At 33.3% G+C, this 122,831-nt stretch overlaps 8 protein-coding genes across 13 annotated transcripts; 5 read left to right on the top strand and 3 right to left on the bottom strand.

Moving 5' to 3' along the window:
* The first annotated feature begins 8,564 nt into the window (after nt 1-8,564).
* On the top strand, nt 8,565-24,021 carry LOC129945401 (E3 ubiquitin-protein ligase Mdm2-like). Of its 4 annotated transcripts, none has more exons than XM_056055138.1 (5): nt 8,565-8,741; nt 8,882-9,259; nt 15,076-15,224; nt 15,299-15,499; nt 22,255-24,021. In XM_056055138.1, the coding sequence occupies exons 1-5, from the start codon at nt 8,714-8,716 to the stop codon at nt 23,491-23,493; spliced, it is 1,995 nt and encodes a 664-aa protein (XP_055911113.1). In that variant the 5' UTR covers nt 8,565-8,713; the 3' UTR covers nt 23,494-24,021. The 4 variants fall into 4 exon arrangements, with proteins under 4 accessions (XP_055911113.1, XP_055911112.1, XP_055911111.1 ...); XM_056055137.1 differs by having other exon boundaries at nt 8,879-9,259; XM_056055136.1 differs by having other exon boundaries at nt 8,834-9,259.
* Nucleotides 24,022-28,637: 4,616 nt separating this feature from the next.
* On the top strand, nt 28,638-45,215 carry LOC129946972 (thymosin beta). 2 transcript variants are annotated; one of them, XM_056057357.1, is made up of 5 exons: nt 28,638-28,836; nt 42,429-42,568; nt 42,752-42,865; nt 43,679-43,792; nt 44,270-45,215. In XM_056057357.1, the coding sequence occupies exons 2-5, from the start codon at nt 42,439-42,441 to the stop codon at nt 44,407-44,409; spliced, it is 498 nt and encodes a 165-aa protein (XP_055913332.1). In that variant the 5' UTR covers nt 28,638-28,836; nt 42,429-42,438; the 3' UTR covers nt 44,410-45,215. The 2 variants fall into 2 exon arrangements, with proteins under 2 accessions (XP_055913332.1, XP_055913333.1); XM_056057358.1 differs by lacking the exon at nt 42,752-42,865 and having other exon boundaries at nt 28,646-28,836.
* Nucleotides 45,216-51,108: 5,893 nt separating this feature from the next.
* LOC129946635 (uncharacterized) lies at nt 51,109-60,962 on the bottom strand. 2 transcript variants are annotated; one of them, XM_056056887.1, is made up of 5 exons: nt 60,786-60,962; nt 55,008-55,139; nt 54,753-54,937; nt 54,555-54,665; nt 51,109-51,430 (listed from the first exon to the last, which is right to left on the bottom strand). In XM_056056887.1, the coding sequence occupies exons 1-5, from the start codon at nt 60,906-60,908 to the stop codon at nt 51,235-51,237; spliced, it is 747 nt and encodes a 248-aa protein (XP_055912862.1). In that variant the 5' UTR covers nt 60,909-60,962; the 3' UTR covers nt 51,109-51,234. The 2 variants fall into 2 exon arrangements, 1 of the variants encoding a protein (XP_055912862.1); XR_008781628.1 differs by having other exon boundaries at nt 51,290-51,430; nt 54,749-54,937.
* A 186-nt stretch (nt 60,963-61,148) lies between these two features.
* LOC129945107 (uncharacterized) lies at nt 61,149-72,083 on the top strand. Its single transcript, XM_056054766.1, has 8 exons — nt 61,149-61,330; nt 61,395-61,711; nt 61,957-62,067; nt 69,979-70,157; nt 70,803-70,996; nt 71,062-71,402; nt 71,746-71,856; nt 71,924-72,083. Exons 1-8 carry the CDS (start codon nt 61,190-61,192, stop codon nt 72,081-72,083), a joined length of 1,554 nt encoding a protein of 517 aa, XP_055910741.1. The 5' UTR covers nt 61,149-61,189.
* Nucleotides 72,084-75,777: 3,694 nt separating this feature from the next.
* Nucleotides 75,778-76,410, top strand: LOC129948015 (bis(5'-nucleosyl)-tetraphosphatase [asymmetrical]). Its single transcript, XM_056058820.1, has one exon. The coding sequence runs from the start codon at nt 75,887-75,889 to the stop codon at nt 76,307-76,309; it is 423 nt and encodes a 140-aa protein (XP_055914795.1). The 5' UTR covers nt 75,778-75,886; the 3' UTR covers nt 76,310-76,410.
* Nucleotides 76,411-76,492: 82 nt separating this feature from the next.
* On the top strand, nt 76,493-79,453 carry LOC129948014 (gastrula zinc finger protein XlCGF17.1-like). Its single transcript, XM_056058819.1, has 5 exons — nt 76,493-77,627; nt 77,687-77,944; nt 78,063-78,297; nt 78,351-78,909; nt 78,960-79,453. Exons 1-4 carry the CDS (start codon nt 77,511-77,513, stop codon nt 78,860-78,862), a joined length of 1,122 nt encoding a protein of 373 aa, XP_055914794.1. The 5' UTR covers nt 76,493-77,510; the 3' UTR covers nt 78,863-78,909; nt 78,960-79,453.
* A 2,844-nt stretch (nt 79,454-82,297) lies between these two features.
* LOC129945431 (cytochrome c oxidase assembly factor 7 homolog) lies at nt 82,298-83,636 on the bottom strand. The gene is made up of 3 exons (XM_056055188.1): nt 83,421-83,636; nt 82,977-83,266; nt 82,298-82,910 (listed from the first exon to the last, which is right to left on the bottom strand). The coding sequence occupies exons 1-3, from the start codon at nt 83,518-83,520 to the stop codon at nt 82,533-82,535; spliced, it is 768 nt and encodes a 255-aa protein (XP_055911163.1). The 5' UTR covers nt 83,521-83,636; the 3' UTR covers nt 82,298-82,532.
* A 7,948-nt stretch (nt 83,637-91,584) lies between these two features.
* On the bottom strand, nt 91,585-105,361 carry LOC129944542 (probable citrate synthase, mitochondrial). Its single transcript, XM_056054047.1, has 6 exons — nt 105,163-105,361; nt 93,842-94,000; nt 93,312-93,671; nt 93,016-93,242; nt 92,717-92,948; nt 91,585-92,654 (listed from the first exon to the last, which is right to left on the bottom strand). The coding sequence occupies exons 1-6, from the start codon at nt 105,205-105,207 to the stop codon at nt 92,283-92,285; spliced, it is 1,395 nt and encodes a 464-aa protein (XP_055910022.1). The 5' UTR covers nt 105,208-105,361; the 3' UTR covers nt 91,585-92,282.
* Between the last annotated feature and the right edge of the window lie 17,470 nt (nt 105,362-122,831).

The raw sequence follows: 122,831 nt of genomic DNA, 5'->3' as shown, positions 1-122,831 counted from the left end.
ATCCGACATGACTACTCGCAGAAGACAAAATGTTGTTCTGATTATCATTAAGTTATCAGCAGCATTCAAGTTTTTGGTAACAGGAGGTTACCAAAACCATATCGGTGGTGACAAGAAAGCTTGACGCATGTTAAAAATACTTGCCGAAGTTTTGACGCCAATCGAGAGAGTCATGTGCCCGATGGTGATGAACTTTGAAATGAATGAGGAAGAGAAATGAAAGTCCAAACGCAACTGGCAAAAAACACGAATTCCCGGTGTAGTTGAGGTGGTAGATGAAACTCATATTTATCATTTTACTTACACTTTAACAAAAAAAACTTCGCTTGCAAACACATTTGATGTAGAATGATTATTTTCGATTTTGCCTTGTTTTAAATTTTACTTTCGAGTTACGTATTTCCTCGTTTATTCGAAAGTGCATAAGAAAATAGGGCCCCAGAATACAATGTACTTATATACTTATAGTCAATAGCAATGTCTGATCCTGAGATATTTGCGACCACCAAAAATGTTAATTTTGTACGTACATACTTATGAACGATTACAGTCGTAAGAACACATGCATTTCACCTAAAATGACAGATTTAGTTTCTAGGTATATGTCAAAATTTGTGAAAAACTATTTGAAAAATCAGAAGTGACATTCTGTATCGCACACACGAACAAAAGCTTTCGTTCGCACACACGACAGCATTTTCTCTGACGTTTTTCTTCTTAAATGGATTAACTTGTACCATTTTCACTAAGAATAAAGGTTTTTTTTTATAAAAAGAGATGCATTTTTGAGTGATACAGAAGAGTAAAATGAGGAGTCTTTGAACTTTCGAGGGGTAAGAAGAATCCTTACAGATTTTTCGGATTTATTTACATTGCATATATGTACAAGAACTCGCATGTGTCTCAAGAGTTGAAAGAAGAAGTAATTCATCTGAAACACTTTATGAAGCCAATGCTTTTTATTCCCAGAACTTGGAGACGATTTTCCCCAAAATTTGTGTTTCTCTCCGTCTGTTTTCCAATATACCTGTGACCGTAGCTAGTTGCGAACGTTCATTTTGCGAACAAAGAATTTTTATCGTTGGTGCTAATCACAAGATCGTGTTTCCGGACTTGCTACACTATACAACGAAGCACCTTTGGCAAGGAAATTGGATTTCGATGCAATTACTATAAGTTGTTTTGCTGCTCAGAAAGCTGAGAAGTTCGTTTGTAAAAAGAAAGCATTTCATTGAATGCAAACTAACTCTAATTAAAACATTGTGACGTCATTTTAATATAAAGAAAAACAATAAAGAGTATTTAATGCAAACCTTTTGAAATACGTAGTTTTTTTTAAAGATAAATTTTAAATACTTTTGTCATCGAGCAATAAACTCTACTGGTTTACCTCTGCCAGTTTACCTCTGGGTAGTTTACCGCCGCCAGTTTACCTCCGGATGGCTTACCTCCAGAGTAGGTAAGGTAGTTTATTATTTTCAAAACTACGTTCTAATTGAAAACTTTTGACATTTAGTTTTTTTTTTCGTTCCTGCTGTTCTTTATTTTCATTCTTTATGAAATAAATTATGACACTTCCACAATGCAATTTTATAAAGCAAAATATTCAAACTGATATGTAAGTAAGTTTTTGTATTTTTTTGTGTTGTATGAATATTTACTAGAATTCAATCATTTTAAGGAAGAAATGTTCACAGAAAATGCAAAATACTCACGGCCGAGTGGCACTGTAATATAAAACGCCAAAAACAGAAAGATCGGATTTTCCATTACTAAAGAAGGATAATATAAGCAAAATAAGCCACATTTAAACTACCTTACCTGCTCTGGAGGTAAACTTACCAGAGGTAAACCGGCAGAGGTAAACAGTCACGTACCGGCAAATTAGGAACTTTTGCAATTAGACCGGCTCCAAATGGATCTGAGTCAATTAGCTCCGTCACGTATGTCCAGCTTTAAAGTTGAAATGAGATCATAAATTAAATCACTCATAAATTTAAAAAAATTATAGGAATATTTTTGATTTAATCCAAAGTAATCGACTGTCTTTTTTTACAGTAATATTTTAAAAATATCGACTCTTAAAATGTCGATAATGGCCTTTTTTTGTTTTTCTCAAAAAACCATTGTACTAGGCTTTTTTCAACTATATTCACGAATTATTTTTAAAAAAACAAAAAAGAGAAGCTTGAGTCATTTTGTTTAAAAGAAGTTACTTTTCTTAAGTACTTTTTTAACTATGCTTGAAATAAGGAACAAAATGTCTTTTTTTATTCTCAAAAATTTAACAAAATCTGTTTATTTTCTTTTAAAGTAAATAGATTTAATAAAAGGCGAGCTGGTAGTCATGGTAGCTTAAGCTCGCTAACTGTTAGCATTGTTTTTTATTTACGTGTTAATAAAAAATTTAATAAAAATAAAAATGCCGAAAAATAACATAAAACGATAAAAAAATCTATTCAAAAATATTAATTTATCAATGAAAACCAAGATCAAATATTTCTAGATCAAATATTTGTAGATAATTATATTCATAAGCATATTTAAACATATACACTGCGGGTCATAAAATCGATATTTCTCCCGTTACATAATGGATTTAAAAAAAAATAACTATGGTTAATGAAAGACTATTTTGTTAACTACACAACATACATTTTAGGTATAGAAGAGATTAAGCTAACTGAACTTCTAAGACAAATTGTTAATTAAGTCAAGAATATGCGAAAATAAATCGGGTCATTAGATTAGAAGCACATAAAATAAATGAAAATAAAATGCAGTTATTCATATTTTGTTTACGTTTTTTTGGGTTTTATTAAATATTTAATAATGTGTGCTGCCACCAGCCTTTAAAATAACTTCAAAAATTCTATCTTTTAGGGATTTATAAAGAGATTCCAAGTAGTCCAGTGAAATCTCACTCCAGGCCAATTCGATACTATGAATAAGCGCTTCCTTGTCATCGTATTGCTTCCCTCCCTCATACACCTTACGTGTAAGCCAGCCCCACACATTTTCCATTATATTAAGGTCCGGGGAATATGGTGGCCAAGGCAGCAAGTAGATGTTTTGGTTTGCAATGAAGGATTTTACCTCTCGGGCTGTGTGTATCGGAGCGTTGTTCTACTGAAAAATCCATGAAATTGGTCCAAAAAGCTCGGTAATTTTGGGGAATACTGATTCCAGCAAGGCTTTGTAGGGTTTTCCAGTCATTTTACTATCTTGGACTACCAAGTCTATAGTGCTCAGACCATAACGCCTCCTTCTCTGCTATGGTGACGGTTTGAAAACCGCTCCTCTTTCCTCATGTCATGGAAATAATAATTATAACCATCTGGCCCACCTAGGTTAATTTTTTTTTCGTCGGAAAAAATAACCTTCCGCCAATCATTTGTAGTCATTGAATTTTGCACGTCCCAGCTCTTGTGACCTTTCGAAAAACACAAGCGTTGCTTTTTCCTTGCGTCATAAAGTGGTGGTTTTTTTAAGCTTCAGGCGCTTTATGTGTTTAGCATTGCGGATCGTGCGTTTGACATTAGCTTTATCCCTAATTTTAGCTGCCGATAAAGATGAATTTGACGCTATTCTAAGTATATTTCACGTTTCGCGAAGTGTTAAGGCAGAGGAGTGTTTCCTTTATAGTTTTTAAGATACGATGATGGATTTTTTAAATAGTTGCTGACACAATGATCACTTCGATTTATTTTTCGAGCTATAACACGGCATGAAAGACCTTCAGAGTAATAAATATCTATTCTTGCCATTTCCTCCACTGTCAAACATTTTGTCTTGCCCATTTTTATTGAAATTCAATAAACAACAATTAATTTATGAAATGCACCGTTTATACCGAAAATAAAATGAATTCACTTCACAAGACAACGTTTATATGTTCACTGCTTCTAATCTTAGACCTGATTTATTTTCGCATATTTTCGACTCAATTGACAATTTGTCATAAAAGATCCGTTAGCTAATTCTCTAATATTCCCAAACTTTACATTTTGTTGTTAACAAAGTTGTCTTTCATTTACTATAGTTATTTTTTTCTAATCCACCATGTAACGGGAGAAATATCGATTTTACTTCTCAAAAATGCCTGCTTCTAACCTTATGACCCGCAGTGTACATATAGATGATACAATATACAATAATTTTTTCAATATACAATTTTTTGTTTTTTAACATATATCATACATATAGATGAAGCTTAAAAAATTTTACTTCATTTGCATGGTGTTGGGCACAGATGTTATTTGTAATCCTTTAAAAAAACACTACTTAGCACTTAGAATTAATAAGATTTTAAAAAAACTCTATGAGATATTATAAAGGTTTAAACTATGTTCATACATTAGGAAGATAAAGAATTGAACTTTGAAAAATCATTAAACAAATTGTTGTTAAGATCTTTATATTAATTTAAAAGTGATTCCACCTTTTAAGCTACACTTTCCCTCTTGTAGGTTTGTTGGCAAAAATATAAAATATAATAATAATTAGTTTTAAAACCCCATCTCTTGTTTTTGAGAACCAGCAACCCTTTTTTCAAAGAAACTAAGGCAGTTTGGAAAAATAAACAAAACACAAAAGTTAAGTACAAAAAGTTTCTCCATATTTCAGCTAAGCCTACAGAAGGACTGGTAGCTTTGAGGAATAGATACATTAACGCGCAGTTGGCGACTAGCAATTCATATTATAATGCTAATTTTAAACGTAAGAACCAGTGATAATAATAAACTTATCCCAACATTTGTTACTCAAAGTACGTATTTTATCTTTTTTCTACTATCAAGCGTACTTTATTGAAAGTTTGAAACAGTTTATTTCGTCCTGTTTCTATGTAAAATACATGACTAAAACAAACATTTTTGAATTCTGAAAAACAACAGATCATACTCCTCAGTAGATAAAAACATTTTACCTAATTTTCAAAAACTTTGAAGAAATAAGTATAAGTGCAAATATTACAGCAATCATTGTCAAAAATAGAAAATTATTCATGAAAACACATGTTTGCCGCAAACAATTATTTTAATTTTGTAATTCTTATTTTATAAACATTGGTTTAAAGATTAAATTCCATAGGCGTAGCATGGAGTTGTCAAGTCTTTGGCATTTCCTTCCATGAACTTTCAACCGCGACTTATTACTCATTGATATTTTCGGTTTTGTCTTCAAAACCTCCCCTTCGATATCTAATCACAGATTTTCTACTAGATTAATTCGAAAGCCTGAGCCGGCCGCCCCATAAGGTCATTGTTCTAATCTCGAAACTATAACTTGGGTTTGGATTTGTGTGTTTTAAGTCCATTTTTATTGAAATACCCCTATTTGAGTGGCATCTCACCGTCTACAATGAGATATAGTTTTGTAGTTTTTTTTTATATTTGGGTGCTGACCCATGATATCTAAGAGTTAAAGGTACAGGACAAACTACATAGTAAAAAGAACAGCTCCAAAGAATGTGTCCACCATATTTAAAGGTCTTAGTTGTGTAACGAGTGTTAAGCTTTGTCTTTAAGGCTAGGCGCGCACATGGAACCTTTGGTTTCGAAAATGTTTGGTTTCTAAACTGAGCACTCTAGACTTATATGAGAGTCCACGCACATGCGGAAACCATTTTGTAGCCCACAAACGAAGACGAATTAATTTTCCCACAGATGGGAATGTCAAGAGTAAAACAACGCTGTCGCCGTCGCTGTGGATTGCTATTACCCACTTGAGCTACATCAATCATTTGATGTGTGCCCCAAAAGTAGCTAAAGAAAATATTTGAGAGGTAAGATGACGATTTCAATCGATTTGAAATCCCCGAACTAACTGACTGAGTCTGAAATTCGATTTGTTTTCAGGGCTATGTTACGCTTTACGATGTAGTTTTTTTTTATATTTGGGTGCTGACCCATGATATCTAAGAGTTAAAGGTACAGGACAAACTACATAGTAAAAAGAACAGCTCCAAAGAATGTGTCCACCATATTTAAAGGTCTTAGTTGTGTAACGAGTGTTAAGCTTTGTCTTTAAGGCTAGGCGCGCACATGGAACCTTTGGTTTCGAAAATGTTTGGTTTCTAAACTGAGCACTCTAGACTTATATGAGAGTCCACGCACATGCGGAAACCATTTTGTAGCCCACAAACGAAGACGAATTAATTTTCCCACAGATGGGAATGTCAAGAGTAAAACAACGCTGTCGCCGTCGCTGTGGATTGCTATTACCCACTTGAGCTACATCAATCATTTGATGTGTGCCCCAAAAGTAGCTAAAGAAAATATTTGAGAGGTAAGATGACGATTTCAATCGATTTGAAATCCCCGAACTAACTGACTGAGTCTGAAATTCGATTTGTTTTCAGGGCTATGTTACGCTTTACGATGCCTTCGAGAGCTTTTATTCACGCAATCGAGCAACTAGCTCGGAATACATGATATTTTCGACGACAGTTGGTCCAAATGAGTGTCATTACCTATGGTCATGAAGATTCTCCTGTTGTACCGATGCTCGTCTATCTTTTCTTCAAAATTAGAGCTGTTGTTGGAGTTGGTTTTCCTGCCACTCAAATTATTGCAGGACGTATACGTTTTTGATTATCAGCGGCTTGAACTAAAGAGCAGCTTAATTATGCCTTACAAGTGATTGGTGAAATAAGTGATTCAGTTGGCCTAAAGTATTCACGTAAGCCATGAGATCCTCATCCGATTACTTATTAAGTTTAAAGGAATGAATAAATTATTAAATAAACGAATAAGGTCATTTTATGATCCGTTTAATAAGAATATCATTTATTTGAGGTATGAGAAGGTATAAGTATAAAGTCAGTTACTGAAGAACTATTATATTTGAATCACTAAAAATAAATAATCGATCCCTGCCTGTGCCATTTAAAGTTTTTTTTTTCACGGGTACTGCCTCTTGCGAGGAATTGACAAATACTCCAAGAGTAATTCTTGTCATGAAAAAGTGCTTTTTCAAATAAGCCGTTTGGATTCGGCCTAAAACTGTTGTTCCCCTCCATTCCTGACAACAGTACTCGCACACAGGAATGGTTGAGAGTTGTAAGTCACTAGGCCCTGGTTCCCAACGGACTGTTGCGCCACCCAATTTATTTATTTAAAAATAAATAAGTAAAGTAAAATTGAAAAGTTAACATCCATCAAAAATGTCAGTGTTAAAAGCGTTTTGGCAACCGAAAGGAAACCAAAAAAAGGAAAAATCGCAGTCTTCAAGTAGCCACAATTATTTGAGGGCATTTTCTTTTGACATTCGCTTAATAACAGGTTTATTCCGTCTTTTGAATTCAAGGGCACATATCAGTACCAATTCGTAAAAATCCATATCCAGACATTTTTGTTGACTTATGAAATCTCTTTTATGAAATCTCTTTTAAATGTTTCCTGTGTATTGGTTTATTTCGTTGATTACTTTTGGAGTTTCTTATGTGCGCGATGTTTGGCCAACTAACGATCAAACTATTTGGTTTCGAAAAAATTTGCATGTGCGAGTTACATATTTGTATGGTGACCTTCGTCACCATTGTAGTCCAACAATCCCAAACGGATATGCAATGAGCTCAATATAAAATGTAATATGAGTAAATTAAAATGTCAAATTGACAATTATTAAAATATCAAATTGTAAACTAATATATTAAGTAAATTGTTCGATCAGCATATTAAAAATAAATGTGAAATATATCTGATCGAACAACCTACAAAATGTACATCTAGAAATTCAGTCGTGAATATAGCACAGCAATAAACAGAACTAAAGCAGAAAACTAAAAAAAACTCTTTTTCTTTAACTTGCGCGCCTAGCCTAAGGGTTATACAAATTATTAACGAGATCCCTTTTCTCTAAATAAAAGAAAGAAAACTGGTATTAAATATAAAATTAAAATAAATGTAACACAACGCAATAATTTCCAAATTAAATATACTTGAAAAATCAATACTATTCCATTGTTCGCAGTTGCATCTGGCTTAATATTAAGATTGTACTTCATCATGTGGCCCCAGCATAATATTTAAATCAATTGATGTACCTTGAGATTATGTTCGTTAAGTTATTGTGTTTACCCCCTTAAATTTACTCCGATTAATTTGTACTTTAAAATATTCTCTCTCTCATGAGGCAATGCTGGCTCATTCCAATATTTATTTCCAGTTAGTGTAGACACCCATTTTCCGAACCACACTAATACCGTAACCATTATTTTCTTTTTGTGTAGACTTTTCCACGTTTACAGTTTGAGAAATTGTGATATGACCATTTTCAATCCCGTTATTTTCTAAATACTCCCTTAAATTTGAACAATAAAATACGAAATAAAGCCAAGGCATGTCTTCACCTATCAATTAAATCACTTTCCTCACAATCAAAACTATTTAGGGGAAATTGAAGTTACGATCAAAATGCATCCCCTTTCTATGTTTTAGTTCATCTCACAACCATACCCCTTAAGCACGTACACTTTAGATGATCTCTACACAGACGCCTGCCAGCCATTAGCCGCCGCCGTTCCATTAACAACAATCTCGCCACATAACATTTTATTCCATTCAAAATTCGGAATTGGTCGCGTAAAAGTCTCTGTTTCGCTAAAAATACACACAGGCTTCAGGCCCGCATAGTATAGTCTTATTTTATATATTTTCATACCACAACACAAGTGTGTTATTTAGTTTTAATAAACAAATTGCAATAAAAAATGAGTGTTTCACATAATTTAATAACAGGTATAGTGAATTTTCATTTTGATATTGCTTAATAAATATACCTCATAAATTGTGGGACGAATGTTAAAAAGAAAATAATTATTCAACGAAAGATAACTATTGCTCCCATTTCCTCCAACAAATACCCCAATCGTCAGCAGCAGTAGAAGAGATTAAAAAATGGCGGTGTACAAAAATGAACAACGGGGAATACGAAGAACGTGGTTCGGATTCGATTTCGATGTCGCCTGTTTTAGTTTCCCCACAACGGACTACAACAACAACACCAACCAGAACTGAAGAAGGATGGTGTCGTCGTTTGAGTGAAAATAACGAAGAACAAAAATCTCCTCCAAAAAACTTTTCTACCAAATTAAACGCAACCTCCCAGTCCCAGCAGCATCAGCAACAACAACAACTCCATCCTCGAATTTTTCGTACATTTTTCGTGCGCTTAGCTGAGGAATCTCCAAAAAGGAATAATTGCGATGAACTCTCCGACTCATCGAGCTATGACAGCTTGAATTGTCGTGAAACTGGTGAGTCCATTTTTAGAACGAAAGTAAATAATGCTTATATAAAGTATGGTTGATTTGATGATAACATGACCAAAAGTGAATACTTATTGCAGACGCAGTGGAATATTTTCATTTCAATTAGTTTGTCAGAAATGTAATAAAAGCAAATGATTGTATCATCCGTTTGCACGTCCAAACTCGTTCAAGTCCCAATACGAACTGCTGCTTGTCGCTTTAGTCAAGTTCACTTCGAGTGCCTGTACTTTCTTGCTTGTCCAGTGATAGTGAAGCTGAAGCAGTTGAAAAATTTAAGATAGAAAGAATGAATAACAGAGAAGGGTGTGGGTTGTGGTGTGAAGTGAGGCATGTGCATGTCGTCATCATTGCTGTGATCTGTGACGTCGTCGCTTGTTGCTCAAACAGTCAATGTAGGGCGTTTTTTTTTGTCTAAATTTCTAAGCATAGGCTTGTCGACCGACAATTTTTGTCTTTAGGGAAGCTATTAATTAAATGAAGCTTTTCAGTTCTTTTTTTTCTATAAAACTGGTTTCTGGAGTCAAGGTCAGTCACATGAATATAAGCATTTGTGACTATTTAAAAAAGGAGAAAAAGTTTTAGAAATATTTTAAAATGCTTTTCCGGGCTTCCTTGACTTATGTAGTTTAAAAACAATCATGTCGAGTGTTACTGTGGGTACTACACCTGTTAAGAATTATTTTCTAATGAAAAAGTAGGGAGAAGAAAGAAAAAACAAATGCGTCCATATTATTGAACTTAACCAACACTAGATTTATAGCAAAACTATTGATTATGAATTTTGAGTTTTAAGTTTTTCATAATTTCAATTAAGATGTGTTCACATGGGAGGCGACTCATATTGAATTCTTATCATACCTATATGTTTGTTTTTTTTTTTTTAAGTATTGATAGCGAGGTAAAATGTTAAGACTGACAACTGACCCACCCATAAGGGTGAACATCGTTCTAGAAATAACTATGAAGTAGAACTGTTAAACAATACTTCAGCTTAATAGAGACTATTGTTATGTCAACAAATGTCGTACCAATAGACTTCAAAGAGTGGACAATAGTCAAATACTTTCTACCTAATTGACCAATTTATGTTGTTAAGATTTCTGAGAATTGTCTCAATAGTTTTCATTGAGCTGTTCCTATTTCAATTGTGCGATAGATACAAATGGAGGAATCTAATCCTAAAAAATGTAAACTTGAAAAACAGGAATTTGTTTTTTTTTTTTTTAAACGGAAATCTTTAAAATCGTAGAAATGGAGATTCGCCAATTTAATTGTCATCGAAATCCATGTCATTGTCACATCAGTCAGTGGTCTGAAAATTGTATGTTCACACAATTATTGCGTATGTCACCAAAAATGAGGGGCTCTAAAAATCCTTACACGGGTTGATCGTTCGTACCGCAATGAAAAAGTCTTTGTTTCTTTTTCAATAAATAAATCACAGTTTATAATCAGTTTTCATTTAAATAAAAAAACTTGATAAGCTGAAATGTTGATATAAGTAGACTTGACTTGTAGCAAAAGAGATTTTCATTTTATAACTTTCAAGTGAATTTTCCAATAAAGATAAGTGGGATACCCTAGATTAAAACATATGATAAGAGTCCCATGACAGAGCCCGCGAGCTGTAGCCCGAAATGTCTTGTGAGAAGAGGTTAACGCATCAGTTACTTGGGTATGTTCAACTACTTTACCCTACCACTTTCTCCTTCACACTCGTAAGGGCAATGGCACCGTTCAGCAACTGGTGTATGAGTTTGGTAAGCCAGTGCTTGGTGTATGCACCAGTTAAGTTATGTCAAGTTTACTTATTAGTGCTCTGATCATCTAAAAAGCAGGAGAAATGGTGTATGGACGAGGTTCCCATACTCCTTTGGCTGTTAATACCGTAGATATACACAAGCAGAATCAGTCATTTTGTTCGTACTTCCAACAATTTTATAATTTTATTGGAAAGCTGACTGGAAATTTACCTAAGAAAAATCTCCCTAACTATCAAGTCAAATTTACTTGTTTGCATTCAACTAAAAGCTGAACTTTTTTTCACTCTATGATATCCTTTTGTAAATAAAAGGTTTCTTATCAAATTGGAGAAGTAAGTAATTTTTGTTTACAATACAATATACAGATCATGATGGACTTGTAGCTTGTCTGAAGAGTTATGCAGACAATAATGTTTTTGGTAAAAGTTTTGAGTTTGAAATGTATGACACTTAAATAAGAACCAACTTATATACTGATAGGACTGGAGAGGTGTTTCCATTAAGGCCTATCTCCCAAGATGGAATCAACGGTGGCGTCTACAGTTCCAGTTAGGTTGAACTACTTAGTGAACACCTTATAGGGCTACTACGACATACACAGAGTCCAAAAGGTCTCCGTACAGCAGCTTTCGTTTTGTATATCCGAGATAAAATATTTACTTTAACAATATATTAAAAACAGGTTTTCGAAAACCACTATCACAATTTGTTTAAATTTGGTAAAAAGGCGAAGATCGAAACTAACTTCCTAGTACTTTTTTTCAACAAAAAAAACTAAAATTGGGCTGCTGTACGGAAACTTTTAGGACTCTAAGCCCAGGGCTGTAAGACGCGGTTTATTTTGGCTCTCGCCCTTGGAGTTAAAACAAGGACCTGGTCGTTCAGGTTGCAGGTCTCGCGTCAGGGTGACTCCCTGACCACATAAAGAAAATCCAGTTTCGAAGCAGAACAAGCCTCGGATACGGACGGATTTACTGTTGACAACCCACGCAAACGAATTAAGGACAATGAACTTCGGATATACACGTTTAATGTTAGGTCTCTTAACAGACCACTTATGATGACCGCTACCCAGAAAACAAACAGCGCTTATTTGGTGGAATAATCAGGAAAAACAGCCTGCACAACAACAGATTCATGCTCATTGATTTTGTTGCGAAGCGAAACGTCATGGTAGCCACTACGCGTTTTCCACAAAGAAACTTGGAATTCTCCAGATCAATCTACCATCAACCAAATTGACCATATTGCGATCGACGCTAGACACGCTTGCAGCATCATGGATCTCCGAACTTTCCGAGAAGCTAACATCGACTCGGACCACTACCTCCTTGTCGCCAAGGTAGAACTTCGTGTTTCCAGGCCCCAAAACAGGGAGATGCTGGGAGAAGATACAACGTCGAACGGCTTCAATCGCAAGAGATCGCCAAATCCTTCTCATGAGCTCTATGTGCAGAAGAGGATAGGAACACTGACTTCTCAGAAGGAAAAAGAGAAAGCATGAGAAGCGTGCGGTCGAAGATGTTGAGAGGTTTAAAAGCAGGAATGAAGTTCTGCAAATTCCCCATGCTGCTATACGGTGAAGAAGCATGGAATATGAAAAAAGCACCTTTGGTCGTTTTGAGTGAAAAATGGAAAATGACCTCAATCAACTTGGAGCCCGAAACTGGAGACATCTAGCTAGAGACCGAGCTAGATGGAGAAGTTTGGTGGGTGAGGCCCAAGTTCACACAGAGCTGTAGCGCCACCTTAATTAAGTAAGTTATTTACTTACAGACCAGGAAATATTGTAGGATCTGGCAATCGTTTGTACTTAGCTTTTATGTCAGTTTCGATTCATATACTGGATCGGAATGCCTTACAATCAAATGAATGCCTATCTCTATATTAAACAAAAACAAACAGGTAGGATATTTAACTCTGTAAAAAGACTGATATTACTCAGTATATGCAATATTTCATTATATACTGACATTGAATATTTTGTACGATCATGCCTCCAATGAGTGGCCATTTTTAAACCGAATTTCACTTTATGCGAGTAATTTTTGCCTTTTTTGACAAAGATAGATTCTTGATGAAGATTTGTGAAATATAACATTAAAATAAATGATCTTTAGGAAAGAGGGAAGCGGAATCTTTAAGTAAAGGAAAAGCATTAAGCATTAGGGATGTATGAAATGAAACCAAAGAAATCAGATAACTTAAAAAGCATTGGTCATGATCCTGCCTATGCTATCTAAAGTTTTTATTCACGGGTACTGCCTCTTGTGACAAATTGAACTCTCCAAAAGTAATTCTTGTCATGAAAAGTACTCGAATTTAGAGTTGTCAGTCACTAGACCCTAGTTCTCACCGGACTGTTGCGTCACTATCAATTCAAATCAAAAAATCAATCAAAAAACTAGTAAAACAGAATTTTTCGACAGCAAAATGAAAATCATTTTCAATTTTTATTTCAGTGTCTGTGCACTTAAAATTGTATTCAAGTTTAATGTATTTTATAGAAAATTTAACTAAAACTCCATCATAAAAAGAGGCTGTGATGCTGCTACCCACACTGATAACTTCCCATCCCGTCTGTCGATTTGTCTTGCTTAAAAGTTTATAGGTTTCCTTGTTTTGTAAAAAAAAGTTGTCAGTTAAATTATTCTTAAAAAATTGCCAACATTATTTTGCATATTTAAAAATCTATTTATGCTTACGGGATTTTTAGCCGAAAACCAATTTTTTTACTCGTATATAAACAAAAAGAAATTAGATAAATGAAATTAATTGGGAATCAATATCTTTTATTGTACACGAGATATCGAGAACCGAACATCAATTTTTACCAAATTCGTGTACTATTTTTTGTAGATTTTATATTTTTTTTATTAAAAAACGGACTGTTGAAATTTTAAAAAGAATTTACTGAATGTAAAAAACAATATTTTCTGTGAAATAAAATTAGTTTGAAATATATTTTAGTCGAAATAATTGGATTTTTTCCGAAAATATATTAGTTTGGTATCACTTTACAATATACATATAACATAGAATTTAATTCAAGTCTCTAGCGTTATTGGTTCGTGAAATATTTTTAGTTAACCAAAATATTTACCTTTACTACCCACTCAATTTTCTTGAGAGTCCTTTCAGCATCTTTTTCCATTATTATCTGTATTAATTTATTTGAAGTCGATATCTCTACTGGTTCTTGAACTATGGACGATGAAAAAAACTTTGCGAACGTACGGACTTTCTTCACCCCTAATTCTGTCCCAATCGTTTCTTATTAGAATTGTAAAGATTTATGACGTCATCAAATTGTTTCTAAACTCAATTTAGAATTGTCAAACAGTTGCGATTTGTATCAATCCACAATTCAGCGCGGGAGCTGTATTGAACTGTCAAGGTGAATGTTTTTTTTGGCTTGGGAGAAAATAAGGAATTAAAAAGCCATTGGGCAGGTTCACCGTAACTTTTGACCAAGACAGCTAGTTAGTTTCAAGTGTCATACATTTCAAACTTGGAACTATTTTTATTAATTATCAAAAACATTTTTGTCTACAAAATACTCCTCAAGCAAGCTTAAGTCTATCGCGATTTGTATTTAAAAAAATATTACTTATTTATTTTCCAATTTGACAAGGAACCCTTTTTACACAAAAAAATTAAATGGAAAATAAATAATTTATAGAGTAATAAAGTTCTGCTTTCAGTTGTATGAAAAAGATGATCAAATGTCAATTTGACAAACAAAATTTTTGGACTTAGTTTTGCTTACGTCCCAAAATGATAGTTTGCAATTAATACATTTGTCACTATTGTTGTTTTCAATGTTCAAAATAGTGCACTTCAATTCTGTATGATCGCAGAAACCAGGTCACGAATTGTGTCTCATTATAAAAGCTAAATCTCCCAAAGTTGTTTAAGTAGTTTACATTTGATTGCTTATATTATTTAATGCAAATATTAAGTTTGATCTAAATGGTTTTATATTTATTTTTTGTCAACTTACTAATAATAATTATATTTGTTTTCTTTCTGATTAAGACTTATGTCGGGATTCTAGTGATACCGATTCAAATTCGTCCTACTCAACTGGCGAAATAGGAGCCACCATCAAAGTTGTTGAATACGAAGTAGCAAGCGCAAGCAACAGTGAAGATTTGTTTACAAATGATTCGTCAAGTGGAACAGACGTAAGAAAATATAATTAAACAAAAAAAAGAAAACAGTTTCCAAAGGTTATTGTCTCTTATTTTGTGTATACTAGGATTTTATTTTAGCTGCGGTTGCTAGAGCCATATGCAACACATCGAAATGTTCAAGTGATTTTGCTGATACGGAGGAAGATTCAATGGATTCCTATTCAACATATGACTCGGAGTTTAGTTTAGCAGATTACTGGAAATGTGTGAAATGCAAGAACAAGCAGAACAACCCAATGTTCCGATATTGTGAAAAATGTTATCAGGTAATTATCAACTAGTTACATATGTATATAAATTTTCAATCCGCTTTTTTATTCTTTTAATCTTGCATTTGAGCTATGAATAACTGAAATGTTTGTCTCCCTTGCAAGTGGAACCGCCAACCGTACTAACCGCACACAAAAATGTTTATTTAAGTAGGTATATGTACCTACATCCATAATGTACATATTGCAATTTTTAAAGCGAAGCTAAAAAAATCTGAAATACCTAACATGAATGAACAAGAAAGATAACTGAACTGTTTGAATTCTCAACAGACTTGTTGCGCACTCACAATCCATGTGTTGTGTGTAAGTAAGTTTTTGCGTCATGATTTCTTGATTCTTGGTCAACGTCATAGCTTCGTTGCATTCGCTTTGGTTCTTTTGGTTTTTGTGTATATTTTTCGTTCTATAAAATGACTCCAACAAAATATTACAATATTGTAATATTGTAAATACAATTCAGATATTATAATTATTACTTTTGTGTATACTTTGTAATGCATTTGTCCATCTCTTGCTTTTTTTGTTTTAAAGAACAAAAAAGAATTTGAGGTGTTAAACGAAAATTCTCTAAGAGGAAACAAACTTGTGTCTATATTTATATATTTATATATTACGGGTATACATATAATAACAGATTTACTAGTATCTGAGGAGAATGGGTGTTTGCAAAAAAAAACAGAAGCGTGCAAGATGCACATTGTTCATTTGTTGTTCCATTAACTGCATTCATGAAGTTCTTCCGGTTTTAATGTTCTATTTTATATCCCCTTTATTTCTATTTTATATCCCCTTTATTTTGTCAAAATGAAATACAGGTACATTCAACTGGCTTTAGGGAAAATTTTACCTAGACTTTGTGTAATTCTACAATTAGGTCTTTATATGCTTAGTAATTGGGCCAGTAAGTGTGGACTTAACGTCAGCCAACTAAAGGTAGAACGTGTTCTTTTCAGGAGACACATAACTGGTACGGCAAAATATCTTGAACTGGTTTAACTTAAACGGGAGAAAAAACATCACAGAAAAATAGAAAAAAGCCTCAGTTGCTTTTATTCTTACAGCAGAATTCGGAAAAACATGGAGTACAAGCCCTAAAATCATTCTGTGGAGGCCAATAATACCTAACATACGCAAGTTTTGTGTGGTGACCAGCCCTTGAAAGGGTTACCTATCTTAAAAATATGACAAAAATTCAAAGAATTGCATGTATAGGTACTACAAGTGCCAACAGCAGCCCTGGAGACATTGCTAACCCTAACACCTGTCGATATGTTTGTGAAGGAACTAGCGGCCAAAAGTCTAATACTGTGTAATAACTGGAAAATTGCTTAATATTTAAAGACGTACATAGATTTTAACCCAGTAGCACAAATAGAAATTCCCACAAGGAAGGGCTGGAGAGAAAACAGAGAGAGGAGGGCTTAGGTCTGTCGTCTTTTCATGTAATCCTACCCTAGAAAGATCAAGAAAGCTTCCAAATTAATGCAGTGTCTTTCAAGCAGAAGTACTTGTGGTTTCTGAAGCCGTTAAGAATCTTTCTTGCCACAATTTGGAAGACAAATGCATAAACATATTTATCGAAAGTCAAGCAGCAATCAAGGTCATAATTGCAACTGTCACAAAGTCAAGACTCGTACAACAATATTGTTGCTTTATTTACTCAGCGAGATGAACACGGTTACCCTCTGTTGGGTTTAAGGACAATGTGACATTGACAATAATGAAAAGGCAGACAAATTGGCCAAAAACGGATCAATGCTCAGTCCAAGCCATATACTGGTAACTCTGACATACAGGCGAATAAAGCAGGTAAATGAACAAACCCACCAAAGTTTCTTTGAAATCGCAAACAGCTAGTGGACTTGCTGATTTTCTAGGAATCTATGGACAAAGATTTCCAAAGGTAAAAACAAAACTGTCCTTGCTAATAGGTATCCTAACAGGTCATAAGCCGGTACAGCTCGTCTTTCCATCTTCTCCTCCACTCCCCTTCGATGCATACGGGACCGTAGATCACACGAGAACTTTTCTCTCGAAACGACCCAAGATTCTTTTATCCGCTTTTGTCATAGTCCATGCTTCTGCACCGTATAGCAGAACGGGGATGATGGGGGTCTTATATAACGAAACTTTGGTCTCTCAAGAGAGGGCTTTGCTGTTCAATTGCTTTCTTAGCCCAAAGAAACAGCGGTTAGCAACAGTTACTCTTCGTTTGATCTCAGCGCTGGTGTTGTTTTCTGTGTACAGCGGAGCCTAGGTAGACGAAGTCCTTGACTAATACTGTGTAATAACTGGAAAAGGGCTTCCAATTAAAGGAAGTACATAGATTTTAACCCAATAGCACAAATAAAAATTCCCACAAGGAAGGACTGAAGAGAAAACAGAGAGAGGAGGGGTTACGTCTGTCGTCTTTTCATGTAATCCTACCCTAGAAAGATCAATAAAGCTTACAAATGAATGCAGTGTCTTTCAAGCAGAAGTACTTGTGGTTTCTGAAGCCGCTAAGGACCTTTCTTCCCACAATTTGGAAGACAAATGCATAAACATATTTTTCGACAGTCAAACAGCTATCAAGGCCATAAAATGACACTGTCACAAAGTCAAAACTCATACAACAATATCATACGTTGCTTTATTTACTCAGCGAGATCAACACGGTTACCCTCTGTTGGGTTCAAGTACAATGTGACATTGACAATAATGAAAAGGCAGACAAATTGGCCAAAAACGGATCAATGCTCAGTCCAAGCCATATACTGGTAACTTTGACATACAGGCGAAAAAAGCAGGTAAATGAACAAACCCACCAAAGTTTCTTTCAAATCGCAAACAGCTAGTGGACAGCTCTAGAAACTTGCTGATTTTCTAGGAATCTATGGACAAAGATTTTCAAAGGTAAAACTGTCCTTGCTAATAGGTATCCTAACGAGTCATAAGTCATTGGGCAATCACATGAAAAGAATTGGTATGGGCTCATCTGCTTTATGTACAGGATGTGATGACGAGGAGACGAAAGAAGATACATTCCACTTTCTATGCGAATGCCCAGGCATAGCCAAAAGAAAATTACAATTTTGAGGACTTATGCGACCGTTTTTTAGGGATATATTTAAATGCATATCAAACTGAACAAACATTAGTAAGAGTCTGTTTAAAACTTATCTGGTCAGTGGTACTTTGAGATGTATTTGCCATACGTACTGCTACCACAACCACCAAAAAGAAAGTTAAATTTGTGACTTTTTATTAGTGCATTTTTGTCGTTGATCAATTTATTGGACAAACAGGAGATAATATTTTGTCCGCAGTATCATTATTCTTCGAGATTTCGTGCCTGTCGATATTCTTGTAAATATGTACTTCTGCAACATGGCAGAAAGTAAAATAAATGCATACATAAACATACAGTGTTGGAATTCTGTCTCAAGTATGCACAGAATACAGTTAAGGAGAAGTTTTTTAGCTTCTAGTACAAACATGTGCTACGGACTGAATTTAAACCCTAAAGATTGAAATGGTGCCTTTTGCCGAAGATGGCAGGCCAATTAAATGGGTTCACACAAGATAATGAACCGAAACACTCACAATGGAGGGCCTATTAAAGTTATTTGATCATTTAAACCATGAAATAAATTGAAAGTTCAAAATTTGTAGACTACGATGGTGAGGGGAAGGACTTTCAATTTGATTGTTATCAGGTCTCTTCTATCAACGTGAGTTAGAGCTTATCATTCTTATGCTGTATGGCTTTTGTTGGGTCTTTGCATCATTCGCCTCAATTTAGCTCGATACAGTTCGAACTGATGGTTTCTACTTACTTACTTAAGGTAGCGCTACAGTACTGTTGGGCCTCATTCAACAAACTTCTCCATCTAGCTCGGTCCCTAGGTAAATGTCTCCAGTTTTGCGCTCCAAGTTGGGTGAGGTCACTTTCCACTTATGCGCGCAACCTGATTCGCGGTCTTCCTCTTCTGCGCGGTCCTGTGGGTGTGGTTTTGAAGACTCCGGGCCGGAGCATTGGTTTCCATGCGCTCTACGTGACCCATCTTAGTCGTTGGACTTTTACCCTTCTGGGTACAGTCTGTACAGCCGGTACAGTTCGTCGTTCCATCTTCTCCTCCACTCCCCTTCGATGCATACGAGACCGTAGATCACACGAGAACTTTTCTCTCGAAACGACCCAAGGTTCTTCTATCCGCTTTTGTCATAGTCCATGCTTCTGCACCGTATAGCAGAACGGGGATGATGGGGGTCTTATATAACGACACTTTGGTCCCTCAAGAGAGGGCTTTGCTGTTCGATTGCTTTCTTAGCCCAAAGAAACCGCGGTTAGCAACAGTTACTCTTTGTTTTGATCTCAGCGCTGGTGTTGTTTTCTGCGTTTACAGCGGAGCCTAGGTAGACGAAGTCCTTGACTACCTCAAAGTTACGTCTGTCGATGGTGACGTTTTGACCAAGACGTCGGTGTTGTAGGTCTTTTCTTGACGACATGTACTGTTTTGCCCTCAGTTACCGTTAAGCCGCCTCTTCCTCAATACTCACAAAAACCCCATTGACATCACGCTGAGTTCTTCTGATTATGTCAATGTCATCAGCATATGCTAGTAATTGGACAGACTTTTAAAAGATAGTGCCTATAGTGTTGACGTGTGAGCTCTGCACTATTCTTTCAAGTACGATGTTAAAAAAATCGCATGACAGCGCATCACCTTGTCTTAAACCTTTTTTGACATCGAAAGGTTCTGTTAAGTTGTTTCCAACTTTTATGGAGCAGCGTGAATTCTCCATGGTTATCCTGCACTTACGGACGACCTTGGCAGGGATGCCAAAACTAGCATGGCTCTATACAGCTCGTCTCTGTATATGCTGTCATGTGCGGCCTTGAAATCGATAAAAAAAATGTTGGGTGTCGATTTGGTGTTTTTGGGTTTGTACAGAATCTTCCGTAATGTGAATATTTGATCGACTGTGGACTTTCCTGGTCTAAAACCACACTGATAAGGACCTATCAGGTTGTTGACGATGGGTTTTAGACGTTCACATATTACGGCAGAGAAGATTTTATAGGCGATGTTAAGTAGACTGATTCCTCTATAGTTGGTGCAGTTTAGAGGGTCTCCTTTTTTCAGAATCGGGCAAACAATACTGAGGTTCCACTCATCGGGCATGCTTTCTTCCGACCATATCTTACAGATAAGTTGGTGCATGCTTCTAACCAACTTATCTCCAACTGCTTTAAAGAGTTCGGCATTCAAGCCATCCGCACCAGGCTTTATTACACTTCAGCTTAGATATGTAAATCTTTACTTCGTCTAAGTCGGGAGGATGGGATTGTTGGCTTCCGTCGTCTATGTTGAATGGATCATTCTGCCTGACAGCGGAATTCGGTTCGTCGTCGCCTTTATAAAGTCTGCAGAAGTGGTCCTTCCATATCCTCATCATTGACTGCGGTTCCACTTTCTGATGGTTTCACTTGATATTAATATCTCATAACAAATAACTTCCCTACCACCTTAATTTAAAAAATAATAATTTTCGCGGGTACTGCCTCTTGCGAGGAATTGACAATTCCTTCAAGAGTAATTCTTGTCATGAAAAAGGGCTTTCTCAAATTAGCCGTTCGGATTCGGCCTAAAATTGTAGGTGCCTTCCATTCCTGACAACATTACTCGCACACAGGAATGGTTGCGAGTTGTAAGTCACAAGGCCCTGGTTCACAACGGACTGTTGCGCCACCCAATTTATTTATTTAACAAATAACTTCAACCTGTTCTCAACAAATACATAGCATACCCCTTGTTATTATAATTTTATTGTCACTGAAGCAGTTTTTACCTTACCTTCAATTTGTAAGGAACGCAAGTTCTGGTTTTGAAATGGTTTCCCAGGTAACTCCTTATGATGAGGAACGCTTTTCTTACCTTTAGGACAGATGTTGGCCTTGTTTTCAACATTCAATCATAAATAAAAATAAAATACTTACATACATTTAAAACCGATTATTTGGAAGTAAGTAAAATAAACCTCTCATGATTTAACTATAGTGTGGAAGGTTGATAGGTCATGACAAACATTTCATTTTCTTTTAAATGGTATATTCTAAACTAGCATTATGGAACCTTTACTACGCTACTAATATTTATTTAGAATGTTTCTGTTCATTTTATTCTTTGCTATTAAATTTTAAATGTAGCCCAAACCATGTTTATTATCATTCAGGATCATTTATGCAGATACACATGATTTCGTTATTTTTGAACCTGTCCGGAACTAATATCAACCAATCATCAAAGTGGATTTTGTTTTACTTTTAACAAATAAGACATACACTTAAGTTTGTGATTAAATTGTGTCTCATCTCATGCACTGTCTTTATTACCATTCATTTGATCATTTGGTTAAACAATTTAATTTTATTATTTACAGACAGTTCCCGAGACATGGGACGTAATAAATATAATAATCATTTTATAACGTTTTATCAAAAAAAATTAAAATAACCAAAATATACTAAAATAAAAAAGAAAAACAAAAATAACAAAAAACACAAAAAAAGAAAACACAAAAAACAAAATTTAAAAAAAATGATTAATAATTAAAAATAAAAAACAAAAATATCATAAAAAAGCTAAAACAAAAAAAAATAAAACAATAATACAATTTAAAAAAAAAATACCAAAATCTTATAAAATATAACAATACATGCATAACAATTGTACTAATCGTATGGTTTTTGTATTCATTTACAGATTCGTAAGACTCATTTTCCACCTCGTCCTCGTCTTCGTAAAAGCAGAACAGCTTTAAAACAGCAAAGGTCATCCATTTACTCATCCCTGAAACGATCTGTAACAACCTCTGAAGTAGTCAAATCGTTAACTAAAAAACAAATCCAAGATGAAACCAATCGTACAAATACGATAACACCATCGTCTTCAAGTAGCTCTATGCCGAGTGTATCTCCGATCATCACTTCTGGTAGGTTAGCTGTTGAAAGTTTACGTGCACAATGTGCTGCTGAAAACAGTAGCAGTGAAGATGATAATGATAACAATGCAAGTCATTTGAGTATAAAATGTATAAACAATTTATCTAAACAATCTAAATCCGAAGAAACCCCGTATAGTAAATATTTATCTAGCTCAGTTGGCTACACAAGAAAACAAAATGAACAAAAACCCGCCCAACACTTGCGAACTGCAGCAAAGAGAAAATTGTCCAAAGGACTGGCAAAGTACAAAACCTTAGCTAAAAGAAAGTGCTTAGAGAAGAATGGAATTCCTTCTTCATCTAGTGGTACTGAAATTGAGACTGATATTGTTTTAAGTGAACCCCTGTGCGTTGATAGCAGCCAGGGTACTCAGAAAGATTCTGGTTTCAGTTCGGCTCCTTCGAGTCAAGAAAGAAAATCTTCTAGTGAACACCAAAACGAGGATGAAGAAGATTGCGTTTCTAATTGTGGAAATAATGGGGCAAATTCTGATACCGTGTGTGAAGAACTGAGTGAAAGTGATGTAGCTGAAATGTCACAAGATAAGAATTGCATTCCAAGCACGCTCGAATTCGATTTGAACTCCGAAGAACATTCGTTAGGTCGTCATGCCTCGGACATATCTTTGGAGACCACTACTGAATCCCATGCAATATCTACTTTAGTACAAAGCGTTTCTGAGTGCTCAGACGCGTATACAAATATAAAAGCGTCTTCTAGTAATCCCGAACTCCCTGAAATTTCAACAATAAAAGAAAAAATTAGATCGCAAAAAGCCGTCCTAAGAGAGGACATAGAAAATGGTAGTAGTGAGTTTCCTAGTTATGGTTCGTGCATGACGTGTTTGACCGAACCCAAAAATGGAGTGTTCGTTCATAGCAGGTTCTTACATCTTTGCTGTTGCTACAAGTGTGCGGTTAAAATATGGAACAAAAACAAAAAATGTCCAATTTGTAATTGTGCTGTTAAAAATGTCATGAAATTGTTTGTTCATTAATCATTTTTGAAGTGTATTTACGCTTTTTTGCTATTAAATTTTGAATTTGAAATACGAAAATTTAGTTGATCGATTAAACATATAATAGTGAGCCAAGTTATGAAGTGATATACTAAAATTACAAAAACATCTGAATTTAAGTTAATTTTAAAGAAATGGAATTTTTGTTTGTGTTGTTAGAAGCAGCTTAGAAATGATAAATATGTACAAATATTGGGTCTCTTAGGAAAGAAAATTGTTTGTTTGAAAACAAAAATCATATTTCCAAAATTCCTAAATTAAAACAAAAGTTAGACTGCATTGTTATGTTACTTATGGTAAAGTATAACTAAAGGTAATAAATGACGTTATTTAATTTAGTAACTATTATAACGTATTATGAGGAAAACATTAAGAAAATGGTCTCATTCGAAAAAAAAATTTAATTTATTTATGAGAAAAACAAAAAAAAAAGATTCAAACAAACAAAATAAAAACAAAAAATAATTAAAATAAACTTTCTTTACAGCAAAAAAAAAACATTGTTTTTATTTAAAGTAAGTTATTGCTTAAAAGTAAATACTAGCCATCAGTAAAGGGTAAATTGGAAATGAGAATGGAATTTTCGGTTATAACCTCTATAAGACGATTGAGAAGAGAATCATACAGTCTTTTTTACTAAAAACAATAGGGGGCATTGTCTTTTTGGAAAATCAAAGCTAGTGGTCCAAGAAGGTTTTGTCATTTCTGCAAATGACTATTCCATAAAACGTTTACAGTTGTTTCGCTTCATTGTTGTAAACAGAAATTCTAAGTGGACTGTGTCATGGTAGGTTACATCTGCCGACACCATTACACCTGATGTTCGGCTATGATGTCTTCCCAAAATAAGCTCATCCTTTCTTAGATCATAGAAACGAAAGTTTTAACCATTTGAAGGTTGAATATTGTTTTTTCATCCGAAAAGACAACGCGTTTCCATTTACTTCCCTAAGCAGTGTACTGTACTTTCCTCGAAACATGTTTTCTTTTTAGTTTTCTCTTTTTACCTCCTAAATCTTTATATGCGCTTTTTTTGTAGTTTGTTGTTGGTAAATTCCAACGCTCGTTTATAATTTGTCCTTTAATTTTATGAATTTATAATGTTGAAATAAGTACCTTCATTTTTGCCCTCATCCTAGTGGTTGGCAGTGTGATTCGTGTGAAACGTTTTCCGAGTGAAACTCAATAAACCTGATTATTTCAAGGTTTTTCGTTGTGAAAGTGTTCTTTTTTTCTGATTAACTGTTCCTTCTTGGAAAGAATATTTGGAATTTGATTTCATATATAAGAAACGAAATCACAATTACTCCTATAATCCAAAAAAAAAACGAGAGATTGTTTGAAGGGAGGTGTCGGGTACATTGGTTTTGAATTCCTGACTATTGCAATGATAGGGAAAGACAGAGTGTGGTACACATTGGTGTAGTGCAGCTAAAGAACGAATCTTGGTACTTGACAGTACGATATTGGTCTCAAGTGTATAGGGGTGAGCATTCCTAGAAATACCAATATTACGGTTAAACTGTTTAAGGAGAGGAATGTAGTTGACTTAGAATAAGCTTTTAAATGTTCACGCGACATAAATGAACCAATGCTCTACGTTCAATACTGTCCAAGAAGCTTAAGTAAGTAAGAGATGTTCAGTCATTCAGTATAATTTGTCCCACTGTTCGATGAGATCCATGAGATCAGCAGTGGACCCATTGCTGCGAAAACCCTACTGCTTGTTATTAAGCGTTTCCAGGACCTTGTAAAGAAGGGACGTAAGTGCAGGATTAAAGAGGATTCCCTTTTTTGGGAATAGGCTGGACAAATGCTGTTTTCCATCTACTCGGAACGAAACTTGAGGAGTAGGACAAATGAGAAAGCTGTAGTTGTACGTATATTTGCTAGCATTAAAGAACGCCTCTTCAGAATAATAGAGGGGATACCATCCGAACCATTGGATTTATGTATGTATGTTGAGATCTTAGGGCTCAACATACAACAGTACGAGTACGAACAAATATTAGTACCATAGAATCACTAACGCGCCAAAGTATAGATGGAGTCAAAACACTCATTGTCAACTTTGAATTGGCAGCGACTGCTCAAAATTTTCACTTACAAACAAAATAAAAAATTTTAGAATAACCAACCATAAACTCCTGGTAAAAATTAATAAATACACAAAATCATTTGCAGTCAACTGCATTCTTTGAAAGTACATTTTTACCATCAACTAGTTAGTTTTTTAAGTCTCATAAACTTCAAACTCAGAACTTTACTTCCTTCAGTTTACCGTACAAAAACTACCAAAAACATTATTGTCTACAAAACAGTTCTCAGGCAAACTACAAGTCCATCCCATTTGCATTTCGTAATTTAAAGAAATATTACTTATTTCTTTTCCAATTTGACAAAAAACCCTTTAAAAATAAAAAAATCGTAGAGGAATAAAATTTAACGTTCAGTTTATTAAAAAAACATGATCGATTGTCATTCTGACATAAGTTGACTTGACTTGATAGTTAGGGAGATTTTTCTTGATTAACTTTCCAGTCAAGTTTCCAATAAAGTTGCCTTAATTATGCAATTTTTTGGCAGCTGGCCCATCAGAAACTTGCCTTACTTTCAAGTCCCTTATGTCGCCTGAAGGTTCAGGCGACAATGGCTGCATTAAATCGGAGGCAGACAGCATATCCCGATAACTTTTTGTTAGTAGTTTACGTGTAAGAGAGCAGCTGGGCTGTCAAAAATGGTATCTAAGAATTTGTGGTGTATGTTGGTATCTGACAGAACAGCTATCTCAATTTAGACATCTAACTCATTTAATACCATATCCAAAACGAGATTGAACGCAGCCAATTTAATACCAAAAACCATCAGATATGGCATCACTTTAATTAACAGAAATGTCAAAATACATTTTTAAAAATGTGAAAATAGTTACTGAATACTTAATATAAAAAAGGCCAAACAGACAACAGGTTTTGGCATTCTACGAAATATATGATTCCTTAAAGATTTCCGACAGCTCAAACCCTTACCACAATCGAATAAAATATTTGAAAATCCCAAGACCCATTTCTATGAAAACTTTTTATTTACTCCCAAAATATCTGTATCAATATTTTATAAATATGTTGATTTCACTCTTGTGCCATTGGAAATTTGAATTTGTTTTATGGTTACTATAACCTTTTGCTTGCAGAATTGGCCCCAGAACATACATATGTTTATATACCGGATATACGAATCTGCGTTTGAAAGTTCGAACTTTATGCGTTCTAATAATCACTAATCATAGAATTGTCATTTGCACAGTTTATATTTCTAAGATCTTGAAGATTTCCGTATTCACAGAAATATAAAAAATAATACTTCTACATATTTCTGACTTGCTGCGCGAAATCAGAAATTTGTATGATTCAATTTTTCAAGAATGGAAAGAGATGCAAAGTTATTTTGATTGCTCTCAATGTCTTAAAATATTCTCAAAAATCTTAGAAACATGAATATGCCAATTGTCAATTTACAAAGTAAATTTTACATTTTCTTCAGTGACTTCAAGCTTTTTTTCTAGCGACGAAGCCCATTATTGGCTCAACGAAGTTTTTGGTACATATTTTTTGTCGACAATAACGATCGTCGCGTTATTGTAAATGTTTTGGCCCGAATTGCTGCAAACATTTAAATCGAGTAGCGGACAATCCGACATCTCGGTCGTTCTGAAGAAATTCTAGTAAGATTATTTAAAAAAAATCACTAGCAAATTTTGACAATTAAAATTCACTATCTAGTAAGCCGAAAAATTCACAAAAAAAATAGTATTTCTGCAAGAAAATCGTACAATTAATTCTAAACCATCATTTAGTGTTTTCAACTAAATAATATTATTTTAGTTTTTTAAAGATACAAATCAGAAACTCGTTTTCCATAACACTGGTCGACAAGGTTTTCTTACTGGCAATAAAATTAAGCTTTTCCAATCCAAATCCGACTTCACAATTAATGTATAGCATCAGATTTTTTGATATCACTTTTTAAAATTCGAAAAACACGTTTATAAGGCTTTTTGAAGCTATCTTACAAACATTTAAAAGCAACGCTTAACCATATTTGCTAAAATGGAAAAATATAAAAAGGCAAAACGGTTTGAAAGTAATTTTGGTTCTTGTAATGAGTCTGTTGTCTAACCAATTCTATTTTATCAAGTTTTTGAAATATTTTAAAAAAATATAAAAACAATATTGACAATGGCTATTTTTGAAACTTGAGCAAAAGTTGAAATTACGATTTGAATCCGAAATCAGCATTAAAAATTAAGTCCAAAACTATTAAAATATCAAATTCAAGTTTTTCTTGAAACTTCATATAGATTCAAATGAATGCAAAAAACTAATGGAAATTTAGATAACCTAAGTAATATACTAAAACGCTTTAAATTGTATCTACATGAAAAAGATTTTTGCTTTTCAAAATCATCATACAATTTATTGATAAGAGATATATTGTGTTTTATAGGCTTAATAACCCCGTTTTTAATTGTTTTCATCATTTTTAAAGGCGTATATTTTAAAAACTTGATGTGATACAAAAAATTGAAAGGCTAGATTCGAATTCAAGACATCTTTTTCCTTTAAATAAGTATTCTTTTATTTGTGCAACAGAAAAAAACGTAACTTTGTGGACCAGTGTGATCCCATACAAAAATAAGCACTTTCTCATCTCCTAATTACGAAATGCTGCTTTGGCATGTTTAAAGAAAAACAATATAATTTACGAGGTACTGCATTATGTATAACTTTTCAAGCAAAGGTACTGCAAAGACCTCGTAAGTATTGTAAATTTAAATGCAATACTTTGTAAGTGTCCTTTATACAATGTCACTGCCCATTACGAGATTATGAAGTTTTTAACAACATATCTCATAGTGCATAGAAATGTGAACGCACTCATTGAGTACTAAAAAAAAGTACTTAGATTTTATGTAAAATATTAGACCTGGCAGCACTTAAATTTGTATGACACATCACACACACATTTGCAAATTCATCGTTCATCTTTTTCTTTTCTTTTACTTCGTATTCGTCATCCGCTATTTTATTTTTTTCCGTTTTCAATTCTTCAATTTTCAGTTGCTTCAGTTCTCCACAATTCACATCTTCAGTTAATTTTTAAACGTTCCCATTTCAAGTTGAGTTTTATCCCTCAGTTAAAATTAAATATTTGCTGATAGCCGTCCAGCATTCTCAAATCCCAAAATTATTCAGTGAATAAAATATAGAAACAACTTTCTGAAAGTTTTTCATTGCTTTTTACTTCCAAAAAAATTAATATGTAAGTAAACATTAAATAAATTCCCAATTTTAACTTTTAAATAAACGGCTGCCATACCCGAGGTAATACCTCAATACTATATATCTTTTTCCCTGCTTTGGTTCCTACATATATCTAAAGAAAGCAGTTGGTAGAGACGATAACTACCTACAGTTTTTTAGGGAATAATTAAAGTAAAACAAGAACAAATATTTAAACCATCTTTAATAAATTTTCACCTCCAGTGATTTTTGAGGCATTTAAGAAAATTGTTAAATAGTGCATGACTGCACCAAATATACTCTTAAAAAAACACCGGCTTGTCTGTCGTGGGCGTAGCCCGTCCACAAAACAATGGAATCTGAATGAATCAAAATCCAATAAGATTTATTGAAATGCTCTTTTGGCAGATTGCACTCGGGGAAAAATAAAATAGAATTAAGTATCTCTCTGTATTACCTATAAACTTTAATAATTTTATTCAAAACCGGTGTTCGAATTTAAATAAATTTGTCTTTGTATTTTTGCCAGTAGACGTATGTAGATATTTAAGTTTAAAATTAGACTCGTTTAAGATAAAAAAATGCCCTATTATTTTGCTACTTTCTTTTCGTCTTTACTCCACGTAGGTATATATATGTGGCTATGCATAAATAATATATTTTCGCTGCAAAATGTCAGTATCTTCGTTTAAAGCGAAAAAACAGCAGAAAGTTGCTAGACAGGAAAGTACAAAAAACATGTATGTGTAGAGTATACATACTTTCCACCGCCGCCGCCGCGTCGGCCTCCTCCTTATCTCTAGCGCCCCAACTACTTTAATTTCAATGCAGAAGCACTAGCAGCACCAACAACAGCAACTATTTGATAAGAGTCCATGACCATTGACCATGAAACGTCGCAAATGCAAATGTTTTTTAAACCAAGATATCGCTTTATGTTAAAAAAAAAAAAAACAACTTGGGCGTGGTAGACTTTATCTAAAACTCTGAAAGTCTGAATCCTGAATCCGATCATAATCGATTTTTATGTACACATACATGTGTAGCACGGACGGACGGACGGTTTGGGTTTCTTCTTTTGTGAGATGACTAACCTACGTTCTACGTACAGCATAGTTGGCAATTGGCGTATTTGAAAGCTTCTTGTTCTGCTTCTGCTTCGAGTTTTAGCTGCTGATTCAGCTGTTAAAAATATATAATTTTTGTATTCATTAAAATTCATGGACTGTTCTAGTCTGCACTTTGAGAATGGCATTGGCAAAAAATAAAAATTAATATATTTGTGATTGCAATAATAACGAGCACTGTGAGCAGCACCAACTGATATCCCATTTCAACAAACGAAAATCTTCACTATAAGAATACTTAATGCAGCTTAAAGTAAATTATTTACATACATGTACATATATATTTATTTATTTGTATATTCGCTGTACAGTGTACACTATGTGAGGAGGATTGCACATATCCTAAATTTATCGTAACTTCCTTTTTTAGATTTTTATTTTTTTATAAGTTGCACAGTGAATTGGGTGAGTGTTCTGAAGACGAGGAGACAAATATGTATATTTTTTGAGTGGGATTGGCGATTGGGATGACGGTTTTTTGCAGACAAAAATCGTTATGGCAATCAAGATAGGTATATACATATGTAATGGATGTATGTAGATACCTACTTTATATGCTTGGCACTTCATATAGGTATATACCTACATATATGTACGACGAAACAAATAACAAAGAAATACAAACAACAAAAAAGAAAAAACAATAAAACCACGGAGTTCTTTCTTTATTCATTGTTTCTGATAATGAACTTTTATGAAAACGGCTGAGTTGGTATCGTTTTTTTTTGTTTGATTAATTGGAACAAGTAACAGCAAATTGCTCAAATAAAGAAATTGAAAAATATATATAAATCGAGTGCATCAACAGCTACGGCAGAAGCAGAAGCAGACGGTGTAAGACCATAGCACTAAGCAGATTTCGTTTGCACATTTTTTGTACATATGTGGTAGGTACAAATATGTACAACTTGTATGAGTCATAGCTATACCGCCACCGGTATTATTATTCACTGTGAATGACCTCGATTGGTGATGATTTATATTTATTTGTTCGTTATTATTTATCAGTTGGGAGAGAGCACAATAGTTATATTTATATTTATTTTCTTTTTTTTCATCATCTTTTTTGTTTTAATGTTTGTATTAAAGAATATTATTATGTTGGTTATGTTTAAGAGAAGTTAATAAACTATGTACCTATGTAAATTAGTAGGTATTATTAAACCTATTCCGTTGGGCAGTGCAGTCTAACTTATTTCCTTAAATGTTAATATAAGTAGATAGGTATGTATCTTGTCTAAGAACATATTAATTTACGAAGCAATAAAATATTAAAATTCGTTGAAGACAAATGTTTTTAATTATTTTCTTAATAGGCAGGTGCGTAGAAAATTCACTACGGTGTTCATTTTCAAAAGGGTTTATTCCCGGCTAACTACTGATGCCAGGAGAGTGCAAGTTCGACGAAATTAGTTAGGCATAAATCATTTTCAAACTAATCATAGGTTCCTTCATCAAAAAATAAAGTAAAATATCTCATATTTTTTCAAAGCTTGAAAACATGAGATTTTCTTTTATTATAATCTGATAGATAATTGCATGACTTTTATTTTCGTTAAATATAATTTTTGGCATATGCTCTATAAGTCTATTTGTTCAGTATGGTGTTAATAGTGGCTTCAATATTTTTTGACAAAAGCCAGAGACCTAACATAGCCCTATGAAAAGTAATAGAGAGACGAGGGGAATGTTAATCAGACCATTTCTGAAAGTAAAGTTATTACCAAATTAGTTTTGCACTAAATTGATGTGTTGAATTGGCTGTATGACAAATTGTTTTGTTGAAAACCAAACGTCGTCGATTTTTAGCTGATTAGGTAATTCGTGGAAAAAAACACAATCAGAGGTGGAATCGCTTGAGGCTACATAGTTGATTGTTGATCATCAAAATAAATGCTTTTGCTTCACGTATGTAAGGTGATTATTAAATTGACTTTGCATTTTTTCTATGGATTATGAGTGGCAGCGATTTGGTGATCGCTTTCTTACATTTTGTCCAATTTTTTTTTATATCAATGGGTTGTGTCAACTTCTGTTTCACAAAGGTTAGGGGCATTTCAAAGGGTTAGTGAAAAAGTTAAAGAGAAGCAAAACGATTACCTGAGCGTATAAAAGATAATCCATGCGAAAATTAATTTAATTTGGCTAAGTTTGTTAAATAAATAAAGAATAAAACAATGTTACTGAAAACCTGTGTTTCCTAAAGGCTTTTAATTAAAAAAAAAGGTTTAGAGAAGATACAAAACAAAAGCCATAAGTAAATAAATATTAATTCCTTCATGACGGTGAGTTGTAGTTATTTTAAATAATTTACGATTTAAGCTATCTCCAACTGCCTTCTCCTGATATCAAGTTATTCCTTCTTCACAGAAATTGTAACATCACATTCTTTGTCTCAAATATTTTCAAGCTACCGCATTGCATCTCAGACCTCAACAATAATCCTTGCTTGGAAAATAAGTTTTTTTTTTTTAAAACGCCATCATCTTTGATGGGCAGCTTCAGGCAAAATAAGGGACTTAATTTGTAGTCAACTGCATTATGTTGACCAAGGCAACTAGTTGGTTTTTTAAATGTCATACATTTTAAATTCGGAAATTTACTTCACTAACCGTAGAGGTTATTAGGTTATTAGGTGCAAAAACATAACACTCTTCAGGCAAGCTAGAAGTCCATGTCGACTTTTATTTTCTGTATAAAAGAAATATGGCTTATTCCTTTTCCAATTTGACAAGGAACCCTTTTACATAAAAGATCAAATAGATTCGTGCAGAAAATAAATAAATAGTAAAAGTAATAAAGTCCAGCTTTCAGTTGAATGAAAAACTATGATTAGGCGTCATTTTCACATGAGTAGAATCGACTTGACAGTTATGGAGATTTTTTTGGACTAACTTTCCAGTCAAATTTCCAATAAGTTGCCAATTATAAGCAATTTGTTTGGCAGCCAATCAGGCCAATCAGATACTAGAAACTTGCCTTACTTTCTAGTACCTTATGTCGTCTGGAGAATGTTTGTTCGATGTGACCTTCATAATTTGTTTTTGCCCCAATTTTGCGAACTTGTAAGTCCATCCAGAATTTTCTGGGTTGGTATAAAATTAAAAATTATCAAAATGTTATTAAAGTATACAAGAAAGAGTGACAATGGTCAGGTTAAGACAACATATGAAACTTAATTTGCGGTCAACTGCATTTTTTTTAGTGTCATAAATTTCAAAAACTACTAAAAACATTATTGTCTACAGAACACTCCTCAGGCAAGCTACAATTCCATCACGATTTTTATTTTGTATTATAAAGAAATAGTGTTTATTTATTTTCCAGTTTGACAAAGAACACTTTTACACAAAACAGTAAATGGAATTATGCACAAAATAAACAAATAAATGAAAAATAAAGTTCAGCTTTCAGTTGGATGAAAAGACATGATCAACTGTCATTTTGAGATAAGTGGATTTGACTTGATAGTTAGGAGATTTTTCTTGACCAACTTTCCAGTAAACTTTCCAACAAAGTTGTCTTAATTTGGCAGCTGGCCAATTAGATGGTAGAAACTTGCTTTACCTTTAAGTCCCTTATGTCGCCTGAACCTACCCAATCAAAAATGACTATCAAAACAGTAATAGCCTTACGCAATTCCACCCAAGAAAGCATTGCTCGCCGTTCGCTGTAACGGCAGACCATTCCTCATGGCGAAATAAATAAGCACCGATGATGCCGCCAGCGAGTAAACCGCACGAAACACTAAATTTGAATGGGTTTGGTAATAATTTGTAAATTCGTAGTAGGACCCTTAGTGTTATGGATAGTGCGCAGGTTTATTCCCTATCCTCAAAGAGGATCCGGCATAGAAACTATAGATCCCTATATCCCTGAAATTACTCGCACACAGAAATGGTTGAGAGTCTTTAGTCACTATGACTTAGGAGGCGTTGAGCCACCAAATTTAATTTTATTTTTTTATGATGGTGATTCGTTCATAACTAGAGAATTCACAAATCAGCTGACTTTAAAATTGACGAAATGCTCTACCTATGATCATCATAAATATCTTATTTTTTTACAAAGTAAATTATAAACATTTTAAAGTGTTTTGGCGTTAAACAATTAAGATGAATTTCCAAACCTTACTGTACAGAAACCATAGATGACAACAATCGAATCTTCTTATGCTTCCAAAAAAAATCCCTTTAATAAAGAAAAATATGTTTCATTGGTTGTCAAGAAAATAAACATAATTCTTAAATAATAAAGTTTTATTCGTTCGAATCGTTATTTCTGATGATATTAATTTCTAAAATTCTACGGAGAATTTACAATGGATATGTTTGTTTTTTTTTCGTAGCAGTGTCAGTGTAGTGTTCTTATTAAAAATTGTTCAACTCAGTACCTATTATAGTATTTGTATCTCTTTATGTACACATTTACTCTGTTATTGGAAAAATTGAATTCAAATACTAAAATAACACTTGACCTCAACTTGAAACTTTGATTTTCTATGAACCAGCCTAATATGTCTGGTAAATGAAAGATTAATGTCTGTTGCTTTTGATACTTGGATTTTTTTTTCAAGTTGTTATACCTATTTATTTACGATTTTTCTCTTAACCATTATTGGATACTTTTATACTTTAACATAACAAAGTGACAAACAAAAATTGAAATGCCAGACCCATGTAGGTAGGTAGGTACATTAGAACACTGTGATTTGTTTGAAAGAAATCAAGAACCGTAAATGGTGATGTGTTCTACAAGTTTGTTTTTGCTTTTCTTTATATTTTTCTACTATTCGTGTTTAACCAAATATGGTGGTACGCATCAGGGGTTACTTACGTTACACAACTACAGTGACCGAGAGATCTGTTAAATAACATATATGGCAATGCAAAATCAGGGTATTTTAATGTACATATTAAATAAGTGTTATAGTGCAATTGTATTTAGGTTACAGTCCCAAAATGATTGCTTTCCTTATTTTAAGTATTACAAATATTGTTCCAACCTTTTATTAATCATAAAAGATGGAATGTTTTCTTTCTACAAAATGTTCATTTAACAATTATGCCATCTGTGTTAATATCCTGACAATGTCTGGCCTATCGAAATATCACGTTTCAAATAACTGGTTTTGAAACTATGACTACGTGAAACTGAACCTTGTCTATCACCGTTTTCATATAATGAATATCCAAATAACACAGCCTTAAGCTGATTTATGAAACTGTTGTATTATTGAAAACTACATTGTATACATTTTATAATCATAAGCATTTGTTAATGTTATGTAACATAGACCTTAACAAACCGAAGCTATCAATGCAATGAGTTCATCACTTAAGGTTTTTACGCCGTCGTTGTTCATTATATTTCACTTCAAATCCAAGCAAAATATTTAAAAAATGCAAACAAAAAGATATTGAAAAGAACAGAGAAATGCGCAGCTAAATTTTCAAGTTGCATAATCGATTATCATATAGGTATATATTTTATATTCTAAACAAACAAAAATATCCGTTGGTACATATATTTGCAAATAAATCGAAACTCTTAACACTTCAATAAATTAAAGCAAATGTCCTTGAAAGAAAATAAAATACAAAGAATTATATGAAAATTTCGCGTTTTTGATATTTATTTTTAAACATAATGTGTATTATTAATAATTCGAATGCGATGCAAATATAGATTCTCATTAAAAATACCAAGTGTTAAAAATAATATTTAATTGAAATTCATTCCGATTTGAAACTATGTATGTAATGAACCTGTTATTGCTCGTTAAATATGCCTTTGTGGAATTTATAATTACCTTAATTCAAAAATAATAAATCTACAACCTGGCATCATCTCAATTTAACGAGTTGTAGAAATAATACTTTTTTTATTTACATTAGGAACGTGCTTGGAAGACATTTTTACATAATGATATTATTATTATTGAAAGAAGAATTTAAACGATAACATATTCAGAATAAATACTTTTGCTTTTTCTGACTCATTTATTTATCTATTTTGTATTGATTAGTTAAGAAAAAAAAAGCTATGAGTGGTTTCTTTGATTATCATTATGTTCGATTATCATGCCATGCACAGAATGATTTATGCAGAACATTTTAATATTTGCTATGTTGTCATAAATTTCCAAATGAATTATATTTGTAAATGTATTTTATCTAAATTTTGTATCTAAGTTTTTTTTTGTTGAATCAAGTGATTCATAGAAGAACTGAAAATATATACTGAAGATTGAATTAAAGTACTTGTATGTACGATGTTTAAGTGAATGTCTTTGTGTCTGAATTATTCGCTTCCAAGCGATATTGTATTTGCTTAGGATGTTTTATTGTCAGGAATTTTCAATTGCTTATTTGTTTATTTATGAAAAAAATGAAGGTGGGCCTTTTACAAGTATGCAAAACAAAACATTTAAAAACAAAATGTATTCAAAATACGTTTTCGGTTAATAGAAAACCCAATTTTTCTATTTTGTTGAAGTTAGTTAGAAGAAAGTTAGAAAAACTTTATTTGAAAAATGAATGGTTTTAAATTGGCCAGTGGCCTTCTACCAGATTGACAATGTATTAAAGTTTAATTGTATAATTAACATAGTTGTTTAATTAAAAGTCTCTTTCGCGGTTACGTTGTCTACTTTATACGAAACTCTTTCAAAACAGAACATCTTGCAATGAAGTGGTGTCCATCTTCTCTCTCATTATGATTGCAGAGGTCGCATAGACTCGGCAGATGTGGTCGATGCGGAATGTAATTTAAATTTAATAGTTCGCCTCTATGTTGCGAATATTGAGCTTCCTCTTTAAAACTTTATAAGCGACATGGCCTAACTTCTCTATTATTGTTTTAAAATTGTCTTTCAGACCTGAAATGCTTATACCGGGTAAAAATTCGATACTTTCATGCAAGCTAAGAGCCAACTCCTCCCACTTTTCGACTAGATTACCCCTTGATGACAAAATCTTTTTAAGTACTTGTCTCTGCCATCTTTCTTTCTTCATTTCCATCACCTTGATAATCTAGTCAAAATGCAGTTTTAAGTTCCTTAAGAACAATGGAGGTTCAGTTGTTTCCAAATGTAGCACATAAATTGGAGTGCAAATTGGTAGCCGAAAAATGCGCTTTAAGAAATACCTGAGGAACTTTTCCACCTCCTCGTATTTTCAATATCCCAAAACTTGCGCGCAATAAAGTTTTTTAGCTTTGAACTATGCTCGACACCTTTATTATCGATGCAACGTTTCCATACAGAAGAAATTGCTCCTTTCGATTCCGCTAGCTTGGACTCAAAATACTTTTTTATGTTGAGGTTAGATGTTATTAAAACCCCTAAGTATTTGTACTCTCAAACAATTGCAACATATTCACCTTTGTACATCGACTTTTCATTATTTGCATATCTTCCTCTTCCGCCCGAAATATCATAATTTTAGACTTCTGTAAATTAACTTTTAATAAATAAGCGCAATCTAGCTTACAATGTTTGAAAACGTCTTAGACTCGACGAACTTCAGAAGGTCTACACTAACTTAAGAAATAAAGTTGTTCTGTTGAGATAAGGGAATCTAAGAGACGTTTCTATGATCCTCGACTTAACCCTTCATTAGCCGGTCATAGACATTGGAAAAATTTAAAAGGAATTGGTGTTGGTAAGCATTTCAACAGTGTTTCTACTATCATTGATTGTGATGTGCTGAATACCAATTTCACATCCCTATCATCATTTGAGTTCAATAATAGCGCAGACTTGTCTGGACTTATAGAAACCGACATCTTCTCATCTATTCTCTGATGACTGGAGTTTTTCCTACCGTTTGGAAACGTGTTAAAATTGTTCTTGTTCCAAAGACCCGAAATGGGTGTCGGCCAATAGCCATATTGCCATATTTTTTGAAATTTTTTGAAAAAATTATGAACATACAAATGCGGCAATATCTAAAACGTAACGACATGTTATGTCCCAATCAATCCGGTTTCCGTCCCAAACACAGTTGCACTACTGCCCTTATAAATGTGGTCGAGAAAAAAAGGAAAAGTGTAGATAAGAATGTTGTATCTTTTCTCACTCTTTTGGATTTTTCAAAAGCCTTTGACACTGTTAACCACCGTAATTTAAGCATCAAATTAAGGGATGATTTTTAATTTACCTCATCATCAGTGAGACTTATTTTCTTATATCTTAATTCTAGACACCAAGCAAGTAGTTGCTAACAACCAAACTTCAAGTTGTCTTCCGCTAACACGAGGTGTTCCCCAAGAGTCTATTTTGGGCCCATTACTTTTTACTATGTATGTTAATGAGCTCCCGTGTCTAAGCTTTAATTCATCCATACATATGTATGCCGATGTACAGCTTAGGTACAGTTGTCCACTGGGGTTGGTTGAAAATGGTATTTGGGAGATAAACAAAGATCTTCATAAGATATTGCTCTGGTCTCGATCAAACGGACTTCGTTTAAATCCTACTAAGTCAAAGTGCTTAGTCATTTCAAAAGACCCTACAGACACATCTTGCATTTCTGCAATATTACTCAATGATAACCCTATTCAGTTTGTTGACTCAGCCAAGAAGCTTGGAGTAGTATTCAATAAGTCACTCACTTCGACAAATCATATACAACTTATCATAGGTAGAGTGTACAGGGGCTTACGTATGTTATGGTCCACCCAAAGAATCAATCCAATAAAAACTAGAATGATTCTTGCTAAGTCGCTGCTTATTCCCCTTTTATTATTTGGGTGTGAACTATTTAACAAGCACAAAAGGAAACTTAATGTTGTCTATAATAGTGTAAAAAGATATATTTTTGGACTACGGAAATATGTTCACATTTTCCCATATGTTAATTAATATATGGTTTCTCTCTTTATAACCTTTTCTCGTTTAGAACCTTAATAATGCTCCACAATGTCATGCAAACATGAAAACCGACGTACCTTTACACCAGAATCCTATTTCCACGCTCTAATCGAAGCAGCGATCTGATACCAATACGCTACTCCTATCTTGTAGGAGCCGTCAATTTTTCGTTCACGCGCTTGTGGAATTCCCTACGTCAAACTATAAAGATGATAGGTTGAACTACTCGGTTTAGAATAAGACTTACATAGTATTTTGAGGCATTGCGATGATTTTAACTTTTGTTTTGTATTCTTTAAATGTGTTTTATAAGGTATTATAATAAAGTCCATGGATCAAATCTTTTTCATTAATTAAATATTATAAAATAGTTTTGTTTACATTAATGTTTTTTTTAAGTCATCTTGTTTAAAATTTAGTATTCATTTATTTCATGTAAACCAATTATAAAACTGAAGCTTGTACTACCTTAAAAGATATTGTAAGTTACTGTGCAAGACTAAGTAATATGTAATAAAAATACAAATAAAAAAACTGACAGATTCAAATTTTCACAGTTTGTCTCCAGTCTGTTCACCATACGCTGCAATTTTTTTGAATTAAGTTCAATTATTGATTTCGCCAAAAAAGAATAATTTACTATGAACAAATTATTCAACCTGATGTGATCTGTAATTTGTTATATTTAATGGCAAACAAAACTGCAAAACTGCATTATCAAATTTAAAAAGGAAACTAGATATTTTTGCATCTTATAAATAATTGAAATAAGTCGTTATAGTGAGTTAAAAGCAAAATTACAAATATGGGCAATACCTAAAATGTTAAAAACATTATTAATGAAGCAAGTCAAAGTCATTCATTGTGTGAAGACTGTTAAGCTTGTATAAGTTTTAATTTTGCTTTATAAGCAAATATTTTCAACCAAATGTAGTGAATTCGTTGAAGGTAATATGCAGTTTGCATTTCTTTTGTTTTCATGATGATTCATATAAGGCCGAAATGAGAATACACGTTATCAGTATGTTTTTTAGAGGCCATTTTGTCAACTGTGAAATGATATATTTTTGGTTTGGTTTGGCATTTCAATATGAATAGACGACACCTAAACAACACTTTCAAATTGGGCGCATTTATGCTAGCCGGTATTTTACAGTCAATGGGGACCGATTTAGAGCCATGATTGCTGACTTTGTAGTTCAATAATTGAACAACTATGAAGTACACATACTGCCCGTGCCATGATTGATTTATTGAAGAAACGGTTGAGGACCGCAAAGTTTTGCTTTTCAAAGTTCTATACCTCTAACAAAAAAACACTATTTCCTTCTAGTTTTTGTAAACATAAAAGTGAAGATTAAATGACAACTTTTGAAACATATTTTTAAATTTATTTGTAAAAGAATGAATATGTTTTTAAGTTTAAAAGTAGTAAGAGTTTCAATTAAAGCCCTTCTTTCTAAATATGTATATCAATAGACTGAGATGTATTTAATGAACTAGTATACAAAATATTTCTTATATATATTTGTTTTAGTTTTATTTCATCAATCAGATTACAATCGAGTAGTAGTACCCGTGGCATGTTGGACTGTCATGTGACAGATCTTGGGTTCGATCCTTGCCTATGCCACCTAAAGTTTTTTCACGGGTACTGCCTCTCGCGAGGAATTGACAATTCTCCTTAAGCAATTCTTGTCATTAAAAGTGCTTTCTCAAATTTGCCGTTCGGATTCGACTTCCGTGACAACAGCACTCGCACACAGGAATGGTTGAGAGTTGCCAGTCACTTGGCCCTAGTTCTCAAACACACTGTTGCGCCACCCAATTTATTTATTTATTTAGATTGCAATCTTATAGACTAGATACTAATACAAAATATAATATAATTGTTGGTAGAAATGTACTTATTTTATTTATAATTTACAATTAATAAATAAAACTTAATGATAAAAAAGATTAAGTCTTAAATTTTTTAGGAGGTTACAGTTTAAATATTATTTGAAACGTAATTTTTAAATGATTTTCTTGAAATATCAAGATTAAAATCAATCCTTCTCTTGTGCAACGATGAAACTGCTCATACAAATGAAACCGGTAGCCTGTAGTTCTATAGGGTGCATTTACACAATTGATATGAAATGTTACGATGGGTCTTATAAACATTACTGAAAAATAAGCCCTACAATCATAAAGAGATTTCATACCAAATAATAAACATCGAGTATAATTATAAGGCCTTACAATCCTCCAGTTTAGCTTATAAAATACATACATTGTAAAATGTTTCTGAACTTTTTCAATGCTGTCTATTGAATTATTGTAATAAGGGTTCCAAATAATGCTACAGTATTTAAGAACTGACCTTACCAGTGAATTGTACAGAGATTTTAAGGCATATGAATCTGAGAATTCCTTGGTGTTTCTTTTTAAGAAGCCAAGCATTTGATTTGCTCTGTTTATGATTGTAATCATAGTCCGGTAAGAAGGGAAGTTTTGTATCTAAGATTACTCCTAGATCCTTCTTTCTTGTTACAGGCTCTAAATTTGCAAACACAATGGGATTAGAATTTCGGAAACACGACAAAAGTTAACATTTAACAGTTGGCGATTTAGCTTGCACGAATTATCGAGCCTTAACAGATCTTCCAAAAGAAGAACACAGTCTGCTTGACAAGAAATCTTACGGTAAAGTTTGAGATCATGAAAAATGTCAGGTATATCATTTACAAACAACAAGAATAATAATGGACCCAAATGGTTTCCTTGTGGAACACCAGATCGGACCGAGATATATTTCGAGAGCGAGCTAACAAGTTATACTATTTGAATTCTACCAGCTAAATATGATTCAAGCCACTTTAGTAGGGAAGAGTGAATACCTTGAGAAGTTGGTTTGTTTATTAAGATTTGATGGTTAACTCTGTCAAACGCCTTTGCAAAATATGTAAAAATAACATCTGTTTGCAACCCTTTTCCATATTTGTAATAATGTTATAGCTTATTAATGCTAAGTTTGTTGCGGTTGATTTCCCTGCTACATACCCATGTTGAGAAACCGGAATATGGTCCTGAAATAACACAGTTAACCGTTTGCAAAATAACTTTTCAAATACTTTTGGAATACAAGAAATTTTACAAAAGGCTCCTGTAATTGGTTACATCCTGCTTCGAGCCCGATTTAAAAATTGGCGATAAGAATGAAACCTTTCAGCAATCCAAGAATTGCCCTTTGGCTATTTAAAAGATTAAAAATGCACGAAAGTTGTTGAGCTATTGCAATACCATATTTTTTTAACAAAAAAACATCAGGCCCTTGACTTTATAAGCATCCACTTTAGATAAAATCTCTTCTACTTCAAAAGAACTACAAACTAAAGAACCTATTGACCAATCTACTCATATAAGGTAGTTTCTGGATAGGGGGATTATCTAAAGAGTAAACCAATTGAAAATAGTCAGCGAATAAATTACAAATTGTAGGTAAATCACTAGTAATTGTAATACTACTAGGTAATCTGCTCGATTGACGCCTTGAGTTTTTAAAATTCCAAAATCAATTGGTAAGATTTGGACTAGAAATTAATTTTTTATATTTTTTTTTTTCAGAATACAAAATATGTCTGCACCAGCACTTAAAGATCTCCCAAAAGTCGCCACCGACCTTAAAAGCCAACTCGAAGGTTTTAATACCGATCATCTAAAGAATGCCAATACTCAGGAAAAAGTAATTCTTCCAAGTGCAGAAGGTAAGCTACCCCGGACATAAGTAATGTTTAATTTATTTATTTAACATAGATAAATAATTCTTAGAATTATAATAAAACCGGGAATTAAAAAGAAAGTGTTGTAGTGAAACTTCAAAATTCACTTTTTGTAATTGAATTGTTTTAATATTAGCTCTTATTGTAACACAATCTATATTTTTGTAGAAATTAAACAAGAAAAACAACATATATCCTTGTTGCAAGATGTGGAAGGTTTTGCAGCTAGTGGTTTAAAACACACTGAAACCGTTGTTAAATTATCTCTTCCCACAGCCGAAGGTTTGATAAAAAAGTGTGTGTTGATTATTTGAAAGGCGTGTTTACAATTTTTAAATTTAATTGCTATGTGAAAAACGCTGGTAACATTAATCATTTGCAAAAATATACATAATCACGCAATCAAACTAATACCAAAACATTCAACGCATTTAAAAAGGTTTAACAAAAACTAAATATTAATACCCTTATTGCTTTTGCTGTAATTTAGTGGACTGCAAATGTATACAAAACAGTTGATGAGGAAAAAGTTATCAACTTAACTGATACATATGGATACTCGTCAAATTTAGCATCTCTAAGTCGTTAATGTGTCTACACTACATTTGTGTGCAGATCAGAATAAACAATTTTCTTTAAATTCGTTTATATATTTTCAGTGCCTTACAAAAACGCTGAAACCCAATTTCGCTTTTCAACTATTTTCGCAGTTGATTATTTAATATAATGCTGTTTTGTCTACCAAATTTACTGACAAAAAAGATCTGTGAGGTTTTTAGAGTGCAAGCTTGTTAATTAAACCGTCAAATTTTGAATGTGTCAATCTTGCTTGTAAATCTCTTTAAAAATAAGTTGGGTACACTTTATGTTTTTTTTAAAGTGTCGTAAGAATAAGTGAGCACCTCTATATGAAATTTGTGGTGCCAAGATTTTGTTTTGAGTTTTAAACATTGTGATGTTGTATACTATATATTTTCAAATTACCTAATATTCAATGTTTGCTCAAGTATTTTGTTGTTCTTGTATACTTATTTGATAATCTTTTAATTTCTTCTTTTTTTTTTTGTTAAAAACTAATCACAATTTTTGTTTTAGATGTCCAGGCTGAAAAAACTCAACAAAGCTTGTTTGCTGGTATTGCTGCGTTTGATCCAACTAAGTTGAAGCATGCCGAAACACAAGAGAAGAACCCACTTCCTGATAAAACAGGTATGCAATGTTCTAAGGTTTTATGTAGAAAAACTGAAGCTTAAACAAATAATCGAACTTGGTTCCGTTGAAATTTTTTTCAATGGGTCGCGAAACTTTTGTGAACTAACCCAGCCATCGTAATCGTTCGACTTTCATCCTTCTGGCTTAATCTACGTCATTATCCTTAATTTTGTTTGTATTACATTAACTACTAACTGTAACTACTGTAATAAAAGCAATATTCTTATTTACTAGAATACAAAATTACTCTATACAATAGAGATAACTCTTTAAATTGTTGAATAACACAAATTGCAAATTGAACGTCTAGAAACTACGTATAAAAAGAAGTATAGAAAGAAAGAAAAGAATTCCTAATTTAATGATTGACATGAAAAAATTAAATTAATCAATCAAAGATTTATTTGATTAGAAAAAGATCGTAATACAAATTATAATATTACCTTGTCTTATAACATTTTTCTTATTTTGCAGCAATTGAGCTTGAGAAAGAGAAGAACAACTTCATCTCTGGAATTGAGAACTTCGACCCCGCTAAGTTGAAGCACACAGAGACTTGCGAAAAGAATCCTCTGCCAACCAAAGAGGTCATCGAAGAAGAAAAGAAGGCATAAACTGGAATCTTCCTCCAATTCCATTCTAAAGCTCTCTTTTGTATTTCTCATGTCGAAAGTCTTGTATTTATTATTTCGTATTGGTATTCAAACTAGAATTTTAGCCACAAAAAAATTATATACAAAATAGTATTAGTGCTTTTTGTCCAATGGAAAAGAAAAACTACGCATTTTCATGCGTGGTATGAAATATTATCTTTAAAAATATATTCCAATTGAATATTCCTTGTATTAAAAAATATTTAAAAAATAAAAATTTAGTTTACTATTTTAATTTTGTAATCGAAACATAAAAATTAACTTAACAGAGAAAAAATGATTTTTATAAATTTTATATGAAAGAATAAAAATATGTATCGAAATAAAAAGCAACAAAATTAAACAATGTATTTTTTATAATAAAATAACCAACAAGTTCTTACTAACTATTTTATATACAAAAAAAAAGAAAATATTATGATTAAAGACGAAAAGGAAATGAAAACAGATTCACAGAAGACCTAGTGGCAAGATGTTTCAAATCAATATGTTCTACCTCCTACAACGCATATTAAGTAACACCAAACAAAATATTTCATAATATTTTCTACTTTACATCAAAAAAAGCAAACTGGAATAAATCAATAAAATCACACTGTATTTAAACAAATAAATGAAAATGCCGAATCAACATTTTAACGTAGAATAGTAATGTTTTTCGAAGAAAGCCAAACTATATCAATAGAATTTACTTGAAGTAATATCATGTATTCGTCTATTTTCTCTGAATACTATTTTTACACCTTATTTATATTGTCAGTGTGACATTTCCGCAAATCATAATATTATACTAAACAATGTAATTGATATTTGATGTAATAAAGATTAAGCTTTTTTACTTTATATAAAAACGCAACATTTATTTAATCTATATATATTTATAGAAATCTACGTTTTTATGTGTGTGTAAGTATCAACTCCGAAACCTCATAAGTGACTAAGCTTAGAATTTAAGCGTTATCGTTCTGAGTGATGTTAGATATTTTTGGTCGAATGTCTTAAAGAGCATAGCTAAAGCCAAGCAATGTTTTGATATTTCTGATCTTTTAAAAACAACGGTTTGCTGACAACCCGGTGAATCAATATTCTCAAGGTGTTTTGCACGCTGCTCTATCAAGGTCGGAAAAGATCTTACCGATGCATTTGATGTCAAAAAAGGTTTTAGACAAGGCGATGCACTGTCATGCGACTTCTTCAACATCGTTCTGGAAAGAATTGTGCAAAACTCAACCGTCAACACTAGAGGCACAATCTTCCAAAGATCCATCCAATTACTCGGATACGCAGATGATATTGACATAATTGGAAGATCAAAGCGTGATGTCAGTGGAGCGTTTTTGAGCATTGCGACGGAAGCGAAGAAGATGGGTTTAGTGGTCAATGAGGGCAAGACCAAGTATATGCTGTCATCAAAAAAGGACACTGAACGACGACGTCTTGGACAAAACGTCACCATGGACAGCTATAACTTTGAGGTAGTTAAGGACTTTGTCTACCTAGGCTCCGCTATTAATGCAGACAACGACACCAGCGCTGAAATCAAACGAAGAATAACTCTTGCAAATCGCTGCTTCTTTGGACTTAGAAGGCAATTGAGAAGTAAAGTCCTCTCTCGAGCATGTAAAATCACCATCTATAAGACACTCATCATCCCGGTTCTAATTTATGGCGCTGAGGCCTGGACCCTGTCAAAGAAAGATGAGAGCGTCTTAGGATGCTTCGAGAGAAAAATTCTTCGGGCGATTTTTGGTCCCGTACACATAGATGGAGAATGGAGGAGAAGATATAACGACGAGCTGTACGGGCTGTACAGCGACACTGACCTAGTTAGCAGAATCAAAGTCCAACACCTTAGATGGCTAGGTCATGTAGAGCGGATGGACATCAACGCTCCAGCCCGGAAGGTCTTCGAATCCAATCCCGAGGGACGGCGCAGTAGAGGAAGACCGCGACTCAGGTGGCGCACCCAGGTGGGAGAGGACCTCAACCAACTTGGCGTGCGAAACTGGAGACAGCTAGCTAGGGACCGAGCTGGCTGGAGACGCTTGTTGGTTGAGGCCCAGGTCCGCCCTGGACTGTAGCGCCACCTTAAGTAAGTAAGTAAGTTTTGCAACTTATTGGATCTACAAATTAATTTTTCAAAATAAAATAATGATATTTCGGTCTGACAGAAACTCGTAGACAATAGATAACACCAGCATCGAAGTTATTTTGATCAATTTGAGTATCAGTGATCATATAAAAGAAAAACTGGATGTAGCGAAGTCAGCAGTTAATACAATGTGGTCTCATTTTTTCGAAGTCTTTTGTAGACGAAACGTCCAAATTCAAACGCCACAATTAACCCCTGTCTCTGCTATAGTAACAAAGTCTACGGCTATCAATGGGTGGAGGATATTGAAAAAATTAAAATATTTTTCTCAGAACAATATTCAAATTGCCTTAGACTACTCCAAACTAAGCTATCTGCTTTGAATCCGGTTTAACTCTAATTTTTATACCATACCTTAAGGCTATTGCTGACTGCATAACCAAACCTATACAAAAACACTGACAACAACTTGCACAAAAGAATACTCCTTGTTTCTCTTCGATGTAGTATAACATTCCTTTAAAAATTGTCAAAAACTTAGTTGGGAACATAGTGTCCCTTTCAATTTAAGTACAATCAATGTAGCAGAATTGCAAAAGTAGACGAACAAAGGTATCTGATTCATATTGTTAAGTCTAGGCAATCTAAAGCTACATATACAACTTTAAATTTAAATCAAGATAAAAACAATTATTTTATAAAAGAACCTTTCTAAAGTGATATTAACCCTATTTGGGGCTTTTGTAACTTAAATCAAAATGAAGACTTCTATAATTTATTAGCGATGTGTCCCATTTTGGAAGAATTTCGCACCGAAAACTTTTATTCAATAAACGTTATCTTTCGTATGACGAATTTGGCAGTGTCCTTAATAGAGAGTATGGATTTTTTTTAATTATTTAAATTTTACTTTTTACTTGATCATTTAATTTCTGTATTTGATTGTTCATTGCCTGAATTTGTATACATGTAGGGGCGTATTCATAGAGAACTACTAAAATCGTAATTTCTTGATCTATAGTCAACATTCTCAACGATAAGGTAAACGATGTTACGATGATAATAAAAAAAGGATCTTGGTTCGATATAAGGGCCGCTGGCTATAATAGATGCTGTTAAAACGTGGAGATTGCCAGAAACGTGTTATCCTCTTTTACTTCATAGTTATCCAATATTAAGTAAATTTATAATGAATGTGACTGCTTCTATGTGCATATATCGAAACGATATCTTTTGTAGAAATCCTTATGGCTTGTCTTTTTTTTCTTGGTGCCATATTTTGCAAATCAAGACATAACTCAAACTCCCCTTTGATAGCTTAAGTTACATTTATTGCTTATAATTTAATTTTTCAGTTGTCAATTTACAAAACACAGATCAAATATGGCATTTGGCTGTGATAATAAATACTTAAACACAGCAATTCCTCAGTTTTTAGTTGGACCACAGATTTAGCCCCAAACTGAAATATAGTTATAAATAGCCTTTACTCTGCTTAGTAACAAGTTAGAAAGAGCTTAGCAAACATCTATGAATATGCCCCATAATGTCTAATTTAATAAACTTTGTATTCTCTAAATGTATTTTTTCTAATCTTTAAAAGAAAATTGTACTTATTTATTATTATTTTAATCAACTTTAAAGATTTACAAAAAAATAACGGTACTTAAGGGCGTAATATGTACATTTACATACTTTTCTTATTTTAACACGGTGGTGCTAACATAATTTGTTGGTTTTTATTTTTTGGTGTATAATTTGAATTAATTTTTTTATTAAAAAAATAATATTTTTGTACTAAATCGTTTTTGTTCTGTAAAATCATATACAAATAATAATCTGAATTAAATTTTAAATATTTTGTGAAAAAAAACTTTATTTATGTATCAACTATCAACTTTATTTGTGGACAACTAATTAGAAACACAAAGTGAATTCACTTTTAAAGCAGTATATATATTTTTTTTTTTTTGTTTTTTTTTGTTAAAAAAAAATATTTTTTAAACTTAAAACAATGTTTCCCAAACATAACATTTATTTCATATGGCAGTTTCTGCAAAAACACAGCGTTTATTGGTGGACAACTAATTAGAAATAAAGAAAAAAATCATATCTTATTATAAAATTTATAACTTTATAATATAATTTACCTCATATTTATCTTTAATACCTTGTTGCGGAACCTTTTTGCTTCAAAACTGCAAAAACACAGCGTTTATTGGTGGACAACTAATTAGAAATAAAGAGAAAAATCATATCTTATTATAAAATTTATAACTTTATAATATAATTTACCTCATATTTATCTTTAATACCTTGTTGCGGAACCTTTTTGCTTCAAGACATCTTTGTTCCAATGATGAAATAAGCCGCCTGCACTGCTCTACGGGTATAGCCTTCCAAGCAGCTTATTATTATTTTTAATACCTTCGAAGGAACATCATTGTTGGAGTTATTTTTGAGAGCAACAGCTCTTTTAACATCTGCCCCAAGATGCTCTATCTGATGTAGGCCTGCACTTGATGATGCACATTCCAGAACTGTTATCGATTGGTACCTAAAGAACTGTTTCGTAATTCCAGCAGTGTGCTTGGGGTCGTTGTCTTGCTGAAACTTCCATATCACTGGCATGTTTTCATCGGCCCAATCCACTAATCGTTCCTTAAGATTGTCAATGTATTTAAGGGCTGTTTTGGGCCAACTCCACATCACGAGAAACAACCTCAAACGTTAAGCGAGCCGCCTCCATGCTTAATTATTGGCAAAACGTATTTAGGGTGGAACGCTGTTCCTTTTGCCCTTCGGACATTTTCGTCACTCCACACTGTGTACTTCCATTCGTTTGTTGTCCAGTTGGCGTATGATCTTGCGAAACACGACCATGCAACCCAACTTCCACCAATCTTCTTCTGATTGTGCGTGGCCCTATCGGAAAATGCTTAATTGCATTGAAAACTTTCTTTACAGAACAGTTCATTTGAGATGCAACTACTCTATAGGACATTTTAAGCTTCCAAAGCTCAAGAATCGCTTTCCTTGTGGAAGGATCACAACTCTTTACTTTTTCCCATTGTAATTACCTCCAAGATTTAAACATTATTCTTTAAAAACGTTTGCAGACAATTTAGAATTTTCTACTTACCAATGCAAAATAAAAAGATTATTTTTATTTCACCCAAATCAAATGTAATTTAACTGTTTCTAATTAGGTGACCAGTTGAAACGAACACTTTTTACACTCTACCTTGATTTGATTGTGTAAAGTACTGTGCAAAGACTTATGCACAAATGATGTTTTTTCAAACAATTATGTAATAACGCTTGCATTACACCGTTTTAGATACCAATATTCTAGTCACACTTCATAAAGTGAATGTGGAAATGAGAAGCAAGTAATATTTCTTCTAAATAGTTGTCCACAGCTTTACATATCTTAGATTTAAGAGGATATTTACAAAGATTTCATGGGCACATATTCTTCTTATCTAAAAAGGATACCCCAGTAAAGTTTGGGGTCTTCTGGTCAGTATGCAAAATTTAAAACATAACAAAAGTTGGATTACAAAATATTTGAAATTAAATACCAATTATTATTAAAATAATACTTTTTCTAAGAAGTAGCTTTGGTTTAGGCCGATTTGCATTGATTGTTCTACACACCACCTTCTTAGAAGAAAAGAATATTCCGGATCAGTAGATATTTTATAATGTTAGTAATTTTAATGTCTAGTAAAAGCATGTAAACCTTTGTTAAAATACATAAAATAACTATAAAGAATTGTTTTTCTGTATCAATAAAACACTAAATTAAAATTAGTTTAAAATTTTTCAAATTTGTGTTTATAATGCTTTCTAAAGTTAAAGTTTGGAGTTCAACTCTTTTGTTTTAGAATTAAGAATAAATAATTTGTTTTCGTTGCTTAAAGACTTTGTAGAATATTGTTTTAGATAAAAACGCCAAAACATTAAAGTCAATATTGGCCGCTATGGAGCTCATGGTTGCAGGAGCTGTGGTTTTAACAAGGTTCCTAGAGTCGAAATAAAAGATTTTTAGAGAGATGCCTGTGCGTGCTTGTTTACGTGTGTTCGTACGTTCGCGACGTTTTTTCGTCGTATACATCTCAAGAAACAGTAGAGATATCTACTTCAAATTAATTGTGTTATACAGATAATAATGCAGAAAGATGAAGAAACGGCTTACCATGTCACCAGCTGGAGTTACAATTGATTTATTTAAGGAATCTTTTGGTAACCGCGTAGTTTCACTGTACGAAACCTTGAATTGAATATTTAACAATAATATTTTATAATAATAATATTTTCTCTGGGGATATGTAAAGTGGCTAAGCCAAAAATCATATTTAAATTGTAATTCCAAAAAATTATCTTATGATCAAAGTAAGTTTAATGTAAATTTAAAAAAACATCTGTCTTTTATTGCATTTCAAAGTACTTTACCTCTAAGAAAACACGCTTTGTAACAATTTTGTCAATCAAATCTTTATTTATTTTTGTTACTTTTAAGCTTTTACTTATAGCGCTCCTCTTCCTCCTTGCTCCTCTCCTCTTCGTTGTTTAGGTTAAATAATCCCGTGCTTTATGTTATTTTTAATTTGTACAGTACTAATTTATTTTTTTACTTTGTGAACCCAAAATACAATAAAAAAAAATAATTTTTGTGTGACAGTGATTTTTTAATAGTCAATATAATTTAATTTAGAAATGTATGTATTAAGGTGTTTTTTTAAAAGGCTCTCTATTGGAACAGAAAATATATCTAGTAAACTGTAAGGACAGTTTTTATCATATTTGAAACAATCTCCGATTACACCATTTGATTCAGCTTTGTAATATTTTTTAGGAAGATTCTCGTTTGCTGAAGAACTTGGACTGGAAAAAAAAGAAAGACAAAATGTATGTTTCTATTATTGAAACGATAGATTTAAAAATATTTAAATAATCATATGAATATAGTTGGATATTTAAAGTTTTAAGTTAAGATAAAAGGTTATGTATATGTATATGTAAAAAAAAGTAAATTCAGCTGCACTTTAAAGATTTTTGTATCTTTTGGCTCAAAGGTAAAAATCACTGAATAATACAATTATTTTTTTAAGGGAGGAAGGCAACAAAGCGTATAAATAAAATAAAACGCTCTACTGTCGACACTTATTTAAGTCCTTGAAATAGTCTTTTTTTGATATAGCCTTCTAAAGCTCTTCTTAAATTCCGTTTTTGGCTCCTAAATCGTATCAAAATGGTGGCAGCATGCCATCATTTACCTTTTAAGTTTGCTAATTATAGAGAAGGAGGGTCGGATATGTTAGGAAGTAAGGAGTCTTGCGCTGTATCTTTTACTTCAAATCAAGTGTTTACAATACCTCCACATTATTAATCATTGGATACTGGTCTTGGCTTTATGTCATGACTTGCTTAACTTGTAAGCGCAGGTTTTTGATCAATTAAACAGTAAAAAAAAACAAACGTTATGAAGCTTATAGCCTCGGGAAACGATCCCTTTAAAATTAGAACCAAAGCCGGAAGGAAAATGGATTCAATTAACGAGTATACGCCTAGAACACTATACACCAGTTGCTTCTCTAAAACTTGAATCCATTCTCTCGGGGTACAGGTCAGGTATTACGGCGATTCAGTAGATATGATGGATATCACTAGTATTGATGAAAATAAAAAATGTGACATTTATTACAGCTGTCATCAAAGAATGCACATTTTAGGATACCGAATCGTGGTGGGAAATAGGCTCAGACCGAAGGTAATAGATGAACCATTACCTGGCTCTGATCCGCATCAAAGAAGCAAAGCTACTTTCTAACACATCCGCCTAACATGCACACATGCCGCTACCAATGAAGCTGAGGTGTATAACAAGAAAGAGTTTTATAAAAAAGCGGATATATGTCTTGCAAAAATTACAGAGGAATATCCTTGCTTAAACCTTTTCTGCAACACTATGATCGGAACGTAACAGTGTGGTTTAAGGCCATGCAGATTAACGAAACACCAAATGTTCATATTAAAGCAAATCCAGGAAAAAACACACCAATTCGAGACAATTATCTTTTTATCGACTTTAAAGTCGCATATTATAGCATTAGTCAGATAAGGACTATGATGTTAACCTGAAAGTCACTAGCTTTAACAAGTCTTCACAATTACTACAGCGACATCGACAGTATTGGGCGCTCCAAGCGAATTGTTCAAGAAGCATTTACAGCTATAGATGAACTGGCGAAACGCGTTGGAATTGAAGTGAATGTGGGTTAAACAAAGTACATGTAGTAAAAAAGTGAAAGTGGAAGGAGCAGCAAAGGACGAAGGAACGCAATATCACATGCTAAGACCATTATTGGATCAAATGCTCAAAAACTTGTTCCCCATTAATTTCTGTCGTTTCAGACAAATAGCTTGAGGCATTACACTTAAATAATATTCTTTGTTGACAATTAGGCCCGGTAAAAGAAATTTATAGTGCACCAATCCACGAAAATCAAAGAAAAGAGACACATCTGAGTGTCATTTTTAGTGTACTTAATAAGTCACATTTTTACCGATGGTATTTTGAATGTAAATAAATTAGGTGGCGGAACACCTTGTAGATAACCAGGCCCCCGTGTATGACTAATCTTAATCCCCTGCGAGTAATTTCAGAAATGTTAAATATGAACGGCTAGTTTTTTAGCAATATCAAAAATGAAGTCCTACAAAGTTGCTGGAGTTGACGGCATCGCTGCCAAATTTTGCAGAGCAGCAGGCTCTGACTTGGTAAGGAGTATGATACGACACATCTGCAAAATATGCATGTCCGATGAGAATCTTAGCATAGTTTGACCAATACTCATGAATGGAGACCTTCTGAATTGCGCCAACTATAGAGACATCAGTCTTCTGAACATCGCATATAAGATCCTTTTTCTGCAGTATTATGTAAACATCTGAAGCCTTTCGTCAACAACCTAATAGGTCCATACCAGTGTGGCTTCAGACTAGGGAAGTGCACCATCGCATCGACCAAATATTCACATAACGGCACATCTTCGAAAAAACCCAGGAACTTGAAATCGATAACCTCCATCTCTTTATCGATTTTAAAACCGCGTATGACAGCATCTATAGGAGCTTCACAGGGCAATGTCTAGTTTTGGCATCCCTGTCAAACTTATCAGTTTGTGCAGAATGAAAAGGTTTTAGACAAGGCGATACACTCTCATGCAACTTCTTCAATATCATTCTGGAAAGAATTGTGCAAAACTCAACCATCAACACTAGAGACACAATCTTCCAAAGGTCCATCCAATTAATCGGATACGCTGATAATATGAACATAATTTGAAGATCAAAGCGTGATATCAGTGGATGGATTTTTGAGCATTGCGACGGAAATAGAAAAGATGGGTTTAGTAGTCAATGAAGGCTGTCATCAAAAAAGGAAACGCCAATATGGAGAGCTATAACTTTGAGGTAGTTGAGGACTTTGTCTACCTAGGCAACGCTATGAATTCAGACAATGACACCAGCGCTGAAACCAAACGAAGAATACCTCTTACAAATCGCTGCTTCTTTGGACTTAGAAGGCAATTGAGAAGTAAAGTCCTTTCTCGAGCATCTAAAAACTATAAGACACTCATCATCCCGGTTCTAATTTATGGCACTGAGGCCTATACCCTGTCAAAGAAAGATGAGAGCGTCTTAGGATGCTTCGATAGAATAATTCTTCGGCATAGATGATAGATAGCTGGGTCATGTAGAGCGAATGGACATCAACGCGCTAGCCTGGAACGTTTTCAAATTCAATGCTTAGGAACGTAGATGAAGGTGGCGCACGCATGTGGGAAAGGAACTGAGCCAATTTGGGTGCGAAACTGGTAGACAACTAGCTAGGGACCGACCTGGCTGGAGACGCATGTTGGTTGGAGCCCAGGTCAACAGCGGACTGTAGTGCCACCTTAAATAACTAATTAAGCAAACACCAATAAATTTAAATTGTACTTACGATATTAGAATGTGTAAAATTGTTCCCAAGACTCCATTATTTCTTCCAATCATAGACGAATTAACTTCGCAAATAAGTTTAAGCAAACAATGCTCTCCTTTAAAGCCTGACCTAAAAATTCCAAAAAAAATTAAATTATTTACATATTTAGTTCATACTGTAATAAAAGCTACGGTTTTTTAAGAAGTATGTACTTGCATTTTCAACTTATCCTGAAGCATCTGATAAATAGCCCGTTTCTTGATCAATGGCTTGCCCTCTGATTCATTTTTTGATTTTTTATTTTGCAAAACGCTTCTTGCTGAATCAGACTCTTTTCGGCTGTTCTCATGCAAAACTTCTACTACCGTATTATTTTTATTTAAATCTTCTTTTGTACCAAACTGTTAAATAATATATAAAACAATTCGCACAATATAACAGCTAACATATGTGTATTTAATTTAAACTTACAACTTCATATCCACTTGTACCTGGCAGATATACTTTCGGGTCCTTAGGCAAGCCGTAAGCGGTTTCAAAATTATAAGAAACGAAGGCATTATGGTGAGGAATATTCAATGGCACTGCAATTGCTACAAAACACTTAAAAAAAAGTGAGTTAAATATTTAAAATATGTATTTAACAAAAATATCAACAATATGAGGCGGTGTTATAAAAATTAAAATTGCTAAGTACTAAAAATTACACTATGTTGACATCGGATGCCAAAGAATGAACCAAACCATTAAATGGTGATCTCTCAAATTTAAAAAAAACTTGTTATGTATATCTAAATGAATTCAAATCAAATTCAAGAAGAAATCTCATCATATCATAATTGATATTCAATTAGGAATTAGGTGTAAAGTTATTTTAGAGATTCCAAGAACTTCATGTTTTTAATAAAAGAAAACTTTTTGATGCAAATTAATCGGTTATTAAGCTGACCTAAATATAACTGTTTAACTATTTATCTCGCAAGAGGCAATACCAGTGAAAAATATTTCAGGTTGCACAAGCAAAATTTAACCCAAAACCTTTAGCATAACATTCCAACGCACTAACCATCAGCCACGGGTGCTATTCAATATAGATATTTTTTATGATACTAAATTAAATTTTTTGATGATTTCATCAAAGTTATAGGAATAACAATTCGAGCCTGGGTTGCCTAGCTATATACTAGCCCTAAGTCGCTTATTATTGCAAAATAAAAGTGCCCTCATTCACAAAGATCGGGTATATGATAAAAGTCCATGTCCCAAAAATGCTAAAAAAAAAACAATGGTTGTCTATACTTATGTTCTGGCCTTATTGGTAGGGCCAGAATATTTTGCAGTATTAGGAAAGCACAGGATAGCTTTATAACGCCCTAGAGTGTAAAAAGGCCAGAAAACTTTCGTTTGGATGGTTAAGAGCTTATCGTCGCTCAAGCCATGAGCACTTTAAAAGAGAATATCTTCAAGCAAACACCTATCACAAGATCATTATGTTTCAAAAAAAAAAACTAAATACTTTAAGACAGACGTTTATCGAATTGTATGAACTCGAAGGACTTTTGGAAGTTGGTGAACAATTTGAATGGTAAAACCTTTAAAATCCATTCCAAGTTGAGCTCCTTGCTTTTGGCAGACCATTTTAAAAATTTGCTAAGCTCAATTTATGAAGGAAAAAACTTTCAATTTGCACATCCGGTTATTTATAATGAAGTTTTTGGACACAGATATAACCAACGAAGAAGTAGATGCAGTAATGAACAAAATGAAGGATGGAAAAGCGGCAGGCTCCAATGGGATACCAGCGGAATTTTATAAGCATGGAACCGTTGATTTAATAACCAAGCTTACTGCAGTTGACAACGGGGTGTTGGGAACAGGTATGATTTTTCAAGAATTTGGGGAATCAATCATTTTTCCGATACACAAAAAAGGAAGCTGGGCTGAGATGTCAAACTCTCGAGGAATATCTTTTTTAAATTCGTGTTATAAAATATTTACAGCTGTTCTGAAAACACGGCTTAATAAATGGATTGAGGAAAATAAGATGTTGAAAGAATCTCAGACATGCTTTAGATCCGGTTACTCAACAATCGATCATATCTTTGTTCTGAAAAGCATTGCGGATTCATTTATAAGAAGAAGGAAGAAGTTACATGCGTTTTTCGTGGATTTTAAGTCTGCATTTGACACGGTGAATATGCAAGCTCTTTTCTATAAGTTCTTTGGTATGGGAATGTTAAAATTTGCAAGAGTCCTTCAAAACCTGTATATGATTACGAATGCAGAAGTTTGGAATGGTACAGAAAAGTCCGATTGATTCTGATCTGAATAAGGGTACGATGAGTCCAAGCCTATGCGCTCTATTTATCGAAGACTTAGTCGATTTCTTATCTGCTGGTATTGAATACGCGGTAGAACTAATTAAAGCACTCTTGTTTGCGGATGATATTGTGGTTTACTACAGCTTAAGATAAACCGGATTTTTGAGTACTGTAAAATATGGAACCTAATAGTAAACATGGAAACGTCCAAGATCATGATTTTCAAGAACAAAGGATGTAGAAACTGCCTTAATAAAAAGTGGAACTACCATAGTGAAAATGTAGAGATTGTCAAAGAGTTCAAATACCTCGGAGTGATCTTGACAAAAAAAATTAAATATGGAAATGCATCGGAGAGAAAAAGCTTACAAGTGCAAAAGCCGCCATCATGGAGTAGGTGTTTCTCAAACAAACATATCGCACACAGCAGTAAATACACTGTTTTTAAGGCAGTAGCAGAATCAATCTTGTTCTATGCAGCTCAAATGTGGGGAGCGAAGCAATATGAGGATGTGGAAAAATTGTTACGTTTCTACGTTAAAAGGATCTTCCAGCTGTCACCAAATACGCCGAACTATATAGTTATGTTGGAAACGGGACTGCAGCCACTCTTTGTACGAACACTTCGAATGCAGATTGATTATGTGCTCAAAATCATGAATATGGATAATTACTGGTTACCGAAATAGTGGCACTTCAAACTATTCGAGAGATGTCGGGATGGTATGCAGAATGGATGAAACTATCTAGGGAGAGTAACATGGACCTTAACATAGCTAACTTTGATTTCATTCAATGGAAAGAATCACTGTAACACCTAACTGCAAAAGTGGATGATAGGTATGTTATGGGGAAAATGCCCTAATGAAGCAACTGGGTCTCTGCAATTTACAGTCAACTCAATCACAATATAGAGGCGAAGAACTATTTCCGGGATTGATACAGCGGAGAGGAGATAATGGTAAAGCTGCGTGGTGAACTCGTACAGCTCTTAACTTCATGTCACATAGGGAGGATTTACTAATATTATGCTCCTTATGCAATCTTCAAGTGAGAGAAAAAGTATTTCACTTCATGGGTAAATGTCCAATTCTTGGAGACATCAGGAGAAATGTTCTTGGAACGGGCTTCTTGAATGAAAATGAAATCGTATCTGTATCGTAAACTATATTTGTACTGCAAACTGGCTCTAAATTATAGGGGAGATAATATTTAATTTCAATAGTAAACTATTCAAAAAAAAAAATTTCAAATCATATACCCAATTTGTTTATATAGAAATTATATTTCTTAAAAAAATAGTTTCAATTTATGTTTGGTCTACTAGGCAGACGGCAGAATGCCATGCTTTTTTTTTTGATTTTTGTAAACAATGTAAATTAGTTAAGACGAGCAATACAAATCTATCACCTATCCCTATTGGAAGGTTGCATGGATGCGAAGTAAATATATCCTCATAATATGTTATTATTTGATTTTGGTGTCAAAAGAAAGGCAATGTAACTCAAACTATTCCAATTGATATATTTGATAAAAAATTGGTCATTATCAAATAACAGGTGGGGGTAGATATTCCTTATATGTACATACATATGTTTTTAAAACTATTAATCGTCTTTGAAAGTAAAGTACAGAAAATCATTTCGTAGTAACTGCATTTTTGGAAGCAAATTTAGACAAGGGTAAGATGTTAATTTTCTATAGAATATATATATATGTCATTAGTATTAAGCTTAAACCTAAATCCACTTAGCTATACCTTTACTTTTTTAGGTACAAAATACCAACTGAAAACTACCGAGCCATATCCTTCATGAATGTCATTGCGAAGATATTTTGTGGTGTTCTCATTAACAGGCTTGAAAATTGGGTGGATGTAAACAACATTCTTACAGAGGTTCAAGCAGGCTTTAGAAAGAACTATTCGACTGTTGACCACATATTTACTTTAACATCAATAGTAAAAGCATTTCAAGTCAGAAACAAAAAAGTATACACACTGTTTGTCGATTTTGAAGCTGCATTTGATTTGGTTTTTTATTTTTTAAACTTTCCCAACTTTGAGTGTCGACAAAATTCATCCAAATAATCCGTTGTTGGTACACAGGTAGTTGCAGTCTGGGATTGAAAAACTTATTCAAAACCATTTAAATCACTTACTGGAGTAAAGCACGGATGTCTACTCAGTGCTCTTTTATTTGCTCTTTTTATTAATGATATAGCTAGGCACATTCCAGGAGCGAGGTGTCCGAATTTTGAGTATCATAATAAATGTAATACTCTACGCTAATGACCTTCTTTTGTTATCCGAATCTGCAGAATCCCTACAATTGATCAATTGATCAAGTCTTACGGACTATTGTGTCAAGTGGGGTCTAGTCATCAACACAGACAAAACGAAAGTAATGGTCTTTTCGCGTTCCAATCGGAGTGAAGTTAGGAACACCTGGATACTCAATGGAAGTCGTTAAGAAATATCGAAAGAACACAAGTATTTGGGAGTTTTACTAAACCCCACCCGGATTATAGCAAGCACCTTGTAGAAAAATCAAAAACTTCACAAAGCTTAATTAATGTTACTTGGAAGAAGATTTTCTCTAACGATCAAATAAAACTTTCAACAAAATATAATATTTTCAATGCAGTCGTGAAATCTTCATTTTATTATGCGGCACAAGTATGGGGTATACAAGAATACGAAGAAATTGAAAAGTTTCAAAGAAATTTCTTAAAGAAAATATTCAATATTCCCTTAACAGCTCCAAACTATTCAATTTATTTGGAAACAGGCCTTCCAAAACTTTTTACTTTAGGTCTAAATCTACAGGCTAGTTATTTAATTAAAGTGCTTGGTCTACGGGAAACTCGGTTATGTAAGATAATGATGCTCTACGAAATTCGGAATAAGGACTGGTGGATGAGGACATGGGAATACAACATGTGCAGATCAACCTCAATATTGTTCAGATGAAAACGAAGTTCTACGAAATCATCCAAAAACTTGAAGAATATAATCGAAATCAGATGATTGAAAATGCCCGTCAATCGGAGAGCAGATTACTCTATAGCCATCTTTATTATAACTTGTGTGACAAGAACTACTTCCAAGATTCTTTCTCCTATAGAGATATTTCCTTAATTTTTAAATCAAGATGCGAACTTCTACATTTAAATGGAAAACCATACAACGGAAACTTTGACCAATGTTGCAATTTATGTAACTTGAAAGCTAAAGAGGATTGCTTTCATTTCATCAGTGTGTGTCCTATTTTTAACCAACAAAGAAGAGTATACTTTGGTATAGGAAACAATTGAAATTTTAAATGGATCAGATTGGGCGAACCTTGTCAAATTTGTCAGAGCCAGCTACCAGTCGAGCTGACGGCTAAGCCAATGCTTAAAGAAATTCATAAAAGCTGTTGTAAAATTTATAATGATTACTTGCAATAAATGAATATTTGAATTGAAATTGAATTGGATTAGTCCACAAGAGAAACTCCCTTTGAAAACTTCGGAAAAAATGAATCGTGTATTTCATATCAACCTTACAACTTTCTTTCAATAAACATCAATATCAAGAAACTTCTGAATCCTCACAATAAAGAAAATTGTAACGAAAATTATCAAGTAATCGAGGTTTTGAAATTCTACGACTTATTCTTATTTTTGTAAAAGTGAATTATTTTTCACCAATAGCAGAACTTCACAAAGCAGAAATTGTTGCGGCATTTTGAAATAAGTCGGGCACTATTCATGAAACTACATACATATGTACAATGAGCAATTCCGTTGCGTCAGTATCGAGAAAAGTGTTCTTTAAAAGTTTCACTAAACAGAGTATTAATATAAATACAAAATACTGAAATGTGTTAAAAATTTTCCTGATGGTTTTTTGGTTATTCAATAATTAAAAATAAAAACAACTCACCCCATATGCTGAACGCTCTGTGTAAACTAACGTATTACAACTCCTTACTTGAAAAATAATAATCAAACAACCAAACAATATACTAGCTTCTTTTAAACTTTTTAAACCAAAAGAACAAATCATGTTAGGTATTTTAAAACAAATTTGCTGCAAAAGAATTTCAAGTGTGATGTATGCAACCTCCTCCTAAATAATGAAATGATGTTTTATTTTGAGAAAGAAGTTAGTTACTTGTTCAATTGAGCTTATTGTAATGCCGGTAAAGTGTACCTTAAAGGCGATAATTTAAATTGTACACACCGTGAGACACTAACAGAAAATAAAGTAAACTCGTTTCCTTCCAAGACGCATTGATTATAAGTATCCAGTTATGTTCCAACTTCCGTCGTGTTTGTACCTATAAAATGTTGTTCGGTTGGAATAAGTTAATTTGTTTTACAGTTTTGTTCGGAATTTTAAAGTTAATACCTTCGATTAAGGCTGCTAATAAAGTGGGCCATGGCAGAAGTTTAATATTTCCTCCTACAACACCCACTAGGCTTCAGGTAGTAGTCCTAATTTAATTATTTCGTTTTTTTTTTAATCGTAACTTTTTTTTTTATTTCTAAGTTTATTTGCGGTATTGGAATTCCGGTAGAAGATTTGCATTATGAATCAATCACATCAGGTTATGTGTTAAAGGCTGAATATTTTTTACCCACGAATGCTACGCAGCTTCATCCAGATTATCTTAAGCCACAGACTATTCATAGGCGTAGTATTTTGGAAGAGAACGATGATTTTCTTGAGGATGATACCAACAAAGTGACGGAAGTAGACCAACATTTTGATTTCGCCTCAACTAAAAATCCTTTTCGAAGTAAACCAAATGATTTATCTACATATCGTTGGACAATATATAAGGCGTTGGAGACTCTCGGTGATAGGTATTTATGTTCTTTTATTTCAAAAATTATTTTTGTTGGGTCTTGACTAAACAAAAAAAAATAAGAAAAGATTCTAGTTTGTTTTTAGAAAATTGTATGTACAAATTCCTGGTACATTGAAATATGTTTGTTATTAAAATTTATTTATTTTCAAGTTAAAGTGATAGAATATAGAATTCTATATTGAATCTTATTTTTTTAAGTTCTATATTTTTTTTTGAATTTTATTTTTAATAAATTTTTAGAATGGGTCTGGTTGGAAGAGCGTGCATGCTTAAAAGCATATGTGAATCAGCTAGTGCCCCGTTTCATCATGCCAGTGGAATACTTGCGGAAATAGCTCACATAATAATGACGTAAGTTTTTGAAAGTGAGTATAGATTTGTGATTTGAAAAATCACAATCAAAATTTTCGTTAAATGTGAAAAAAGAACAAGAAAAGTTACACTTATATTATTTAAGCTAAGAGATAGATAGATACATAATTTTACTTTCAAAAAGATTTTACAAAAAATGAGTATTGCTGGTATAAAATTAGTTTTGACAATAACTTTAAGTTGCCTGTCAGGTTAAAAAGGAAATTTAAAAATATACAAGCTTAGTAAGTAGATTAAGTTACATTCATATGTTATGAAAATTCATTTATAATAAGATTGGGATATTTAATTGACGCTTTTAAGAAGTAATATAAGTTTGAGTAGCAGTAGCCATTAAGAACGTTGAGAAGTTGAGAATGAGAAAGCATGTCGCTGCCAAGAAATGTTCTTCTGTACGTTTTGAATACTGGGCAGGTTCCAATGAAGTGCATGGTATTTTCCGGTTCATCCATATTAAATAATGTACATGTTCCATCTGTATCTCCTTGGAATTCTCTTCCATTGATATTGAGGAGCCCGCAGCAAGCTTTAAAAATTATGGAAATCATATCACGTGAATTGCAGTTATCAAAGTAGATCGGCATGATGGTTAGTGAGTTGGACTGTCATGCAAGGGGTCTTGGGTTCAATCCCTGCCTGTCCACCTTAATTTAAAAAAAAAATAATTTTCGTGGTACTGCCTCTTGTGAGGAATTGACAAATCCTTCAAGAGTAATTCTTGTCTTGAAAAAGTGCTTTCTCAAATTAGCCGTTCAGATTCGGCCTAATATTGTAGGTCACTTCCATTCCTGACAACAGTACTCGCACACAGGAATGGTTGAGAGTTGTAAGTCACTAGGCCCAGGTTCCCAACGGACTGTTGCGCCACCCAATTTATTTTTTAAGTAGATCGGTATACCAGAGTTCGTCAAGTTGGAATATTCATCGTGAAATTAAGACTATGTCGCACTAACTGTAAATTCAATCCAGTGTTTTTCTTTCATTTCAAACAAGAGAATAGGCAGGTTCAGGGGACATAAGAGACTTGAAAGTAAGGCAAGTTTCTAGTATCTACTTGGCCAGCTGCCAAAAAATTGCCTTCCAATTAAGGCAACTTTATTGGAAATTTGATTGGAAAGTAAGTCAAGAAAAATCTCCCTAACTATCAAGTCAAGTGAACTTATCTCAAAATGACAATTGATCATGTTTTTTTCATTCAACCGAAAGCTGAACTTTATTACTCTATGATTTATTTATTTTCTACACACCATCATTTAATGCTTTCCGTAAAAAGCTTCCTTGTAAATTTGGAAAAGAAATAAATAATATGTCTTTACAATACAAAATACAAATCGTGATGTATGTACATACTTGTAGCTTGCTTGAAGAGTGTTCTGTAGACAATAATGAATTTGGTAGTTTTTGAACTATGAACTTGAAATAGAGGTTTGTTCTGAATTTTAAATTTATGACACTTAAAAAACTAACTAGTTGCCTTGGTCAACATTTACGTTCAAAGAATGAAATTTACTGCAAATGAAGTCCCTTATGTTGTCTGAACCTGCCCAATGTTATGTAAGCTGGGCAATTCAAGTAGATGAAAAAGATTCAAACATTCCTTTAGCTCAGAAGATTTTCTTGTTTACAATGAATTTCGATAAAATGTTGGGTAATCTATTATTAAGAAGATTTAGATTTCGTCTTGTGAAAGAAAAATGGGACATTAGAAAACCCTTCGGTAAACCTGTTTCAATGTGCGATCATAGTTAGACGTATTATCGGACAGTAAAAAGCATCTTTTCATGAAGAGACGCTGCAACTTTTCGACTTGGTTGTATTCGCGGTATACCCAAACTTGAGTACAGTACAACATAATAGCTTTTGAGAAGGCATTGTATATTTGTATATATAGTCTTGACCACCTTGCATTGATGGAATTTGTATTGTTTACCTTTTTTTCAGAATTATTATAAAATAATTTTTCGCACGCTGCTCTTCTTCCACCATTGCGAAATATTTGCTATTTCCGACTTATCAAAATGCATTTCAAGATTTCATTGAATACAGTAATTCTTAAAACCCTCCATTAGCTGTTGTAAATTGGAAGGATTATCTGACAACAGAAAATATCGTCCCCGTATAAGAGGGAGTTAATTTGAATATCGTCTAAAACAATACCGATTGAAAGTTCTGCATGAAGATCATTTAAAAATAGAACGAAAAGAAGAGAGCTTAGCACACATCCTTGATGAACACCTTTGTTAGTGGGGAAGAAGTCTGACAAATACGAAACATCCCAAACAGCTGCAGTAGTATCCTTATACAGAGACTTTACAGTAGCCAGTATATTCGAGGATATTCCCAGAGTCTATAGCTTATAAATAAGAGCTTTCCTGTCAATGCTATCAAAAGCAGCCTTAAGATCAATGAAAAAAGCGTTTCTTGTTTTGGCAGAGTTGAAGTTGAATTATGCATGAAATATTATAAACTTGTTCTACAGAAGAATAGTTGGTTCCATATGCAGCTTGAAATTCATTGATGATGTTTTTTTTTCTAACCAAGCTGACAGTCTATTCAAGAGAACTGTAGTAAACAGCTTATAGAGCGTATTGAGAAATGAAAGTCCTCTATAGTTTGACACAACATTTGTATATCCTTTCTTGAACAGTGGGTATATAATGGATTTTTTGAAAGATGATGGTAACATTACAGTTTCAAGAATCTCAGTGAATAACTTCTGTATTCTAAGATGGATACCCTGAAGCACACGAATTAATTCCAAAAAAAGGTCCACTCATAAGGACGAAACAAAATCAACTATAATGTTCTTAACCTTATAAAACGGCACATGGCCCTTTTCAATTAGCTTCTTTTTAACAACCAAATTAAATTTTTGATTATAGAAATAATATATTAGTTTTGTGAAGCCTTCATAGAATTAAACTCTGTAGATACGTGATCAAGCTGAAACGGCTTGATGTAAAATAGTGATTTTAAATATTAATGTAATTTTGTAATTTATTCCAACTTATATACAAACAATTACATTGGTCGACAATTACTTTTTTAGGATTAATATGTCCTTTTAAAATAACATTTCACATGGTCTATATTATCTAAATTGTGATTATTTCTTTGATATATAAGCTATAGGCTTAAGAGCTTTATGTTTGTATAAAAACTCGTAGAAAAAAGACAATAATTTGCTGCCTATCAAAAAGTAAATGTTCAAAAAAAACAGAGAGACCGAAATAAAAATACCAAAGAATACAAAATTCAAAAACAAAAAAAAAATTCGCCTTTGAGAAAAACCTGGGTTAAAAAGAACTGATATTAAATTGCTTAAGAACTTATGGTATTTTATATCCAATTTTAAGAATGATACTATATTTCAATTATTTACTTATATTTGAAAAAAAAAACAGCTTACATCACTTGTAAATGTCCTTTTATAACATATTTCTTATGGACTAACAAGTTTATTCTTATGAGCACCAACTATAGTTTCGTACTATAAACCAATAAGATCCGAGATTCAGTAATTTTTTTATTAAAATTGAACTGTTAGTTTTTTTCATAAAACTAAAATCTACCGAAAGTAGTACATAAGACAAAAAAACTGGATGAGAAGTTATCAGTGTGAGTCATATCCCAGCTTCTTTTTAACTTCCCATAGGAAGTTATTGTAATGGGTCCGATTTGTTGAATTGAACATTTTGACATTACGAAATAATAGATTTTTTGGAAAAATGTCTGTGGGTGCGTGTGTACGTACGTTTTTTACCATTGCAGTTTAAAAAATAGTGAAAATTTTGGTTAACACTAAATATCTCACGAACCAAAATCGCTAGAGACTTGATTTAAATTTTATATTATTTATCGATCCGTAATACTAAACAAGTATATTTTTAGAAAAAAATCCAATTAATGTTTTTATTATAAATCAAAAAACTGAAGAAAAAAAATGTTTCGCCCCGAAAATTTTACGAAAAAAAAAATGGTTTTATCTCCAAAAGAATTTTGTGCAAGGAAAAATAACGTTTTTGATATGAGGCAAAATTTTAAGAAAAATCGAATTGACAGTTCTTTTTGCAAAAAATAAAAACTTACAAAAAATTCATAAAAGTTAGTAAAGTTAAAAACATTGGCTTAAACTAAATTTGTTTTTGTTTTAAATATTGTTGTCAACATTCAGTGACATTTTGATAAAAATCGAATTGGCAGTTTTTTAACAAAAAAAAAAAAAAAACAAATTAATAAAAGTTCGTAAAAATTGGTTTTCGACTAAAATATCTTTTCAAAAATTTAAGATATAGGCTTCAAATTAATTGTATTTTATTAAAAATATTGTTTTCAACATTCATTTAATTTTTTTCATAAAAATAAAACAGTCAGTTTTTTCATACAAAATTAAAATCTATAAAAAATAGTACGCAAAATTGGTAAAAACTTATATTAGGTTCTCGATATCTGGTGGATAATAGTAAACATTGGCTTCAAATTAATTTAATTCATCCAATTTGTATTTGTTTATATTAGAAATAAAAACTTTTAAGAAATGCTATTAAAATTGGTAAAAATTAGTTTTTGAATACAAATCTCTTTAAACAATAATTTAACTGAAAACTTTATAAACAAAACACAAAGGCCTACATACAAACCTTTTAAGCACGACAAATCGACAGATAGTATGGGAAGTTATCAGTGTGGGTTGCATCCCAGCATCTTTTTTTATTTTTCAGTTTTAAAAGCAGACTAAATTAAACGCAAGCGGTTTTATAGGCAAATTAAATTCATTACAAAGTTTGGTCTTTGTCGTTAATAAAACAATATCACTCAAATGACCACATGGACCTGATGAATTTTGTTAACTACCTTATCGCACATTTTGGGTATCTCCATAACAAGGGATCCAGGCTCTTAATTAGGCGGTGTCACACACTAACTAACATAAAGATGAGTTTTTGAACACTGCTTAAAAACATTATTTAATTTTCTCTTAAGAAGGCTGGCAAAATTTAAATAACAGAATGTGTATCTTAACCTTACATTTAAATATTTCAAGTTTTAGTTATTAGATTTTTTTAGATGTTTTTCAGATATAAGATATGGTCTAACTTTTAAATTTGGACGACTCTCTACATTTGAGAGCATTCCAAGATTCCAACAGGTTACTAAATATGCCATATTTAAAAATTAAAATAAAATAGATTATAGGGTTTTTGGTGCATTTCATGCAGAAATTTTAGAATTTGTGGGTTGTAAAGAACGTTACAAAAATAAAGATGCAAAAATCTAAAAAAAAACAGAAAGTTTACCAGAAAACTGTGATATTTTTTGTAGAAAAAAAAACAGAATCCGTTATAATAAATTGTCTGGCTTTTTTTTAATGTATTTTTTTCGGACTCAATTTCGGGAGTCTCTTTTTACGTATCTCAAAACTCTGTCTCCAGTCAACTTCACTTTTTATGTTGAACTCTTTAACCAATTTAAATCTCTTTCTAATTTTTTATATGCTTGTTATGTTACTGATATGGGCACCTCTTTGAAAGAGAATCCTAAAAAAATTTGGAATTTTGTAAACTCAAAGAAAAAATCAGATGGCTTTCCAGTTAACTTCACTTACAAGAACCTTTCGTTAGATAAAACTTTTGATATCTGTAACGCTTTCGCAAAGAATTTCCGTGAGTCATTTGTTAATAGCCCTCAAGAAGTTGATGAAGTATATTTTCAAAATCTTCACACTTTTTCGCAAACTAGCTGTAGTCACATACCTGTGCTACAGAGTACGGTCCTTGATCTTTTATCTGCGTTGAATGATGACTGCTCTGCCAGTCCTGATGGTATTCCTCCAATAGTACTAAAAAAGTGTAGTAATGCTTTAGTTGAACCCCTTACGTTTTTATTCAAACTTTCTCTAAAAACAGGCAAATTTCCCAGTATATGGAAGAAGTCATTTCTAACACCAATTTTCGGATATAGGCAACTACAGGCCCATTGCAAAGCTTTCTTGCATTCCTAAAGTGTTTGAACAAGTTGTTTGTTAAAGCGTAGCATATTTTAGTAAAAATATCATTTGCGAACAGCAACATGGTTTTGTGAAAAAAGATCAACCGTTACTCCTCACATTCTCAATCATATGTTCAAACGCTTAAGAAAAAGGTTATGAAGTTGACTTTTCTAAAGCTTTTGACCAAATAAGCCACGGAATTATTTTATTTAAACTTAAGGCTCTTGGTTTTCCGTCATTTTTCTTAGCTTGAATTAAATCATACCTTGAAAACAGATCCTATGAGGTAAAATTTTGAAATTGTTATTCTGAACCTTTTGTTGCTCAATCTGGTGTTCCCCAGGAAGCCATCTTGGCCCTTTTCTGTTCATCCTCTCTATTAACGATGTATCGCTCAAGTGAACTTCTCATTTTTGCTGACGACATGAAGATTTTCAAAATAATAGATGATCGTATTCTTTTACAAGCCGACATTGATAGTTTCACATTTGGTGTGGGAAAAATAGCCTTTAACCCTTTAAAATGCCAGACGATAACGTTTACTAAAAAACTAATCAGTAAGTAACGTAGTTGACTACTGTACATCACAGCAAAAACTCTGTTGCGTCTCCACATTTAAAGATTTAGTTGTTAATTCCTGTTCCATCTTAGAGTTTACACATCACATTAATTTTATTGTTAGTAGGGCAAGTTCTATGCTTGGTTTTATAAAACGCTGGGCAAAGGAGTTCAATGTTACCCTTTCTTTGTATAATTGCCATGTTCGTCCTCATCTTGAATATGCTTCGCAGGTATGGACTCCCTATTACGAAATTCAAAGAAAACGTATAGAATCAATTCAACATAATTTCATTCGCTTTGCACTGTATGTCGTAAACGTTTTCATTTTATTTTTTGTTCTGTAATAGTTAAAGGTTAATTATTTTTTATACTTTGTGCGTACAATTAACACATGCACTTATGATTAGCTTCTTATCGTAGTTTACGCTTGCTATAAGCTTAGGTACTACTTTCTGAAATTCTGAAGTGTAATAAACTTTAGTGTGCCACTCACACGTTGCATAATCTCTTTTCACTTCAGCGCTCGAGAGATTCAAAGCTTTAATAGTAATTTAATAGATATGAAACGTTAATTGTTTTTGAATTAGCCATTATTTTTTGGGAAATTTATTTTCTTGAAATTCGTGTTTAAATCTCAGTTCTATAGTGCATCTAAAGCAAATTCACTTCAAAAAGTAGATTTCCTTCGTTTTTTAAGTTTGTAAAAGTTTTTGCATTTAATAGAAAATCAATCAAAACAAATTAAGAAAGCATTACACTATTTTTGTGCGTCAAAAAAATAAGATAAGAAGATAAGATAAAAAGACGAGTTTCAGGGATTTAAAGGCAACATAATATCAAATTGGTGATCTCTTATTCAAGGTCACTCGTTAAGAAAGTGAATATTTTCTCCTTCTTTCCGAAAAGATCTTATGAAAATAATTTAAAGCATTACTAAAGACCGGTAATGGGTCAAAAGTTGATGAATTTGTGCTGAGTGATTTGAATAGGGCTGGATTTTCGATTCAATTCTTGGTTCAGTTTCAGTTGAAAGTAGTATTTTTAGCAAGAAAGTTTAAGTTTAAGTTAAAATACAAATTCTATTTTCATAATACAAGGGGGTTCATATCCATTAACGCAGTACGATAAGTTTTAAATTCAAGGAAATTTCTACGAAAACAAAAACATTTAACCCTACTGACCCTCCCCCAGCTTGAAAACCTATTGTACATACATATGTATGTATATGCTTATATCTACTGTACAAAATACAAGCATATACTACACACATATGTACATAAATACATATACATATGTTAGAACATTTTTCGAAATTTATTTATAACGTTTTTATCTTGCAGACCATCTTCGTCTAAAGATGAACTGAACCATTATTCAAACAACGAATATCTTCATGCGGAAATGTTGGGACATTCTGGTGCTGCTTGTTCACGTTTATTTACTGAGTGCCAACAATCTCTTTTGGAACAATTTTCGACAGTCTTTACCTATTCTAGAAATGCTTTAAAGGAGTTATTGTAAAATGTTATGCTCAAAATAAAAAATCATAAAAATCATATTTTAGTTCAGTGGGTTGTACAAACATAAGCAAATAATATGTCTACTGAAACAGGTGTATTCAAAATCCTAAAACCCTAAAACCTCAACCTAACACGGTGAAAACTTAGAAATTCTACTTGATATTTGCCAAAGGAATGATAAAAGAAATAGGGTAACCGATCCAATTTCTTTTGAAATTCATAATGAAGGCGTTCTTTTTTTATTATAGACTTTAAGTTTTGAAAACACTATATTCTAATTAAACAAATAAACAAATGAAAATAATTTTGTATTCATATATTTATGTATGTATGTACATATGTACATATGGAATAATAGAAGATGAACAAATAATTTACAGATTTAAATAGATGACTTTGTTTTTGGATGTTGACACAGGGACCATGTTTGTGAAATTTGGAATAATGTCATAAGAAAAATCAGAAGAATTGATGAATCGTACTTTTACTTATGGTTAACCCGTTAACTCCACCAATTTTGAGATGTTAATTGGCTTTTCACGAAGTTTGAAGTCAAACTTGCCTATCAAAAGAGTGGGTGCAAGTCTTAAAACTACCAAGAATATATTAAGTTCTTGTATACGAAATGTTTAGTACTGTTTAAGATCTCAAGAAGTACCATCATTGTGCGTTGTTTATTCAAGTTTCAAAGAAAGGAAAAATGAACTTAAAATTGTTTTGTATAATAGTTTTGCTTCAAACCACAAATATAATATCATCTCTGGGATTGATGCATATGCAAAGTAAACGTTTTGTTCCACCAATAGTGTTTCTTCCGACTGCTCCGACTCGTGTTCAGGTATAACTTCGTATTTACCAAGAAATAAAAACTATAACGAAATAATTCACTATTCCATCCGTAAGCTGATTTTCGGTGTTGGTATCCCAGAAGAAGATTTGGATTTTGAATCACTGACAAATGGATGGGTTTTAAAGTATGAATACTTCCTACCATCAAATGCAACACAATTATATGTCCCTGATCGACTGAACATTGCTGGAAGAAGTATTCCAGATAAAGTCGAAAAGTACAATGTTGAAGCGGTAGAGATTGCATATGGTCTTGATGACAATGATTTGGATTCGGACATCGATGAAGTTAGGACGGATTTTGACGAACTTTATGAGATTCGTAAAAGGGAACAAAAACACCTTTCAAATTATCGCTGGGTAATTTATAAAGCTCTTGAGGCTGCAATGGATAGGTAGGTATTTGCGAAGCTAACATAATTAACACAAATAAATCATTGCAAATCTTTTATTGAATGCAACTATTAAAGATTGCAATTATTGACCTACAGTTAAAAATATTGCATTCATTATCTAACAACCATGTAATGATTGCGTTGACTTCACAAAAGAATGCAGAAGACTCAAAAATTGCATGAAAATTATTGCAATCAATTGATTGAGGACAAAACTGAATTTTTATATACAAATTCAAATTCCAGTCCCCAGTCCTCTGGTAAATTCAAATAATGTAATCTTTAAATTCTGGTCATAAAGTTTATGAATGTATTAAATGACTTTTGCTTTTATTTTCTTAAGAAAAGGACTTTCAGGGCGAACATGCGTTCTTAGGAGTATATGTGAAGCATCAAGTCTCCCATTTTATTACCAAAATGGTATTTTTGCTGATTTGATACACATTATTTTGGTGTAAGGACATAATGCTGTGTGACTAATATTTTGTTTGTTTGAATCATTGTTTTTTTATTATTTTAAGACCATCATCATCAGTGGACAAATTATCTTCGCATTCGGATAACGAATACTTTCAGGCGGAAGTTTTGGGCAAATCTGGAGCACCATGCAGTGTTGTTTTTAAAGATTGCAAGTTGTCGCTATTGGATATTTTTACAAATATATTAGATATACAAATGTAATTTAAAAAAGTATAAGCTCGTATCATTGATACAAATTAAATTATTCCATTATATATAAAATAATTTAAAAAAATGTGGAAGTATGTTTAATTATGCCCCTGAGAGAAACAATAAATAATTATAATAAATAAATAATAATATAAAGATATTACTTGACAATTATTCTTATTATTATATAAAAGTACATAAAATAAGAACAGTGCTTAGTCTGTCAGCGGGGTAATACTAACAGCATGGTATTTTTTGTATGACAATTAAAATGATATCGATTATTCAAAACAGAAAATATCTACAATTTTTTTAACTAGTTAAAAAAAATAATTTTTAGATAGCGATACAATAAAATAAAGGAACATTTATTTTCCATCTGTCTAAAACTTAAACCACTTTTTGAATAAAAATCATATAAGCCATTGAATATCAAGAATAATTCATTCCTTGCAAGGGATAGATAGAAACCAAAAAAAAAAGAACTTTGATCGATCGGAAATTAAACAAAGAATTTTTGTTATGAAAAAAAGTTTAACTGTGAAGTTATTTTTCGTTAAAAATGTATTTTTCTATTTTCCAGACGGAAATTTATTTTCCTGAACAGCTGATACTTTTATGTGCAAAAGTGACACGAATCATTTCACTGATTTGTGTTCTAATTTTAAACAATTCCAATGACAGATTTCTGTCAGTAAACATTTTTCGTTGTTTTCAATCAGGACATTTTTTTAACGACCTGTCAAGAATATTCCCATGTTTGTTTTCAATTAGCGCATTCACAAAGCTAGTGGCTACGTAGTCAAAATTCAACTGGCTTTGTGAATGCAAAATTGCACTACAAAGGTCGTCAATCCGGAACTGTCATATTAATGACAAATACAAATATATAAAATAACACAACATTTGAAGATATCATATAATTGATTTATATTTGTTTTTAAATGCCGGGAGGTTCATTTCATTTTGAATTCTTGTGTCCTTACCGAGCAGCTGATTGTGAAACGTCAAAACCAGTGTGCAATAACTTTGTAGCCGAAATTTATACACTACATCGGAGGGGAAATTTCATCTACTTTTGTAGTTAGATTTAGCCAATCAGGATCCCTTGACTACGCAGCCACTAGCTTTGTGAATGCGATCAATGATAGCTATAACTGGCACCTAGCTAAGGGGGCGGTTATAGCTATCAGTAAAATGTTTGTTTTTAGTTTTTGAATATGTTCCAGATTAATTTCTAGCACAAGATTGATGCAATAAGATGAATCCTATATTCAAGTATTTTTTAAGGTTTTATTTAATTATAATATATGTATGTATATAATAATGAATCCATTTTAATTTTTTTAATGATGAAATTTCATTTTACTGAATAGCAGACTGCCAAAAGCCAAACAAAAATCCATTTCGTTTAACTGTTGGTGTTCTAATTTTTTACTTTTCCGATCACATCATTCAACATTTTACAGTTGAAAGCAAAAAAGTAAAAAGTCTAAGCAGCGAAGTTCGATATTGTGATAGAAAGAAACCAACATTTAATGAAGTAAATTTACTGATTGCTATAAACGCAAATCAGTAAAATATTTCAGATTCCTTTTGTTTCAAATTTTACTGGTGGATTTTAATGATAGCTATAACCGGCCCCTAAAAGAAATTTGTCATTGAAATTATGTGAAATTGAAACACAAATCAGTGGAACAATTCTTTTTGAACATAAAAGTATCAGCTGTTCAGGAAAATAGAAAAATTAATTAAACTTTTTTCTCAAAAAACAATTCTGTATGTGGTTTCAGTATATAATTTTCATTTCTATCAAAAGGAAACACCGTCAAATATCGATTCAAAACATTCCTATTCGATCTCAATGATAGTTATAACTGGCCTCTTATAATTTTTGTTAGTTTTCATCATTGAAACTAATTATTGAAATTTTTTGGCAGGTCGCTTATTGCTATCATTAAAATTATCCCGTCATTGAAAAAAAATTCCTGATTGAAATTCACCCATAATTTTTTACTGATAGAAACCTCTCATTGGGATTGTCAAGTTCTCTAGCTTTAGAACTCAGTCTGAAATAAGACTTCGATTATTAGACTCTCAAATTTATGGAATAATCTAGGATATTAGAACTCAGTTTGACAAAGTTTTTAATTCTTTGTATGATTTAATGATCAGGTAATATTGTTTTTATGCACTAATAATAAATTGTTAGAAAATACAGTTATGGACGCCGACAAGTCCAGCTCACAACAGTTATCATATGTACCTACATACAAATAATACATAATATTAGGTTTTAATGTCAAGCTTCTCGACTACACAAAAGAATATACATAAATGTGTCAGGAAATAACTTAAAATATCAAACGTCCAATATGTCCATTGGTAGACATTTTGTTTGTTTAAAGAAGTCAAATCGTCTGTGTGGGCATTATGTGCTTATAGCAAGCCGCAATGTTCATTTACTTATAGTGTTCAAAATATGTACATACGAATTTCAAATCCATATTACTCTCATTAATGTTTTCCCAACAACGGACGCTACCCCTTTACCATCGTCACGGTAACTTTAATTCTATCAAGGTTTCAATTCTTATTTCTGTTAAGGTCCATGGACATTATAATCGCAGATATTATGTAAATCAATAATGCTATAGGTGTAGTCACAGCGAGTCCTTCGAAAATTTAGTTGAACGAAATAAGGCAAACCTTTTTAAAGCATACAAAATAATATTGAAAAGATGTACAACAAACCTTCTTTACGACATTGGTTAACAAAAAAAAAATGAAAATTAATTTAAATCGACATTTTATTTTATATTCAATACATTTCAGTATTTTTTTTTTCAAAAATAAACAACGGATTTAAAGTTTTATTTAATTTATAAATCTATTTTAAGTTTTTTAATGATAAAATTTCATTTTACTGAACTGTCAAAATTTAAAAAAAAATCCATTTCGTTTTACTATTGATGTTCCAATTCTGTACTGTTCCGATCACATCATTAAAAATTTAACTGATGAAAGCAACGATGTTATGATCCAAAGAAAACAACATTTAATGACGTACATTTTCTGATTGCTATAAACGCTTATCAGTATAACATTTCAGATTCCTACTTTTTCAAATTTTACTGGTCCCTAAGGCTTCAGTTATAGCTATCATTGGTTTTCATCACTGAAACCAAACATTGGAATTTTTTTGATAGGTTGTTCATAGCTATTCCTAAAAATTTCTGTCATTGAAAAAAGTTTCCTAATTGAAATCCACCGAACAATTTTTACAAATTTTTACTAACAGAAATCTGTCATTGAAATTGTGTGAACATAAAAGTATCAGCTGTTCAGGAAAGTGAATTTCCTCCGGAAAAAAGAAAAATACATTTTTAGAGAAAAATAAATGCGCAGCTACACTTTTTTTTCTTCTTTGTGTGATTTTGTAAGTTTCAAATATTCTTGTCAAACCAGAAAAATATCAAAATATTCACCTTATTCCACAAACCGATTTCTTATTCCATCTAATCTAATCAAATTTCTCAAACATATTTGAAAGTTTGAACACCCCTCATTACAAGAATAGAAAATATAAATCCAATCCATTTTTTCAACTCAACTTAAAGTAAAAAAGCACAGCCCCATCTTTTGATCCCTCATATAAGCGGTTTGGATTGTGATGACAGCTAAAACTGATGGTTTGTTTTGTTTTTGTAATTATTTCTTTTTGCATTGTGATTGTCAAGGTTCCAGAAATCCAGATACTTTAATTTAATAAACAATTTTCACTTTTTTTTAAGGCAATTTGTTATTTGATTCAAATGGCTACGAGAGCAGCAGGCTTTGTTATTTTTCGAAGACTATGTGGAGAAATTCAGTTTTTGTTAATGCGTGCTTCTTATGGAGATTTCCACTGGAGTTCGCCAAAAGGGCACGTTGATCCAGGGGAAGACGATTTTACTACGGCTTTAAGAGAGACACAGGAAGAAGCCGGCTATTCTGAAAAGGATTTAATAATTTACAAGGAAATCAATTGCACTCTTAATTACGAAGTGAAAGGTAAACCTAAGGTTGTTGTATATTGGTTGGCAGAGGTGAAGGATCCTTCGAAAGAGCCCGTTTTATCCGAGGAACACACTGAGCTCAAATGGCTTCCAAAAGAAGAGGCTAAAAAACAAGTTGGTTTCGAAGACAACCAAAGACTGCTTGAGGAATTTCATAAAAAAATACCTAATTTGAGCTAACTTCGTTTGTAACTTTAAGAAAACAAATGTGCATACCTATGTATATATTTAAACTAATAAAAATGTTATTACTAAAATATATTTTAAAAGAATTAAAACCACTCGTGGCTTCTTATTAGTCTTTTATTAAACTCAATTATAGTGATAAAATGAAGTCTTTCAAGAATCGAAATTTAATAGTAGCAACTTGCAGGGCCTTAGTTGTCTTGAGACATCGACTATCCAATTTATATATTTATTAAGTTTAGACAAATTGTAATCAATACAATACGGTTCATTTACGAAACATTAGCAATGAAAACCACTATATTATCATTTAAGATGCCTTCTTCTAAAATGCCGACATGGTTGGCAGTTTCCTGAAAGTTTAACTAGTTTAATCCTAAAGTTACAAATTAATAGTTTGAATGAGTGTCGAATCATTTCAAGTCCCAGAAATTCGGGAATACATAACCAAAATGTAACATAGGAAACATATTAATTTAACAATTACGGTTTTTATTAAATGTTTTTGCTTAGTGTTTTCTTGTTGAAAATAGAATCTAGCACAATGTAAACTTTTGTCTGCATTTCTCTGTGACAGTTTTCGACGTCAATCGCCAAACACAAAGCCTTGGTGTAAAAAAATATTTTATTTACATTGTTGTTAAAAAATTGTAATTTAAAGAAATTGCTATTCTCAGATTGACTTGTTTCTTATTCTCACGGTAAGTAGGATTGAGCACATTTATAATATAAACAGCAACCTCTGTACAATGGTGCACCTTTGACATAAACGGTAATAAATAAAGATTGCTTTAATAGTAAATGCATAACACGCTTTTTTGAAAAGTCCCATAGAGAACAAGAATTTCCTTGAGGAGAATTTCAAGAATTTCCACGTCATTCTTATAAAAATGTTGGAGACAAAAAATACTGGAAATAAAATACGAATTACGATGTAAAGTATTTGTGTAGTTGTATGAGAGATACTCCGTTTAGCAAGAATCAACAAATGCTGACCAACAGAACTAGTTTGACATTTTCGATGTCATCAATATGAAACATCAGCAATTCAGCATTTAACAATCAAGCAATATTATCCACTGCCACTTTCCAATTTTGTCTTTCCAAAAGTGTGCCATTTGAACGTGAAACAAACAAAGCTTAATTTACCAAAGTATTAAGTTACATTACAGAAGTATTTTATTTAAATAGATTAATGGAAAACTTCGATGTTAACAATATTTGTCGATGTTGCCTAAAAAAGAACGGTCGAATGAAACCACTTTACGGTTTTTCATTGGACGAAATGCTACGATCTCTTGTAGGCATAGAGGTTTAGTACACATATTTAAAGCTTTTTTTCTTGCGAATTCTAATGATTTGTTTTTTTAGGTCGAACCTAATGATGGACTTCCAGAGTTGATATGTTTTCAATGTGTTCTACAGCTAAGTCGAGCATTTCGGTTCAAATTGCTTTGCCAAAAGTCAAATTTAACAATGATTGAGTTTATCAAGACAGCAGCAGATCAGTCTCATAAGAAAGATGCAGAAAATGATGAAGATGTTGTTGCGTTTGAAGAAAATGCAAGTTTCGGAATAACTCCAATCAGACGCGAATCTTGTTTATCTGTTGAAACGCCTGCAGATAGTGTAAGTTCCAAATAGTTTCATTTCTTTCTAATATTGTATTATGTTTCAAAAACTATGTTGAAAGCTTTAACTTTTGACAAAAAAAGAATACTTATACCTATGTATATTTACTTTTAAGATTACCGCTACTGAAGATGATATAATTGAATTTAAATGCGGGACCTGCAACAAAGCGTTTAATTCACGCAAACAACATGTGCGACATATGAAAGTTCACGATACCATCAAAGCGCATAAATGTTCGGAATGTAATAAAACATTTTCACAAAGTTGTAATCTAAAGAAGCACATGCTTAAGCATAATCCTGGTATGAAACCATCTTTACTTAAGCAGCACCTATGTTCCGTTTGCGGTAAATAAAAAAAAAGCATTTGAGCACATTCGAATACAAAATACTCTTTTCAGGTAAATGTTTCAAGTATTTAAGTTCCCTTTCCAAACACACTAAACTTCATACGGGAAAAAATCTTCTATACTGCTCCCATTGTCCAAAGTTCTTTTTAGAGAATACCACTTTGCAAAATCACTTGCGATGTCATACAGGCGATCGTCCATTTGTTTGTGATCATTGTAATAAAAGTTATACAAATTCATCTAATCTAAAGAAACATATAAGGTCACACAGTGGTGAAAGACCTTTCAAATGCAACATTTGTTTGCGAACATTTGTAGAAAGGAATTACTTGACAATCCACATGAAGACTCACGAATCGGAAGGGAAAGCTCTATGTAACAAATGTGGGAAGTGTTTAGCAAATACCAAGAGTTTGAAAACTCACATGAAAATACATTTTCGTACTAGCAAGCGAGCTTATAATTGCGGGTTTGAAAATTGTAATAAGAGTTTTTCACGATCGGATACAGCAGCACTTCATCGAAGGATTCATTTCACACCAAATCTACCACTAAAAGTTTAGCCTGTAATCTCTGTTCAGTGCCGTTTTTATCAAAAATAAGTTTAAATGTAAGAATGATTATAAAATAATAATCCTTCTTAATATTTATATTTTTTAGTTGCTTTCAAAAAAAGTGTCCGAATCAATTGGAAACATTGATTACTCGTAGAAGAAGTATTCCATTCAATACCAAGGAAGGGAGAAAACTCCTGAGCAAAATTTGCTTTGTTTAAGCTTAACGAAAATGAAGATTCCATACGAGGTTTAGAAAGTGCTGTTGTAACTTACTTCCAAGCAAACATAATAATTTAGTCTTTAGTAATATATTAAAAAAAAACTTAGTCAAAGTTTATGCAAATAAAATATACTGCGCAAAAAGGAGCTGTTTTGGAAAAATGAAGAAAACCATTGCCAAATGTAATTTGCGATGTTCAATTTGTAGGCATGTGCATTCAAGAGAACACAGGTTTTTTTCAAAGCCTACCTCTGTCTGTCAACTTCTACTCTCACCTCCCCGCGGCGAACATCGGGTGCCTAGTACTTCAACTGGAGATTGGGTTTTAACCCCAGTAGAAAGTTATTTGGGGCAGCAAACGAGAGAGAGGGGGGTGTTTACACTAAGGCACCTCTCCTTATCCACACTGCAGCGGACGAATTCTCGAGTTGGAATCAACGGTGGCGTCTACAGTTCCAGTAATATTGAACTACTTAGTGAACACCTTATAGGGCTTCTACGACTTATTCGGAGCCCGGTATATCCGGCTCCCCGTCCTTAGAGTTATACTGGGAATCTGGCCCTCCTAGTTGGGGGTTGTGCCGTCGGGGTTACTTCCTGACCACCAACAAAGATTACCTTAGTTGCGAAGCACCAACAAGCCTCGGATAAATACATTCCATCCGTATAGTCCCCACAAATCACTTTTCAGTGAGCTACCAGGCGCTAACGACAATGCAACAAATTTATTCAAAGTACACAAACAAATCGATGACTATTCTTTTGTAACAACTTACACAGGGAAGGGATCATTCTGTATAAAAACAATTTTAATTAAATAAATTGACGAGGCAAGTGTTCTATTGTGAAGTACAATATTGAGCAAGTCGACCGGCCAGAGGTTATGCAAAATGCAATTCAAAAAGTGGTCAGTCAAAATAAACATCAACTTTCAGCGCGTGAGGCAAAACATTGAACTTTTATTAAAGATCATATTTTTATAGTGCTATTGCTAGGAACTCGACCATTTTATAATTATATGTATTTTTAATGTACATGGTTTTAAAAATCCTATCAACCCACCTCCACTTAGGGCTAAGCTCTTCGTAGTTTCTTCACATACAAATAAACCAGTTGCTATGACATCAAGAGCAAATGTCTAACTATTGCAACCTCTTAGAATAATCCGTTGATCGTGAAGAATGGTTTTGTTAAAAAGCAGAGACTTATAGCACTGCTCAAATGGTTCAGTAATGAAATTGCACAACTGTTATTAATATCTCGAATGGTTTTTTCTTGGAACTTGCATCATATCTCAACAAATTTATCTTTGTTTTTCTTAATATATTACAGGATAGAAATGTTGGCGGCAAAATTTAAACTCTGACAGAAAACTTTGGTTCATAAGGTTGTGTTTGGATTGTTTTACTCGAAAAAAGCTCCTGTATTAAAACTTTTAAATCATTAAAATAAGAAAATGCCTATTCTTTTAAAGCTGCACTAGCAGATTATTATAATTAGCAATTGTTTTTGGTTTTCTACTTCTTTTTTCGGCTTTGGATCCACTTTATTCTGTCTATTATTTCTTTATCTGCTCCTTATATTCAAAACTATTGAAACTGTTATTATCAAATTGCTGCACCATTTAAAATGATGTGTTACGCTTTGTAAAATTATAAAACTTGAAACAAAAAAAATATAAATGCGGGCATAAATTGTTGTACCTATACAATGAAAGTTGGAGGTCTGGAAAAGAAAAAAAAAACTGAGAACAAAGTTAATTATCTTCGGTAATTTGTTACCAATTATTTTTGTTCGTATTTTAATAAAACTTTTATTGGAATCAACAGCGTTGGGTATTGAAATTACTTTAGACTTGTCTTCAAATGTTAAAACTCAGCTTGAACTAATTTTCAGAAAGAAAACTGACCATTCTTATCTGCTACACCAAATTAAAGTTTTTATACAAATATAATCTACGATAAAATTATAACCAATTTGACTGCCGTCCATAGGACTTAGATAAATTTAAATTTCAGGTTTAAACACACGAAGTACATAAATCTGTTCCAAATCTTGACTGTCTAAAGTTTTGTCCATATCAAGTCACTTCAAAATGCATTCATAACTTAACTTAATGAAATTTTGATTATCTCAATAGTTTTAAAAGTTGATTTTGAAAGTACTCTTATAGAGGGAATAACACCTAGTAAAAAAACTCCAAACCGATACGACTTATCAGGATAACGTTGAAAAATGCTCGTTGCTGCGTCAAAATTGGAGGAGACTCGATCGAAACCTTCGAAACCACCAAAGGACTTCGACAAGGCGATGCGCTGTCATGTAGCTGCTTCAATTTTGTTCTTGAAATAGTGGTGCGCAACACCAACGCCAATACAAGTGGTACCATCTTTCAAAAATCCACACAATATCATGGATATGCAGTTGACAGCACATTATGGGAAGAACCAAACGATAAGTGACGTGTGCCTTTGCTAATATCGAGTCTGAGGCGAAGAAAATGGCTCTTGACATTAACGAGCATAAAACGAAGTATTTACTGTCGTCAAATATAGTCGATTCACACCGTAGACTTGGTCAAAACGTGACAATTGACAGTTATAACTTAGGTGGTAAGCTAATTTGTTTATCTGGGTGCAAGCATCTAAGCAAGCAGATGAGGAATAAGGCCTTCTCTCGAAGTACCAAGGAGACACTGTACAAAACCTTAATCATCCCAGTCTTGCTGTATAGTGCAAAAGCATGGACCCTCTCAAAGGCGGATGAAGGATCTCTTGGTTTAGTATCTTCGAGAGGAAGGTTCTGCGTACGATCTATCGTCCGGTTTATGTCGACAGGCAAAGTGACATCTGGCGGAGAAGATATAATCATGAGTTATACGAGCTGTACAGCGACTTGCCACTAGTCAACCAACTGCGTCTTCAACGCTTAAGATGGCTAGGGCATGTCGAGCAAATGAACATCGAAGCTCCAGCCCGTAAGGTATTCAACGCCAAGCCTGAGGAAACAAAAAGCAGAGGCAGGCCTCATCTCCGGTGGAGTGATCAAGTTGAGGCCGACACACGTCAACTTGGTATTCGAAACTGAAGGCAGCAAGCTAGAGAGCTGACGAAAGTTATTACTTGAGGCCCAGGAGCACATTGCACATTAAAGTAAAGTAAGTAGCATCTAGTACCTATCTGAAATTAAAAATATTAAAAAAGAATTATTACGACAATGCATAGGTACAATAAACAATTTTAATATTTTGTCTGTTTGTTGATAAATTTAACTCGTCTCTTTCTACATCTTAACTTTCAAACATAATAAGGTAAGCTTTTTTGCTTAATTTTGCAATTTTGATAAAATCCAGAAAACAAAAAAGCTTTTAGAGAAGCAACGAAACAGCTTCGAAATGTGTGTTGTAAAAACAAAAAGCCGGCCGTTTACCGTTTAAAATCTCATCACATTTAGCATTTACTGAGGCATCTGGATGCCTTGTTGAAAACCAAGAGTCTGCTGCTGTTTCTTTTGTTCGTCTTGCATTTCCATAGCTAGTTTCTTGTACTTTTCTGCTTCCTGTTCGTTTTTGTCTGTGCCATCGCCTCTCGCATACATCTGACTCAGGTTGGCGCAGGCGTACATGTTCCTTAGTTCGCAGGCTTTGTAAGCAAAATCAAAAGCCTTTTTCATGTCTTTCCGAATGATATATTCTCCTGCTGCCTCTGACTTCGTCTGGTTTTTTGGGGAAGTTTCTTCGGCCTGTTTTTGGACTCCAGAAATGTGCATTCCGGAGAGGTAGAAACAAGCAGTAGCGTTATTCATGTCACAGCTTTTCGTTAAGAATTCAAGACCCTATTACGTTTGAATGGGATGTTTGTTTAATGATAGTATTAAGACGGAAGGTATGCCAGCACCTACCTTCGGTACATTACGTTCAACTTCTTTTGGCATGGAACGGGACACCATTAAGAGGCCGGAATGTAGGCAAGAATCAGAATCGTTTAGATTGCAACCTTTCTCGTAATAACTATACGCTGACTTTGGATCGCCCTTGCTGCCACTTTTGCCCTTTCCCAAGAAACTGTAGTTGCCAAATTTATAGCACGACTTTGCGTAACCATAATCATCACAGGTTGATTTATAAACTTTAGCCGCCTTCTCAAAATCCTTTTTAATTCCTTCCAAATAATCGCCCAGTAGGTGACAAACTATCAAAGATTAACATATAATTAATTAGACATTGAAACCACTTTACTCTCAACAAATGATCTTCGAATTCTTGCGAAATAGTGGTGGCTTTTAGATCGCAATGTAATTATGCCAAGAGGTTATGTTGGCTGGACGATAATGAATACAACTTACCTTCGGGTTTTTTCTCAGAGTAACACCCAAAGCGGTATTCGATGCCTAGTTTTTCGAGGTATTCTTTGACATCTGATTCTGTCTTAAGATCGTAGGCCATATTAACAGTAGTTTATGAACTAGTATCTTTTTCTTTGAAATAAATAAGAGCTTCAGCCGAAAACAAGAGCAGTAGCCAGCAGCAGTATTTGGTTTTGTCTTTTTGTGAAATAAAAATTAATCGGAAAGTGTCAAAGTTTAAGCATAAACGTCAAGTGACAATCATGTTCATGCTTTGCATATAGATGGCGCAAAAATTATTAGGGAGTATTTAAAGGTGTCTGTAGTTGCATGTTGATACAAAAACACTCTGAAGATACTAATCCTTCGAACGGATCAACCCGAGAAACCCATTTGTTGTATTTGTAATGTCAATAAAAAGGTATGAATTTCGACAGAAAAATATGCTTTTTCTCACGCATACATAGAATAAATAAGTTTTGAAGGAAAAGGTCACGCTTACGTAAAATAGTTTATGAATCAGGCGTTTTGCTTTAGTTTCAAGGCACACCAAGATGGCTCCGGAGGATTTTTGGCTGAAACACAAACACGTTTCAGATTCGGCTTTGCCGGACGTTTACGAGTTCAGCCCATAGGAATTCAATGCATGCTATCACAATGAAGCTTCGACCTCACGTTTCATTTGACAATCGTAAGGAAATAACGTAATGTTACGTAATGCGACTCCAAACGGAAGCTCTAGATCAAATTTGATGAATATTAGCTTTGTCTGACAGCTCCACAGCTGTAAAAAGTCAACAAACAAAATACATTTGTTTTGGAGGGATTCCCATTGGTTATTATGGGCTGTGTAGGAAGCTACTCCACGATAGATTTAATTTTTTCGATTTCAAAACTCATATTTTTTGGTTTTGAGAAAAAATAACAGCTGCTAATGACAATAGTGCCTTTTTGAAAATGTCATATTGGAAGTGTCATTCAAAGCAACCTCTTAACAGGCCCAACGTAATGCAGACGAAGCTGAAGCGTGTTTGTGTTTCAGCCATTACATATTTAGAAGAGTGTTTTTTGTGTGTTTTGGGTCTGATCACTCGCGGTACTGTCATCTATTTCTTAAAGCTACTAGCCCTTCTGTAGGAATATGGAGAAACTTTTAAATATAATTTTTTTGTTTTGTATTTTTTGTCACAGGAATTAGGAACATCTATTTCTAATAATAATAGATGTTCGTAGTTCAAATTTAATAATAGATGTTTCTAGTTCCTTTGACTAAAAACTCTCTTTGAAGCAAAAAACAACTGGGGTGGGCTAAGGTGATAATCAAATTGAACATTGTTTTAATTCCGTCTGTGTTAGATGATTCAACTCAATTCAATTTGATTGAACAATTACAGATTCAAATTGTCTTTTCAATATTCAAATTGAATATTCATAAAATATCTAAATAAAAGTATAAAATTGGATCTGTTTGAATAAAATTCTTAATTCTCTTGCTTTTTTTGAATGTTATAAGCTTTGTCGTTCACAGGAATGTGTTTTTTTTAACGAACAAAGCAAACTAAGAACATTTTCTAGTCGTTTGTGTAAGCGTCTGGTAGCTCTATTCGGAATAAACATATTTGTTTGAAAACGACTATCACATTTTTGTTGTGACAGCTTTTTAGGTATCAATTTGACTATCACCTTACGTAGATCAAATTCGATAATTTTGATTGTCATTTATCAACAATCACCTTAGCTGATTCCACTCCTGTTTTTTTCCCGCCAAACAAGAGGGCAAACGAAGCTGAAGAGGTGGAATCACTTTTAAGAAGGGTTTTGTATTCTTTTTATTCCTCATTCGTGTAGTACGGCTAAGGAATGAATCACTTTATTTGACAGTTCAACAGAAGTTGGGCACGAAGGTATACTAATGAGCGTTTCTAGAAGCGCAAATAACAGTTGAACTGTTCAAGAAGAGGAATGCATTTGGCTATTTCTTAAGAGCATATACCGTTTAAATAATGATAAAAATGTGTTGGACAAGAAACCTTAAGACGATGTTCAAGCGATGTTAATGAACTAATGACCAATAAATTCAAGTGATTTACGTTCAATACTTTTCAAGAGGCTTAAGTAAATTCCAGGAGCAACATCCCAGAGCTCTGAGTTATTCTCAAGCTTTGAATGTACATATATTTATAATTTTTGTGGATAACAGGTGGTTAGTGATACACATACCGAGAATATGAGAGTCTCATTGATGCAAGTCCCATCCATGCATAATTGCAAGTGGATATATTTCGCGTTAACGATACGAGACAACATTGCGTTTTTGAAGCATTCAATTTCAGCCGTTTTTTTCCCATTGTACAATGCTGTTTAGGTCAAAATTTAATGACTTTAACAAGCAGAGGGATATGAGTTTGAAAACAAATATAAAAAGCTAAGAGTACTATCGTCAGCGAAACAATTAATTTGGTTAGAAGTTGCAGACAAGAGATCACTAATAAAAATGAGAAAGAGTGTCGGAGACAAAACGGAGCCCTGGGGCACACTTACTTACTTACTTAAGGTGGCGCTACAGTCCTGTGTGAACTAGGGCCTCACCCAACAAACTTCTCCATCTAGCTCGGTCCCTAGCTAGTTGTCTCCAGTTTCGCGCTCCAAGTTGGGTGAGGTCACTTTCCAATTGTTCGCGCCACCTGATCCGCGGTCTTCCTCTACTGCGCTGCCCTGTGGGTGCGGATTCGAAGACTTTCCGGGCCGGAGCATTGGTTTCCATGCGCTCTACGTGACCCAGCCATCTTAGTCGTTGGACTTTTACTCTTCTGGCTAAGTCTACGTCGCTGTACAGCCCGTACAGTTCGTCGTTCCATCTTCTCCTCCACTCCCCTTCGATGCATACGGGACCGTAGATCACACGAAGAACTTTTCTCTCGAAGCGACCCAAGGTGCTTTCATCCGCTTTTGTCATGGTCCATACTTCTGCACCGTATAGCAGGACGGGGATGATAAGGGTCTTATATAGCAACACTTTGGTCCCTCGAGAAAGGACTTTACCACTCAATTGCTTTCTTAGTCCAAAGAAACAGCGGTTAGCAAGAGTTATTCTGCGTTTGATCTCAGCGCTGGTGTTTTTTTCTGCGTTTACAGCGGAGCCTAGGTAGACGAAGTCCTTGACTACCTCAAAGTTACGTCTGTCGATTGTGACGTTTTGACCAAAACGTCGGTGTTGTATGTCCTTTCTAGACGACAGCATGTATTTTGTTTTGCCTTCATTAACCGTTAAACCCATTTTTGCCGCTTCTGCCTCAATACTCACAAAAGCCCCATTGACATTACGCTGAGTTCTTCCGATTATGTCAATGTCATCAGCATATGCCAGTAATTGGACAGACTTTTGAAAGATAGTGCCTCTAGTGTTGACATGTGAGCTCTGCACTATTCTTTCAAGCACGATGTTAAAAAAATCGCATGACAGCGCATCACCTTGTTTAAAGCCTTTTTTGACATCAAAAGGTTCTGTTAAGTTGTTTCCAACCTTTATGGAGCAGCGTGAATTCTCCATGGTCATCCTGCACAAACGGATGAGTTTGGCAGGGATGCCTAAACTAGACATGGCTCTATACAGCTCGTCCCTGTAGATGCTGTCATATGCGGCCTTGAAATCGATGAAAAGATGGTGGGTGTCGATTTGGTGTTCTTGAGTTTTTTCCAGGATCTGCCGTAATGTGAATATTTGATCAACTGTGGACTTTCCTGGGGCACACCACCATTTATTTTATGGACTTCGGACTTAGAACCATCCAATACTAGTTTTATTTTCGATAAAAGGGCGCGATGCCTTACCCTATCAAATACATGTGTGCATAATCTAACTTTCTCCAAAAGGATGTAAAGATTTGTTCTATTGTTCGGTGATAAAAACCATAAGATCACCAGTGGGCTCATTGTGCAATCGGTCGATAATAATTAGAGGAAGGCAACGGCCTAGTCACTGATAAAGTTTCGGTTCCCATCGATCAGCGAAATGAGCATCTCAAAACTTACCGTGTTCTGTTGTCATGTGTTCTTTCTTCTCTGTCCTTCTGTCTTGTGTTGTTATTACCTTATATATGTAGTCTTAGTAGTTGCTCAAGGTGCTGTGTTTCTATTCTGTACATTTATGTGCTGAGTAGTATGTAATGTAATGTAATCAGAGTATGAGGAGGATTGACAATTTTGTGAATGGGCTGGACAAATGCTGTTGTCCATCTTCTTGGAACGAGACCTGAGGAATAGTACAGATGAAAAAGCTTATGCAGTGAGTTTTAGAACACCTCTTCAGAACAATAGAGGGGATTGAATCCGAGCCAGTGGGTTTATGTATGTTGAGATCTGTAAGGATTTTCGCCCTAGTACGGGTGCGAAAAAAAGAATGGTCCCTTACAATCACTAGCGCTGTCAAGAACGCATGAAACGAGAATTAATATCGGCTAGTAGTCCATATATTTACGATAGTGGAGCACTGATTCTAAACAATGATTTTAATCCCACCTTATTCAAATTTAAATCAATCCTATATTCTTCCCATAGTTAGTTCTATGGAAATCAATATGTATACAATCAAATGAACGTAGGTGATGAGTTCCGCCTCGGTAATTCAATTGTACACAAGATAGCAAATAAAGTGCATCAATTTCACCGTTAATGAGTTGATGAAAAAATACTCAGCCATTATTAACACGTTTTTGAAGAAGTATATTGCATTTAAAGAAGTATATTACGATGTTCATAGGGAGGCAGATCATAGGGATCTTCCCAAGGAAGACCTTTTAGGGCAAAGCGAATGAAATTATGTTGAATTGATTCAATACGTTTTCTATGAATTTCGTAATAGGGAGTCCATACCTGCGAAGCATATTCAAGATGAGGACGAACATGGCAATTATACAAAGAAAGGGTAACATAGGGATCATTAAACTCCTTTGCCCAGCGTTTTATAAGACCAAGCATAGAACTTGCCTTATTAATAATAAAATTAATGTGATGTGTAAACTCTAAGTTTGAACAAAAAATGTACACCTAAATCTTTAAATGTGGAGGCACGACAGAGTTTTTGCTGTGATATACAGTAGTCAAATACGTTACTGATTAGTTTTTTAGTGAGAGTTATCGTCTGGCATTTTAAAGGGTTGAGTGAAAGGCTATTTTTCCCACACCAAAATGTGAAACTATCAATGTCGGCTTGTAAAAGAATACGATCATGGTTGGACTTTATTATTTTGAAAATCTTCATATCGTCAGCAAAAATGAGAAGTTCACTTGAGCGTAGACATGACGATACATCGTTAATAGAGAGGATGGACAGAAAAGGACCAAGATGGCTTCCCTAGGGAACACCAGATTAAGCAACAATAGGTTTTTAAGGTATAACTTAATGCAAGCTTAGAAAAATGGTGAAAAACCAAGAGCCTTAAGTTTAAATAAAATAATTCCGTGGCTAAGTTGGTCAAAAGCTTTAGAAAAGTCAGTGTATACACAGTCAACTTCATAACCTTTCTTAAGCGTTTGAACATATGTTTGAAAATGTGAGGAGATAAGTAACGGTTCATCTTTTTTCACAAAACCATGTTGCTGTTCGCAAATGATATTTTTACTAAAATATGCTACGCTTTCACAAACAACTTGTTCAAATACTTTAGGAATGCAAGAAAGCTTCGCAATGAGCCTGTAGTTGCTGATATCCGACTTGTTACCTTTTCTTGAAAATTGGTGTTAGAAATGACTTCTTCCATATACTGGGAAATTTGCTTGTTTTTAGAGCAAAGCATTATTACACTTTTTAGTACTTTCGGGGGAATACCATCAGGACCGGCTGAGCAGTCATCATTCAACGCAGATAAAAGATCAAGGACCGTACTCTGTAGCACAGGTATGAGACTACAGCTAGCTTGCGAAAAAGTGTGAAGATTTTGAAAATATACTTCATCAACTTCTTGAGGGCTATTAACAAATGACTTACGGAAATTCGTTGCGAAAGCGTTTTATCTAAAGAAAGGTTCTTGTAAGTGAAGTTAACTGGAAAGTAATCTGATTTGTTCTTTGAGTTTACGAAATTTCAAATTTTTTTAGGATTCTCTTTCAAAGAGGTGGCCATATCAGTAACATAACAAGCATATACACAATTAGAAAGAGATTTAAATTGGTTAAAGAGTTCAACATAAAAAGAGAAGTTGACTGGAGACAGAGTTTTGAGGTACGTTTTCCATGCCTTATTTTTTTGTTACACAGTAAATTCAATTCTTTCGTGTATCAAGGATGGCTAAAGTTTGTATTTCGTAATTTCTTTATCTGTACATTTATTATGAATACTTCCAAGGAAACGATTTTATCATGGAAAGGCTGAACGCAACCTGCGAGTTACATGCCACGTTTTAAGCCTTTAGATACAAAATGTGTTAAAATAAATATTTCAAAAGTTTGGTGACGCAATAATTGACAGTCTTCGACCCTAATCACTGAATCAGATGAAACTTAGTTAGGGTCAAGGGGGGTAATAGTAAACAGGGGTAATTGTAAGCACACTTAATTTTCTCAAAATTGTTTATAAGCGATCGAAGTAAGTTAAATTGTATCTTTAAGAAAGTGAAATATGAGTAAATGCATGCTATATGTTTTTATTTGTCTGTATAACAAAATTTAAAAATTATTGGCTGTTTACCCCATTATGTTTCTATCATGGAAAAATGTAAACACCGAAATGGGGTAAAAGTGAACAATCAACGGTAATTGTAGACATTTATTTTCAATGGCTTTGGTGTTGATCTAACAATATCTTATATCAAAAAAAAGCCACGTACATATCAACGAAAAAGCACTGCTCCATCATATACGTTAGAGGATCATGCTGTAGAAGATGTGTGCAGCAAAAACAAAACATTTCGACAAGCAGCAAAAGAGTACGGTATCCCTATTTCTGTTATTTGTAGTTGCATCGGTGAAGGGAAGAATCATCATTTTATCTAGAGGCAGAAAATCAGCCAGAAACCAGGACACTATAGCAAGGTGCCTTATTTCAGATCTCGTGCTGGTTACCCTTGCGATAAGGATGATCTCCTTGTTCTAGTAGGTACTTTCATATATTATAAAGACAGATAACTTGGTTACCCCTTTCCACAATGGTAGACTAGGAGACAACCGGTACCGTTTTCATTTACCCCATTTTTCTCGTTTACTTTAAAAACTAGGGGGGTAAATGTAAACTTCAAATTTTATGAAAACTAATCAACAAACCCTATTAAGATTACTACTCTTTAATAGATAATGCAATCCAAACTTAAGTAGCATAAACAAAAACGTTCGACATTGCATAGTTAAGCTGTTACAAACATTTACAAGTGAAAAGAAAAAATAATTAAAAAATATTAAATCGTTTCCACCCCCTTTGACCCTGCATCATTTTAAACAGGGGTCTTTGGATGGGGGATGGGCTCTAAAATGAAGAAACACTATTTTTCCGGCAAGGGAAAGTAAAGTGATCGCAGTTTTGTTTTGGCATAGCCATGGATTTATTATTTATGGATTGAACTTATGTTCGTTATTCGTACTGATTCGTAAGAACACCAAGGGCATAGTACCAAACGATCTAGTGCTACTTAGGAGTACTATTTGTTAATGATTGCATTTATTTAGGAAAAGTTTAATATTATTTGTAGAGATTCTAAGACCTTTCTTGTTCTAAAGTTGTACGTGATTTTAGTGTTTAGTAGTCCGAAGAGCAGGAACTTGACTGGAAAACAAAAGCATTTTACAAGAGCACCTTCGTATTTAACATGAAAAAACCGGTGAGGCTTCCTGGAACGGAGGGTACCTAAAATGTGTATGTCGAATTCGTACGGCTAATTTGAAAAAGACCTACTCTTGGAGGATTTGTCAATTCTTCGCAATGGACAAGGAGCAATCTTATAGATGGCACGGGACAGGGATTGAACCCTACACCCACGCACTAACCACCACGGTCCACTTACATACGTACGTATTAAACATAAGGGTCTAGTAATTTTAACTTACTTAGTGTTAAGTTTGGTTCAAATTAGTACTTTGGCATCTTCATTTCCTCAAAATCAGTTACATTTTCAAAATGAGGTGCAGAGCGTCGAAAAAAAAAAAACAAAACAAACACTATGGAGAAACAATAAGCTTTAACTTTTTGACTTTTTTATTTAATTTAAATAATAGTCTAATACAACTTTTATTGACTTATCCACGTTACTTTCTTGATAATACAATTACATTCACAACATTGCTTATGCTGACTTTTGATTTGTATTGTTTTCTTTTAAATAATATCCTCTCTAAAATAAATTAATAATTAATTAAGTAAAATTTATTAAAGCTTCGATGATCTGTAAGAAATCATATTTAATAAAATAGGTCGCAATGTGATCATAACTCAATTACCTCACTTTAACTTAATTATTAATTTTTAACTGGAAAAAATATTTTTGCTAGGAAAAAAGTATCGCAACAAAGTGATAAATAGTCAGCCGAATCTGGAGGCTCTTTATAGATTCTCCAAATTCATTTTTTTTTTCTTCTGATAGTTGATGAACAATGCTAGTTTTGTAACTTATGTTTTGCCTTTGCGATGTTATATGATATATAATTAACATCAAAATATGTAGTATGTTTTAATAAAATGCAAACATTAAAAGAAAGTTGAATACTTTTTTTATGTAAGATTTTAGTTGGCTTAGCATTCTAAGATTTTGGTTTTTGATTTACAATCTGCTGTACATACTAGGATGTAAAATTATGCATATCTATTTAAATATAATTTAGATTGAACTAGGAGGGGGTTGATGAGCGTGAGGTTTTTAGGTTCGTTTTATTGTTTATTTACTTTTGAACAGCCTTCATTAAAGCGTCGGTGGAGAGGGATTTTGGTCGTTCGATTGGCAGGCCGAGAGCACGATCCCACACGAGGGAAGCCAAAACACCAAGAGCACGGGACACACCGAACAACACAGTGTAATAGTTCATTTCCTTCATGCCGTAGTATTGAAGAAGGACACCGGAGTGAGCATCTACATTTGGCCATGGGTTCTGAACCTTGCCAAGTTCAGTTAGAATTGGTGGCACAACCTTGTAGACCTTCGACACCAATTGGAAGAGCTCATCATTGGGCAGATGTTTAAGGGCGAACTCGCGCTGGCAGGTGTAACGTGGATCTGTTTTACGGAGGACAGCATGACCGTAACCAGGAACAACCTTAACACAAAATAATTAATTTAAATAAAAAAATACAATAATTAAAGTTTTTCAGAACTTACCTGTCCTGCTTTAAGTGTCTTCCAAATGAAATCTTTGAGTTCTTGTTCAGTTGGGGTCTTGCCAACTTGTTGTGCGAGCTTCATCAACCAAACAAGTACTTCCTGGTTAGCCAAACCGTGGAGTGGACCAGCCAAACCATTCATACCAGCAGCAAACGACAGGTAAGGATCGCTCAATGCTGAACCAACCAAATGCACTGTGTGGGCAGACACGTTTCCACCTTCATGGTCACTGTCCAATTTAAGAAAATTCCAGTTAGCGTTTGTGATTAAATTCTAAGTATTATACTCGTTATTACCTGTGAATGGTCAGGTAGAGACGCATAAGCTCAGTGAATTCGGGATTGTCGTAACCCAACATCTTGACGAAGTTAGCAGACCAATCCAAGTTAGGGTCAATTGACTTGGAACCCTTTCCTCCCCTGTATGTGTTACAGTAAATAGTAGCAGCAACAACTGGCAATTTGGCAATCAAATCCATGCTGTCCTCATAAACGTATTCCCAGTACTTGGATTTATGAACTCCCTACAAATTATCAATTATGTATTAAAAAAATAACTTTTCAGTAACAGTATTCTTTTTATATAAACATACATCTGAATAGGCCTTAGCGAATTTGCTGTCATGATTCAAGGCAGTAACGGCACAAGCCAATTGGGACATTGGATGCAATGTTGATGGCATGTTGTTAAGCATGGTTACAACATGTTGGGGCAGAGCAGCACGTTCAGCCCATTCAGCAGAAAGTCCTTGCACTTGCTGTTGAGTTGGAACTTCACCAGTCAACAACAACCAGAAAAGACCTTCTGGCAGTGGTTCTGCGCCATTGGGAGCCTTGGGCAAGACTTTCTGGCATTCGGGAATTGACAAGCCACGGAATCGGATACCTTCATCAGCGTCCAAAACTGAGGTTTCGCAAACCAATCCCTTAATACCTCGCATACCTCCATACATCTAGACAAAACGGATAATTTTTAGTTAATTTTTTTACCCTGATGAGAAGTTTTAAACTACAAATTTTGTATAAAAACTGTAGGATAAAAACTGGTTCGATTTAAAAAATAATGCATTTTATTCAAATATTATTTTGCTGATAAAAATACAAACTATTTACTCATGCTTACCATATCGATGGTGGTTTCACCAACTTTGGTATTTCCATGTTGCTTCCTAAAGTTCTTGACTCGCTCTTGTTCCTTTGGAATTTTAGCTTCAAGAACTTGACGCAGGTTGGAATCCGCTGAGAGAAAACGGACGTATGATGCTAGAACTGAATTAAGTTTCTGCAAGAAAAGAAAACATATTCTAAATTAATTAAAGAAAAAATAAAAACAAATAAATAAACTTAAATGGAAGAGAGCTTTTGATAATAAGAAACACACTTATTCATAGAATTATCAAGTAAAATGATAAGAGTATCATGTTATCACTTGAAGTGTGACACTGCGTAGATAATTGTTGCGCCTTAGATTCAAACTTTCCCACCATTCTATTAGACATCACATGATTAACATCCAAAGTATGAGGTAAAAGATTAAAGATTATTATGAAGGCTGTTTATTTTAGCTTAACGATTTTGAATAAATACTGTTTTTTTTGCAACGACATATCAGTACCCAAGGCGGGGGAATGCAAGACAAGTAAAGTTTTTTCATCTATCTTATAAAAACAACATAAAAGTAAAAACAAAGGATATAAAAGCAAAATTGACGAAATATGTTTTTATATGTCTAAGACGGTTCAGTCAAAAAAAGTCGATTTGAATAGCTTTCACATTTCAACACTTCAAAACATTATCAGATTCGTCCCTTGTTGATACATTTACCTCACACAAAATTCCTTCTCAGCGTTTCCTGTCTAGTGGCAACATGTCGCTCATATAGTAATTTACCGTGAAAATAATTCTATGATATTATTACACGACACCCCGTTGCTACAGCAAAGCTTATAACACTCTCTCCATATAACAAACTTTTCACTTAGTCTATTCCATCCATAGTAAAGCATGCAGTTCTATTGAAGAGTGCATATGCATATACACATATAGTTCATAACAAATCTTCAATTTGCGGCTGGTTTTTTATTTGAAGAGAACTATAAAAATCTCGAACATCAGCGACACAAGCTTAATTGGCTTTTGCACTCAAGTGCTTCAGAAATGTATAAATAATGATCCCACTATGAACTCAAGCAAAAAATTAAAACTACGCAAACCCAAGAGAGAACCATATGGTTTCACCATTCAATATGACTTCATCATATTTTGATAGCACATACAATTTGGTATTAATAAAACTAGAAGTGCCTCGTGCCCAGACAATAACTTCAAATATTTTATTTTGTTTAAAATAAGTATCGTTTATTTGAAAATTTGTGTATGACTACAAATCTTAATAATACCCTATCCCCACAAACCAACTACGTTTAAATTAAGTCTGGGGATCATTGCGAAAAAGATAAGATGATTTGATTATAGAAATTTCGCAATTATTCCTGATCATCTTAATAAGACTGATAAGGCTGGGATTCAATTATAATAAAAAATTGTGCTTCCTCAGTGATCTGGGTTCATTATAAAGGGATTCATCTTAATTTAAGAGAAACTACATGCAAGTTTTCATCACACCGACACATGGTTGCTGAACTTTGAGATATATTTTTGTTATGTCATCACTAGAAATACTACGTGTCGCTGGAACCAAAACTGTGGGTATATACTTTTATGATTCCTTCTTCTACATTCTCATTAAAACTAGGTATGAGCTTTTACAAATCACCTCAATGCAAACTATTACTTGATATTATTGGAACTTCCTGAACTGCCGAATAATAATGCGGAATGTCAGGAGAATAAAATAACTACACGCTACGTGCTGTTTAAAATGTTGATTCAGAGCTTGAATGTAAATTTTAAATAAATGTAAAATCGTGAACCTTAATAAAATATTCAATGGCTTTTCAACTTCTAGGCCACCTTTAACAGTTAACACAAGTTTCAATCGAACACATATTTTCTCTAGTTTTATTGAAACTGTATAGAGTACATAATGTCTTTTAATACTTGCCTTATGAATCTTAATGCGTCAGAGACTACCTACCTCAAACGAAATTAAAAAAATACATAATACTTTAAAAATAGAACTAATTGACCAGAATGTGTGTTCAACCTTAAATACAGCATATCGCACATTTTCATATGAAGAAAATCTAAAATAAAATAATTAATTTATATTTTTTAGAGAAATCTGTTTTATAATAAATAAAAATGCAATTTAAAAAAGCAGAAATTAACGCAAAAGAAACAGAATGTGATGAATTCACATCAACGTACATATGTTTGAACATACGCCCAATTTTTATTTTATCACAATTTTCAATGACAACACACACAAACCTACTAAAAAATATATCTTATCGTTTTCTTTAGTTAATTCGATGTTGCCAACTCGAAGAATTCTTCAAAGTTCTCACATGACCAAATTTATTAGGTAAAAGAGACGAAACGAGGCACAATGAAGCTAAGTAAACACCACTGGGGCTTGTTACGTGTAACGTCGTCTGTTTGAAAGCACAATCAAATAATAGAATTAAGTCTGCTAACAACAATTAACCTGGTGTTCTGAAGATATGTATTAAGAGTTGAGAAAGATCAACTTAACATGTTGTATTTTTAGATATACATATCTGACTAATTTTTTTAAGTAAAAAGATTAGCACGTTTTAGAGGGAAAGTTGATAATGATACCTTTTTTATAGGTTTTTCAAATAAAAATGGACATAAATAAGAATCAAAAAAGGGTGCCCGAGCTATACGTGCTTTCCACATGACAGAGAACCCATCAAACTCGGTTTTAAGCATCTGTAATCGTGCGCCACATGAGTCAAAAAAATAAACAAACAAAATTAATAATAATTAGTTGTTTTGTTTACATTGACAATAGTGATGGAATTTACTTGAGCAAAAAAGTAAATGGCCTTCATTCTAATTCATTATCGGCACAGCTACAACACTAACGTGTCAAAGTTACTTTGAAATAAAAAAAAATTGTAGTTTGTATTTTAACTGTGCAATTTTATTAAGTTTTGTATATCGTTAGCTGCCAAATAAGTTATTATGTACTTTATTTATAGCAAAGCTAGTAGTTAAGATGACGTCAATCATCAACGTCTGAGATAGAACATAATATTATTTATAAAAGATCGGTTATCATTGGATATCTAAATACATATTATATATTTTTTAAGCAAAAGTATTTGTGTTTCTGTGGAAATTTTTTGAGGTTTAATACGCTCAAGGTTAATTTTAAATAAAGATCTTCATAAAATATAGAGTATGTACATACTGAGAGATAGCAGTAGTTTTTTTTAAATGTAATATTTAAAGATACATCTGATATAAATTTTTTTCTCAGGGCATTATTCAACTTGGACTAGTTGAAAAATGGAAGCGTTGTTAAATCAAAAGGGTAATTTTCAAACAAAATCAGGGACTTCATTTGCAGTCACCTTCATTCTTTGAAAGCACAGTTGTCATACATTTCAAACTTGGAACTTTACTTCACTAACTTCTACCTTCTTTCATCGTATAAAAACTAATCAAAACATTGTGCAGAAATTAAATAAATCATAGAGTAATAAAGGTCAGCTTTGAGTTGAATAAAAAAAACATGATGAACTGTCATTTTGACATAAGTAGACTTAACTTCATAGTCAGGGAGATTTTGCTTGGCTAACTTTCCAATAAGGACGATACCTGCCAATGCCATCTAGTTTTTTCACGGGTACTGCCCCTTGTGAAGAATTGACAAATTCTCCAAAGAGTAATTATTGCAATGAAAAGTGCTTTCACAAATTAGCCGTTCGGATTCGGCTTAAAACTGTAGGTACCCTCCATCCCTGTAATGCTTGAGTCACTAGACCCTAGTTCTCACTGTTGGGCCACCCAATGTATTACTTTCCAATAAAGTTGCCTTAATTCAAAAGCAATCGCTAATGTTCCTAATTTCGATCGAAAGTGAATTGAAATCACTTTGCAATTTCACTTGAAATGAAATTGTATGTTCTTCAATTTGATCGTTTTCGAAAACTTCGAAATTGCTTCAAACTGTCAGAACTGAAGGATCATCCATTTTATTTTGTAACTGAAGTAAAATGGTCGCATTCACAAAGCTAGTGGCTAGGTGTCAAAATTCAACTAGCTTTGTGAATACAAAACTACACTACAAAGCTAGTCAACCTGGAACTATCATATTATTGACGAATGCAAATATATAAAATAAGAAACATTGTGATTTGATAACTTTAACTTATCTTTCGTGTTTTTAAATTCAATAAAATCAAATTTAAGACACAATTTTAATGATTTCTGTTAGTATTTAAATACTGAACGATTTATTTCATTTTGAATTCGTGTGGTTTACCGAGCAGCTGAATGTGAAACGTCAAAATCATCTCCACTAGCTTTGTAGCCGAATTTTTTACACTGCGTCGGAGGGGAAATTTCAAATACTTTTGTAGTTGGATTTAGCCAATCAGGATCCTTGGATTACGTAGCCACTAGCTTTGTGAATGCGAACAATGTTTGCTGTTTTGGAGATGGATGCAATATTATTGGAAATTTTAAGTGAAAAAGGAAGAAGAATTGAAGAGAAAAAATGAGAATACGAATTTTGCGAAAAAAATCATATAATTTTGATTTGTCTGACACAATGTAAGTGTGTGAAAATTATGTGGAATTGTTCTGATAAATAAAGTAATTTTAGATTAAGCAAAGACGCATTTTTATATGTTCTAAGGGAAATAGAACCTTTTATAATACCTTCATCGATTCCTTCAATTCAAAAACATGCTGCTAACCTCCGATTCCTAGCAGAAGGAAGCTATCAAAGATCAATTCACAGAAATAAAAAATATGATTTGAATGCGTTCTAAAAATGGAACAAACCGAAATACAGAGCATCCATTTGCATGTTCGAAAAATCCAATATTCACGATAACGAGTTTCACTTTCGCAAAGTGTATTCACAATAAGTGAAATGCAGAATATGGGCAAATTTTTTAGATAAGAAACCATAAAGTTGCCTTATTTTCAAGACCCTTAATTCGTCTGAACCTGCCCAATGACACTTGATCATCGTTTTTCATTCAACTGAAAGGCCCTAGTTCACACAGGACTGTAGCGCCACCTTAAGTAAGAAAGCTGAACTTTAATATTGTTTTTATTTATTTTTTGCACAATTACATTTCATGTTTTTTTGGAAATGAAATAAAGAATTTTTTTTTTATAATATGTGTGTGTTTGATAGTTCTTGTACGATGAACTGAAGTCAAAGGTTAGTGAGGTAAACTTAAAGTTAGAAATGTATGACACTTGAAAAACTAACTCAAATAATGCAGTTGACTTCAAATTAAGTCCCTTATTTTGTCTGAATTTATTCAGTAAACTTAACATTTTCATCATAATAAAGTACACGAACAAGTCTGCAAATTATAAAAATAAATTGGTGACCGCACCTTAAGAGCGTTTGTGGTATAGTTTGCATGATGGCGGCTTTATTGAATCATATTTTATCGACGACGATAACGATCACCAAGTTACTGTAAATTGTGATTGTTATAGCGCTATGGTTACTGATTATATTTGTCCCGGAAGATATGAAATACATTTGATGAACGTCTTATCTCAAAAAATTAGTCTTTGGTACTACTTGGAACTCTTTAGTTTATGTCAACTCGTTGACGCCAACGTTGGAAGGGACATAGCGATGTTTCATCAAAAATTGGGTCCAACGAATCAAACGAAAAAGTGCTCGTGACAAAGTCGAGTTCCATTTATAACTGTTTTGTTTGAAATTTTAAAAATATCTCAAATAGTTTGCGTTTAAAAAAAAAATGCCAAGTCTTTATTGGAACTATATTTTTTTAAAATAATTTCCTGGAATATATTTGCTACCAACATGGTTTTTAAACAAATTAAAAGATTTGTTTTGTATTTTCCTGAATGGTTTTAAAACCAACTGCAATTGGTAACAAGGTTATCTCCACTTAAAAAATTATTTAGTTTTTAATTGCACCACATTAATATATTATTTTTAATCTTCTTTGTTAGCAGCGATAAAAACGACTTATATTTATTAAATTGTATTATGAACAATTAATCCTTAAATCAATTTTTCTTTCTGCTTTTTCTCATTGAGTTTTCACAGTTAGTGAGTGAATTGTGAGTTTCATGTTCGAAAGATTTCCCTTATTGGGAGCACTCAATTCGGGCGGAATGAAATGTCATTTGGCGCTAAAATTTCCACTTAGTTTTTAGAGGTGAGCAGAAGAAAAACAAATTTTACAATGTAGGTTATTTATATTAATTGTAGTTGCAAAAAAATAAAATAACTTTATATGTAAGAACCAAATCAATAAATGCAAATCAAAGCAAAACAAGATGCAGGAAAATCCTGAAATCGCAAGATGTTTTGTCAACAAAAGTAAAAAATAAATAAATACATTTTGGAAGCAGATTACACTTGAGCTTAATAGCGCTTGGCGTTCAATCAAGACTGAGTTCGAATGGAAGAAGGTAAGGGTTCAATTTAATTCACATTGCTGAATGCTGAACAAAAAACATTTTAATTAGGCTTTGACCAACCAAAATCGCTACGTAAGGATAAAGGCTGCTACAAACAAAATAACGGAAAGAGGAACATGAGGTGGATCTAATAGGACACTAAAATTCTATCCTGCTGAAGAAGCCATCGTCCAGTTTGTTGTTTATTCAAAATCGTTTGGGTTAAATCTACCCAAAAAGAGAAGTTTGGAAAAGGAAATTCAAATTGAAGATTTTTTAGACGAATTTGAAAATGAGTACCCAAGAAGTTGTTATGGAGAACAATATCCATCATGAAAGATCATAACAACAATATACAAAATTGTATAAAAAACTTTACATTTTCTTTTTATTGTAAATTATAAATTACTTTTTTTTATTAATCCTTGACGTTGTCAAACCAAAAATACAATTCACCAGGGTTGTTCATTTACTAGAAACGAATACTAACACACCAAAAATAGAACAGGGAAATTATGAATATCCAAATAGGTTTTTTAATGGTGATACATTGATTGGGGTGGTTTTAAAAGTGTCTTGTCGTACGCAGTTTAACAGGAAATTGAGGACCTACATACATTTCATTGCTTTTTTAGGTTTAACAAGAAATATAGGTTCAGATTTCATTCTCTGTTTATATCAGAGAGGAGGAAATTTATTGCGAACCCAGTCTGCTGAACACGACAATTATTCGAACTGTCAGTTCTGATTCGAAGTGAAATTCTATTCGGGCGAAATTAGCAAGCTTTTTAAATTCCGGGTGAACAAAAATATTTCGGGTGAATGATTTTCCGGGCGAAACTCACAATAAGGCTGATTATTTATTGTTTGAAATATGCTTGTTTATTGAGTCCTTTCAAATGAAAAAAGTATTATATTTTACAATAAATAAATTATGTAATACCTTGTGACCTTGTGCCCATTCGATACAAATATTTAATTTCCTAGCGTCAGATCTTTATTAATGCGATTAGACTATGGAATTCCCTTCCACAATCGGTTAGAATGATAAGTTCCAGGACCCTGTTCAGGGTAAGGCTGAGGCAGTATTTCGAGACTTTTTCATGATGATGATGAATTGATTAATTCTCTTTTAGAAATTGTTTATTTTTGTAACTATTATTTGTGATTAAAATTAAATTAATATTATTGAATTATATTTTTAACTGTATTTAAGCTGTATTTAAATTATGCCATTGAATATACAATACATCTAACAATAATTGTAAACCATTGAAACTTACACTAACTAAAAAGATTCTATCTTACTGTGTAAAGTTAGTATGGATGGATAAATAAAAATAAAAAATAAATAATACAATTCAATTATTTTTTACATTATATTAAGTTTATTTAGAAATATTCAATTAACATTTCTATTAACTTGTAATTTGTATGCAAATGAATTCTATCATCAGAGTTCGTATTGTTAAGTACATACTTAAATACTTTAATCGAAGTTTCTTAGTTTGCTTGTAAATATTGTAAACACACGTAGCATCACAAAAACCTTTAAGTCAAACTGTAACTTTCTTTAAGTATACATGTACAAAATATGTAAGTATTTATCCAAAAATAAAAAAAAAACTTTGTGTAGTTTACATTAAAATATTTTAGTATGACCATGTTGAATTACCTGTTATATACTTATTTACGAGTACTTTCGATATTCAATTAGCAATAATGTCATTCTTTATCACATGACTTAATAATATTGTAAGGAGATTTTGGATACAAAAATCGATAAGTATCAATGAACCCATAACGTGTTTGATTTAATAATTGTTTATTATATAAGTATAAATACAAGAAATGATCAAAATGGAGATTATTAATTTAATTTCGATAATTTCGTTCATTCAAGATTCATCCAATAAAGAAGTCATACACATTTTAATTCAAACAAAAAATTACATAAAAAGTCCGTCTGGATTCTTGCATTTATAATTAAAAACAAGAATATAACAAGAAAAGTACAAAATTAAACAAAAAACAGCTTTTTCAATATTCGTTACTTTAAACGCAAGCGTATCTCAAATTCTAAATGTGCTTCTGTTAACTTTAATGAGCGACTTCATAACAAAGTTCATTTTCGATAAAAAAAAGTTATAGCTAAATAAATAAATAACTATTAATATTTCAAAATGTAACGATATTACCTAAATGAACAAAACTAAAAGCACGATGTGCAAGTGCATGTTGTAACTTTTTAAAGTAAATGGTTCACACGCAAAAGCAATTTTATTTTAGTTTACGTGCAACGTTTTATTTTTTCTTGAGAAACACTGAAATATTATTGTTTGATCTGTCATCGTGCGTCGTCGTCGCTTCGTTAGTGAATTAAACATCTGCGCCATCCCTTTTATCGTCGAATACTCTAGTTTCATTTGATTGATATATGTACACTATTATATGTAAGACAAAATAGCCGCTTCTCGGTTTCTAGACTATCGATAACCTTAACCGCTGATTGGAAAAATGATAACTAATACTTGAATGATTTACAAACGCAATTAAATACAAATTTAATCAATGATGAATGATGATTCAATTTTTTTAATGGAACAAAGCGATGTGTTCGGATGGTTAAGGTGAAGGTTTTTGAAGCTTGTAATTTGCAAATGCAATAAATTGCACGAAGTTAGTGCAACATTTTGCATACAAAATTAATTTGTTTATTTGCTGTTTAATTTAAGTATTTTTATTTTTTTTATTGATCAGGTGCGTTAAGATATTTTTTGTTAACAAACCCATAACTAGGAAGTTGAGAAACAAATGCGTCATAAATATAAACGCCGTAATCCGACTCTCAAAAATGTACAATTTTTTAGACAGTTATATGACATAGATATGTATCCTATATTTGATTAGCATCTTACATAATTTAATAGCAATGTTTGGAGTTTCAAAACACGTACTGGTTGGAGAGTTGTTAATATTTTTTCTAGAATTTCTTCGTCGCAAGCAAAACTAAGGGTTCATTGATACCGCAATTTGTACCAAGATGGTTTAAAACGTAAGAATTTCATTTCATTTTGGATATGTTGAATCGAATACAGATACTGAAAAACAGTAATGCAACCTTCATCTTTGGTTTCATATCAAGCCATTTATCATAAAGCTGTATGGAGGCAATCACTCTGCTAGTGATCATTTTGAAATGAATTAAAAGTTGTACAACACAAACATCATTTGGGTTTTCATTGCATGCAAATTGGTACCTACCTATTTAATTATTAACCTTAACTTGATAACTTTTGTGAATTCTCACGCTAACCTTAATACTCCATCAATCGACTCTTTGTGAATTATCATTTAACAACTAAATCGGATCACTCTAATTTATCATTGGTGATAGCGCGAAATAAACTAATGTTATCTCTATTTCCAAAAGAATTTAGCGCACTTATTAGGAATAACAATCTTATCAAAAAGATTACCTATCTACGCTAAACAACCCAATATTTATCATTCAATTAAATAATATTTTAATATGTAGGTACCTACATATACATTTACCTATAAAATTCATACAAAATTATAAACGGCGACGATTAACGGTTGCGAAAAACCCTCGAATGAAAAAAAAAAAAAATCAATAGGTATATTTTTCGTTTACGTAAGAACACAAATTACATGGAGGGTGTGTATTTGTTTGTATATCGAGCCTCCTCCGAAAAGTCAATGCAGCTCATCACAAGCTAACAAACAAACAAACAAAAAACATTCCTTCCCCCTTTCGCTGCTGTCTAAAAGCAAAGCATAATTTTTCTTCTTTTTTTTTTAAATTGTATTCCCAAAATAAAAATGCCATTTAACATTTTTGGACGCTATCCAAATCCAAACAACAGAACTAAGAACAAGAAAAAAGAAGAAACCGAACTAAAGTTGGAGTAGGTAGGTACTTTATACTCTAAAACCAAGGTCACTACACTATACTAACCTACCAAACCAGGTTCTTCTATTTGGAATGGAAAATTACCGAGTTTAGTCAAGGGTTAGCGAGATGTTTGTGGATAACTCTAAAAAATTAAAAGCAATTTTTGCCGAATGCAATTGCTTTTTTCTTTGGTTACATAACAGCTTCATATAGAAAAATCAATAGATTTATTTTCTCGCAGATTTATCAGCAGAAAACTTTTTAAGGAAAACAAACAAAACACTCACCTACCTGTCTGCCTTCTTAAAAGCAGATAGTGAAAATTAGTTACACAATGATAAGTGTTCTTGGGCCTGGAATAATTTATTAATCAAACAATAGTCAGTTTCTCAACCGGAAACTTAATACAGGTTTTTGAGATATCCCCAAGGTTTTGGCCCAAATTTATTGTCAAGTGTTTGAGAACATTTTACATAACTTTTTTCTTTCAAAAAAGAAACACCCGTGATTGGCGATGAAGAGGTTATTACATAAGAATAGGAAGACAGTTTTCATTGTTCCTGCTTTTTTTCAAATAAAATAGTAGTTGCTACAGAATCATACATCTCCGCGCCTTTGTTTTTTGATCTAATTTATACTAAAATGAGGCTTTTTGAATTTCATAAGTTTTGTAACGCATGGACAAAATTCCACGTTTACACACAGATTCACTTTGAACTTCGATCACTGCGAGCCACATGTCGCTGTCGCTGTCGCTGTCGTTGGTGTGGTGCCTGGTGACTTCTGCCTGGTGCTGCTTCAACCCCGATGACGAATGTTTTTACAGAAGTTCAGAAAGGCGGGCAACGATTAATATTAATTCAAGTAAAATGAGCTTTACTCCATTGATTATTGTAATTTTTTTTTGTTTTAAGAATTAATCTACATTACATATAATTTTTTTTTTCATTAATTTTATAACAAACCTGTGCTTCCGGCAATTTGCTGGATGTAATCCTGACTAAAGCCATTGTTAATTATTTGTATTATTGCCGATCGAGAGAAGACAATTAAATTATTATTTCTCAACTAAATCAAAATCACACAACACGAGAGTTCTAAAAAAAACTTCGTGTACTTGGGAAACTTTTCTGGCGCTCTACACCGCACGGACGTTCGCTGTCTGTCTAGTTGAATTTTCTGCTGAACTGTCGTTCTTTTGTTTTTTGCAAAACGCGCCGATATAAAATGCTGCCAGCTACCAGTAATTTTATTTTCTTTGCGGCGAATCGAAAAAAGTGATACCAGGTAAAATGTCAAAATGATTATGTTGTTTTCAATTGATTCAAATTTAAATTTCCAACATGCAAGTACATATTTTTGTGATTGAAAACTTTTTTAATAATAGGTTTTAAACTATGTACAAAAAGGCTCGATTTAAAGCAATCAGAATATATAAGGCACTTAACGTATGCATTTGGGTTTCTTTTGGAACTATTAACTGGGCTATTTCGATTTTTATTAAAAAAAAATAAAATAAAAAATGAAATGGCTTTGAAAATAACTCAAAGTCGTTTAATTTGAATTTGAAATATTTCTCTTATAAAAATAATGTCACAAAAACAAAAAAAAATATTTCTTGCTTATCCCTTGCTATTGGAAAAATATCCAAATGGCTGAAAGAATGAAAGGTAATCTAGAGAGCCCCAATAAGAGCAATAATGCCAAACTGTCCATATAGTTGTGTTATCGATAATTTGTAAAGAAATGTGAAACATTCGCTTTGAGTCAGACCGAGGTGAGGTTATATCATATTGAAACGATTTATTTTTGTTTTCAAACGGAATGAGCCTTCAATTGATTTTTAAAACAATATGTCTCAATAGAAAAACATATCGACAGAAATAAAAATGTTTATTTTTACGTGATTTAAAGCTTTAAACGAAATACATTGTTGCTCATAAAAATACATTGAAATCATCAACAAAACAACGTTTTTGTTGCCAGTTTTTGGAACTTAAAACTTGAATTTTATTGAAAAACGGCTATGGGTCTATGTTTGTGGATTGAAATTCACTTTTTGTAAGCTAATTTCTACGGCCCGATTACGATAGTTATTCCGATTAATTCAAATAAATTATTCAAACCGATGATAATTTATTTGAATTACCACGCCCTCTCTTGGTATTGTGTGTTTGTTAGTCACCACCGGAAATTGAACGTGTCCAATCATCATAACATACATCATCACAAAAGTATGCTGCACAAAAAAAGATAACACAATGGGAAACAGGAAACTATTAATCTAAAATCATGCAATTAAATTTGGAATTAATTGAACTATGCAATAATCATAACGAAGATAAATATGGTATTTAGATGGTTTTTTAGATGATCTTGGAAAACAATGTTTTTTACCTGAATCCTTGTATGTTAATACGATGTTTTAATGCCGTTATTTTAAGTTCTAGTGTTTTATTTAAGTAAACGAGGTTAAAATTCAAGTGAACATTTGAATTTTCTCATAAACTAAACAACATAAAAACACCAAATTTTCATTGTTCATAAAAAAAGATTAAGACAATCAAAAAAGTTAAGCCAATTCAGAATATAATCAAACAATTTTAAAAAAACAAATGCGTCAAAAATGCTTCTATTTGTCCCCTCTACAGAAATCCATTAACAATTATCATACTCGTGCCTTCATTGACGTTTATTAAAACGCTTTAGTTTCGGAAAGTATGCAAGAGTATTAGGAGAATAGATATAAATTTCATTATGTTCATATGGAGTGGATATTTCGATTCTCGAATATATTTTATGTTCACCCTACCAAAACGAGGTGAATATAAGCTATTTAAAGTCGAATATAAATAGTACAGAGTCAGTTAGGGTCGTTTGGGGGTAGATGTGGACAGTTTTTGCATTTTTTAGAAAAATATTGTTTTTCAGAAAATATAAGAGTATTAAATTTAATTTTGTTTAACTTTTGAAATCTAATACTCTGCTTGTTATGTGTAAATAAATGCATAAAAACACAAAAACATTTTTTTGAGTAGTGTTAACATTTCCCTCATCATTTAAAAAATTCAGGTGCAAATGCGGACAAGTAACTTCTGTTCCCTAAGTACTAGGACCTATGGGGTTAAAGTTAACAGAGACACATTTAATTTGACTATTCACTTGAAAGGTTGGTTACCGCAATGTTAACATTGGAAAGGGACCTTAATATTGAGTGTTTTGGCACCAACAGGTTATAATTGCTCGTGGACACCGTCGTATTCAAACTTCTTATTCCATGGGCTGTCCTCATCGTATTCGATGTTTTTTCTCATTTTCTGATTTCTCAGAACTCGATATAATGTGTCTTTTTTTTTATAGAACGTTGGTTTTGAACAGTCTTTTTCCTCCTAGGCTTGTGTTTGGGTGTTTGTCGTGCTTTCTTAAGATCTTCAGCTTCTTAAAGTCGATTAAGAACACTTTGCGATGTAAGAACCTCAACATAAGTCATAAGCTTTCTCTTTGAGAGGTGGTTTGATTGCTTGTAATTGAGAATTCGGAGGCAAAATAAAGGTGCTGTAGACTCCATAACAGGTTGCAGTTCACTAAGTGTTTTAATGGAATTTGCTATATTCAATTCATATCGTTTTTGTGCCTTCTTTCATATTTTAGGGTTGTTTGTCCAAACTCATTATTCAAATTTGACCGTTACCTTTCCAGAGCTTCTGGTGGAAACTCGTTTTCATGGAAACTTACTTCGATCAACAGGATTAATTCCGTTGAAAAATAAGGATATTATTTTGGCAGCGATCATAGGATCTTTCCAGGTTTTCCCAATAAGTTTCAAAAACATCTATGTATTTTTTGGGACGCATACAACCTTTATTAATTTGCGATTTCTCAAAAGCTAAATTTTTTCCCCAAAAGGTTTTTACTGGTCTAAATACGCATATGTCCAGTACTCCAGTGGTTCCATTATCAGTTTGAGGACTAGGTAGGCGCATTAACACAACATTATTCGGCGAGGCTTTATAAACTATTTGGACGCTTATGTGACTGCAATGACCATAGTATACGAAAAATGTTGCTTGATCTTGAAACTCTACTCCACCATGAATATTTTTTACAAAAAGAATAAAGCCATCAATTAAAACAATTGAAAAACTTTGGTTCCTCGATCCATCCATTTTAAGAGGCCGTGTATACTGTTCCCGGAAAACCAGCTTCAGATTTCCATCTGGACAGCAGCATCTTTAAAAATTATTATTAGGTAGATTTTGGCGCCTCATGGTGGCCATTTTGTTTTGGTGATATCCGTCAAATCTTTTGTTTATTATTCAGTTGTTTATGCCCAATCATCATGGGAAGTTACACAACTCCCGATAATAAAACTTTATTATCAAAAAGTTTGTTCGTTCAACGTTTGGTCGCCGAATTTGAGACGACCCGTGCAGTAAACAATCAGCCAACACCCGTACGTTCAGGGAATGCAAGATCGGAAGAAAGTGTACAGCAGAACCGAAGACATTCAATTCCTCGCCGTGCCAAAGAACTCGTCCTTTGGCAGACTTCAACTGGGCGAATTATGCGTCGGGACTTGGGCCTACACACGTACAAGATCCAACTGACCCAGGAGCTCAACGTTCATACACATACAACGCCGCTTGTTCGCGGACTGGGCTTCGAATCGTTTGGAAGAGGACCCCTAATTTGGGCGAAAATTATCTATAGTGACGAGGCGTATTTTTGGATAAACTGCTATGTTAACAAGCAAAATTGCACATATATGGGACGACACAAACCCACGTCAGGTCCACCAGGTGATAATGCATTCTCAAAAAGTTACCTTTTGGTGTGGAAATTGAACAATATAGACCTAGACGACATGTGGTTCCACCAGGACGGCGTTACGTGCCACAATGTAAACGCCACAATTGACATTATGCATGAACGATTTGAGGTTAAGTTATTTCTCGCAGGTTTGATGTAATTTGGCCACCAAGGTCAGGCAATTTGAACCCGCTAGACTTTTTCCTGTAGAGTTTCTTGAAGTTGCAGGTCTTTGCAAATAAACCAAAATCGACCGATGCCTTAAAGGTGAACATAACATAGACCATCGCTCAAATTCAGTCGGATCTATGCGGAAGAGTAATTAAAAATTGGACCAGTCGGATCCGTACCACCGTAAGAAGCCGAGGCGGGCATTTGAATGATGTCCTATTCCTCACAAACTTGTTTTGTTCCATTTAAACATCTATCCGCCCCTTTATAACAAGAAAATAATACTTAAGTTTTCAAAATAATCAACTTTATTTAAGCTCAAAAATACTCACAAACTTCAATTTCACTTTTTATAGACAACTCGTTTCAACAACTAAAAATTTAAACGACATGCGAACAACAAGTACAAACCTAGGTTACTACCTACTAGGTTTCGATAATTTATTTAACGGCCGTCTACATTAAATCCATGTTAACATTTAAACCAACTGACCTACCCTTATTAACAAAAACATCAAGCTATCACGGGTTTACTTAACTTCAGAATAAACTATTCTAAAGTTTTCTCAATCCCTTGTTTGGAAGCTTAAAGTGTTCACAAATGTTTTATATAGATATTTTATCATAAGCCGTGTTTTTTTGGTATTCCATATATAGTACAATGAGAAATTGCCAAAAAAACGATCCACAGTAGTCCAGTTCTTATATTTGAGCGGGTAAGCTGATTTTTCAATAGTTTAGTCAAAATCAAGAAAATACGTCTGTGTAAGGTGATAGTCGATTTCAGAGTTTTAACCAAACAATTTGACATAAAATAAAAACTTCAAGAATTGGATTTGTTCGTAGACTAAACTGAGATAAACATTTATAGCAAAACTTATTTATCTTTTCTATTGTTTTCTCTTGCAAAATAAGCCCAGTTAGTCCATTTTCATAAACAGAACTAAATAATATTGACGGTAACAGATTGATTTTTTTCGCCAATGGAAAACACATGATTCCAAATGCACAACTTCTCAATGAACACATCGATCGAGATACAAATGCAATATCAATCGCACCAACTTTTGAGAACGAAATCACATAAGATCCATTGGAGACTCGTGAAAATGTCAAAAACCCCCGTAGTAAGATTCTACTTTAACTTTTATCGGTAGTAATATCCGTCAATACTATTGATAGTGTATGAGCTGGAAATAAACAAAACAATAATTCATGTCGATGTCGTGATATCGAGTGCATTGGCTTTGCTTTGCTTTAATATGCGATATTTTGCTGACGTGAATTATTGGCAGGTGGTGATGACGAACAACAACATAAGGCTGAAGCTGAGTAAGATCATTGATTTTCGAGAAATTTCTCCAGATGATTCCTGAAATTAAAGGACGTTCTTATCCCTCCACCTTTCCAGAATCATCACCCCTTCCCACATAAACAAGGCATACAAGCCAATGCTTGTGTCACCAACTCCCATCCCACCTCCCACGTTGTAATAGCGAAAAAGCTAGATAGGGCTCCTGTCTCCGGTTATCCTTCCCACCCTAGGTAACCTAGCTCAATTGCTGTTTACCGATACTAACCATTTCCTTACATATTAGAATGATGTTCTTAACATCAAGTGACTCCTTACCCTATCTCTTCTTCCCCAACCACCTCTCATCTTTATTGGGCTGGATCTAAGGTGTTAAACGACCCGTGTCGATGATCAGCCTGGCTGGGGCCCAATTCTAAAATAGCCCAGTCTCTAACGGAGTATCCGGATACCTGGTGACCTCCGAATTCACTAGCCTTATCTGTACATGCGAATCTCTGTGCAGACGGACCTCTTTTCTTCGCATCTCATGGGACCAAGATGTACAAAAACAAAACAAAAATGAAAAAAACGATGAGACTGGCATCTCTTCAGGACCGGGCGGCAGCTTGGTGTCAAAGCCTGCTGCCGTATCTCCTACGGCCAACACAGAGAAGGGAGTAGTGGCTAACCATGGACCCTCCTCTGCTGTTGATAGCAACGAGAATATGAAGGTAGCGATACCTAATTTCAGTAGTGACATGGTTGTGATAAATTGCCCTACCACTACTTATGAGAGTACATCCAGAAATGGAAAACTCTCAAAAAGCCTTTATAGACAAAGGCTGCAAGCGGCGAAAATCTTAAAGGCCTCTGGTGCATCATCGGAGGCTGAGAGGACACCGCAGCAAACCGCTAGCGTGGAATGGGCTAAAAGCATACTTGCTACAACAAGGACCAGTAAGGACTCTACTAGGCGTAGAGAAAGGTCTCTTGAGGGGGCCGTACCCAAACCAAAACTACCTCGGGTGCACAACACCAGCACTCCCCTCAATCCCATCAAGAAACAACCCAGTTTCAGTGACGTCGCGAAGGGCAAAGTCGTGGTTGCGGCTATTGACAGGAGCGATGATGATGGCACAATATCGGCTGATCGTTGGCAATTGGTCAAGGTTAAGTTCTCGGGTAGCTTTTTGAGCATTTTGAGGGAGCTTCCATTACCACTTCCTTCCATAAGCGATGGGGATTGACATCAAGGCCATGTCAAAATTATGGTCTTGTGACCTATACAAGCTCGCTGTCAGCCGGTTAGGTGAAGTTTGGCCAGGTGCGAAGCTGGAGGTTGTCGCTATGGATGACGTCGTGGACATCCACTATAACCTAACCTAACCCACCATTTGTTTGATCCCAACTTGATCGGTAATTAAACTTTCCATGCATTTCTATTAATAAATCAGGGAGTTCCGTGTAGACTTTTCAAAAATGTGTTTGCATTAAAGCCTAGTACATACTTCCTCGTGAAGTGAACGTTCGCCAATGGAGAAAGTGAACTTTTGACATTGCTCACTGGTACACACTTGTGAGTACACGTTGTGAACATGAACAAACCAAATGTCAAAGCTTCACCAACAGTTCCCGTACATTTTGCACGTGAATTGCCCGTGAACGAAAACTCTCCACTTTGTTCTCCACTCAGCTTCACGAGCAAGTTCACGGGTGAACCAAAAACTGAAATTTGTATGGGTTCACGAGATGGTTCACAAGTATAGCCTAGTACATACTTGTGAACCATCTCGTGAACCCATACAAATTTCAGTTTTTGGTTCACCCGTGAACTTGCTCGTGAAGCTGAGTGGAGAACAAAGTGGAGAGTTTTCGTTCACGGGCAATTCACGTGCAAAATGTACGGGAACTGTTGGTGAAGCTTTGACATTTGGTTTGTTCATGTTCACAACGTGTACTCACAAGTGTGTACCAGTGAGCAATGTCAAAAGTTCACTTTCTCCACTGGCGAACGTTCACTTCACGAAGAAGTATGTACTAGGCTTATGTACTAGGCTTAATAATTAATAGTAGAACATGTTTAGAATATGTTCTTTGATTTGAATTTAGGGCTACTGATATCCGCAATCCCCTTGGGAGTGCTTGTAATGGCTTAAACCAACATTCAAAGCAGGCTATTACTTATGGTATATATTTCATATATTATTTCATATAATTTGATTTTTGTATGAAGAATTGTACATTTTTTCTTAAATCGAGTTTTTAAAAAAATGATAAAACCATTGATTTTCTAAGACCACAAACTTTGGCTATGAACAATACAAACTCTTCAGCTAGTCCATTCCGGACCATACTACGAGGTGCTAGAGTATAACTACACATGTTTAAAAGTGTAGTGTGAACCACCCCTATGTGTATTTTAATATCTCCTTTCAATGTGGTTTAAATAATATAAAACAATACATCTGAAAGCACCCTTTTACTATTCATTAAACTGTCATTGACAATTTATTTAGTAAGCCCAACATTTTCAAATTGAGTTCCATTCATAATTTTTTTGATTGTACTTCAAGCCGATAATAAAGTTTATAAAATATCTCAAATGGTTTGTGTTTTATTTAAAAAAAAGTTGTCAAGTCCATTTTACATATGTTGGCAACTGGTAAGGCGCTTACCACACCACCTGGAAGGCATCAGTGCGTGTACTAACAAATTGAGATTCGATTTGACATTCAATGTATTTTCCATTAGACAATAAAATTAAAGAAAGGGTTTATGGCTTTTTAAATCATTACTTACTCTATAAGTGTTACCGTTATTTTTCTCTAAACCCCTCTTAAACGGGGGAATTGGATCGCCTCTTGCACATTATACCAATCACAAGTTTTTCGAAAACCTGATCAATGATTTTGATTAATTTTACATTAGTGAATGCACTGGGCCCAGTAATAGGATAAAGTCGTTATCAGAGTTCAACTTCGTCAAATTACGAAAGAAATATTAGGAGTACATATTTTGTGATTCCAAAAATCGAAATAATGTTAAAATCTTCTGCGTCAAAAACCTAAGTTTGTCCTAAATGTGGCTATTTTTATAAACTTTATTACTCCATTATGTAACTATATTATGGGTACATTTTTGAAATAATATAGTGAACTAGACGATAACAAAATAACACACTCAAGACAAAAAGTCTCAATTCTAGGACATATGTATGTAGGTATTTTATTTGTATTCTAGATTTTATTTGAATATTAACTGCATTTGAAGTACCTACATAGATAGATATCAATCTATCACATTTAATGAACAACTAAACTTTTTTCCTCTAACCAATGGCATTTTGAATGAGTACACATATGTCTAGATTTTGGCAAACAAAGCCAATCAAAAGTTCTGGTTCTACAAACAGCTGCATTTAGATTGTTAAGGATCACCAGCTTGTACTGTTCAGCGGCGAAACATAATGATCTAATATTAAATAATTTTCAAATGCGCTTGTAGGATTGGACGCCTTTGAACATAGGCCGTCTGCCTCATATTTCGTGTTTCTCTTGTAGAGGATATAGACTCGTATACACACACGGATATGATTCCTAACTGTAGACATTTTAACTGTTTAGGTGTTTGGGTTCTTATACCTACTTTTTATAATTCCCTGCGATCCTATTTCAGTGTTCGTAAAAGATTTTCTGCAAAAAGTCCCCTTTGAAACCGAATAAGTTGTGCAAAAAATGTGACCCACAAAAATTTAATGTTACCCTAAGCAATACACTTCTGATTCAACCCCTTTTTGAAGTGAATAACATATTTTTCTGAAAGTACTAGGCTATTGAGATTAAGAAAATACATACATATGTTTGTACTTTTTTCTAGTTAATTGACTTATGATGGGATTTTAAATGGCTTGAAGTTTATCGTATACAAATTGATGTTGATTCAAACTATTAAACGGCACCTAAGCGGACAGCCGGCGATTCCAAGTTTGTGTTCAAAATTTGAATACGTCAATACTTTAAAATCAAATAAACGTATTGATTTTATTATCAATCTACTAAACATAACATGATCCATTCGCATCATATTATTAATGGTGCGGTGTGCCCCAAGGCTCCGTTTTGTCTCCGACCCTTTTCGTCATTTTTATAATTGATCTCCTGTCTGCGTTTTCTAATCCAATTAATTGTTTCACTGACAATAGCATTCCTAGCTTTTCATATTCGTTCCCAGACTCACAACGTCACAACCCTCCTTTTCGGATAAGTTCATTAAATTCCAATCTACACACCTCTGTACGAGTGGGAATAATAAACTGTTTGGAATTTAATGCTTTGAAACCCCAATGCTGTTTTGGATCGTTAAAGCGGGATATACCCTCCTTGCCACTATATCTATGTGTGGCACTTGCATCAACGAATCTGCGAATCTCGATATCTTTGGAATTTGCACCAATTCACCATTGGTTGCCAAAAATGCCCCAAATTGTCTAGGTTTTTTGAGACGATGCAAGGCATTTTTCTCGCCGTCTGCTCAGGCTACATTCTACAAAACCTATGTACATATATATGTATGTGCGTCCAAAACTTGTATAGCTCCCATCTCTGGGCTGGTGCTACAGTAACTTATTTAAGCCTCTTGGACAGAATTTTAAAATGATTGGTGAAATTAGCATCATCAAGTCGATTACATCGTTCTAGAAATATAGACAGTTCCATTCCTGCCCTAAACAATTGAACCGTAATATTCGCGCTTTTAGGAATGCAAATCAGTTTACCCTTGAACCAAACTTCGACCGTAATATAGAGTACTAGATTCATTTGTTAGCCGTACTCCGCGAATGTGGAATGCCTTGCCACGCTCTACCTTTCCCTATCATTGCCATGTTCAGAAACTCAAAATTAATGTACACCGACACCTCCTATCCGACCCTTCCTTCTTTTGCCAATACTCACACTGTGTCTTTGGCATATTATTATAATTATGAAACAAAATTAAGCCGACAATATTTAGATATGCTGGTATCATGATTAGTATGATTCTTTTGGGAAGGAAAACTTTTATCCCAAACATTTTTAAAAGTATCAGACTCAAATTTAAACAAGATCTAAACAGCAAAAAGATTGTAGAGCAGAGTCCGCCGGCTTGTTCCAAAGGCAGGCGATATCGAAAAATACATAATGGCTGAAACACAAACACACTTCAGCTTCGGCGTCGTGTGCGTTACGAAGGGCCTGCTTCGAGGTTGCTTTGAATGACATTTTTATAATAACCAATGGTAATCAGTCCAAAAGGAAATGTATTTTTTTGTTGATTTTTTTATAGTTGTGGAGCTGACAGACAAAGCAATTTTTCAGCAAATTTGAATCTAGAGCTTCCGTTTGGAGTAACATTACGTTCTTTTCCTTACGATTGTCAAACGAAAAGTGAGGTCGAAGCTTTATTGTGATAGCATGCATTGAATTCCTATGACTGAACTCGTAAACGTCAGGTCAAGCCGAAGCTGAAACGTGTTTGTGTTTCAGCCATAAAGAATTCCTCCACAATGAAACTCCCACATTTGGCTCTAATGAGAAAGGCAGATCGCTGAAAATTCAAACTTGCCTGATAGTTTCACGGTTTCTTTATTTCATGAACTCTTTGATGTTTATATATGATGAGACCAAGTAAGAGTATTAAACTTGATAGTTCAAACGCCTTTTTATCCCTCTTGCCACTGTTTATGAGTGGCGCTAGCATCAATGGAACTGAACGGTATGTGCATCTCTAACCTATTAATTTGCATATGCGATGGACTTCACCAAAAATATCGCTAGATGTTTGGGACACCTCCTTTCTAACTAATTAGGCTGCACTAATGCTATGTGTCTAATACCTACTACTAATTTCAGATTTACAGAGGTTATTACTTAAGAGGACATAAAACAAAAGTATTAAACAATTTAAACAACCCTTACTTGGTTTAATTTTTAGAAACTTTGTAATAATAAAATAAATTCTAATATTCAAACAAATTATCAAGTTAGTAAAGTTTTAAAATTAAATTGCACTCAACACATTACAAATCTAAATTCCAAACTCAACACATAATATAAGAATTTTGGCAAATAAATTACTAATTGAAATTTTTAAATCAATATGCAGCCGTTTAAGTATCTAAAAGTTCCTTTATTAAGTGAAGAAAATTGAGTTTATTTAAATTTAGATTCCAAAAATTGTATGGAAATGCTTTCACAAACAGAACTTCTTAAAAATGTATGGTTTGGCCAATTTTGTTCATGATGCAGAATTTCAGACATTTCAGTGGAAGTCACCATCATTTGAAGGCGATTTAGAAGCGGTGACATCGTGGACTGGTGTGGATGGGAAGGAAAATAGTTTATGAGCAGCAAAATGATAGGTTTCTTTTTTTCTAAACATTAAATAAAAAAATAAGCATTAAAAATGTTTTTTTTTACATATTTTCATAAAAATTTAACAATTTTTTTACTTTATGTCATGTTGGTGGTCCAATACTATCTATATATTTAATTCCTTGGCCAAGAAGTAACAGTCGACTTTTTGTTTGTGACTTATGCAGACTTCTCTCATAAAACTTTTTGCCATTCTTTCAATTCCCTCCATATGATCCACGACGACTAAAGCATCCTGCCCATGAGCTACGAACTACGAACTGCGCACTGTGCATGTTCACATATTTTGACTTTTCTTTCAAATAGGCTTTATATCTATTCGCAGCCAGCTACGAATTGATTTTCCCTTTTCTCCATATTTTCCTCAACCATGATCTTTCACACAAAAACAAAAAACAAAAACAAAACAAGAGTTGTATAATATTTTGAGAACTGCGCGAACGATTTATTCGTAGCAGTGTGGATGGTATGTGGGACGCGAATAGAGTTTGACAGTTCGTAGCAACCTTAGTGCAATTCGTTACTACCAAATTTTTCTTACAAACATTTTTTATTTTAGAGAACAAAATGCAAATTTTATTATCCTAACATTAGTGGTTTTTTATAATTTAAATGTGTTTTTGTTTTAAATTGACTTTTTGAAATGTGTAAAATCCCGTTTTTTCGTCCATCGTTCATTCGTTGTTCGCTCTCATGTGCAAGGCACTTAACGCAATACAGAAAATAACTGTATAACGACAAATGTCGATAAATGGATGCATTCCACACAAGCGAAATGACATTTGGCGTTGAACACCGTAAGTAATGCCAAACTCGTACGTCCGTATGTCCGTACTTTCGGGAAGCTTTGTTCGTCGTCCATATCCAGAACCAGTGAAGATATTGACTTCAAATAAATTTAGTTATAGAGATAATAATGCAAAAAGAGCCAGAAAGGATGTTCAAGAAAATTGAGTAGTTGTTTTTTTTTAGCCATAGCGATTTAAAAAAAGAGAACATTTTGGTTAACCTAAAATATTTCACAAACCAGTAACGCTAGTGACTTTAATTAAATTTTATATTATCTATTGTGACGTAATAAAAAAACTAGTTAAATTTGTATACACCAAAAAAATTTAAAACAAAATTACTGTCACCTCGAATATTTTACGGAAACAAATAGTTTTATCTCCAAATTTATTTTATGCAACTAAAAATGACGTTTTTAAAAAATCGAATTGACAGTTTTTTTTACAAAAAATAAAAACCTAAAAAAAATATTACTAAAAATTGGTGACTCAAAAAAAAAAAAACAATTTGTATTTGTTTGTGTAAGAAATAAGAAAGACTTTCAAGATATGCTACTAAAATTAGTAAAAATCTGATTTTGACTAAAAATCTACTAAACAGAAATATAGATAATGAAATCAACCTATTTCATCATATGCAATTTTTAGTTAATTTCTTAGAAAAATTCAACTGACAACTTTTTTTGACAAAATACAAAAACTTACTAAGACAACAAGAAAACGGAGAAGCAATGGTTTTTGACTCGAGTGTTAAGGCCCAACTATAATAGGCATAAGCAAACATAAGCTTATGTCAAAAACCCAACGAAAATTCACTTAAGTTTCACGTATCTACATGTCAGATTTTACTTATGAGGCGAGCGACTAGGACCGCTCTTGCTTAAGTTTGCTTAAGTCCACGAAACTGAGAAAAATTGAACGAAACGGAGCTAGACTCCATTGTGTTCACTCGAATTGAGATTCTTGTATTCCCACATTTACTTATGCGCGCATATGCTAGCTTATGCCTATTATAGTTGGGCCTTTAGATGTACAAAAAAGATATTGGCTTCAAATTATTTACATGTCTCACACACAATATTTTTACAAATATTTTGTTAAAGTTTTAAGCAAGACGAATCGACACCAGGAATGGAAAGTTATCAGTGTGGACCACATCCTAGCTTCTTTTATTACTATTTTCCAATAAGATGTGTACTTTTACGGTCAAGTTTAAATCAGTGCATCTTGTCTACAAGTCTAAGAGAGTCGATTCATCATTGTCTGTATCTGTGCTGCTGAATCTAAAATAAGAACAACAAATCGCAATCCTAGATTGTTTAATTAGTCCTCATTTATTTTATACCATATTTATTTTTCCATTCTAGTCTTTGAAAAATATCTTCTAGTACGGCAGAAAACAGTAGCGGTGACATGAGGTCACCTTGTCGAACTCCTCCATTTAAAGGAATTTTTTTTCCTATTTCTTCTGTTTTTACTTTAGCGGTGTTATTCTTGTATAAGTTTTTGAACGTCGTGATAAAGGTAGGTTAAATTTTTTGATTCCTTAGTGCTGTCAACAAGTTTTACGAAGTCGAGAACATAGAAGCAAATTGGTTTTTGGAATAAAGTTTGTTTTTTAATTAGCTTTTGTCCGAAGATAGTCAGTAGTTGAAAAGCCTTCTCTGAATACTGCTTGATTGTCATTCATTGTTGGGTCCTTGCTTGCACAGTTTTAAGTTTGTGGATTTTCGATATAAGGCTTACAGGTTTGTAACTTTTCATGTGATTTTTGTTTCTCTTCTTGTGAAGACTTTGTCACCAATGTCTAAGTATTCTTTGGTGGGTCAGTAAAGAATCAAAAAGTTTTGTTATTACTGGTGTCAGAGCTTGCTTGTCATATTTTAGCATTTCAGATTCGATTCCATCACTGCCTCCATTTTTTGTTCAGTTTTTAAACTATTAATCGAAGATGATACGTCAGTTTCGTTAAAATGGTCAAATTGCAAGGCAATGTCATTGTTTGAATTCAATAGTGATTCAATGAAATTCGAAGCTGTTTCGTTTGATCTTGGTTTTAGATTTTAGTTTATTGTTTCCATGATACTATATCTATTCCTTTTCATTGCTAATGAAGTTGTTTGCTTTTTATTATATATTTCCTAAGAATTTCTTTTATTTTTTTTTCGTCAAATTTTTGCACATCCTCTTTTGTTTTGTTCTTGATAATTTGTCTTAAAATCTGTCAATTTGTTTCTGTTTTTGTAGGATTGTTTATTTGTCTAAGAATTTCTCGTCGGTTGATGAGTTTTTTTATTTCACTTGATATACTGTCAGTTTTCCTTCAACTTGGCTCCATAAAGCATCTTGCATATGACCAACGAACTGCGAACTGTGGATGTTCGCATATTTTGACTTTTATTTCACATGAGCTTTATTTCTATTCGCAAACAGCGACGAATTGTCAAATTATTATTACCGTTTTCAACAAACAAAACAAGAGTGGAATAATTTTGAGGTTAAGTTGAGCGTTAATTTATCCGTTGCAGTGTGGATGGTATGTGGAACGCGAATAGAGTTTAACAGTTCGTAGCAACCACACTGCAATTCGTTACTACTAAATTGTTTTTACAAAATTGTCTTGTTTTAGGGAACAAAATGCAAATTTTATTATCCTAACATTAGTGCCAATTGGTTTCTTATAATTTAAATGTGTTTTTGTTTTAAATTGACTTTTTGAAATGTGTAAAATCTCGTTAGTTCGTCCGTTCGTTCATTCGTTGTTCGCTCTCATGTGCAAGGCCCATAAGTGTTTTGCAGTAGTCGTTATAATGTCATATGAATATTGTCATTCGTCTATTTTATTCTTCAGAGTTTTATTATAGGATCGTATAATTTCCGTTAAATAAGCTCTATCCCACGATTATTACTCAATGTCCAAAATTTAAAAAAGGTGGTCTTCTCTTTCACTCAATGTCCCAAGTTTTGCATACATTATTTCAGTATTTGTTTCTTCATAAACCTGCTCTAAATTTTTGTAAAAGGTTTCAAGTTCTTCGTCAGTTGTATTAGCTCTTGTTGCGTATGTTTGGATTATGGCCATTTTTGTATTTTGTATGTCAAGACTAATTGAGAAAATTATCTTGTCTAAAATGTGTTTCTTTCAATGTTTAATTATAGGAATCCCACTCCATATAGTCTATTCGGTTTGTCCTATTAACACCTTAATAATTCTACAAGAGTTAGCTATTTAACACTTTCTTTGATGGGGCTTAGCCATTTTTTTTTGTATGAAAAAATCATGATTTCGCTGTGGCTAATCATACAATTTTGATCTAGGACACTTAAACTTCTGCCTTTTTAGCGCCACTTTTCACATCACTTATGCCTAATGTAGGTACGTCAAAAACCCTGAGAACATAAAACGAGCTTAGCAGAAGTATATTTGGTACTTTTACCTATGGGAACAATATAAGAATTATATAAATAACCAATACATAAATAATTCCAAATAGTTTAAGTAAGTAGTTAATCTTGATATAAACTACCAGGACGTTATCGAAGTGTACTCGTATATAGGTGATTAGGTACATAATACCACCTTTGTTATTAACTGAAAATCCGTTTGAAATTCTTTGAAAAGACTAATGCAAGGGGACGTATGTACATATATGTACACTTTTCATGTACAAAATTCTCAAAATTCTCGACCCTGGTACAAAAAGTTTTGTGGGTACAGAAAACCTCTCTGACTCCTGATTTGTGGGGTGAGCTGATCCCGATGGACTCATGGTAACAGGATTGAAAGATTTTTTTAAGAGGTAATTTCGTAGGCAAATTGTTTATGGGATTTGACATTTGAGGTTGTCCGCACTGGGGTGGTCCAGTTTCGGTTTCACGGATTTTTAATTCAAGTAACTCGCAAAAACTGTTCTCAGGCTTTTAGAATACATTAAACAATCGTTTTCAAAGAGCACATGCAAATGTGCCAACCGAAAAAACCGGTAGGTTTGAATAAAGCAAAGAGTCCTAGGCCAAGAGTTCAATGAAGCTGCCCGTCCAATGGTTGATAGTTGATAGTCCATGGTCAACTTGTTATCATATGCTATGTTGTATGATGTATTTCAGCTGGGATTTTGATGTCAATAGAATTGGGAACAATAATATTTAAATAAAAGTATACAAAATATGTATAAAACTGGAATATCATCATGTTGAATAAGTTTTTGGTTGGTATGCATAGTTTTAAAGCGGATGTTACAGCGATTGTTACAGCACCCATTGAAATTGAGTACGTTACTTTTCTATTATCTAGAACATCCATCTGCTCTGGATTTTATTGTGTTACTACACAAAAATTTAAACTAGCTATTTATTATGAAAGACCTTGTTCTCAGATTGGGTAGGTAGGTAAGGTACGGGTACAAGACAAGATGGGTTTCGGTTCTTTTAAACATGTTTAAGGATTTTGGACTGCACGGCTGACTAAATTTGTATAAAGCTGCTTAGATAATTATAATATGCGATGGGCAGATGATGAAGCAACAAGCGGTTTAAGGACATGGATTTCAAGATTACCAATCCCATCAACTTCATTGTGATCTGAAGATAAGATTTTAGTTGCCTTATATGGACATATACAAGGCAACGAATTTTATGACAAATCTTATAGACTGTGATGTCTTAGAGTGAATATTGGTCCCGTTGTGTGGTTCATATCAACGACTGTGGGATGGTAAGATTATCTTGCGTTGTTAATGATTTCTTTAATCAAGAATTTAAGTGAGTAAGTCGTTAGTATTAAATTTGCACATATGTACATTCAGGATTTGTACGAGTAATACCAGTTAGTATCGAATCTAGGATTTAGTTGTGGGAAGTTAATATTTTGGATAAGTTTGAAAACCTAATTCTGTGTTTTGTTTAATACCAAATTTATCTTCATGACTTAGTTTTTATATTGAAATAAACAAATAAGTTGGTGCAACAGTCCGTGGAGAACTAGGACTGTGTTCAAATAATGTTGTAAGGGATGGAGAGCAACTACAGTTTTGAGTCGAATCTAAACGGCTTATTTGAGAAAGCACTCCTCATGGCGAAAAATATTTTTGGAGGATTTGTCAATTACTCGCAAGAGGCAGTACTCGTGAAAATGGAATAGACAGGGATTGAATCAAAGACCT

The sequence above is a fragment of the Eupeodes corollae genome, chromosome 2 (genome assembly GCF_945859685.1).
Source record: "Eupeodes corollae chromosome 2, idEupCoro1.1, whole genome shotgun sequence".
NCBI classification, from domain to species: Eukaryota; Metazoa; Arthropoda; class Insecta; order Diptera; family Syrphidae; genus Eupeodes; species Eupeodes corollae.
The sequence above is the reverse complement of the archived record's forward strand: the minus strand, read 5'-3'. Positions and strand labels throughout refer to the sequence as shown.

Bases quoted from the DNA above. Each gene is read 5' to 3' on its own strand.
- LOC129948015 (XM_056058820.1), top strand. From the start codon at position 75,887: ATGGCTACGAGAGCAGCAGGCTTTGTTATTTTTCGAAGACTATGTGGA.
- LOC129944542 (XM_056054047.1), bottom strand. From the start codon at position 105,207: ATGGCTTTAGTCAGGATTACATCCAGCAAATTGCCGGAAGCACAG. The intron at 92,949-93,015 runs GTAATAACGAGT...TAAATTGGACAG, and splicing joins CTCTACCTGACCATTCACAG to TGACCATGAAGGTGGAAACG. The intron at 92,655-92,716 runs GTAAGTTCTGAA...TTTTGTGTTAAG, and splicing joins AGACACTTAAAGCAGGACAG to GTTGTTCCTGGTTACGGTCA.
- LOC129945107 (XM_056054766.1), top strand. From the start codon at position 61,190: ATGTTGTTCGGTTGGAATAAGTTAATTTGTTTTACAGTTTTGTTCGGA. The intron at 70,158-70,802 runs AAAATGTTATGC...GTACTGTTTAAG, and splicing joins TGCTTTAAAGGAGTTATTGT to ATCTCAAGAAGTACCATCAT. The intron at 71,857-71,923 runs GTAAGGACATAA...TATTATTTTAAG, and splicing joins TTGATACACATTATTTTGGT to ACCATCATCATCAGTGGACA.
- LOC129948014 (XM_056058819.1), top strand. From the start codon at position 77,511: ATGGAAAACTTCGATGTTAACAATATTTGTCGATGTTGCCTAAAAAAG. The intron at 77,945-78,062 runs GTAAGTTCCAAA...TTTACTTTTAAG, and splicing joins TTGAAACGCCTGCAGATAGT to ATTACCGCTACTGAAGATGA. The intron at 78,298-78,350 runs GTAAATAAAAAA...TACTCTTTTCAG, and splicing joins GCACCTATGTTCCGTTTGCG to GTAAATGTTTCAAGTATTTA.
- LOC129945401 (XM_056055135.1), top strand. From the start codon at position 8,714: ATGAGTGTTTCACATAATTTAATAACAG. The intron at 8,742-8,812 runs GTATAGTGAATT...AATGTTAAAAAG, and splicing joins TTCACATAATTTAATAACAG to AAAATAATTATTCAACGAAA. The intron at 9,260-15,075 runs GTGAGTCCATTT...TTTCTGATTAAG, and splicing joins CTTGAATTGTCGTGAAACTG to ACTTATGTCGGGATTCTAGT.
- LOC129946972 (XM_056057357.1), top strand. From the start codon at position 42,439: ATGTCTGCACCAGCACTTAAAGATCTCCCAAAAGTCGCCACCGACCTT. The intron at 42,866-43,678 runs GTTTGATAAAAA...TTTTTGTTTTAG, and splicing joins ATCTCTTCCCACAGCCGAAG to ATGTCCAGGCTGAAAAAACT. The intron at 43,793-44,269 runs GTATGCAATGTT...CTTATTTTGCAG, and splicing joins CCCACTTCCTGATAAAACAG to CAATTGAGCTTGAGAAAGAG.
- LOC129945431 (XM_056055188.1), bottom strand. From the start codon at position 83,520: ATGGCCTACGATCTTAAGACAGAATCAGATGTCAAAGAATACCTCGAA. The intron at 83,267-83,420 runs GTAAGTTGTATT...AATCTTTGATAG, and splicing joins CTCTGAGAAAAAACCCGAAG to TTTGTCACCTACTGGGCGAT. The intron at 82,911-82,976 runs GTAGGTGCTGGC...CAAACGTAATAG, and splicing joins TTGAACGTAATGTACCGAAG to GGTCTTGAATTCTTAACGAA.
- LOC129946635 (XM_056056887.1), bottom strand. From the start codon at position 60,908: ATGATTTGTTCTTTTGGTTTAAAAAGTTTAAAAGAAGCTAGTATATTG. The intron at 54,938-55,007 runs GTAAGTTTAAAT...ATTATTTAACAG, and splicing joins GTACAAGTGGATATGAAGTT to TTTGGTACAAAAGAAGATTT. The intron at 51,431-54,554 runs GTAAGTACAATT...TTTTTTTTCCAG, and splicing joins ATTTTACACATTCTAATATC to TCCAAGTTCTTCAGCAAACG.